Below are 144,179 nucleotides of genomic sequence, written 5' to 3' on the forward strand. Positions count from 1 at the left end.
GAATGGATAAAGAGATAGGACATTGTAATATCCGGCTCAAAGAAATATGAAAGAAGTTTGTGGAAAATTTTGAGTAAAGGAACTTGAGATATATTGTGTGCTCTATGGTTTAGACTTATAATAAGAGGTTCTCAACAATAATTATAGTTAATCACTTCACCTCACACTTTTTAAATCTCTGTCAAACCCACACACATTCACCTTGATATATATCTATCAAGTTCACTTTACTTAACTAATCAGCCATGAGGAACTCATTGAGTGAAGAAACTTGAACGAATTCATCTTTATAGTCAAGTTCTTTCAATCATTCGCTTATGTTCCTCTTCTCAAATCATCAAATCCATGTGTAAGCATTTTCACAACCATATATATGACATATTGAATTCTAGAAAATAATAAAGATTGGATCACCCTTGTTTACTTTTTTTTTTTTTAACAAGGGTGTCATTACAAGATGTTGTACTTTTCCTAGAATGTCACATTTACCTACCACAAAGAAGTAAACATATATATCGATTCCTTCCTTATTCCCCCTGAGTTCTTTACCATTCCTCATCTCATTAGGAACTTATATGAGTAGCTCCATCTAATGATATATCTTTCTGAGCATCAATTGTTAAAACATATAATACTTGCTTCTCACTTCTTCCTTAACTTCCCCCTAAAATGTATTTACCATTTATCACTCTTTATGTATCATTGAACCATAAAATGTCATGAATTTTAATTTAGAGCACACGAGAATTAGGATATTTGAAGTGACTGGATATGAATGGAATGATAAATTAATTAATCAAAGGGTGTTTGAAGAAATGTTGTGTGAACTGTTGATAGTTGACTAAGAATAGGTTTGTTCCCTCTAAAAGTTAAATGAAATGAAATATATTAAGGAAATTTACCATCTTGTTCCATCAAGGTTTCTTTCATTGTATCTTTGGCAATTTAGGACTTTCATGTTTGCCAGCATCCACAATTCTATTATGAGACCTCTAACACTCTTAGGCAAGGGAATATGCCTTTACGACACAAAAATTAAGTGTAACATATTTACTCTAGTGTGCATATAATCACTTCAATTTTAGTACATGTAAGAACCCAATTCGACAAAACTTTTGGAAAAGAACATGTTTATGCTCAAGTCATACTTCATTAAGTCTTGTTCCTCTAAACAGTCCATGAATAGGTGAAATTATAAAGAACATATATTCACATAATTTAAAGCAAGACTTTTAAAATTTATGCATTCAGATTAATAAATTTTAACAATGTAATATATTAATGTGAATAGGAACATAATAACTTAAGTCATATTTCACCATGAATATAGAATTACCTCAAGTACTGGACTGATTTTGATGACTTACTTTTGAATTCCCGAACTGTTAGTTCCATCATTTTGATGTCTTCACATCTGATGGATACTTCCATTCCAACTTGACTCATACTCATCGTTCTTCAAAAGTTCCTTGACATATCTTTGTCATAATATCATTATACTCCAAGAGAGTAGTTGAGTTCCCTTATCATGCTCGTGTACTCATTTGCGTATAAGGTTAGCAAAAATCTTGCATAAAATAGTTAGTGTACCAAGCATATTATCCATATTACGATGTACAACTACTAAGTCAATTCCTTTTGAAAACAGAAATTATTGTTAATTTTGAAATCATTATTCAAGAAGAAACTTGATGTTGTTCCTCGTAAATTTTCAGAAAAAAATTCTTTTGAACACATTGAAAATCTATTTGGAACGTCCTAAATATCATGTAAGAAACAAAAACAATTAGAATTCTAATGGCTTCTAGACTAGCAACAGGAGCAAAGGTTTCTTCATAGTCAATTTCCTTCTTGTTGATTATAACCTTTTACTACAAGTCTAGCTTTGTTCCTAACAATTGTTCCATACTCATCTAGTTTATTTCTAAACACTCATTTTAAGCCAATTTTTTTTTTTTTGTTTTGTTTAGAAGAAGGATCTAGATGTCATATCTTGTTTCTTTCGAACTCATTTAATTTAGCTTGCATGGCAGTGATCCAATCAGAGTCAGTTAGGGATTTTTCATGATTTCATGGTTCCATCATTGATATGAACGCATGAAATGCACAAAAATTCCTTAACTGAGATCTAGTTTGCATACCTTTGGATATGTCACTTATTATGAGTTTCACTAGATGAGATTTCTGATATCTCCAAGGTTTTGGTTGAAACTCCTTGTATAAAGTTTCTTTGCCTATGTCTTTGTGAATGAGCCATAGGAATACTTCTTATGTTCCCATTAGAATTAAGAAACCCGATTGTTGGAACTGTTTGTTCCTACTAATTGTGTAGGAACTCGCTTACACATATTCATTGAGTTAAAATTTTATTTGATGAAGTTGAACTTGATCTTCATTTTTAAGCTCTGTTCCATACGTTCATATAGCTGACTATTATTACTTTCTAGAGTGATATATTTCATATTAAGAACTCTAGCTGCACAGAAACTTGTGAGTTCAACATAGCAAATAATAATCATCTTTGACCTGTTTACTGGGAACAAACAAGTTAGTCTCATAATAAATATGTCAACTCTTCATAACACATTATATATCATTTTGCTATAAGCTCTTTGTGTTTAACAATTAGAGGTGCATTTTAACACTACCTCATCGCTTCTATTTTGAAAGTTCCTTAGATGATTCTTATTGCTATTATTTCCAAAACACTTAAATCAAATGCTTAAGAACTTAATACCAGTATTTTCTCCTTTGAAGATGTCATAGGATGTCTTGTTGATCAACTTATAATCATCCTTTGTTGATGATTTAGCAAGTGATATCGATTGTTTTTTCTTACTTGTTCCTTGTTTCTGCTAGAGATGGCCAATAGTGCGGGCCAATCCAGCCCATCCAACCTAGCCCACCTCGTGGGTCGTGTGGGCTGAGCCCGCAAAAAGCCCGGTCCAACCCAGCTTGAACCGTGAAATTGGTGGGTGGGTCGTGGGCCAGATTTCTTGAACCCAGCCCACTAAAGCCCGCTACTTAAACCGCCCAGCCCGGACCACGAAACCGGTCCAGCCCGGCCCATGAACCGGACCAGCCCAGTCCAAGTAAATATTGAATCAAATTGTGTATATTTTAATCAAATTGCATATATTAAAATTTAATCAAATTTTAGAATAATGAAATTATTCATTAATATTAATAATTGTATATATTTTAATTCATTTTAAAGATTTTATGTAACAATAATGAATAACTTCAATAATTAAATAATTTTGAAAAAAAAAATCTCATGCCATCCCGCTAGCCCAGTCCAACCCACTAGACCCACAAACCGCCAGAACCGCTTCCCGAACCGTGAAAACCGGTAACAGACCGGTGTGGGCCAAGACTTTTCAGCCCGCGGACCAGCCCACCCAACCCATGAATTTCACGGTCCGATTCTGGACCGTGAAATCTCAGCCCAGCCTGCTACGGCCCACGGTCTGGCCCGCCCAGCCCGCACCAGTGGCCATCACTAGTTTCTGCATACATCATCAAACTTGTTTGGAACTTGGTTCCATGGTTAGATCTTGAATATAATAATTTATGAACATTTATTCTTTTAATCTTCTTTGCAATGATTTCACATTATGTGGAATACTTACTTTGTGATAAAAGGAAAGAATCAAGTGTTCCTTAAATAACTATAATAGTGGTGTCAGAAACAGATCTGACCGCTGGGTCAACCTGATTCTGACCTGACTTGAACCTGGTTCGACCTGTGAGGGTCAGTCCCCAGACCTGACCGAAACCTGACCTGGGATTACCCAGACCTGACCGGCACCCGACAAGATTATATCATGACCTGTTCAGACATACCTGCTCTCAAACCCGAACCCGACCGTAATCAACAAGATATTATTAAAATTCAATAATTTTTTTTATATCTACAAAATCATTTAAATATGTTAATTAATAATATTGCTTGTTAATTAATAATTAATTAAATAAAAAATTAAATTATATTTAATTTAAGGGTTAAACTTTGAATATCATGTACTTGTTTATATTATCATTTAATTACTCAATGTCCCCATTTTCAAATAATATTAAAAAATATCTGATTAAATCCTATAACCAAAATTTATTATCCCATTTTAATATAATGCAAACATAAAATCTCAAATTCAAAATTTTCAATTGAACACAAGTAGATCTAAGATCAAAATCCTTGGTAATTACATTCGCAAACTTAACATGGTAGATCCCTGTATAAAATGAAGGTTAAGTGCAAGGTAGCTTACTATGGTTTTATTCTATTAAGGCAATGCAATTTGTATGCAATCTACTATTGACTAGTTAATTACCAAGGATTTTGATAAAACCATATTAGTGGCTATAATAGATTGCTACCTTAAACTTAACCTTCATCATCTTATGTCAATAACCTTCGTATTACAAAAGAATAAAACCATATAGTAAGCTACCTAAAAATTAACCTTCATCTTCTTCACAGCATACAAACTGCATTAAGGACCAATTAATTATGTTAATAATGCTTAATCAAGAACTTGCTAAATTTGGTTTTCTGCAACTCTTGTTCCATTAGCAAGCACCACCAACAATATTTATCATTTTTGAAAAAGCAAGAGATTCTACACACCATATTATCATACTACAATTAAATTAATAAAAATAGAAAAGAAAAAGATAGTAAACGAACAAAAAAATTAATAAAAAAAGAAAAATGAATTGCAAAATTCCAAATTATTCAGAAAATTTACGCAAGAAATCATAATATACAAATTTATTTAAAATCGAAAAAACAATATCTAGACAAACTAAATTAATAAACGAATTACGAAAATAATATACATTGACAACCTAAATCAAAAAACTGAAAAAAAATCAGATTTGTTGAAGATTTCTACAATATTTCTGTGATTAAATTATCATTATTCTCTATTAATAAATAAAAAAAAACAGTAGCACAACGGCGGGGTGGCGGCGTTCTCTCAACAACGACAACAACAACAACAACGGTAGCAGCAGCATCAACATCACAACGACAACAACAACAACAACAGTAGCATCAGCACGACATCACAATGACAACAACAGTAGCAGCAGCACCAACATCAACAGCTAGTGTGAGGGACAGTGAAGTAGACGGCCGCCGAGGAAGAATGATGGTGGCGGTGGTGAGAAGAGAGGGTGAGAGTCGTCAGTCATGAGGGAGGAGAGATAGAGGGAGCAGAGGAGAGTCAATAAGGTTGATGGAGGCAGATGAAGTATGTGGTGGAACAAACACACTTCTTTTATACCTAATAATATTAGGGTTTCTAAATTTAGTATCATCCGTTGGATCAAAATCATCAACGGATGAGATTAGATCCCATCTTTTTTATCCTTCTTATGTTTCAATGCACAATTAATGGTTAGATTTTAATCATTTTTATATCAATGGTTCTAATTCACAATCCATGATATCATTCTTTAGCCAATAGAAAAATAGAATAGCATAGCACATGGATTGATGACTTAGCACATGGATTGATTATCTTATATTCTTATAATCTTAATAGTTGTTGTCTTGATTTATTAACTTACAATATTTGATAATTAGTTATTAATTATTATTTAAAATTTTAATTATCTTTATTGAAGTTATTATTAGTATTATTTAAGTATAATTATCCTTTATTAATTAGCATAGTATAACTATTATTATTAGATTATTATTATTATTAGATTAAAATTGTGAATTGAGTTTGTAAATTTTACTAGACTCCTTATAGAGTTACTTATACAATTATCACACTATTACTCAATTAAGTAATAGTATACCTATATTTTATTAAGTGATGCATTTATTGATCTCGTCCGATAACAACTTGTTTCAATCCAAAACATGTTTTTAGTTTCGAAATACATTTCACATGAAGACTATTAGCTAAGATGGAGTATTATTCTTTAATTAGCTTATAATATATATTGATATATTCATTAATCTTATCTAGTAACAACTTATTTCAACTATCTAGGAACAAAATAGTGAGTTATTGAGTTGTTATAAGTTTAAGTGAGTAACTAACTAAATGCTAAGTTATAAGTTTGGAATTGATCTTCTACTCGTTATTATTGTCGTTGGTTATAATATATAATATTAAAACATATGCAGAGTCGCTCTACTCCTTTACTCATTAGAGTGGTTTTACACAGTTGATTAGTCGAAATAAGAGTTGGTTTTTATTGGTTTTTCGTTATTACCCATATATTAATCGCACAAACACACATATGTATATATATGTTGATCTTAATACTTTTATTAATACAATTCGTTTACATATATATACAAAGTTAAGGAAGACCACAAATACTATACTAGTATTAAACTATAGTATAACATAAAAACAATTAACTTAAATAATCTTATAGCTTATAAAGATAAGGGAGTGTTATTATTGTTAATTTTATACTAGTATTAAACTATATGGTTGTTAACAAGTTACTACTTGTTAACTATTTTACTTAACTTATGGTTGTTATTGTTAACAATTAACTTATTTTAATAAGTTATGATTAACTATTTTACTTAACTTATGGCTGTTACATGTTCTTATTTGTATTACTATTGGTCTATTGCTACTATTACTATTATTATTTGTATTTTTACCTATTATAATTTTCATTTTATGTTTATTTGTAGCATTGTTCTCGTTACCATCATAGCTATTTACAAACTTATATATCAATTATAATGCTTATAACAATAAATCATTTATATAAAGTTTGGAATTGATCGTCTACTCGTTATTATTGTTGTTATAATATATAATATTAAAAACATACGAAGAGTCATTCTACTCCTTTACTCATTAGAGTCGTTTTACGCAGTTGATTATTATAGATAAGAGTTGACTAAAAGAATACATTAAACATCACGGTAATCAATATAGTGTTTTTATTGGTTTTTCGTTGTCATCCTTATATTTATCACACACACACAAATGTATTTATATTTATATATATATATATATATATATATATATATATATATATATATATATCGATCTTAATACTTTTATTAATATGATTCGTTTACAAAATACATAACAAAATCAAGATGACCCGACTATGAGTTATCCGAAGTTGATTGGCGTTGAATAGCTAATGGACCCGATGTTTCACAATGATCGAATTAAGGTCATTACTAATTCAACCCGAGTACATTTCACTTAACTCAACCGTACAGGAAACCTAAATACGACCTTCGCAAACCCGGCTAAAAAAATGTCAACGGGTGATTATACCCGAGAATGGATCGACTTGTAAATGGAACGCTCAGACTTGTTCGGCACCCGGGAATCCAATGATTCAAATGTGTTCGACCCAGTTGAACAAAACCTGACCAATCATTACCTGGGGCACTGACAATCAGAATCCTGACCTGTCCGGGTCTGACCTGGTTCGCGTGGGTATACCCAGAACCTGTTTACTAACCTGTTTTGACACCACTAACTATAAACAAGAAAAATCTCCTTCAAAATTCTAATCTAAACACTTAAATGCCACGCAAATTCATGTGAAAAGGTTCGAAGAATTTGTGATGCACACCAAATTTTGAAAGAAGATAAGATCACATACTATCTTCATGGACACAATATACAAACGTATACCTTTAGAAACTAGATATAAGATATACATATAATCAAGTTCCTTGGTCTAAATTTGTCAACCATGATGAAGTTAGAATGTTATTATTTTGATAGATATAAGTAGATCGTCCTCAATAATGACTAGTCATGTCATGTTGTTAGGAACCAAATTGAGATTTACAAAGTATGTGTTCCTTACTTGATTCCCTTGAAGTGTGACATTTCTAGCTTTTATTGATGACACAATTTAATTGCAAGACAACCAGAGTTAGTGAACTTTAAAAACTGTAAACATAAAGTGCTTCATTAACTCGACAATAAATATGTATGCAATGAAACAAGAACTTAACTTACCAACATTTGATTATTAAACAGTCTTACCATTTACGTTGGTTTCTGAAGCTACAGTTCCTTCATCATAAGCATATAGCGAGAGTAATGTTGATTTGTCTATCATCATATGCTTGGAACACTCGTTGTCGAGCTATATCTTACGAGTTGTTCCCGTCACTATATATTGTTTGCTCCTTGAGTTTGGGTTGTCATAAACTAAGAAATATAATCCGTAAAGCGAACCCAAAAAGAAATACTTTGTGCATTTTAATATTAGTAGGTTAGTCAAAAGAGATAATATAATTAAAGCATATAATGAAATAAAGTTCCTTAAAAAATAGTCTCATATGAAGAGGAGCTTCTGCTTTGTTCTAGTGAAGTAAGATTAATTTCAAAAGAATTAGAAACTTGTTCCAAATGTTGGTATTTCTATACCATTTAGTAGTTCCACTAATATTAGTTTACCATCGCTTCCTTCAAATCAATAGTCAACGTTTCTTGATTTGAGAAGCTGATTTTATGCATTTAATTTAATGGTTATAAAATGAGTAGACAATAGGAACAATTGGCTATTGTAAAAAAATAAATGCATTAAGACTTTAATTATTTAACTCACTTAATCACTTAGTCAGGCACACTTAGAATTTTATTAATTAAGTTCTTATGTAATAGTCATTTGGATTGAACGTGATATTAGATCATAGGATCATGGATTTACACGTTGTTCCTTTCATTGAGGAACAAGCACATCATCACCACTGAACGTGTTATATCCAATATCTCACTTTCCTAAATTCTAGGAAATCGTTAAGCATGATCTCTTATTATCTTCTCTTATCCTAAATAAGAGTTTAATTTGAATTCTTTTTAATAATATCTAAGAAGGTTTCTCTTAAATATAAATGATTTAACTTAGTTAAAATTCTTTTTCTTAAAACCTTCCTAAATTTTAGCCTTAAACTTCTATTACCATTAGGACGTGAATATAAATTAACTGTTGATTCATGCTTAATTACTATGCTTATGTGATTATATTAGAGTTCGTTTGAATCAATTTAGTTGTGCCAATAAGTCTGTTCCTTTCAGAGGAACTGATAATCATTCTCTTATTACATCCATAAGTTCCTTTACCAATATTAATTATATCCGTAGACAAACCTACAAGATATAATTTTACTTGCACAAAAACTTGAAGAGAAGTTAGATTGAAATAATTCATATATATGTAACCACCATAAAACAACTTTCTTTTCATAACCTTCTTCAATCATGTATTTATAAGAGATATGAAAAGTCAAATTTGATAATAATAATGACCAAGATATATAGTATGTAAAGATTATTACCAATTTCCTAAGAAATATATTTCACCTTTTACATACTTTTTCTAGCTTTTGTAGTCATAGGAACTCATGTCTAGAACTACTTTCTAGAAACAACTAACCTCTACATCAAAGATGTCAGTTCCTTTCACATTACCTGCAAAATAAGCAAGTTCTTGGTTTTTGGTACCCAAATATATGTTGGGTCCTTTCTTGTTAGTAGGAGCAACATAAAATATCCATATTCATGATGCACGCACATATCTACCACTACTAACAAGGACATCATGTACCGACATAAGAAATATTTCAAATATTCATGATGCATAATAAAACTATCATTTGGCAAATGAATAATAATATGAGCGCGATATAACATGCCAAAAATAATGGATTTTCCTTAAGATGAGAAACCAAGTTCCAAAGACACAAATATGCATTGTTCCATATAACTTGTTCCTTCAACCATTTCTAGTATATGATTCTTTGATATTTTAAAGAAATTGGAAATCTGAATTTTGTCTTTAGAAAACAATGTTAAAGTTATCCTAAATTTCTATAAAAACATCAAAGCCAAATAAAACAATCTTACTACAAAACTATAAGGAACAAGTTCCAATGTAATATATGCGTATAAAGAATATCTCAAGGAAGAGATACTTACATCAAAGGGGTTGTTCATAATCCTTGAGTGACTTTTAATTTGTGTATAAAAAGTCAGCCTTCACTTGTTCCTTTGAATGACATCGGGTGGAGTTCCTTTCTCGTACGTGTTCTTTCTTCTTGCAGGAACTTAACTCAGCAGGGTTTCCTGCTTATCAATGAGTTCCGGCTCTGATACCAATTGTTATTTCACTAGGAACACTACAAGAGGGGGGGTGAATTGTAGTGTGGAACTTATTGCCCAAATAATGCGGAATTTAAAACATAAGCAATAAGGAACTGAAAGTGCAAGAGAGATTTTTACGTGGAAACTTCTTGTCTCAATACAAAAAGAAAAACCACGACCTACTCAGGATTTAAACTCTTCACTATAATAGGAAATCTCCTATGATTCAACCTATTACATACTCAAGTTCCACTCACTCCAACTCTCTCACAATCTCCACTCTATACTCTAGACTTAACTCTAAGTCTTTCAAGAGTTCCCACAACTCTTTACAAAAGGTTTACTCAAACCCTTCACCCCTAAATAGACTTCACCCTAAGTCTACGCATACACAACAAGAACTTACTCAAGTTCCTAACTCGAACTTACTCAAGTTCCTAACTCGAACTTGATACAAGAATTCACTCAAACCCTTTACCAAGTTCCCATTACAAGAGTTCACTCAAACCCTTTAACCCCAAACTCAAATACAGACGCTTGATAATTTGGTTTAACTCTAGTATATAGAAACTGAATAACTGTAAAGGAACATGGCACTCGTAGGAACTTGAAACGAACTGACTCAAACAAGGAATAAAAATATATTCTTTTGTAAGCTATTCCTTAAGCCAAACTTATGGAATGACATAAGTCTAACACTATGGAAAGACACTAGTCAGACAATTAGAAACTCAATTGAACTTGTATATTTATAGCAGTCTTTTAGAATGAACGTGGGATGAATCATGTGTTAGTGGTTAAACCATTATCCCATGATGTTCCTTCCTTAAGGAACACGTTCCTTAACACATCCCATGATCTCCATGATCACTGTTAAACGTGGAGAGAATTAAGTTACTGCTTCCTAAATTTTAGCAACCACTTTGAGCATTAATTTGAAAATCTGATTTAATTAAAAACATATTAATTATTAAATCTGAAATTAAATTATTTTAATAAAAATATTATCTTTAAATTTCTTCCGTAAAAACCGAATAATATTTTTATTATCTTTTAAAAATAAAATCTTTTCCTTAAAAAGATTTTCCATAAAATCAGATTTTTCCTTAAATAAAACGGTTACCTATAATCTAGGCATATTTTACTCAACTGACATAACTTACCGTTGTAATGCTCCATCCTAAGTCTAGTTCCTTTAACTTAGATTAATAGACTACCACGTCTGTTCCTTTGGAGAGGAACAGACAAACAATTTCTTTAACAATACTCATTATACGTATTATAAATCTATGCCTTTTATATTCCAAAAACTAAAAAGATAAAATTAAATTAATTAAAATCAGATTCCTAAAGAAACCGATTTTATTAAAAACTTATCTTTTATTTTAAAACTAAAACTTATCTTTTATTTTAAAACTAAAACTTATCCTAAAACAACTAACACATATATTTATAAATATTTAACCACGTAGAGATTTATTAAGAAATAAACTCTTAATAAATTCTTATAGATTAAGATAATAATATGCATCAGATTTATTGACTCTTAAATACTTTTGACTCTAAGTTCCACGAGTTCCTTTGACCTTACAGTTCCTTTAGACCTTGTTCCATTACCTTTCATGTTTCCATATACTTACATGAATCCTAGAAAATAAACTCATATTTTCTGCCTTCATGCTCCATGCTGCTCCAACTCAAGAACCGCATGTTGATGCTCCACCTTTGGAACTTCAGTGTGCTAGTTCCTTTAAGAAACTTCGCACTCATAGTTCCTGCTCAGGAACTTCTTGTTTCAACTCTGAAACGTTATATTCTGCTCCCACTCAGGAACTGCTCCAGAACTTCATATTCAATGTTCCTCATAGGATGTACAGGAACCGCTCTATTTGTGTTCCTTATAGGAACTCTTTTAGGAACTTCACTTGTTGGAAACCTTCATGATGTGATATATTCAACCTTTGATGACTTGTTTCATGTTAATGTAATATGCACATCTCAAACACACATGTAAGTTAGATAATCATCATTTGTTTACAATCATCAAAAACTACATGACTCAACAATTTCCCCCTTTTTGATGATGACAAACAAATGATGCTTATCACAAATTAAGCAATAAATGATGTACTTTAATTCCCCATAATAAACAAGTCATGCATGTATATGAAGGAAATATCAACATAAATTAAAAAAAACATACAAAGAACATTCATCATAGAAGGATATAGACTTAACTATATTTGAACATAAGCATCATACATATTCAACTCTGAAACGTGGTTAAATATTTATAAATAATATGTGTTATTAGTTGTTTTAGGATAAGTTTTAGTTTTAAAATAAAAGATAAGTTTTAGTTTTAAAATAAAAGATAAGTTTTTAATAAAATCGATTTCTTTAGGAATCTGATTTTAATTAATTTAATTTTATCTTTTTAGTTTTTGGAATATAAAAAGGCTAGATTTATAATACGTATAATGAGTATTGTTAAAGAAATTGTCTGTTTGTTCCTCTCTAAAGGAACAGACGTGGTAGTCTATTGATCTAAGTTAAAGGAACTAACTATTAAAAGGAACTAGACTTAGGATGGAGCATTACAACGGTAAGTTATGTCAGTTGAGTAAAATATGCCTAGATTATAGGTAACCATTTTATTTAAGGAAAAATCTGATTTTATGGAAAATCTTTTTAAGGAAAAGATTTTATTTTTCAAAAGATAATAAAAATATTATTCGGTTTTTACGGAAGAAATTTAAAGATAATATTTTTATTAAAATAATTTAATTTCAGATTTAATAATTAATATATTTTTAATTAAATCAGATTTTCAAATTAATGCTCAAAGTGGTTGCTAAAATTTAGGAAGCAGTAACTTAATTCTCTCCCACGTTTAACAGTGATCATGGAGATCATGGGATGTGTTAAGGAACGTGTTCCTTAAGGGAAGGAACATCATGGGATAATGGTTTAACCACTAACACATGATTCATCCCACGTTCATTCTAACAGACTCTCTATAAATATACAAGTTCAATTGAGTTTCTAATTGTCTGACTAGTGTCTTTCCATAGTGTTAGACTTATGTCATTCCATAAGTTTGGCTCAAGGAATAGCGTTACAAAAGAAATATATTTTCTATTCCTTGTTTGAGTCAGTTCCTTTGAGTTTCAAGTTCCTACGAGTGCCATGTTCTTTTACTGTTATTCAGTTTCTATATACTAGAGTTAAACCAAATTATCAAGCGTCTGTATTTGAGTTTGGGGTTAAAGGGTTTGAGTGAACTCTTGTAATGGGAACTTGGTAAAGGGTTTGAGTGAATTCTTGTATCAAGTTCGAGTTAGGAACTTGAGTAAGTTGTTGTGTATGCGTAGACTTAGGGTGAAGTCTATTTAGGGGTGAAGGGTTTGAGTAAACCTTTTGTAAAGAGTTGTGGGAACTCTTGAAAGGCTTAGAGTTAAGTCTAGAGTATAGAGTGGAGATTGTGAGAGAGTTGGAGTTCCGAGTGGAACTTGAGTATGTAATAGGTTGAATCATAGGAGACTTCCTATTATAGTGAAGAGTTTAAATCCTGAGCAGGTCGTGGTTTTTCTTCTTGTATTGAAACAAGAAGTTTCCACGTAAAAAATCTCTCTTGCATTTTCAGTTCCTTATTGCTTATGTTTTAAATTCCGCATTATTTGGGCAATAAGTTCCACACTACAATTCACCCCCCCCCCCTCTTGTAGTGTTCCTAGTGAAATAACAGGTTGGACGCCGAAAATTACATCATAAACCGTCTTGACGCGATTTGATTTGTTTATGGGCTAAAAAACGTGGGTTTATTTGTGCTTTGATCTAAACCATGTTCTTCCTAATAATAATAGTAATAATAATGAGTAAAAGCTATAATAAACAAAATAATATATAGAAACAACAACAACAACAAACAACAACAACAACAACAACAACACACAACAACAACAACAACAAACAACAACAACAACAACAACAAACACACAATAAATAATAATAATAATAATAAATAATAATAATAATAATATAATAATAATAATAAAATAATAATAATAATAATAATAATAATAATAATAACTTAATAGTAATGATATAAAAATAAATAATAATAATAAGAGTAATTAGTAAAATAAATTATACCAACATAATAATAATATTTAACAAAATGGTTATAAAAGAGTGGAGTTAAACTGAACTAAACTGAACTGAACTGAACTGAGCTGAACTGAACTGATTGGAGCTGAACTAAGCTGAGCTGAACTGAACTGATTGGAGCTGAACTAAACTAAACTGAACTGAAAATAAGCTGGGGAGAACAGGCCCTAAAGCAGTTTCTTAATCAATTACAAAACCAAAGACATAAATTTTTTATTTTTCCTGAACTTTGAAATGCAATAACAATATCAACATCCATCAACAAGTAATAGAAATACCAAGAAAACAACTTCTTCATCAAGTAATTTTTATATTTTATATTTACACCACATGATATTTTATTAAAACTAATGATGATTGTCAATTACATTCTTCAAAATTACATTTAGATGAAATTTAATAATAATCGCAAAAATAATTCACGCACGCATCGCGTGCAAAAAAGACTAGTGTTTAGTTAACAGAAATGTATGCCTCCACTAGTGGCACTAGTAGAATAAATACTACTTGCTGCGGTTAAAAAGTGCCCTATTGCTGCGGTTTGGGGCGCGCATCAATTAAGGGCGCAGCAATAGGTATTAATTATATTGCTGCGGTTTAAAACCGCAGCAATATTTACAAATATTGCTGTGGTTTCTAAGCCAAAACCGCATCAATATATTTACGTCTTATCAGGTTAAAAGAGCATATTGCTGCGGTTTCTAGGCCAAAACCGCAGCAATAGGTGGTGGCCAAAAAAAAAAATTTTTTTTTTTACTTTTTTTGGTTAAATAATCCAGTAGTACTCCCTACTAAAGTAGATAAGGCAATATATTGAACATTATGGTGCAATTACATCAAAAATTCTTACAACAAACAACATTGAATCATATGATATAAATATATTTTTACAAATCCTAAAATTACAAAAAAAAAAAAAAAAAAAAAAAAACTAAGAAGAAACAAAAAAAAACTAAAAGTACAGATTCAAAATGAAAAAAACAAAAACAAAAAGAAGAGACTAAAATTACAGATTTAAGATGAAAATCACCATGACTTAGAAGACGAAGAATAAACTAATAAATTAAAATTACAAAAAATTCAGAATGAAGACGCGTACATGCGAAAAAACGGAAAAAAAACGAAAAAAAAAAAAGAAAAACAGAAACGAAAAAAAAGTAGTTCGCATCTCCCAGATCTGAACGATTTAACCATCTTCCTAAGGTTTGATTTTAATGGTCGTTCGCATCTCCCAGATCTGCCAACCGAAGAAGAAAACGAGGAATGATTCGAAGTGAAGAACCGGAATTCGAAGTGAAGAAAACGTAACTACTACAAGAACGACGAGGAAAGTGGTGATGACGAAGCGCCGGTGGATGATGGAGATCTGAAGCGCCGGTGGATGATGGAGATCTGAAGCGCCGGTGTTGATGGAGATCTGAAGCGCTGGTGGTTATTGTGTCGAGCGAGTGCTGCGACGAGGAGGAGGAAGGGCCGGGGCGTGAGGGAGGGAGGAAGTGCTGGGGCGGCGTGAGGGAGGGAGGGACGATTGCGCCTTCTGCGAAAGTATGATAACTGTCGGATTTGACGTCGGAGTGATGGACGAATAGATCTTCACCACCGTCTTCTGGTTTGATAAAACCGTAACCTTTTGGTGAAGAGAGGGTGAGGAGAGATAGAGAGGGTGAGGAGGAACGGATGAGAGGAGGAAGGGATGAGGAGAGACTGTGAAAGTAAAAGTGAAACCCTAATGAGGAGAAAGGAATGAGGAGCGCTCTTTTTATTTAACCCTAGTGATCCTATTGCTGCGGTTTTTAGAAGGAACCGCAACAATAGATTAAAGTAACTTTTTTAAATATTATTTTAATATATTGCTGCGGTTTTTATCAGAAACCGCAGCAATATAATTGGTCAAATAGTCAAAAATATTTCAAAAATTTTCCGTTGAAACCATATTGCTGCGGTTTTCGTCCAAAACCGCAGCAATATGGTTATTTTATATTTTTCCTTTTCTTTTTACGTGATATATTGCTGCGTATGGGTAAAACCGCAGCAATATCAGCGCAGCAAATAGCATTTATTCTACTAGTGTGGAAAAATGAAGAAGGGTTGCGCTGAAAAAGGTGAACCATCCAAATCCAAATATACAGAAGAGAAGAAATTATAGATCTACAATTCAACTAAACCGAAAACAAAAAAAAAAGAATGAAACGAAATGGAACAAAAACTAATATACTGAAGAGAAGAAATTATAGATCTGAAAATACAAGAACATTAATCAAAACAAAGATTAAGAAATTATAGATCTGAAAATACAAGACCCTAAACGAACTAATAATGTTTAAATACGTAAAACAAAACCCTAATACATAATTAAGGAAATAAAAAAATTCGAAAATACTTAAAATGCCTATTTGGAGCCTTAAACGAACTCGGATGGCTTAAAAAGCCTATACGTCACGGCGTAGCAGTGTGTTTGACTCTTTGGCCCGTTCCGCTTCCGAAAAGGTATCACAATAGGCAATCGGACTCCGTCGGCATGATTAGTGCAAATCATTTCAGGCTTTTTGTCGCATTTCTGGGAGTTTTTGAGAGAGAAGAGAGGATGACAGAGAAGGAGGAAAGGGAGGAGGGACAGGAGAGAGAAGGAGGAAAAGGGAGGAGGGACGTGAGAGAGGAGAGAGAGGGATAATATATTTGAAGCCCGCGAATTTTTTATTTCAAATTTTTTTAAGAAGCGTTGCGCTTTTCTTCAAAAGCGCAGCCCTACATAACAGAAAGGCTGCGCTTTTTAAAAAAGCGCAGCCCTTCTGTTATGTAGGGTTGCGCTTTTAAAAAAAGCACAGCCCTTCACTAGTAGGGCTGAGCTTTTAGGAAAACCGCAGCCCTTCCTGCGCATCCCTTCCTTTTTTTCCCCTAGTGCTCGTAACATCTTTTCATACTATCCTCGTATAAAGGTATATGACCTAACCCAAAGACCCAATCATTTGAAAGGAGAAGGAAATGGTATAGGAAATCCTCCTCCAAGTTCCCCTTACATGGTGGGATTCAAACTCTCCACCAAGTAAGCCGAGCCAAGCTTGGTTTGTACAAATTTTGTCTATATCTTGTATAGAAATTAATTTTTCTTTTATACATTTGTCATTTTAGAAAGAAATTGAAACTATATTGAAGTCCTCCTTATGGTGTCAGATTTGTCAACATATTAGGAATCTTTTCAAGCAAAAGGGTCACTTAACAAAGTAATATTAGCTAGTAAATTGGTTTACTGATTACGTAGGACTAATTGAACCATTCTTACCTAATTTACGATACAATAATAATGAATTAATGATACATGAAGTTCGCTATCTAGTTTCCTTACATTAGCCAAAATATATCTTGTACATCGCCTTTTCAGATAACATTTTGTAAGGAGTTCAACGCAAATTAAAAACACTGGCTTAAACTTATTTCTCATAATTATACAGTATTTGACCTAGCCAACAATCACTTCATTTGTAAATCCACCATATACTTGTGAAATGCATCTTTAATAATAGAAATCCCAGTTGCTTCAGCTATAGGAGCACTGAAAAGGCTCGTTAAGCCCTGGCATGCAAACTATTTTCGTCTAAGAAATTAAGGATTGTTGAAGGTTGAGAGACTTGATGGGGCCGCAAGAAGGTACGCTTGAGGTCTGTTATTCATACACCTGAATCGTGCAAAACAAGGTTAGACTACCATAGGGGTTGTTTCGGGATCGCCCCTCCGACGCTCAAGTCAGATGTGATTGAGGTAGAGAGAGATAGATCAATGTGGAGAGAGATGCTCTGACTTTGGTAGGTTAGAAGTGAAAACCTTTTTATTAATGAGATTGGTGTTATTTATACTGTTGGACATTCCCAACAAGGCAACCTTGATAAGATGTGTCTTTCTTGGGGTAAGTGGTATTGTTGCCTTTTAAGGTAACCATCTTCTCCACCCTTTTGAAGGCTTCCCAAGCCTATATGTTTCAGCGTCGTCTCATACAATTTAGGAGCCATGTGCTAAATTAAATCATGAGGCCTCAAAGGATGAAAAACTTAATATAAATATCAAGAAGTTAAATTTCATACAACTAATAAATTTTCTTTTTCCAAATTCAAAACTAAAAACATATACTACCAGTTCGCACTCACATTCACATCATTACCAGATCAAGGAGGGTAACTTAAGGTTTTTTCCATCAAAAAAAAATTCACATCATTATCATCAACGTTATCACCATTATCATTCAAGTTCACATCATCACAATTAACATTATAAGCATTATGATTCTAATTTTCATTCAAATTCATATGATACCAATAAATTAAGCAATAAAATTTTAAGTACTATAAAAAATTACCCAAATTAATAAAACAAACAATTCATCTCCCCATAATAATAAAAAATAGAAATAAAACTAACCAAAATTCCAGATTATATATAAAAAAACCAAGGAACAAAATTTCAAAATTTAGAAATTACCTTGAAGTATCCGTAGAAACAAAAAAAACATAGAACATTATTAGCCAATTTCGTAGAGTTGTTGCAGATGTCAATATGAGAGTTTGAGTAAGATGAAGACTCGTAAATAATTGAATTACATATATAATATGCTAATCAAAGAGAAAGGAATATGAAAAATCAACTAAACTCACAAACAACATTGTTTTTTCTCTTTGAAAATTGGGGATAATGGAGAACATGTGAGGTATTCAATTTTTTTGCTTTGGAGGTTGGAAAATAAGAATTAGGAAGGCTGCAAGTGACGGAGAATACGAGGAGTTGAAGTTCTGGAATTTGTAATTTGGAATTGAAATGGAGGTTAGATGGCAGTAATGGCACGCATGAAACGGTGAAAGGTTGTTTAAGTTTTTTTTTTTTTACTTTGGGTTAACAACTTATAATTGGGCCTTTAAATTTTAGGGGCCCGGTGCACGCAATTTCTCATCCTGCACAGGCCATTTGTTGCGCCTGTGTGTTTAGGTCAACTCCATGGTGTGACACGCCAATGCCTCATGTCTATTAAAGAGGTAGGCTCCCATATGATGTTGGGATGATCCTTTACTTGGCCCAAACACGCTAAAGATGGGGGATCATTGAGATTTGCCTTGATGACGCGTAGTTTTGTCGGAACCAAAGTCACTCCCTCTTGCGATGTCCGATTGGATTACATGTTGTTGGGACAGGCGCCTTCGTTTGACCGAGCGACCGCCTCGTATTGGCATAAGTTAGGAGAACATTGTTCGGCAAAAGGCTAATAAGACCCCATGCTTGTTCGAACGGGTGTTTGAAGTACTTGGTCATAATTTGACTAAGTATACTCGATAGAGGAGCACTGAGCTCCATGTTGGCTAAGTGGGTAGAGCGTCATTTGGCCAAGGGATAATGAGCCCTATGCTGTCCAAACAGGTGCTATTATGTACTTAGTCATAGTTGTACTAATTATAAAGTGAAGCGGCGGAGCAAGGAGCCCCCTACCGGCCGAGTGAGGAGGACGTCGTTCGTCCAAGGGCTAATGAGCCCCATGTTGTCCGTTTGGGTGCCATGAGGTACTTAGTCATATTTTGACTTAAGTATAAAGTGACTCGGCAGAGGGGTAGGGAGCTCCATGCTAGCTGAGTGGGTAGGAGGTCGTTTGGCCCAGGGCTAATGAGCCTTATGCTATCCGAACGGGTGTCATGAGGTATTTAGTCATAATTTGACTAAGTTTAAAGTGACTCGGCAGAGGACAAGGAGCCCTATGTTGGCCGAGTGAGGAGGATATCTTTCGGCCAAGGGCTAATGAGTCCCATGTTGTCCGAATAGGTGTCATGAGGTGCTTAGTCATAATTTGACTGTGCATAAAGTAACTTAGTAGAGGAGCAGATATCCCCATGTTGGCCGAGGGGGGAGGACGTCGTTCGGTCAAAGGCTAATGAACCCCATGCTTTCTGAATGGGTGCCATGAGGTTCTTAATCATAATTTAACTAAGTATAAAGTGACTCGGAAGAGGAGCAATGAGCCCAATGTTGGCCGAGGGGGAGGACGTTTTACGGCCAAGGGCTAATGAGGCTTATGCTGTCCGAACGGGTGTCGTGAAGTACTTATTCATAATTTTACTAAGTATAAAATGACTTGGTAGAGGAGCAAAGAACCCAATGATAGCCGAGTGGGGAGGACGTCATTCGGTCAAGGGCTGATGATCCCCATGTTGTCGGTATGGGTGCCTTGGGGTACTTAGTCATAATTTGACTCGGTGTAAAGTGACTCGACAGAGGGGTAATTAGTGTCGTGCTAGCCGAGTGAGTAAGATTTCGTTCGGCCAAGGGTTAATGAGCCTTAGGCTGTCCGAACAGGGGCCTTGAGGTACTTAGTCATAATTTTGACTAAGTGCTGCATTCTGTAGTTTCCCTTTCTTCTGAGTGGATGAGGTCGTTGGGCTAAGCGGTTCTTGTTTCCCGAATAGGGTCCTCGATTCAGTTGATTGTAAATGTCACTTGGCAAACTTGAATACTTGGAAGATTTGGGCCCCTCTCATTCTTAACTGAATGGATACATAGGTGTTATGACTCTAAGTCAATATTATTTTGATGATAATAAATGCTTTATGTTATAACATATATGTATGTAACAGTGTTCTAAGAAAGCTATCAATATTGGACGTTCATGAAAGATCAAAAACTTGAAGATATGAAAGCGTATGTCTAGTTATGTTTTTAGTCATGTTTATGCAATGTAATTATTAACGTATTAGAACTTTGTGCTAAACTAGAAATATGACATTAGGATGGTTAACTGTTTTCTTAGGGTCAAGAAATTAGGTAATTATATTAATTTCATGTGTATATTTAAAGAATATTAAGAGTGGAGCTTTTAATTAGCTTTGAAACGAAAAATATTTCTTGTAAAGATTTTCAGATAAAATGTTTTATGAAAAATCTGATTTCAAAGAAAATGTTTCTCTAAAAGATATGGAGGAATCCTTATCTTAAAAGGAAAGAAAAAAAATCAGTTCTTATAAAAGATAAAATTTGATTTTAAAAAGAAAAATATTTTTCCTTAATTTTAGGAACAAAAATAATTCGAGAAGATCATCGTATATTGGAGAATAATTTTTATTCAGTTGATAAGTTATATAAGGGAAGAATAAGAAGAATAACTCACGTTTTCAGATTTGGTGAAATTAAGATTTTGAGAGCTGAAAACGAACTCCCATAGCATAGTGTACAACACTAAGTTCTAGTATGTTAAGGTTTCTAAACAACAATTGTAACATTCCTTTATTTGCTTGAATAAGAAGCACACCTGTGAAAAATCATTCTTTCTGTAATTCTCATCATTATAGAGAGTAGCAACACTTATGTTTAAGTATTGGGGAGCACCACTAGAATTAGTAGTGGGGGAATCATATTGTATCAGAAGTTTGGTATTTTAAGATTCAAATAATAAAAGAGTAGGTAGTGTGGACGTAGATCTCATGTGTCTTGTTATTGTGAAAAAACTAAAAGCGAGTTTGCGAGTGAATATATCCATTTGGTATGAATAGTTTATCAGTTTGGGTGAGGATGTTCTTATTTGGACATCTTGTTTGGGCTACGGGATTTATGTTCTTAATTTTGTGACGTGGATACTGGATACAGTGTATAACACGTGCCATGTGAGTGTTTTTGTGAAAATCGATTAGTTTTTGTCATTCAATTCAACTCTTCTTCTTGAGTGTCACCTTGTACTCCAACACTTGGGGTGTTAAACTTGACGTTTTGTCTTCCTTGGACTGAGGCTGGCAGGTCGACTTAATCTAGTTGGGCCTCCTAAAAAGCCTATTTTTGGGATGCAGAGGGGTTCTCGCAGCGCACTCTTTGAGACTTGCCTATATACATGGGTGGGGAGAGAGATATCGAGATCATTTGAACATTTTTAATTCTCAAAATCTTTCTTGATCTCCCTTCTCTCTAGTTTCTTCAAGTTCTTCTAAATTTCCTCAAATTTTCGTCCGACCAGGTATGCTGTTGATTCTCCCTTAGGTTTTTTTTTCCTTGTTTTCTATTAATAAACATCGGCCAACACCCTTTGTTCACAAATATCCTAAAAGACCACTCTTTCGTCTAAGGATGCCTAACCGCTGAACCGATTATTCAGGGGAAGGTAGGACACTATGAGGTCTCATATAGAGTAACGGAGGTGTGCGAAGGTAAGCTCAAGCGTTCGTTCCAGTTGTGAGCGTAATGGTATAAGATTGCATGACTGTGAAACCGACTGGTCGAACAAAGACGAAACTCCCCCTTCCTTACCTCCTTATAAATTTCCCGAGGAGGTGAGGGGGTAGGAATAACGTTAGTGTCGACCCTAATCAATTGTTCCAATCCCTCGCCTATTCCAGACATTGTATCTCTTCTGAGTCCCTCGTCGTCTTTGGAATAGAAGGCCAAGGGTATTGTTCCCTACTCTTAGGAGGTAGCCATGCCAGAGCCCGAGGAGCAACCATCAGTGTCTGTTAGCTAGATTTCCCTCCTTTAGATCCGAAGGGGGGGGGGGGGACCTGTGTCCTTTCCCCTTCCATATTAGATGAAAGCTCTAAAAGATGATCTTTGAGGTATCAGTGCAAAATCCTCGATCAAAGATCCCTATTTCTTGGTCCGACAGGAGGTCTCTAATAAGATATTAACTCCCCTACCTGGGTGTACTGCGGTCTATTACAAGGCCTTGGAGATGGGGGCTTCGATTCCCCTTGACCCATTTTGTGAAAGAGCTTATGATGGCTTATAACTTGACTCTAAGCCAAATATCACTGAACTACTGGGGTGGAATACTTGGATATTAGACCATATGTGACATGTTAGGTGTGGAACCTACCCTCACTTTATGGCCAATTCCATGTTTCGACTGGTTAAGATAGGCGCAAAAGTCAACGGTACGAGCTGGTGGAGCTTTTGTTATATCTGTGTCTATGGATATGTACCTTGTGGGAAACCAGATGGAACTTCCAATCACTTAGTAATACGTTCTTCTACAAGAATTTTATCGACCCACTAGGATCAACAAGGTTCATGGTAAACACTTGTGAGATACGAAGAAGAAACTATGTAGTTTATTTGGTTGATGACAAACTACATACACTACAATGTGTTTGAAGTTGTGTTTAACAATGAACAAGGAGAGGAATCAAGAAATGAATCTCCTTAAGGAAGTATGATGTTATCTAACCTCATTCCATATATCATATTATATATACTAGGGAAGATTTACAGAAGAAAAGACTAAAATCATGCATGATTTCATACGAGGAGGCATGCATCATTTCATGAAACAAAGTGTCTCGTCAGTATGGTGTGGACACACCATACAACCTAGTGCAGGCACACCACACTTCCTCAGAATCCAAAAGATTTCCAGAGGCGATGGTCTGGGTTGCACCATAATAGCAGGTTCGGGCGCACACTAGTACGCGGCACGCAGCTGCCTGCGTGGCACGCACCAAACTAATTTCTTCGCTTTTCCTTCTTTCTCATCAAGTTTCATCAAAACACCACAATGCCGAAACGCGTCATCAAATATCATCAACAAACACATTTAACTATAAATGTGCCAATATCTTTCAGGTCCGAAAGGGTTACCAGGTCGTCACAAACTTACCCACTTCTCATAAGGGTTTCGGAAGGGAGTTCACCTTCATCTTCTTCTGCGGAGATTAGGGGATTCCTTTAGTGCATCCGGAGGGCGAGCTAAACATCCGAGTCCCCGATATAATTGACAAGGAGGTTGTAGTTGCTTGCTATATGCAGACCCTATCGAAGATCGTCTCAGGGGGGGGTCTACGTCCTAGGTAACTGCCTACCCTATTGTAACTTGTTCAAGAATAGCAATTCCTTTCTACCATATGTTTGAGTCCGGCCTTTCCGAAGAGTAATCAGTCCAGGGGTTTTAATTAAGGCCGAGTTTTTTTAACTTAATTTGTATTTTATTATTTTTGCAATTCAAGCCCGATCTTTTCTATCCGATTATGATCTAGAGATGATCGGTTGGTTGAGCTTTGCTGCAATGATGACCCTCCTTTTGAGGGCCGAGATAGCTTCTAAGACCGTCAAGAAGTCGGTGCGGCCAAAAGTGTGCAGTTTTCTTTGTTTCCTCTTTGCTTATTCTCCTCCAGGACCCTCCTAACTCGAGGACAAAGAAGAGAAAAGAGTGACCAACAGATCGAGTCGCTCAGACTGAGCAGGCCTTGGCTAGGGCTTCAATTTCAAAATTGGTCTTCAATCTCCGATTTATACCTAAAATCATCGAATTAAGTATGTTCATTTTATATTAAATCTCAATTACATAGTGCTCAACTTCCTTATCAATTAACTTATTGATCTCCAAGTAGTGATTATTAGCATTGTTGTATGAAATTAATATTGGTGAGATCGTTTCAATTTATATTGATTTTGATTGTTTTTCCCCATTTTACTTTTTGCTAGTGTTATACTGATTGAATTTGTGTGTAAAATTTTAGGTATATAATAATGCTACATTTATAGTTTTATTCAAATAATTCTAAACAGTGTCTACAAGTGGAAACATGTTAAAGTTTCTATCATTTTGCTCAAATAGTGCTGGCAAAATTGTATTCTAAATTTGAGTATTTAATGTCCATAAAATTCCTATAAAATATACGTATATTAGTAAAATTAAGAAAAACACTTGAGAATGAATATCATTTCTATCAAATAGATTTTATGGAGATTTTTTGCCTTAGTTTACTTTTCATTATTCAACAGTATACCATATTTTGATTAGCTATTTAGTTGTCCCTAGGTATATATGTTGTCAAAAATCTTTGTGTAGACAATGTTCCTTAATCCTTATATAGTCTACTGGAGCAGATCTATCGTTATCAATGAGTATTCGTAGTCTCTTCCTCGAAGTCACCCTTGACACTGCCGCATATAGCTGGCCACGTGTGAATACTGGTTTTGGCAGATAGAGGATGACATTCTACGGAGTTTGTCCCTGACTCATTGTGTTTACAAATCAAACAAAAGCACTTGTCATATAATATATGAAACAATTTGTTAAATTATGAAGAAATGGCAATATTGCTACGATAGGTTGCTAAAGTATGTTAGTATAGTGCCCTTCAAGCCTCAATAAACCAACATGACTAACAATATCAACCCTCCTTTCAATATGTTGACCATGTCCTATCTTATTCAACATTCATGTTTAGAGGAGACGAAAGATGCATAACTTTTTTCTTATCAAAGTAAAAGGAAATATGAGAAATATATTTATCAGAAACCGTACCTTGGGGAAGAACTCAATGAGCAAAGATGACCGCTAAAAATCTATAATATGTAGTTCACGTAATTAGCTTAAGTGGAAATAAGATACTGGGAAGAAATTCACTAGTAGAATAAATGCTATTTGCTGCGGTCAAAAAGTGGCATATTGCTGCGGTTTTGGGTGCGCAGCAATTAAGAGGGCAGCAATAGGTAATAATTATATTGCTGCGGTTTCAAACCGCAGCAATATCTGTAGATATTGCTGCGGTTTCTAGGCCAAACCGCAGCAATATATGTTTTTTTTAATATTAAAAAGATACACCTATTGCTGCGGTTTTGGGCCAAACCCGCAGCAATATGTGCACTTTTTAAAAAAAAAAAAAAATTTTAAATTAAAATCAGAATACTTTAAATGCAATTAGAACTAAAGTAACTAAAATACAACATAAGCATAACAATAAGCATAACAACAAGAACATTCAAATTTATAAAATATCAATAGAAGACAAAAAAAAAATGAAGAAAATAAAAATTACAAACATTTAGATCTGAATGGATAATAAAAATAAAAAATGAAGACAACAAAAAAATACAGAAATTTAGATCTAAACTAAAATATAAAATAAAGAAAATAAAAAATACATAAGATTAAATCTAAAGGAAAAAACAGAAAATAAAAAAAAAAACTAAAAACATATTAAATCGACGAATCGAAGAACCGAAAGTAGTAGGAGATCGACGAGGAGAATCGCAACCCAACCATTTTAAAACAAAGATGTAGGCGACCAACCCGACTGAATTTTCGCGAAGTTGGTGAAGACGACCAGATTTCGCCGGAGAAGAAAACGCGCCGGAGACGAAGACGCGAGGAAAACGAACCAGATTTCGCTGGTGACGAAGACGCGACGAAGAAGACGAAGACGCGAGGAAAACGAACCAGATTTCGCCGGCGACGAAGACGAAGACGCGACAAAGACGCGATGAAGACGAACTAGATTGCGTGCAGATTATTGAGGAGATTAGAGATGACAAAATAGAGGAGTGAGAGAGATGAGAGGTTGAGAGCAGAAGTGAGAGAGGATGAGAGGTTGAGAGCAGATAGAGAGGGACGTGGTTGAAGAGAGAGGCGGGTGAGGAAAACAAAAAACCCTAAGGGATAGAAATGCGTCTTTTATACCGTTTTTTAATATTTTTAAACAATATTGCTGCGGTTCCTTGAAAAAACCGCAGCAATATAATAAAAAATTGTTTTTTAATATTATTTTATTATATTGCTGCGGTTTTTTTTACCCAAACCGCAGCAATATTTCGGTCAAATAGTCAACTTTTTTTTCAAAAATTTTCATGTAGATACTATATTGCTGCGGTTTTTGGCCAAAACCGCAGCAATATCTTTATTTTATATTTATCTTTTTTTTCACGTATTATATTGCTGCGTACGAGTAAAACCGTAGCAATACCACCGCAGGAAATAGCATTTATTCTTTTAAAACTTAATGTGCAAAGTTGACCGCTGGCAATCTAGTATATATAACTTTGAATATTCTAATTCTAACATGAATAGGTTTTGTAGCACAATCCTAATTCTAACTGAATATCTTATAACAACCCTAATTCTAAATGAATCCCTTATTCCAATAATTGAAGTGGGTTACTTTCATACTTGAACCCTAATTTTTATTGAATCGCTAATTCCAATTGCAGTAGGTTACTTTAATACGTTAGTATAGTCAATATTTTCTTTTATATGTTACTTTAATATAAAATTTTAAATATATTATGAATGGATCTATATTTAATGTACTTTTTAAATCACTTTTCAATGGTACAAAAATTATAGTTTTACGAACTATATATTAAAGGTTATAATCAATTGCCATGTTTAAGTTTTTCATTGTGAACCCAACTCTATATTTGTATTTTAATCAATTTAGAACTCTATTTATATTCAAAAAAAAATGATTTGGCACTTAATGAGCTCGAAAAATGGCGTCCAATAAGGACGCCAAATGTCGCGACCTCGTGAGCTGACTTTTGTACTCTGCTTTATATATTAGTTATATGAGATGATATGATATGATATAATATTAAGATTAAGTCTCTTCACAAAACAAAAGTTATATGATATTAAGATTAAGATTAAAATTAGTAACATATACTTTATACGGTCTTTTCACCAAATATCCATGACAAAAAAATTTATTCACCAAATACCCCCACTTTTTTTTACATTCACCAAATACCTCCGACCTTTTAAAAAATTCACCAAATATTCCTAGTCTTTAAAAAAAATACCCAAAATGCCCTTAATGACTAACAATGGTTAATTCCGTTAGTCATTAACGTTAATTAACCCTAACAAACCCTAAAAACTCTAATTAACCCTAAAAATCCTAAAAACCTAAAAAAACCCTAACACACTCTATCCCCTAACCCACCACTCCAGCCCCCTACCCCAACAACCTAGCCCCCCTCCCCTTCCTCTTCCTCTTCCTCCGCAGCCGCGCCTCCCCCTCTGCCTCCCCCAGCCCGAATGCCCCCTCTTCCCCCACCCCTTCGAATCCCTAGCCCCCACCCCCAGCCCGTAGAGAAGCAACTTCTCGTAGACCTCAAATTCCACGCCGTTAGAGATCTTGGCGTTGTCGCCACAGAGAAGAAACTCCGAGTTCTTTGCGATGGTGTTTGTGGCGTCGATTGCGCAAGGTGGGGGAGCTTGATTCAAATTTCGAAGGGGGGGGGTAATGCTGGATTCGAAGGGGTGGGGGAGGGGGGTTGCGAGCTGGGTGGTAGGGGTGTAGGTTGAGGATGGTTGGGTATGGTGGGGGGTTTGCGTTGGTGGAGGGAGGGGTTATGTGGGGCGGCGATGGGAGTGGGGAAGGGTTGTGTGGCTGCTGCGGGAGAAGGGGGCTGGTGGAGTTGGGGTTGGGTGGGGGCTGGGTTTGGGTTAGGCCTAGTTAGGATTTTTAGGGTTGGTTAGGGTTTTTAGAGTTATTAGGGATAACTTAAGGTTTTTAGGGTTAATTAACGTTAATGACTAACGGAGTTAACCATCATTAGTCATTAAGGACATCTGGTGAATTTTTTTAAAGGTTAGGGTATGTGGTGAATTTTGAAAAAAGTGGGGGGTATTTGGTGAATACATTTTTCTGTCAGGAGTATTTGGTGAAATAACGTAATTTTTATTATTCTACCAAAAATATTTTTGTAAAAATAAACATCATATATTATTGTCATGTCTTTAGATGTGCAACATCAAAAAGATCATCCCATAACAAAATTGTCAATTAGAACAAAAATAAAAAGAGCACGTACAAATTCCAAAAGAACATTCTTTTTCTTGAACATAATAGCTCGAAATAGTGATATCAGTGACATTTATGATAATGGAAACGACATCAATAACAATTACCAATATTAATAATTAATAAGAACACTAAGCTGATTCTCTCGAATGACTACTTTTTCTCTCTAGCTATGGCGATTTTTGGTTAGGGTTTCAACCAACTCATCACTATGGCCAGGAAGAAGAACCTCCTTCAGACATGTATCTATGGCTTCGGAATCTAGAACAAAGGATATACAATCGCATCCTAATGTTGGTCATGTTTCGCCTGAGTTGCAATCGACTATTAATGCGATTCATTCAGCGATTGTTACGCCTCATCCTGATGATACTAGAACTGTTGTAACGGAGCCTGACCAACTACCTAAACAAAATGATATTGCAAATCCAGAAAACCCTTGGAATACACTTTTCAAAAGTAGCAGATTGACATCCAAAGGTAAGTCTTTAAGCTTTGTAGCGCCGACAATCAAAGATGGCATTGTTGTGGCTTGTTTAGATAAAGCAGAAACTGGTAAATTAACAGAAATCTGGGCTACTTTGCTGGCAATATACATAGTGGGTAATACACCATCTATTGGTGCTTTAACCCGAATTATTGAACAAGAGTGGAATTTTGTGTCTAAACCACAAATTTTCCTCCATGATGAAGGTTTTTTGTGGTGAAATTTGGGTCAATTGATGATCGAAATGAAGTCCTTTATGTTGGTCCTCATAGCTTTTATAGTCGGCCTATGATTGTTAAACCCTGGACAGCAGACTTCAGCTTCAAGGAGGAAGTGTTGAAAATCATTCCAATATGGATCCCCAAATCTACCTTTAAATTGTTGGAGCCCTAACTCTCTCAGTAGGATTGGTAGCCTTCTAGGTGTCCCATTATATGCTGACGAATGCACCTCAAATCAATTACGAATATCCTTTGCTCGCATCCTAGTGGAAATAGATGTCACTAAGGATAGACAGCAGTTCATCATGTTTGAGGATGCTAATGGCAAGACTATTAAACAAGATGTGAGATATGACTGGTGGCCTCCTTTTTGCAAAAAATATCAAATGATTGGACATAACTGTGGAACTAGATATCACCAGCAATAATAGATGGATAAACCGAGAGTGATGCAAAAATGGGTTCCAAAGCAACCCCAACATACTAAAGTGGATATTCCTGAAAAACCAGCACCTGAGCAAATACAACAAACACAACACGAAGTCCAACCAGCTTCAACTGCAGAAAGGGTTCCATCTAATCCATCTACTGCTATTAATACACCTATTTAACCTATTATGCATCAATGGAAGATGGTGACAAGAAGGAATAGGGGGAAAAGAATCATTGTTCCATGTAATGACAGCACTGAAGATCTACATTTTGATGAAAATGATGAAGAATAAGGAGCTGAAGATGAGGACAATGATGAACTTATTGCGGGTGAAAACCCTTACTTATCATGATATATGCTTGCACATGGAATGTGAGAGGCCTTAATGATCCTCTCAAAATGAAGGAGGTAATAACTTCGTTTATTACTAGTCACAAGTTTACTATTTTTGCTTTGACTGAAACTAGAGTTAGAGTTGCTAATAAAGAGAAAATTCATAAAAGGTTTGGGAGTTGTTGGCATTGGTGTGATAATTATAACCATAGTCTTAGGGGTAGGATATGGCTGGCTTGAAATTCTAACATGCTTAATGTTGAAATTATCTTTACTTCTAATCAAGTCATTCACATCTTGCTTGCTGATAAGAATACTCAACACAAAATGTTGTTTACTGCTGTATATGGGTTGCATAGTATTGAAGCTAGGAAACCTCTATGGAACAAGCTTCATTATCTAGCTACCACCACCAGGATTGAGTGGATGGTTATGGGAGATTTTAATTTAGTTTTAGAAGATGATTACAGGCTTAATGGAGTGCCAGTTTCTAATGTTAGACTATTGATTTCCGTCAATTGATTGATAACACTACTTTACTTGCAGTTAAGGGGGTTGTGAATCTTATACATGGTCAAATAAGAGACAAGAAGTTGAAAGGATTTTTAGTCGAATTGATAGATGCTTATGCAATGCTATCTGGTTTGCTAGCCACACCCATATAACTGTAGATGTCAAAAATCAATCTGTTTCTGACCACAATCCTCTCTTGATCGATTTATTTAAATCAAGGCTCTCATCATGGAGGCAGACCTTTCAAATTCTGTGATAATTTAATTAATCATCCTCAATTCCATGAGACAGTGTCAGAAGCCTAGAGGCAGAATGGGGCAGCAACCAATTTGGGGGATATATGGAACAAATTGAAAGCAATTAGCAAAAAGTTTAAAAAATCTGCACATAACTTAATATGGCAATATAACATAGAAGATTGAGGAGGCTAGGAGGCATTTAAATATGGTTCAATCTCAAATCTAGAGGGATCAATTCAACTCCATTCTGCATAGTCAAGAACAACATCATATTGACTCTCTCAGGAAGTGCCTGCAAATTGAAGAAAGTATATTTAAGCAAAAAATCAAGAATTCAATTGATCTCCCTATTATCAAGAAGGGGCCTACCCTCAAAATTTAAGCTAGAAACAGACTGATTGAGCCTATTACTCTACCAGAAATTGATAGATCCCTCTTCAGCATTGATGGTAATAAAGCACCAGGTTTAGAGGCTTTAATTATGCCAAATTCTTTAGAGAAACTTGACATATTGTAAAACCAGACATTTATGTTGTTGTTTTGGATTTTTTTGAGACAGGTCATCTTGATCCTAAGATGAATATTGCTTCCATCACTTTGGTCCCTAAAGTTGTTAATCCCACTTATGCTAGTGATTTTAGACCCATTGCATGCTGCACAATGGTCTCTAAAATCATTGCTAAGTTATTAACTCATAGACTACATGATGTTATTGGAGAAATTGTTGACACAACTCAGGCAGGCTTTATTCCAGGAAGGAATATCACTAACAACATTATCTTGGCTACATATCTCATCAAAGGGTATACTAGGAAGGGAATATCTCTAAGGTGTACATTCAAGGTGGATCTCAAGAAGGCTTATGACTCCATAGAGTGGCCATTCTTACAAAGCATGCCTGCTGAGTTGGGCTTTCCTCAAGTCTTTATCACTTGGATCATGGCTTGTGTATCAACTGTCTCTTATTATATTTTGCTTAATGGCAAGCCTTGTACCCCCTTTCATGCAAAAAAGGGTCTCAGACAAGGAGGTCCACTATCTCCTTTTCTTTTTGCTATTAGTATGGAGTATCTATCTAGATGCTTAAGTACACTTACAGAAAATACAAAATTCCATTTTCATCCTAAGTCTTCTAGATTCTCTATTTCTCACATGATGTTTGATGACGATTTGTTGATGTTTTGTAGAGGTGATCTTGCTTCTATTACTGAGATTATGGCAGCTTTCACTCTTGTCTCTAAAGCTTCAGGGTTGGAGGCTAACCTTCATAAAAGTAATATCTATATGGGAGGTGTTTCTAATGAGACTGTCTCAATTGTGGAAGATATAGTCAAAATTCCTATGGGTGAATTCCCTTATAGGTATATTGGTGTTCCTTTATCCACCAAGAAACTATCTTATTCCACTTGTAAACCTCTAATAGAAAAGATCTTGGAAGAGCGCAATTAATCAAGTCTATCTTGTTAAGTATGCAAGTGTTTTGGTGCCAGATTTTCATCCTCCCAAAGAAAATCCTGAAAGAGGTCCAAAGTCTCTGTAGATAATATTCGTGGACAGGTAAAGACCTACCTTCCAGGAAAGCTATGGTGTCATGGGAACATATTTGCTTTCCTAAAACTGGAGGTAGGCTTAACTTTACAAATCTTGAAATATGGAATAAAGCTGCTATTGCCAAACACCTATGGGCCATTACCCTTAAATAGGACAAGCTATGGATTCAATGGATCCACTCTTATTACATTAAGAGGGCTACCCTATGGACTATGAAAGTCCCTGCTCGTATGTCTTGGGTGTTAAAGAAAACCATGAACTGCCGGAACTTCTTTGAAGATGGCACTAAACTGCATGAGTATGAGAAGAATGGCAAATTCTCCATTAACAAGTGCTATAATGCAATTAGAGACCCCATTTCTCAGGTTAGCTGGAAGAGACTCATTTGCAATAACAAAGCCTCCTCCAAAAGCATCTTTATCACATGGTTGGGTGTCCTAAACAAACTTGCCACAAAAACCAGGCTAGCGTAATGGAATATGGTGACTGATACCACATGTGGTCTATGTAATAATACAGAGGAAGATGTCCAACATCTATTTTTCAATTGTGCCTACTCAAATGCAATCTGGGGGCAATGTTTGAGGATCCTTGGAATCACAAGAAGGCCAATGTCTTTCACGGAAGAGATCACTGCAGCAGCAAACAAATGCAGGAGAAGAAGAAAATGCAGTAAATTATATGGGATGTTATTTGCAGAAGCTATATATAATATCTGGCTACAAAGAAATCAACAAGTTTCTGAAGGCACTCACAAGCATCCTGAAGAAACATTAGATCTAATTGTTTTTAATGTAGCCTGTAGAGTGCCAGATGACTTGAAAAAACATTTGTATAGATAGGTCGAATGTATTTTGGCAGGTTTTGTTGTTAGGTTGATACTTTAGGGTGGCACATGAAAGGTATAACTTTTCAACCCTTCCGAGAAGGCGGGTTAAGTTGGATACTGATGCTATTACACCCTTTAGTTTGGTAAATTGGTATTTGTACCCTCTTTTTTTGGTTATCAATAACAACTTTGAATTCCCAAAAAAATAATAATTAATAAGTACAACAACGACGATAAAAATAATTCTTTTGAACAAATATATAAGTAAATAGTAGCATTAATAGTAAACAACAATAATAATAACAATAACAATAATAACATTGATAATAATAACAATAATAATAATAAGTTTTTAAATATAAGCATGATTTGAAATTCATCGGTCCGATCTAACCTAAAACAATTAAAACAAAGGTGAACTGAATATATAGTGTATATTCCTTGATATTGCAAGCAAAAACCATATAAAGCCCTGTTGTGTACAGCTCAGCCTTCACTTCAAAGTATCTCTATTCTATATGGGAAGACAGGGGGGACACCAAAATAAGGGAAACCCCATTTTACCCTTCCTTAATTAAACAAATTACAGTTACTAAAAAACAAGAAAATAACTACTTTATTATCCCTAACAAAAAAGTAACTACTTTATCAAAAACAAGAACCACAGTGGAACTAACAATTTACGATCCACATCATAAAAAAATTGGTTTTTTTTTAAAAAAAAATCCCTAAATTAATGGTGAATAACTGTGGCATGCATTTTACAGTTTTCAATTTGAAAAAACAAAACACAAAACACAGAATACAAATACTCGCTTCTTTACTTCTGTAATCTTCTTGCTATCCTTCTACCTCTATATTTTTTTTTTTTGACGAGCCTTCTACCTCTATATTGATTAAGATGATTGATTAAGATCTTGCACAAAAATAATCAGGTAAGTATATTGATTTTATTTTTCAATACAGTCGTACAAGTAACAAAACTGACATTGTTTTATGGTGTGATTTTATTCAGGAAATAAAGAGAAAGAAGACACATTTGGCAAATATTGTAAACTAACAACAAACAAAAAGTCCGGACTCTGAATCATCTTAATCAATATAGAGGTAGAAGGCTCGTCAAAAAAAAAAAAATATAGAGGTAGAAGGATAGCAAGAAGATTACAGAAGTAAAGAAGCGAGTATTTGTATTCTGTGTTTTGTGTTTTGTTTTTTCAAATTGAAAACTGTAAAATGCATGCCACAGTTATTCACCATTAATTTAGGGATTTTTTTTAAAAAAAAACCAATTTTTTTATGATGTGGATCGTAAATTGTTAGTTCCACTGTGGTTCTTGTTTTTGATAAAGTAGTTACTTTTTTGTTAGGGATAATAAAGTAGTTATTTTCTTGTTTTTTAGTAACTGTAATTTGTTTAATTAAGGAAGGGTAAAATGGGGTTTTCCTTATTTTGGTGTCCCCCCTGTCTTCCCATATTAGAATAGAGATTAAGATGATTGATTAAGATCTTGCACAAAAATAATCAGGTAAGTATATTGATTTTATTTTTCAATACAGTCGTACAAGTAACAAAACTGACATTGTTTTATGGTGTGATTTTATTCAGGAAATAAAGAGAAAGAAGACACATTTGGCAAATATTGTAAACTAACAACAAACAAAAAGTCAGGACTCTGAGGAATTTTATCAAGAAAAGTGAAGTTAGAAGGTATTTGTGATGATATTCAATTGTAAGTAGTTTGTTTGAGAAATAGGAAAACAAACATTATAATTTCATACTAATTCGCAAACTAAAACTCTGTACCATATAAACTCTTTGATGTCTGTTCAAACAAAATTAAATTTAAATAATTGTCGAAGAAGAATTTGAAATCACAAAATCCTGAAATTTGAGTTTAGGTGACAATGGTAAGAGATAGAGAGAAGTGAGCGAGATACAACCCATTGAGTTTTGGATTTCTGAAAGATGGTAAGGTGGAAGCCATAGATTGACTGATAGAGTTGGTTTCAATAATGAAGGAAGAAAAAAAAAGAACTGGAAGATGGTTTGCACTTGCATTTCGTGTATTGCAATGTTAAGGTCCCAAGTTTTATCAATTAAAGTAAGTACTTTTAATGTTGGGTATTGTACAATTTTTTTTTTCCTTTTTATGACTCTTCATAGATATACTATAATTCTCACCTTATGACTTATAATTTTAGAGATTTAAATTGACATTGATATATTATACACATTCTAAATGAAAAGGATTGCATTTTTAATTAATTAAAGTTATCTGTTGATATAGCTAGAACTAAGCATTTTGTCATTTACACTTTGAATTTCTTTGATATATCATGATATACATGCTTTTTTGGTATAACATGTTTATCATTAGCTGCATTATTCTTCATTATTCATGACCTTTAATTTTAAAAAATCATGTTTGAGATTATTTTGCGTAGAAGTAAATAGATTTTAATCATAAACAAATTATACACAGTTATAATTAAACAATATTATTTTAAAAGTCATGTTAGTATATAAAAATTGTACAAATAATAGATAATTATATTGATATAAGATGCAAATGAAGCACTAAGTAGTTACATGAAATATCATAAAGTCATGAAATTACATTCAAATGGATAGAAACAATATATAAAAAAATATATACACTAGAGGTCAAAATAGATTTAGAATAAAAGACGTCAACCTCATACAATAAGATTACTAATCATTGTTAAAATACATATAAAAAAATAATCACTTAAAATTTATAGTTAGTATTAGATAGAAATATAAAAAAATATTCATACATGGTAATCATATTGATATAAAATCCAATAAGGTTACTAATGATTGTTAATAGTTCAATTGATTAGAATAAAGTTATTAAGCTTTAAAAACTGTAGTGAGAACTAGGTATAGTTATATATTTTATGTGATTTCGCACGCATAGCGTGCATAAGAACTAAACTTGAGGAAGAAGGGCATTAAACCCACAAACCCCGCGCTCTCTCTCCAAGTAAACATGAGATGGCTGCCTCCATTTCCAAAACCCTGACCAGAAATCTTCGTTTCATCGAATTTCTTCCTCTTTCTTATACTTCATCTTCTCCTTCATTACCTCGTTTTTTTACCGCTTCATCTGCATCTCTTCTTTCTTCCTCGAATAACCCTCTCCCAAATCCATCTCCACAACTTCAACATCAAGGTCATTAATCTCTCTTTTCCTTTCATTTACGATTTCATAAATAAAATTTAATCACAAAGATTTGAGTTTTTTTTTTTCACTAAAATTTTGTGGGTGATGATGATTTCGCAGGAAATCAGAGAGGAATATGGTCGAAACTGTTTCTCTTTCTTCCTGGAGCTATTACTTTTGGTCTTGGTACCTGGCAGATCGTCCGAAGAAATGATAAGGTGCCCATTTTTTCTTTTTGTTAGGCATTTTTTTTTTTTAGGCTAAAGTTTGAGATTTTATATAGTTTGCATTTTATGTGAATGAAGAATGATGAAAAAAGGATCATAATCGTGTTGTTTACTATTTATATACCTTATTTTGATGCCTCTATTCTAGTACAATGTGATAACTTCTTGACATTTTGCTACCATTACAAATTTGCTCTCATGTTTGTGTGCGGTTTCTGATTGGGTTGGATTGTCTAATACTAGACCTCTTGGATTTGGATGGTTATGGATTGATCGAATGGGTTTAATTAGTGATTCCTTCTTATTATATTATTGTGAAGTAGTGGGACATTTAATTGCAAATGGATGCATTGCTATGATATGGGAAGGAACATTTGTGGAATGAGCGGGAAATTCCTTTTCGGGGTTGATTGTTCTTAATCATATGGTTCAAGGAAGATTTACACGAAGGAAACTGGAAAATACTATGTATAATTATGGAAGCTTGGGTATGGCATCCCGAATGCTTGAGATGTATGGGTTTTCTGAGCTGATATGAGGGAAATTGAGACTTTTTTTTTCTATTTTTGGCGATTTAAAGATTTTGAGTGTCTTGTGTAGTTGAAGCAGCTCAGTTCAAATGAGTACTGTGATTGCCAATAATGCAAGATCAAGTTGGCATTTTGCGCAATTTTTTCCCCTTGATAGGGTCAATCTGGAGTTCAAAAGAGTGTTGCTGAAGTTTAGCCGAAGTATACAGCTATCAAGCAGACATATTCGGTGCACTGGAGTGTCTTACCTTTATGAAGATTCCTTGGGCCAGGGTGTGTGGCTGGGGGATTTTTTTAGATCTTTCTAATACAGCTTCTTGTATAGACTTGATGATTCTAACCATTCCGGGTCCACCCATTTGGGAGATCTCTCCATGGATTTAAAGGGTTCTTTCTTGGATAGGAAACAACTCAATACGTAACAAAATGCAGATTCAAGTAGTGCTTTTTGTAGTTGATATCAGTAATTAGACTTAGACTAGGTGCCTTCATTCTTGCACCCTAAGCTGGGTAGTTTTGACGGGGTGCACTTTGCTTTCTGCATCCCAACTTGTTGTTACTACAAATCGATTAGGCTCCACTGACTATGAGAGATATAAAGGGGGAGAACTTGTATTACAATTTGCTGGCATACCTATTTTGTTATTAGTGGGTGAAAGGAATGAAAGGGTATGTTTTAATGAAAGGGTATGTTTTAATGGAGCTTCATCCTGGTGCTATGTGGAACATATCTTTTTTTCTGATTTGACTTTCACACCATGCTCCAAAGGTTCTTTGGGGTTGTATGATTTTTGGGTGTATTGTTTTCTTTAGTTAATTGAAGATTAACCCACTCTATTCAACCGGGTTATTGGGCGGGTCGAGGGGGGTCACCATATTAATGGGCCAAATAAGGTTGGGCTTTGCAGGATGGAGGTCACTAGTCGGTTGATGATAGGTGGGCCAACAGAGGAAAAAGGAGATAGGAGAGTGAAGTGAGCACATGTAAAAGTTAAGCCATGTGTCTTATCTTTTTTCTTTCATAAACTTCTTGGCCTAAAGTTTTGGCCTTACATTGACTCGCTCAAATATAGACCCTGTTCATCAAATGCTTTGTCCAACAGAAGGCTTTTAAATTTGACCTTATATATTTTGCCCATTAAGCTACCCCACCATTTAACAAAGCTAAGCTCTAGTGTACGCTTGTGTCAATAAAAAATTCTATGTATATACACTAAAGAGTGCAATTTTGTGCTATAAATTAGATATACATATTAAGCTTGATTTGCATATGCGTAGCTTGTAATTGCATCACTAGTAATTTGGCCCAGGCGACGCCTCAGGTCAATTACAATAAACAAATAATATGTTATTATTCATAAATTTCATAATTTATTTGTTACTTTTCGTATTTTTTTGTCCAATGAGAAAATGAAAAATTGACGTTATGACGTGATAAGTAAAAAAAACCTTTAAGGTTTGAGTTTGAAAATAGTAATAGCATGAAAGGAATTGGGGTAAGAGAATATGCCATCTGGTCTCTAGGTAGTACCGTGATAAGAAGGCTAGAGATCTAAATACTTGTTTAAGTATTTTTAGTTAAATATAATTATTATAAGACTTTCTCAGATTTATTTGAAACGTTAGACAAGAAATTTATATTGTATCGATGGTAAGGCTCTCACTTTTCAGTTCAAAGGTCACGTGCTCGATAGCTTGCAGTTACACAATATTTATATATTTTTAATTGAGGAGTTCACATGTACATAAAGCATTTGCATTAGAAACTTGGGGAGAGTGCCACGTAGCATATAGACTTCCTTAGGAACACCTTCTAATATATTTGTATAGATTTTAAAGATCCATTGAAGTTTCCAAGTGGTCTTGATGCTAATTGACTTATTAAGCTCAATTGAAGGGTTTTGTCGTTGTGTTATGGACATAGCTATGAATTTATGGGGTTTTTCTGAAGTGGAAGGCTTATTTAAGTATTTGGGATATGTGTGGCAGTAATTAACTTAATTAAGGTTCAAATTGGCTTTTGAGCTTCCTGGTTGGTTATCTGTCAATCAGTAGAATCCGTGAGAAATGGCCTTGATCTGAGGTTTATTATATCTTTTTTTATTTGTATCTTAATTTTGCTCAAAGCACGCTATAAGCCGTGTGAAGTTTTTAGTTTTAGCTCTTGAAGTTAAATGAGCTTGGGAGTAACTCTCTTAGGGGCCAAGTAAATCACTTTTGCTGGATTCTTCTTTCTTATGGAGTGTTCTTTGACAAATTTTGGAGAGGCTATAAAGTATTTTCTTCTGCTATTTTTCTGGAGGAAAGTGATATTTTTAATGGATCCTATTTGAAGTTTATTGGCAGACTATATGGGTAAATTGATTTATCTTCTCAAAGTTTATAATTGTAGTATCATTACTAGGTAGGAGAGCCTAACATGATGCATCTGGTGGCTTATACTCTTATAACTGATTTGGTAGGTGGTAATGGATTGTGGTGTAATTTTGTTAGGGAAGTTTCCTGTGTACCTCCGTATACCCTTGAATATTTTTTTGCTCATAAAATATAAATGCCATCCATTTTGGAAGTGGTATTGAGTAGTGATATGTGCTGTTTACTGTATTAAAATAAAAACCTATCTTAGACCTTTAAAATTAATAATTAGTAAAAGGACAAGAAATGATTACCCACAAGAGATTAATAAATTTCTTAAATATCATAGCTTAGCTAAATGAAGGAAAATGAAAAATTATATACACTCTTTAAGTATTTACTTACATGAACGAAGATGGGGGGTTTGAAATCATAATTAAGTTACTAAAATAACTAAGTTTAGCGATAATGAAAATGAATATTTTGCTATTTATAAATGACGAAAAGCAAGCCAATAGGATTCCGGTTCGATCATAGAACAATTAGACAAATCAGAATTCTTTAATCCCTAAAATCTAGCCTCATTTACTACTTAGTTTAGCACATAGGTTGGTGAATTATCGTCTTGATCAATTCATATCTTGCTCACTAAATTACTAGAGTATTGCAAACATAAATCCAACTCGCATAAACTTGTTTTATTAGTACAATTTATGTACTAAATAAGTCCAAGATGAGTTGCTCACCCCCAACAACTAATCACTCTGTATGTGTAATTGTGCACTATCACAAATATAAAGATCAAGCTTTGATCAATCAATCAAACGAACATATAAACTGCATAATGCTAAACTCAGAATTAAATCATGAAAAAACTCAGCGTTATATCAAGTAGACTAAACTCATCAAATATTAAAGCTGATGTTACATCCAATTTAACTAAGTAAAAAACAAACAAGTTCAATCACAATACTAGATAAGTAAGGAGTCAAGTAGGGAAAACTTATAAATTGATACTAGATCAAACAAACGTTGGTCGATATTAGTGCCAATGTCTACCACTCGCCTTCTAATATTTTTCCACCTTGTAGTCTCGGATCAATCTCGCGCTCCAACCCAGTCTCACGAATTCTCTCTATATTCTTGGTAGTGCCTGTATGTGTTCTTATGGAGGAGATCAAGGGCCTATATCCCTAATTGAGCATCACAATAAGGAAATTACTTCTAGAGAAGAGAAGACATAATCTGATGTGCTTCATGTTCCCCAAATTATGGCTGTGAACTCGTGATTTAGCTAGATCTTGGAAAATAAGGAAACAAATTTTCCTTTTGTTGTGCTGTGCTCTAGCGAGGAATTAGATATGAAAGTTTCCCCTTCTTGTTTCTTGTAGTTGGAACTAAGTAGGGTGAAGGAGGAGAAGATGGGTTTGACTTTTCTTTGTAGCTTTCCACCCTTATGATTCAAGGGATAAGCTTTGTACAATATTTTCCATTTGATTTATATCTTTTAGTTGAGCTTCTAATTGGGCTTGAATTCTCTTAGACTCGTGTATGCTTCATGGGGACACATACTGTCAAACTTCCTAATAATAAAATAAAACACTCTAAGCTTCCAATTACTATTAATATGTAAAATATAGACAAAAAAGAGCCAATAGAGATAAAAGTTAACAATAATTAAAAATAATACTCAGTGCATTTTCATATGGATGAATGCACAACTTTGATATTTAATATCTCTAATAATCAGTTGATAAAAAATTATAAAAAATTGATATTTTGAAAATATACGTTGAGATAAATATGCTAACTTTGGTTTTTATACAACTATAGAATAGTATGGTCAAAGTAGTGTATGTGAGTAGTGCAAAAGTTAACATGGAGCATCGATTTAAAATAGAGGGAGTGTATGAAAGATATCCAAGAGACTATAATTAGGAAGTGAAAATATTATAATGTATGTACTTAAGTAGTAATGGAAATTTGTGAAGGAAGACAATGTTTGGAGATGGAGTTTCATTATCATGGATTTTTCTAATGAAATGACACCAAATTCATTGCCATTACTATAATTTATTTCCACCTACCAAACAAGTTTTTATGTCTTAAAGGCTATACTATGTCGGAATTTTTGCTTTTTATGTACTATCTCAGAAGCATCAACATAGCCCCCTTCGTATACCATTCTTAGCATAACATGGGTACATCATATTTAGGAACTTTGTGTTTCTTTCTGGACCTGAAAAGTTGAATAGCCCACTCTTACCATTCCTGCGCAACATAGGCCTTTATTGCTTATTAGTGGAGCTTTAGTGTCATGTTTGTCTTCAGTTTGTCATATGAATCAATGGAACCGTTTGAGTTTGTGGAAATAATGCCAAATTTCTGAATTATAGTCTTTTCTCGCTACAAATTAGACGCTTCAAAAGATTTGTGTGGTAGACTTTTATTTCTGCACTTTGATGTTAAGTTTTGCATGATCTTGACTCTCAATCAGGTACTAGAACTTAGATTTAAATTTTTATTGATGGGTAAAGAGCTTTAATTTTCTGCAAATGGACCACAACTTACTTTCTTGGACCAAGTAGAGAAGAACGACATATCCTCTACAATGTAAGACCTGATATCAATGCTGTTTGTCATCATTGTCGATCTTCTTTTCTGTTGTATTCTTTTGATGCATGAACAATGCCCTTCATTGTCTTTATGTTATTGCTTGCTTTGTTACCTACAATTTTTTTGAAGGAGATACTGGAGTAGCGCAAGTAACTATAAGCTCCTTGTAAGGTGTTTTTTGTGTGAAGCAGTCATGTACTCATGTACATAATCATGGCCATGTTGATGTCACCTATGTGTTGGTTGCATGTGTTGCTGAGCAGGGTTTGATATAATACTTTGAGATCCATGATACTTTGCATGTACATAAAGTTCCTTCGATTGGAGTGCCATCTATGTTTATCTATGTAACTGCTTTGCTTGACTATAGATGTGTGCTGGTGTAGATCACATTGTTGGATTACAGAAAAGAAAGGTTGGCAATGGAGCCTATTCCGTTTAATGCTATAGCTCCCAGTGAGAATTCAAATACTTCAGAGTTTCGGAGAGTGATCTGCAGAGGGGCTTTCGACGAGAAAAGGTCAATATTTGTGGGCCCACGATCCCGAAGTATATCAGGAGTTACAGAAAATGGATACTACCTTATCACACCCCTTGTACCTATTTCTGGCAATGCTGATAGGTGAGCATATGAATGATAGAGTTGTCTGTGAATCTGTGCCTGTTCCATCATCCAATTTTCGTTGCTTACTGCAAATACATACAATATGTTATATATAATTCTTTTCAGTTGAATTCTTCGGAGTCATCCTATTCACGATAAGTGATCTGGCTATCTCCTCTCTGCATATGTTATTTATCTGGAGAGGTATAAAACTGAAACATTTATGAAGTCATGGTTTGCAATAGATAGCTCGTGTATTCCTCGACTTAGTTGCATTATATTACTGCCTTTTCTGCTTAGCAAAACTCTTAGCTACTGATGATTACTCTTGGAGAATAATTTAAAGATGGCATAGCATCATTTGTTGAGTCAAGTATACCTTTTGGGACCTATTTTTTTGCAAAAACTTGGTGACTGGGACCTAAAGTTGGATGTCTATCAACTTTGTTAATGTATTAACATGGTTTTCAATTGACCAAAAGTAAATTATTTAGCATTGTATTTCCTCCTTTTCCACTACTGTTCCCCTTGGGATAGTTTGGTGGTGAGGAGAGAGATGATTGTAGAAGGTGGGAAAAAAGTCATTTACATAATAATTTTGGCTAATAAAGCTGTATAAGTAAAAAGATTTGAATACTGATTTCTTCTGCTAATTTTTCTCTGATTGTATTGAACATGAATTGAATTTTATATTGGTTGCTATATATTTTCGTCTGGCTGATGATGCAAATTTCAGCGTTCAGTCTCCAGTTCTAGTGAATAGGGGATGGGTTCCACGTAGTTGGAGGGACAAGGCATTTCAATTTTCTCAAGACCTTGAAGAAACTAAAACTGTAGCCACCTCTGCTTCATTAACTGGTGAAAAGCGTTCTTTCTGGAGATTTTGGTCTAAAGAACCCCAAACAAATGAGGTCGGACTTCTTACTGTTTCTGTAGTTTATATTGCCCCTAGTAAATTTGTTGAGGTCTTGAGGGTTGAGCACGGTTTCCCCATTCCTTAATTGCAGGAACAACCTTCATCTGTTAGTTCGGTGGAAGTAGTGGGTGTCATTCGTGGGAGTGAGAAGCCAAGTATTTTTGTTCCAGAAAATGATCCTGCCGCTGGTCAGTGGTTTTTTGTTGATGTTCCGGCTATCGCCCATGCATCAGGTCTTCCTCGGAATACAGTGTACATCGAGGACATTAATGAAAATATTAGCCCTAGCAATCCATATCCTGTCCCAAAGGATGTCAATACTTTAATTCGCAGCTCAGTCATGCCGCAAGACCATCTAAATTACACATTAACATGGTATGTGTTTTACATTTGAACAGTCCATGTTATGCGTGCACTTGCATTTTTATTAAATTCTTTTTGATTTGCCTGTATTCCGCTATTGTTGTCAATGGTTTGTGTGAGTTCTAAAAAATTTGACAGGCAACAATTACAAGTTTGGGCCATAAAACAAATATAATCCCATGTTTGACAAATTCGCAAAATAATCTCAAGTTGGATATGCTGTTACATAGATGAACTATCCATCAATTAAAATCCTTCAGTCTTTCTTCCCTGCCTTCCATCCCTTTCACCACCAAACCTCACGTGGGAAGAAAGGGGTTTCCAGTAGGGTTATAACTTAGATGCGATAAGGAACCAAAATAAGTTAACTATGTCAATCATTAGCTAAGAAAATAGCAAACTTTAAATTATTTTAAGAGTTAATTAAACTTGCGATTAGTTTTTATGGCCTTAATTTGTATTATTCCTATCAAATTTTCCTTATTTTCGTGTGAAAATCATGAATTTAGGTTAGCAGTCCTTATTTTTTCTTCTACTGGGAAGAGTTCTGTTCTTGTGCCCTCCATGGAAGGTTTTGACACTGAAAATCCGAATGTTCAGCTCCCAGTTTTGATTTTCAAGGTCATGCTATATTACAAAAGGTATCTTAGTAACAAAGTGTTAACCAGATTCTTCGGACATGTGGAGGAGGACTCTCATCAATCATTCTCTTTCGTCCCTAGATGGTGTCGGGTCAGAGAGAGAGAGGAACTTTTTGGGTTAGCATGGTGCTCCAATGTCACGAGGGAAATGCAGTTTAGGAAGTAGGAACTTTGGTATCAAATATCAATCTATCTGATTGTAACACTAACCTTTTTTTGTAGTGAGTTTGACAAAATTCTATTTGCTTTTGCTACCTTCATACATCTTGTGCTTATTATCTCTGCTCTTTGGTATAAACATACAACCATCAAAGTATGAAATACTCAATTATGGGGTCTTTCGTTGCATGTTACTTTTGAAGTTTTTGCCAACATGGGAGAAGTGGCTTTTCTATAAAGAATATTCAACATTTTGCGGGGGGATCCCATTATTCTATTTGCCTAAGGAAAAATATCTCAGGCTTGATGTTGGATCAATAAAATCAGTTTCCTCGTGTTACAGGATGGACCCATCTTTTAGCAGACTAGTCGTCTGGGGTTATTGCTGGCAATACTGTAAATCTGTTTGCTAGGAGGCTGTTTAGATCACAAGATGCTTACTTTAAACCTTAATGCAGTGTGGTGTCTTCAGCTTTGCACTTGTGAGTAGGAAACTGCACTGTGAGTCCATGTATGCGCCATGAAATTGGTGCAGTGAGATGTATATGACAAAAGGAAAATATCAATTCTCTTAATTATTGGTTGAAATACATTTTTTTATTGTACTATATTAATAATAGTATGGTTATGCAAGCTTAGGTGCTTCCTCAATTATTCTAGTTTGTCTTAAGTCTATTCTTATGTTCTAGACTAGAATAGCCTTCTTAGAGAAATTCTCCTAGAAGGTTCCCATTACCAGATCATTTTCTGACATTGATAGTCATGTCAAGCAGGTATTCTCTATCAGCTGCCGTGACATTCATGGCTTACAAGAGATTAAAGCCAAGAAAAATTAGAAGATAGTCTCTAATGAAGTCATTCAGGGATCGTTTACTTTCTTTCTGTAGACCGTTTGTGTTGAAGGACACACTGAAGCTCAGTTCCTGTCAAACCAAACTAGACTCGTTTCATTTATCATGTTGTGGAGGGATTTATTTTGCTGTTCCGTTCAACTTTTTGGCAGCTACAAAAAGGCGAAAAGTTGTGTTTCTTCAGTGAACAACAATGGTGTACAAGTTGCTATAAGCCTTGCTAGAAACTTGGAATTCAAACATCGGTAGCTCTGTTTCTATCACTGAAGAATAATGGTGCACAAGTTGCTATATATGACCGCAGATTTGTAGCGCGAAGCCTCGTCACGCGTATCTTGTATTTTTGTGGTATAGAGATGATTATCTTGATTTATCTAGATTCTGTTGTTAAATCCCATACTAGAAGAGGTCGATTTTGCAAGACTCTTTCAGTTTGATGGGAAATCATTGGTTATCCTGATTCCTGACACAAAAAATTCAATAAGGGAAGCTCTTTCTTTAGTTCTTATGCCAACTTAGACTCTCTTCCCCCAAAGTTTTTTTTAAAAAAAAGTCTCTTAGAGTTTGTTCGGCAAAAGTAGATGTGGCAGTTGTTAGTTACAAAATTAGTTATTAGTTGTCGTATAAGAGGTCAAATATTAATCATTAGAGTTTGATTCTGAAAATAACTTTTATGATAATTAATGTTAAGTAAAATTAGTTGTAGTTTAAACAAATAACAAATAGTATATTATTTTTCTATTATTTTCAATCTTCATAATCTACTTCAAAAGCTAATATTTATAGCTTTTTCAAAACACTAATTCAAACACCAAAAGCTATTCCAAACACTACTTTACCAAACACAATTTTCACTATTATTAGAGTTTTGACTTAGTTCAAATATTAAATCTACCTCAAAAGCTATTGCTGAATACACTTTAATTAGATGTTCATGCATTTTTGTTGTTTAAGGCGATTCAAGTGAATAAATTCTAAGTGTTTTTTTTTTTTTTTTTGAAAATAGGCATTAGGACAAATCTTATAGAATAATACTAAAACATTTTGTTTCTGTATATTATCAAGATTATGGTTAAAGTAGGACATTATTATTTACTGCCCGTATTTATTTAAAATTGCCCATATTTTTTTCAACGTTTTTCAAAACTAACCCTTAATATACTCACTCTCTCTCTCCTCCTCTCACTCTCATTCTCACTTTCTCTCACCTCACCCCAACCACCACCACTTGAACCACCACCACCACCGGAACCACCATCACCACAGTGGCGACCACCACCAAATCGAAACCACTATCGCCATTTTTTTTCGTTTCCTTGGTGGAAACGGAAAAAAAATGGCGATGGTGGTTCCGGTGTGGTGGTGGCTCCGTTGGTGGTGGTTCTAGTGGTGGTGGTTCGGTGGTGATGGTTCTGGTGTGGTGGTGGTTTTGGTGGTGCTGGTTGAAGTGAGGTGAGAGAAAGTGAGAATGAGAGTGAGAGGAGGAAAGAGAGAGGTGAGTATACATAGGGGGTAGTTTAGAAAAATTTTGAAAAAAATACGGGCGATTTTTAGTAAATACGAACGGTAAATAGCGATAGAGTTAAAGTATGATATGTAAATAATACATATTTTATCCTACACTCGAGTATATTGTGAGCATGGTATGCTCAAGACTTTACTCATTGCTCATTTGAAATAATCTAAATGAGCAAAATGTACTAAAAAAGAGAGTTCTAAATAAGCAAAAATTAGTATTCAACCATGTACATGGTACATTCGGGTGTATGATGGATAAATGAACTCATGTGAATAGTATCCAAAGATTTTGTTATCTGGATCCTCTCTTTCTAATCTACAAACTATTTATTCAAACACTGCTTCTTTTCATCAACGAGGCTCAAATGTTTCCAAACTATATTCATTATATACCTTGGTATAGTGTACCATGTGCATGATTAACCTAATACTATTGTTTGCTCATTTCAAACTCTCTCTTTTAAGTATTATTTATTTAGAGAAATTCAATTAAGCAATGAGCAAACTTAAATATATCATACTCAATTATTATACACCTAAAAAAAGATGAGAGAGAAAGCTAGAAAGAGAAAGAGAAAGAGAGAAAAAGAAAAACCCCCAAAGACCCCTCGAGAAACCCTAGCTTTTTTGCCCAAATCGATTTCGCTTCCATTTCTTAATGGGAACTTCAGTAATTATAGCAGAAAATCTTATTTAATATCTTTCTGCATCTTTCCCCTAAGTTTAATTAGGATTTCGTGTTGGAATTGTGCTATTTTAGCTGGAATTAAGGCTATAATAGGGGTGATTATTAGTTGGTATAATTGGCTTCTTCCCTACTCTGATAGGGTTAGTTCGCCTTTAAGGCTACTAGTAGTAGCATCTGATGATGGTTTCCAGCCTGGTGTCCACCTCTTGGTGGTTTTCACTTTTGATCTAGGGTTTTCTCCGAGATTGGGGGTTTCCTATTGACTTTCGAAGTTTCGTGAATTTATTGTGTTGCAGAGAGTTTATGTGCTGAGAGAAAGTCCTTTTTCGTTTCTTGTGTGGTCATTCATTTCTGGTGAGGGTTTGTTTTTTGCTCATTCTGGTTTTTGGCGTGCTGTTCTTCAATTTCGCAGACGAAATTTTCAGGCTGATATCTCAGCAATTAATGCGATGGTAAGTTACATTAATTCAAAGGTATTGAAGGTAAGGCTGTTTGCTGATTATGTGCTTTTGAGACACTATTTAAAGGCTTTTTGGGTTAGTATTATTTTCTCATCTTCAACTTATTCTCTTTCTGAGTTTGTTAACCTAAGTTTTCTTGCTTCTTCTCTTTCTGTGTTTGTGAACTTGAGTCCATTCTTCTTTTCTTCTGCTCTGATTATTGATAGTTCCTCTACTTTAATTTTCTCAATGAATTTCAAAGATGCTGTAATTGGTTCTGAAGCTGGTCAGGTGAGGGAGGGTTTTTCTCCTGAGCCTGGGCCTGGTTATTTAGATGGTGTACCCACCTCTGTGGGTGTTGATGCCCAAGACCCCCCTGCTGATGCAGCCTATCCTGAGGCTGTAATTGTGGATGAGCTTTCCCAGGTTCAACGAGATATTCAAGAGCTATCCAAATCTTGTCTGATTGGTAAGATGTTGGGAGAGCCTCTTGATGTGCGTACTATTATTTCTAGAACTAAGGCTGAATGGAAGTTTGTGAAAGGTGATATTGAGTTTCTTGATATGGGTAACCATTGGATTTTATTAAAGTTTGCTAATCCTAATGACTTGTATCTTGTGTGGTCTGAAAGACCATGGCATGTGCAAGGTGACCTTTTTGTTTTGCAAGCTTGGAGACCTAATTTTGACCCTTTTCTTGAGGAAATCAAGTGGGTGGATCTTTGGGTTCGTATCCCAAGATTTCCTACTGAGCTTCTCAATTTCGAATCTCTTGCTAATCTCTTTGCTGCTAATAATGTGGGAGTTCTTATTAAGCTGGATTCTAACTCTCTTCTAAGAAATAAGATCCGTTTTGCTCGTGCTTGCATTCGAGTTGATATTTCTGCCCCTCTCCTTGAGTATGCTGAATTGATTCGTGCTGGTGGCCAAGTTTGTGGCTATGTTATTTGGTATGAGGACTTTAGTTCAGGGTGTTCGTTTGTGGGTGTGAAGATCACACCATAGATGCTTGTCCTTTATTGCATGCTCCTAAGAAGGAGGTCACTGTGTCTTTGTTAAAAAGTCCCAAGCAAAAGAACTTAGCTGAGCTTCTCTCTCTGGCTACAAGGCAGGAACATCTTGCTACCAGGGCTGTGGAAGCCAATGTGGTGCAAGCTAAGCCTAAGTCAGTGTTTCGAAACTCTGGAAACCGAAATGTCTATCCTAAGTCTGTTGTGACTTTGTCTAAGTCTGCTGGTTTGTCTGGTAAACGTAAGAATCATGGTGTGTTTATTCGTGAACCTTCTCAAGTTGTTCCTAGTAATGTTGATGTCCCTGCTTATGGTCAAGGTAAGGGCAAGGTTGTGATGTGTGTAGTTCCCCCTGTGTATGTGTATTTGAGTGACTCTGATGATGAATCTGTTAGCATGGCTGCCCCCCTCCAGTTGCCCTCCTCTGCTTGTTTTCAAGCAGCTTTGCTTGATCACTCTCTCTATGAGAATGGTGAGGGTGTTGGGCCTGCTTTTGCTCCATCTATGGCTGATGCTCTTGAGCTCTCCCCGGTGCCCCTTCAAGTTGTCTACCCAGATAACTACTGTCAAGGTAATTCCTTTGCTCCCTTGGCCCAACTATCTGATCAGAATTATGGTGAGTTTTCTGTATTTGGGTCTGCTGTTGAGAATGATACGATGGTAATTGCTGTTGATGAGAAATCTGAGAGTGATATTCAGGCATTTCATGAGTCATCTTTTCAATCTATTGATTCGGAGAGCTCGATTGTTAAGCACATAAGTGCCATGGGTGTTGAGCAGGAGCTTCCCCAGACTCCCTCTTCTCTTTTTAGTGCTGCCAAGAGGAGGAAGGGCAACAATGAGGATGATTCAGCTTCTTCAGATCTGAAGAGGTCAAAGCCGTAAGTCTTTTTATTAAGAATGTTCAGGTGGGTGATTTTTTGGGATGCTTAATCGATGGAGTTTCTTATATTTCTGCTGGGATGGTGGTGTAGCCGGAGTATTAGCAATAAATTTGCATTAGAATTTGCTATGTATTTTTGCTTTGTAAATAGAATAGTTTTTGTAATGCTATGGGAAACTTGTTTTTTCCTTCCTTCGTCTGGTGTGTGGAGAAGGAGGAAAAGTTTCTCATATGATGTATCTCCCCCCCTCCCTAGCTATCTCTATTGCATCCAGGTTATTTTAATGATGAATATTGCGAATCTATTTCAGTTTTTTGTTATTGCCTATGGTTGTAGTCTATTTTCGCATATAGGTGTGGCTTGGATTTGGGTTGTGGCTGGTTGGTCTTTCTCTTCCCATCAGATTCTTTGTTCCTGCTTGATTGTTTACAAGTGTATGGCTAGTTCTTATTTCTTTGTTTCAGAATCCAGGTATAGGCTATGTCTTTGTGGGTTGATTAATTTAAGTTCATGATTGTAGGCTTTTGGAATATTAGAGGTGCTTTAAAGAAAAATGCATGTTCGGAGATTAAGGATTTTTGTGCTAGCAATAAGATTAGTATTTTTATGGTTTGTGAAGTAAAGTCGAAGGCCCCTTTGTCTCAAGCTACGGCAATTCAATGTGGTTTTTCTAATTTTGATTTTGTTCCTACTATGGGTCTTGCGGGAGGTTTGTGGCTTTTTTGGAAGGATTGTTTACAATCTCCTTTTAACTTGTCCATGTTGGTTAAAGGATCTCGTTTTATGGCTGTTTCTGTTTCCATGCTTAATGAGAAGTTACAATTTGCCATTATTTTTGTTTATGCTCCGCCTCAGAATAGTCATAAATCTGAGTTCTGGGAAGAGATCATTCTGTTTGCAAATTCCCTTTCCATCCCATTTATCATTCTTGGCGATTTTAATGATATAGGTTGTGAGCAAGATAAGGTGGGGGGGGGGACTTCCTTTGTGTCTAGTCGTGTTGCTAATATGAATCATTTGTTAGCTTCTTTACCATGTGTTGAGCTGCCCTTCCAAGGTTCTCGGTTCACATGGAGGAAAAAAAGAGCGGGTCCAAATAATATCTTAGAGCGGTTAGATAGAGGTATAGCGAGCCCTGAATGGCTTAGTTGGTTTCCTCAAGCAAAGTTAGTTCATCACCCTTTCACCTCGTCTGACCATTGTCACGTAACGCTAGATTTATCTAAGAGTATCGCTATGAAGGCGCCTCCTTTTAGATTCGAAAAAATGTGGTGTCAACGTAAGGATTATGATAATTTAGTCAAGAAAACATGGTGTACTCGTTTTCAAGGCTCTCATATGTTTATTTTAACTAAGAAGTGTAAACTTTTAAAAGAAAAATCAAAAGCCTGGAATAAATCGCAATTTGGAAATATATTTAGACAACTCCGGAATGTTGATGGACGTTTAGCTCATGTGCAAAATCAATTGCTTGGATCTCCGCTTTGTTCCTCTCTCGCTTCTCTGCGGGATCGTCTTTTAAGGAAGAGAGATAGTTTACTTTCTTTTAGTCGTGAATATTGGAAACAAAAGAGCAAGACCAAGTATTTACATCACGGGGATGCTAATACTAGTTATTATCATACTCATGCGACGATTCGTAGGAGTAGAAATCAGATTAAAAGCTTTAAATCAGCTCTTGACCAAATTATCACCACTCCCAATGAAATTTCTAATGTGATTTCTAATGAATTTGAGCAACGGTTTGTCTCTAATCCAGAATGTAGTTTTAATGAGGAGGTGGATTTTCAGCTCCTCTCTCCGATTATTTCTGCTAGTGACAATGAGATGCTGGTTGCGGAGGTCTCGGCAGACGAAATAAAGTCTGCTGTTTTTGAGCTAGCTCCAGATAAATCGCCTGGTCTTGATGGTTATCCTCCTTTTTTCTTTCAAAAGTATTGGACGTTAGTTGGTAATTCTGTTATTCGAGCTGTGCGCGCTTTTTTTCATTCTGGTCATCTTTTGAAGGAAATTAATCATACCTTCTTAGCCTTGATTCCTAAAATTGAAAATCCTTCTTCTGCAAATCATTTCCGGCCTATTAGTCTCTGTTCTACAATATATAAAGTAGTCTCTAAGGTTTTAACCAATCGCCTAAAAACTGTTCTAGGAAAGATAATTCACCCTCTCCAGGGTGCTTTTGTCCTAGATCGTTTTATCCAGGACAATATTTTAATAGCTCATGAAGTTTTCCATTCCTTTCATAAGAAATCGGGTGCGGATGGTTGGCTGGCTATTAAGCTGGATATGGAAAAAGCGTATGATCGGTTGGAATGGAATTTTATCCTGGTTTCATTAAAGAAATTGGGCTTTTGTGCAAGATGGGTAGATTGGATCAGGAGCTGTATCTCCACTCCTTCTTTTTCGGTGCTTGTTAATGGTATCCCGAGTAAGCGTTTTACCCCGTCTCGAGGTATCCGCCAAGGAGACCCTTTGTCCCCTTATTTATTCATCCTTTGTGCTGAGCTCCTTGCTAGACAGCTCTCTGCAGCCAATGTCCACCGAGACAAGCTTGTCGGTGTTTCTATTGGTAAATCTGGAGTCCGTATTCCTTTTCTCACCTTTGCTGATGATACCATGATTTTTGCGAAAGCTTCGGAGGCGAGCTGTGTTGTGATTAAGCAAATTCTGGATAGTTATTGTTCTATGTCGGGGCAACTAGTAAATTATCACAAGTCTGCCTTTCAGTGTTCTCCTAATGTTCCAGTGGCTACTAAAGGTAGTTTTGCTGGTCTGCTGGGAATGACAGAATTTAGTAATCTGGGGGAGTATTTGGGTTGTCCAATTATTGACTCTCGAGTAAACAAGGAGACATTTGGTGTGGTTTGTAATAGGGTGGCTAGTCAACTCCCTAAATGGAAAGCCAATTCTTTATCCCAAGCGGGTAGAACGGTCTTAGTTCAGGCCAATTTGGCCACAAAAGCAAATTACCAGATGCAAAGTTTTTATCTTCCTCAACCGGTGTTAACAGCGTTAGATAAGTCCTACCGCAACTTTTTCTGGAATAAAGATACCTTGAGTAAAACAGCTAATTTAATTGGGTGGGATAAGATTTGCCTTCCTAAGGCCTTTGGTGGGTTAGGTATCCGTAAGGCCAAGGTTAATAATGTTGCCCTGCAGATGAAGCTTATTTGGCAACTTCTGAAATCAAATAGTAGTCTTGGGTTAGATTGGTGAAGAAGAAGTATGTTAAGTCTCATGATGTTTTGAATCACAGGGTGTCGGTTGTTGCCTCTTGGCAGTGGCGGAAACTCATGTCACTGAGACCTCTTTTCAAAAAAGGGCTCCGTTGGCAAATTGGGAATGGCATTGATATTAGTTTTTGAAATGATAATTGGGTCTTGCAACACCCAATTAGTCAAATTGTCAGTCCTCTGCCGGGGACTGAGGCGCTTAGGGTGTGTGATGTGTTAAATGAGTTTGGTTGTTGGGATAGATGTTTTCTGGACCAGCTAGTCCCAGCTCATGTGGGGGATCAGATTGTAGCTCTTTATCTTCCTTCTTCCCCGCAAAGGGATAATTTGGTTTGGGGTTTGACTGCTGATGGGCAGTATTCAGTTAAATCTGGAGCTATGCTTGCCCAGGGCCTCTTCAACCCGAACTTTGAAAAAGTTGAATATAACTGGCTTTGGAAGCTTAAGGTTCCCCCTAAAGTTAGGTTCTTTTTATGGAAAGCTTGCCACGATGGGTTGCCCTCTAAGGATCATTTGGAAAAGTGTAAGATTTTTGTTCCTCAACAATGTGTGCTTTGTAGTCATGCCGATGAGTCGGTTACTCATCTCTGTTTTGAGTGCCCGTTTACGTTCCAGGTTTTAGCTTGCCTTCAAGCCTCTGGAGATTGGCCTAACCTTCCGGAATTTATCAATCTCTCTTTTTCTTCTTCTTTCAGGTATTGGATTGTGCAGTGTCATGCTGCTTTTTCCAAGGAGGCTATTGGTAAGTTGGCTGTTGTCTGGTGGTTTATTTGGTTCTGCCAAAACAAGGTAATTTTTAATGATGAGGGCTTCTCTCCTCGGAAAGTTAGTGCCCTGATTAGTAATCTTTTTGCCCAGTGGGCTAAAGTGCCAGATGATATTGTGGAAAGCCTTCCAAGGGGAGGGGTTAAAATTCTTAGTCAGCGGAGGGTTGCGCGGGCTGGTACGAGTCTGTGCTGGTCCCCTCCTCCTGAGAATTTTTGTAAGCTCAATTTTGACGGCTCTAAATTAAGCTCAGGTGATGCTGCTTTGGGCTTTGTAATTCGTAATAGGGGGGGGGGGGGAGGTGCTTCTGGCTGGTGCTAAGTCCATTGGGTCTCATGTGTCGGTCGTTCAAGCGGAAGCTTGGGCGCTTTGTGAAGGTTTGAAAGGTGCTCGTTCTCTTAATATTTCCCATCTTATGGTGGAAGGAGAAATTGTGTATTATTAACTCTATTGAGAAAGACTGGCGTATTCCTTGGGAGATCTCTAATATTTTAATTGATGCAGGTCGGGAAGTGGAATTTTTCACGGAGTGTCAGTTCCATCATTGTTTCCGCGAAGCAACCGGGCGGCTGACTTTATGGCTCATAAGGCGCATGGTTACCCTTCTCTTTGTACTGGTTTCCCCCGTACTGTATGGATCTCTCTTATCATCCGAAAGGATGTTTTGGTTGGCCCCCGACAAGTGGGGTTCTAGCCTAAGTCTGTTTTCCTTATCAAAAAAAAAAAAAAAAAATTATTATACACCTAAATGTATGTTGTAAAAAAAAAAAATACACCAAAATGTATAATCAAAAGTTGTACTTTTTAGTTTTTACTAGGTTGGTTCAAGTGAAAAGTAGTCTAGAATGTAGATAACTCCATTTATCTAAAAAAAATAAAGAAAAGAAAAATACACACTCTCCTCGCAACGGTACTCTCTCTCACACCATCGCCGTCGGAAAAATACGAGCCATCACCCGCACCACCTGCCAACGCTCTTCACAGCCAACTTCAGGAATTCGAATTTAGGTAATTTAATTTTAACCTAAATACCTAAATCCTATTGTTATTTGCTTGTTGCTAAGTTATTGTTTGTGTTATTTGGTCGTATTTGTTATCTTAATCAATTTATTAAGTTATAATCTTTGTTAAGATCTTAATTTCTCCACATCCCGCTGTGACTCTGCAATATGCTTCAAAAAATAAAAGTAATGGTAATGCATAAACTTAAAGATTGAACTTGGTATACGAAAGGCAATCTTATGCAGATGACAACTTTTTTTAGAACAGGAAAGTATTCATGGATATAAATGACTATGAAGCATGGATACTGTTCCCAGGGACCGTTTCCCGTACCGGGGACGGGGACGTCCTGGGTATGGTACGGATTTGCCTGGGAACTATTTAATTATTTATGTATGGATGTTTAATTTAATTAATTTTTTTTTTTTGCCGAATCCATGCCGTACCCGTTTTTTGCAATTTTGATTTTGTCGTTTCCCGTCCCCGTACCGTACCGTTTCCCGTCCCCGTACCGTACCGTTTCCATGCGACATAGATAAATGATACTTCCATGTTCGAACTAATGAAAGTAATATATTAATGTAGAAATTTTCAAATTAATCAATGCCACATAAACAGACAATAATTACTATGTGAAATTATTTGTCGATTGAAATAGTTAGTTGTACATTATTAAGGTTTTGAATTCAAATTATTTGCCAATTGAGAATTGATGCTTTAATTAGATTTTGTGCATTGTTTGAAGTATTTTTTAAAAAAAAAAAATCATGGATTGTTTGCAGAGTGGTCGAGGGTGACCCATCATTCATAAATTCCTGGATCCGCCATATTGGGTTATAAGTGCAAAGACGGATTGTTTGGCCTAGATAACATGTAGGTGCTATGCGATTTTGGAATGAGAAAGGTGCCATGATTTTGTGATATTGAACTTCCATCTTTCACTTTAATCATCTAAAAACTTCTAACATGCAAACTTCTAACATTCAAACTTTTATAGATGTGTCACATGTGTGAACTGTAAATCAGCGTGCATTCTGCTCTTAAAGAAGCTCCGGGTTTTTTTATCTGCAGTTTTGCTGATAATTTTTTTCCTAAAGGGAATCCCTATGGAGTAATTTTTTTATTTTGATGACTTGTGAGACAGACTTTAGCTGATTTTTACAGGGATCCGCCATCTTATATTTACACCAGATGCTATATTCCTATGTTTGAGTTTTGACAATAAGCAAAAAATTTGTCTGATAACTTTCTTTTTGAAACCCAGCAGTCTGGTTGACATTCATGCTCTCCATATGCTGCTCCACAGCAAGAACTTTGGAGAAACTCCTCCGTGCTAAGAATGTCATTTTTCCCTCTCTCATCAATCCATCATCTTATTGCTGCATACGAAAGTTGAGTTATGTCAATGTATACATGAAATGGAAAAAGGATCCTAGCTATGACTCAATTGAAACAATCTTTAGGAGTCCAGAATTGAAATCATTGATATCTCTTAAAAACTGCATTTCCCAAGCTCCCAGTGGGTGCATTCCAATCTCAGATGTATCTAAACGGGGCAAGGAATTGGGTGTGCCCGTGAAAGTTGCGAAGTTTATGAGGCTGTATCCCTCTGTGTTTGAAGAGTTTGTGGGGCCCCAATACAATTTGCCATGGTTTAGATTGACCCCAGAGGCAATAAAGATTGATGTAGAGGAGAAGGCAATTTATGAGGATTGTAGATCGGATTTGCAGCTTCGGCTGAAGAAGTTGATTCTAATGACTAGAGAGAAAAGGTTGCCATTGAGGATAATTCAAGGGGTTCAGTGGTATTTAGGTCTGCCTGATGGTTTTCTGAAAAATCCAGAAAAAAATCTTGACGGTTCCTTCAGATTTGTGGAAATGGAAGATGGGGATAGAGCATTAGCCGTAGATTGTGGAGAAAAGATGCTGTCCACTTTGCAGAAAAATTTGGTTGGTAGAGGAATGTGCAACGGGGGTTGGATGGAGCCAATCCCATTTCCACTTTTTCCCTCAAGAGGCTTGAGATTGAAAACAAAGATTTCAGCTTGGTTGGATGAGTTTCAGAAGCTTCCTTATGTATCTCCATATGAGGACTTTTCACATTTGAATCCAGATAGTGATATAGCAGAAAAAAGAGTTGTGGGTGCTTTGCATGAATTACTCTCCCTCTTTGTAGAGCATGCTGCTGAAAGGAAGAGACTTCTGTGTCTTAAAAAGTACCTAGGATTTCCACAAAAGTTTCATAAGGCATTTGAGAGACACCCGCATATGTTTTATCTCTCTTTGAAGGCTCATACCTGCACAGCAATCCTGAAGGAAGCTTACAATGATGCGGCTGCTATAGAGAGGCATCCCTTGTTTACACTGAGAAAGAAATACATAGAGTTGATGACAGATTCAGACAGGATCTTAAAACAACGGAGGTTGAACAAGAACTTGATTTATGGGCAAAATGCAGATTCAATTTCAGATATAAATTCAGAATACAGAGATGAAATGGCATTGTAGTCGAGAAGAGCTCCTCCAAAGTACATGCTGTCATTAATTTTGCCGCTAGATGGAGACTAACTCATATATCTTTTAGACGTTTGATAATCTGTACATTTGTGGTTCCTAATGTGAGATTATAATGCTGGAGGTTAATATAGTTTGTAGAGAGTTCAAGAATGATATATCCCCCTGAGCCCATCATTCTGTTCCCCCTGAGCCCATCATTCTGTTCATTTCATGCCCCAGTTCCTATATCTAAGAGCTTCATGGTTACCTTCATACTGTTAATGCTAAGCTCCTTTGTAGCATCTTTTACTGATGACTGTGATGTTGGTCAGATTTCATTCTTCAGCTTTTACATTTCCATACAACACAACATTATAGTGTAAAATCTTACACAGTACCTACCACAAAAATCATTGTAAGCGGAAAATCCATGGAGTTTTTTTACTGTCAAGCTTTGTTGCAGTCATCCGCCTCCACCATGAGTATCTTCATTTGCGCCAAGTTCTCATGCCTACACCTCCTTGGCTTTTCTGCTGGAACAGGAAGATTTTGGTTGATAACATTATGCAGGTATTGAATCCTGCTTGTTGGGTGCTCAAGAACTTCATGAAAATTTCCCTGTATTCTGTAAAACATAAAACTTATATTTTAGGTTTAAGCAGTACGTGTAAGTTAATTTTTCTTCAGAATTTTATCCTTTCCTGAAGTCAAATTCTAATCCTCATCATTGCAAATCGCTTTCTGGGAAAAGGAACGAGTGGCCGTATTTAGTTGTTTGACGGATGTTATTCATATTGGAAAGGTGCTTTTTGTCAGTGCTACTGCCTACTGGCATGAAGTCTTTTAGATGCATAATATTTTGGAAAAATTGTTTTTAATATTTTCATGAACTTTGTGATTGCAGACTGCAGGGTATGCATTTCATGGACTTTGAGGTGAGGCTGATGATCGAACGTTTTGTACAGACAAAAAACTGACGATCAAATATGCTTGTAAGCGGTAATATACAATCCTAATTTTAAGAGATCATTGTAGACAAAGCTAAGTTCAGTGCTCAACTGGAACTAACCTTATCTGGAGCATACAGCTAACCTTGTTTAAGCTTGAGCCATTATTCTATAGTTCCCTTTGAATTAGAGATGGACATTGTTGGAACAAAAGTTTCGCAAAGGCAGAAATAGATAACTTTCAAGGCTGTGCCGTGATAGGAAATCACTGACTTGAAAGCAATTACGGCCCGACAATGGTGGTTATCGAACTTGGCCGGAATGCTCCCCAAGGTTTACACAGCAGCTAAGAATGCCACCACTAGCAAACTGAGCAATCAAGACAGAAATCAATGGGCGGCTAATTAGGGATTGCCATGAATACTGTAACGGTAAAACGTTACAGAATTCCAACAGCTACACACGCGTAGCTCCCGGGTCCAAAACTTTAGTTAAGTTAAGTTTATTCCCCAAAGCCCAAAGCCCAAAGCCCAAAGCCCAAGCCCAAGGCCCATGGCCCAAGGCCTAAGGCCCGCCTATGGCCCTGGCCCGGTCCGGGCGGGCGGCGCGCGTGTGTGATAGCAAGCCCAAACCAAACATATCATCCAACCACAAAAGCATCTCTAGTCACAACTCAATAGATGGAAGGAGGGAGGAAGTATATAAACATGAAGAAATTCCCTCCCACAAGCAATGTGAGACAAACAAGAAAATGAGCCAAGGTTTTTCCAAGCCTTAACTCCAACAATCCCCCACAAAGGCTCAGAAAAGCAAAAGAAATTCCTGGGTAAGGAAAGGAAAGTACTTAAGCACCAATATCTTTCGATTTGAATTGATGCATAGTGAAATGAGGCAACAACTTACTATCTAGTGAGTGAATTACTCTTGAACTCACCAGAGTTCCGTTGAGACCCCCACAACACATACCTACCTTAAGATCGTGCAATCTCCGCGATACATCACAAGCGCTTTATAGCCATGCGCATTCCTTGGGTCTAATAAGTGCTCTAGAAAGACAGCCAGTCTTTCATAGAAGGCGGCTAACCTCCACACTTACGTAGGTAGTCCATCAAGTGTTTCTCAATAACACCACCCCGAAGGGAATATGGAACTATTTAAGAGCAAAATGCTCAACCTCTCAATATATATCCATCAAGTGCGTCTCAGAAGCACCACCAATAGGCTATGGATAAAAGCACTACCATGTGTCATAGGGATGGGAAATGTAGTGCAAGTTAAGTTTTCATGGCTTCGTTTGACCACAAACGGGTATCCACCATAAGATCTCAACTATGGGCTTTAGCCCATCCCCTCGACGACTCTAGGACAACTCTCCTAGATAACCCCTTAGTAAAGGGGTCTGCAAGATTTCTTTCGGACCTCACATAGTCCAAAGAAATCACCCCATTTTTCAGGAGTTGTTTGACGACTCCATGTCTGATCCGTATGTGTCTCTTCTTACCATTGTAGACACTGTTCTTAGCAACACCAATGGCTGCTTGAGAATCACAGTGAAGAGAGACAGGTGCACCCTGTCCTCCCCCTAAAGGAACATCAGACAGCAAGTTTCTCAACCATTCAGCTTCTTGCCCTGCCAACTCGAGGGCAATGAACTCAGACTCCATGGTGGAACGTGCTATACAAGTCTGTTTCGAAGACTTCCACGATATAGCACCACCACCAAGGGTAAACACATAGCCACTAGTTGAACTAATCTCATCATTACCAGATACCCAGTTTGCATCACAAAATCCTTCAAGAACAGCAGGAAATTTAGAATAGTGCAAACAAAAATCAACAGTTCCTTTTAGGTATCTGAGAAGACGATGAAGAGCACTCCAGTGTTCATTACTAGGGTTATGTGTATATCTACTAAGTCTACTCACTGCATAAGCTATGTCAGGTCGAGTACAGTTCATGAGGTACATCAAACTACCTATGATTTTCGCATATTCACTTTGAGAGACACTTTCACCTAAGTTCTTGGTCAAATGAATACTAGAATCATAGGGAGAACTCACTGGAACAACATCAAAGGAATTAAACTTTTTAAGCACCTTTTCCACATAATGAGACTGGCTAAGGGAAATGCGACCGGAGACTCTCTTAAGTCTGACTCCTAAAATCACATCAGCTTCCCCAAATCTTTCATCTCAAATTTTGAAGACAGGAAAAGTTTAGTATCATTAACCACCTTTAAGTTGTTACCAAAAATCAGCATGTCATCCACATAAAGACATATAATCACACAATCTGATCCTATCAATTTTGAATAAACACAAGAATCAGAGTTGTTTACAATGAAACCATTTGACACACAGTACTATCAAATTTTTCATACCATTGTTTTGGTGCTTGTTTGAGACCATATAAGAATTTCCTTAACTTGCACACTTTATCTTCTTGACCTAGCACCACGAAACCCTCAGGTTGAGACATGTAAATCTCCTCCTCTAAGTCACCATTCAGGAAAGCAGTCTTAACATCCATCTGATGTATAACTAAGTCATGAATAGCAGCAAGAGCAAGCAGGGTCCTAATGGTGGCTATCTTAGTCACAGGAGAATAAGTGTCAAAGTAATCTAGTCCTTTCCTCTGAGTAAAGCCCCTGATGACAAGCCTAGCTTTAAACCTCTCAATAGTTCCATCAGGTCTCAATTCTTTTTAAAGATCCATTTACTATCTATGGTCTTTATCCCTTAGGTAAGTCAGTCAACTCCCAAGTAGAGTTAGACACTATGGAATCTAACTCGCTCTTAATGGCCTCTTTCCAAAAACTGGCATCCACAGATCTCATTGCCTCATCAAAGGTCTTTGGGTCCTCTTCTATCATGAAAGCATAAACTAGTTCATCACTCAACAAGTCAACACAAGAACTTTCAGATAGAAAAGCAGTAACAAAATCGAATCGAAGTCTTTTGCTACTCTAGGTCTCTTACTTCTCCTAGGTCATCTACGACAGAAGAACTACTAGCATGCATGTCAACTGAACTACTACTCAAAGTCAAATCACAGGAATATCACTAGTAGGTAGAACAACATCATGCGTAGAACAAGTAGATAAATCAACAGCAGGAGAAGAACAAGAAGGCACAGATGCAACATCACCTTTTTTCAAAGGAAAAACATGTTCAAAAAACTCAGCATCTCTGTACTCACAGATAGACCTATCACTCAAAGACATGAATCTATATGCAGCATGAGCATAACCAATGAATACAACATCAAAAGTCTTAGGTCCTATGTTTGACTTTTTATAGTCAGGAAGCCCAACTTTGGCTAGACACCCCCACACTCTAGAAAACTCAAGTTTGGAGGATAACCCTTCCATAGCTCATAAGGGGTCTTATCTAACCTTTTGTGAGGAACTCGGTTAAGAACATGACAAGCTGAAAGAACAGCTTCCCCCCACATTTCATCAGGCAACCCAGAACTTACAAGCATAGCATTCATCATATTTTTCAAGGACCTATTTTTCCTTTCAGCTATACCATTTTGTTGGGGTACATAAGGAGCACTAAGTTCATGAATGATTCCCAATTTCTCACAATGGTCATTCCAAGAGAAGTTCTCATATTCTCTACCCCTATCAGACCTAACCCTCTTGATTTTCCTATCAAGTTGGTTTTCTACCTCGGCCTTATACTTCAAAAAAGCTTCCCCTGCCTCACTTTTGGTCTTAAGAAGGTATAACTTAGTGAACCTCGAGTAATCATCAACAAAGGAAATATACCAGAATTTTCCTCCTCTACTTCTAGTGTTCTGAAAGTCAGCTAAGTCTGTATGAACCAATTCTAGAAGTTGGGTGGTCCTTTGAGTCACGGTTTTGCAAGGTTTCTTGGTAAATTTTGCTTCAACACAAACAGGACACTTAGAAAACTCGGTTGAGGACAGATTAGGAATCAATTCTAAGGTCCTTAGTCTCTTAATAGAAGCAACATTCACATGTCCTAATCTACCATGCCATAAATTTAAAGACTCAGCAATATAAGCAGAACCACAAACAGTTTTATTAATAGCAGATACAGAAGAAGCAACATTTAAAATAAACAAACCCCCACTCAGATACCCTTTCCCCACAAATTCCCCACCACGAGTCATTACAACCTTGTCAGCCTCAAAAACAATTTTCAAACCAGCTTTGTTTAACAAGGCACCAGACACTAGGTTACGACGCATAGTAGGAACATACAAGACATTTGAAAGGGAGAGGGTTTTTCCAGAGGTAAGTTTTAGAGTGACCTTTCCATGTCCAAGCACTCCAGCAGTTGCTGCATTCCCCATGTAGACGCACTCACCTTCTGTTGCATCCTGGAAGTCATGGAGCAGCTCCTTGTTCGAACAGAAATGCCTTGAAGCCCCGGTGTCCAGAATCCAGTCAGAACGATTTTCGACCAGATTTGCTTCAACAACCACAGCAGCAATAACATCATCCGAAACAGCAAGGTTAGCTTGAGGAGTTTCTTTTTGGACAGAACCTTGGCGTTGAGGACATTGGTAAGCCTTATGATCAGGCTTTCCACACACATAGCACACAAAGGTCCTCTTTTGAATCTTACCACTTGGTTTGTTCACTTTTCCTTGCTTCTTACCCTTGTTGAATACCTTCTTGCCCTTACCCTTGAACTTATCAGAACTTGGCGCAGCAACAGATTCCACCAGATTAGCTTTGGAAACATTGACAAGAGCCGAGTCCTGATTATCTTTGATCGGTTGGCCTCTTCAATCCTCATATGGCTGATCAGTTCCTGAAGAGACAGGAACTCTTTCCTATGCTTCAGATTGTTACGGAACTCCCTCCAGGAAGGAGGAAATTTTTCCAGCAGAACATTAGCCTGGAAAACCTCACAGATTTTCATGTCCTCATTTAGAACATCAGCACATAAATTCTCGTAGACATGAACTTGGTCCATGACAGGTTTGTCATCAACCATTTGGAAAGACAGCCACTTTCCTACAACATATTTCTGTTTCCCAGCATCATCAGCCCCATATTTTTTCTCAAGGGCCTCCCAAATCAGTTTAGATGACTTATGAACCATAAATAAATCAAACAAATTATTAGTCATCAGATTAAGGAGATGGAAACGAACTGTTTTATTATCTTTTTCATATTTCAGAATTTATCCTCATTCTGCTTAATGACAGCAGCAGAAGGAGAAGAAGAATCAGCAGAAGCCGTAATGGCAGTGGGACAGTCATTGAACAGGACATAGTCAATATCCAATTGCTCGAAAAACATAAGAAGTTTCTGAGCCCAGCGTTTGTAGTTATTTCCATCAAGGGACTCAAGTTTGGACAGATGAGCCATTGATTTGGTTGAACTTTCTGCCATTGCAAATATTAGTAATTGCTTTCAAATTGTTGGAACAAAGTTCGCAAAGGCAGAAATAGATAACTTTCAAGCTGTGCCGTGATAGGAGATCACTGACTTGAAAGCAATTACGGCCCGACAATGGTGGTTATCGACTTGGCCGGAATGCTCCCCAAGGTTTACACAGCAGCTAAGAATGCCACCACTAGCAAACTGAGCTTTAGAGAATAGCACGAAAACCCAGGAAGAGAAAAGAGAAGAGAAGGAAGAAGAGTGTTTATTTTGTGTGTATTTGACTGAATAGAATGGCACTGATTTTATAGGGAAAAATCAAGCCAAAAACGGACAGCAATCAAGACAGAAATCAATGGGCGGATAATTAGGGATTGCCATGAATACTGTAACGGTAAAACGTTACAGAATTCCAACAGCCACACACGCGTAGCTCCCGGGTCCAAAACTTTAGTTAAGTTAATTCCCCAAAGCCCAAGGCCCATGGCCCTGGCCCGGTCCGGGCGAGCGCCGCGCGTGTGATAGCAAGCCCAAACCAAACATATCATCCAACCACAAAAGCATCTCTAGTCACAACTCAATAGATGGAAGGAGGGAGGAAGTATATAAACATGAAGAAATTCCCTCCCACAAGCAATGTGGGACAAACAAGAAAATGAGCCAAGGCTTTTTCAAGCCTTAACTCCAACAGACATCATCATGTTACTTTTTTTTTATGCGACTTGGTGATGCTGCTAGTCTGCTAGCTACTTATCCCAATCAAGCCCTTGCTTCCGACACGGCGACATGGTTTCTTTCTTAAATCGTTTATTTGCTATGGTATTATTGCTGAGTGAAAGTTTGTGCAGTGTTTTCAAGACTGTTCTAGTATTTTGATTTCTTCTGCCTTCGCTTTGAATTGTAACTAAAGTCTACCAAGTGTGAGTGGAATGATGTATGCACGTTCTGTATATTGTTGCTTTTAGGTGGTTGTTAAGGGAGATTCACTGTTTTTTGGTCTTGATTTTCTTTTGTCGCTGAAAAATGTCTAGGATTATATGGACACTTCATTTCAAACTGTCAAATCAGCTGTTAGTAATGCGTAATACAGTCGTGTAATGAGAGTAATATACATGCTCTCTGCTATGCTCAATTATGTATTTCTTGCTTAAGCCACTGCCCTCTGGAATTGGCTTTTCTTGATTGTTTAAAAAGGGTTCAAATCTCCGCTCTAAGTCCATGATATTAAATTGCTACGTAGTAAGTTTAGTTATTGCATTATTAGTAAGGTAAGTCGGCTACAGGTTGCTCCAGCTCATGTGCTAGCTACCGCCGCTAGACTTGGTAATTTAAATTTTTAAGTCTTTGATTGTTTGTCCTTGTCGTCAAAAAAAAAAAAAAAGTTCCAAATACATCAATTTTGAAGGTTATAATTATATTATCAACGTATAACTATTCGGTTAAGACTAATTGTAGGACGACTTCGGGAAATTAGCCTTAAGGTTCCCTTTTGTTTAAGGTAAATCATTTCAATTTTTACGACAATGGGTATAACTTATAAAGGATGCTGAAGAGGGAGGAGTTTACCCATTGTTGTGGGTGGTCTTAACTCTTTAAGTCACTAAAACTAGGAAATATATTTTCAATCCAAGACAATTAGCAAAGCAATACATACATTATTTCTCTAAACGAGAACAAAATCCACCACCCAGACTCGAATGTACGTCTTCCTACACCCTTTACCTTCACCTTTTGCTTAGAAAATGCGTTTACCGGTGATTGTCTGATAAATTAAGCAAGTTTTTTCAAAGGGGGAAAAACGAGTAATGCAACATAGTTGATGAAAATTGAAACAAGTAATTTCTTGTTTTTTCAAACCCCTCTATCCTAAAAAAGGAAAAATGGCCATAAATCAATCTTATTTTAAGAAATTGTCGATCTGATTAAATAGGTTGGTGGTAGTGTTGGTTGAGGGGTTATTATCGGTTGGTGTTGATGATTTTTGATGTGTATTTTTCGAATTAATTTCTAAAAAATTACTTCAAGTTTGCTCTCTTTTGTTGGAAATTGGATAATTTAGCGTGTTTGATTAGATTATTATTTGGACAACTTTTTTACTTGAATTTGGGATATTTTTGTCCAGTGTTTAGACTTCTCTGGAGCTTGTAAATATTTCTTTTGGGCCAGATGGGCGGGTTTGATTGAATAATAATTTCGAATTGAAGTTTCATCCAACTTTGCAAACCCAACATCTCTTCCAATTACAAAAGAGTGAAAGTTACCAAACTTGGTCTGAAGACTTACTTCGCATCTTTATGATTTTAAGATCATGAGAACAATTCGTGTTAGATTACTTTGAGGATGTGACCCCTTTATCCTCCCCCTACACCCTCAAGGTGTTCGAAGTGTTGTGATGGACGAATATCTCTTGAGATAAGAGGCCTGACCCAAGATACATCATGTGCCTTACCAAAAAAAAATCAAACAATTGTAAATTACTTCATCAGGTTGCAGTTGGCCATATGGTCCATAATCCATATGGATGCCTTCTCTCAAACAATTGGACTATTATAATTTTTTTATTATGATTATCCGTGAAGGAGTTGCACATTTTTCTTAATGTCTCGCAATTGAAAGAAAACCGGCTTTAGACTTAAGTGGTTTATTACAACTTGGGATGACATTAACTCTACTATAAATAGTTTTATTAGAATTTTGCTTTGAAGTTATTACGAGTAATTGGTTAACAATGGTGGTAACGGAAATGAATTTTTATGTAAATTTGTGAAGAAAATTATTGTTCATTTTCATGGTAATGCTAATTTATCCTAAAGTGTATTTTTCTTCTTAAATTTTCATTCCCATCCAATATTACCTGGTAGGTGGTAATGAGTGGTAATAAAATGATTCCCCTTGGAGAAAAAAAAAAAAACACAAACTTAGGAGTGAGATTGCTTCGCCTTGGAGAAAAAAAAAAAAACACAAATTTAGGGGTGAGATTGCTTCGCATTGGAGAGGGGTGAGATTGCTTCGTCTTGGAGACAATAAAAATAAAAATTGGGGGTTAAAATTGCCTCCCCATAGAGATTTTAAGGGCGTATTCTTGTAACATTACACTTAAAATTCATTCCCATTACCACCATATATTAACGATTATCAAACGGACCGTTAGTATAGTTGAATACCTGACATTAATATTGTTTTGGGAAAATTGACACCATAAATTTCAAGATCACCCTTGTCTTTCTATGTTAATTCCAAGTTTGATTTGTTTATGAATAATTCCAAGTTGGATCTATTTATGAATAATTCCAAGCTCTAATTGGCATATTAGTATGTCTCTATATAGATATAATTAATTGTCACAAATTTTCATTTATAATCTCTGATCATTTTTTTTTATCAATGACATCATGACAAATCATAAATAGATCCAATTAGATAAGAAATATTATTTGATGAATTTCACGTCAAACCTGAAATTTACAAATTAATTTTAATGATTTGTCATGATGTCGTTGATAAACAAAATTATGATAATATATTATAAACGAAAGATTGATTTGATAATGATTTGTCATGATGCCTAGAATGGACTCGATTATATCTGAAATTTAATTTTTCTAAGGTGAAAATAACATATCATGAATGAGGGTGTAGGATTTTTAAGTATTATAAGCGAAATTTCATGAATCAAATTCATAAGCACTTAAAACAGAATCACATGCATATACAATCAAGGATCACATAATAGTTTAGAATTAACCTTTGAAGCGTGAATTCCACAAAGCTTGTTATAATCCGGAGAAAGAACCGCAACCGTGATTCCTCTTTAATGGAGTAAATGTGACTTTTGGGAAGAATATGAGAGAGAAGAATATTAAGGGTGCGTTCTGTTCAACTTAAAAAATTAAGTTTCAGGTCCAATAAGTTCAGATAAGTTCAGATAAGTTCAGATAAGTTCAGATAAGTTGCAATAAGGTCTAATAAGTGCAATAAGTTCCAATAAGGTCTAATAAGGTCCAAAAGTTCCAATCAGGTGCAATAAGTTCCAATCAGGTGCAATAAGTTCCAATCAGGTCTAATAAGGTTCAATAAAGTTCCAATCAGGTCTAATAAGTCCAATAAGGTCCAAATAGTCAATGTTTAATAAACATTTGTATTATTGTCCACTTATTTTGTTATTCATAATTTCATATCACTATTAGCGGATTATGTTATTATTAGAATTATAATTAAAGTACCACAATGATTATATAGTATTATACTTGTATTAGTGTCTATTATTTTATTATTTATTTGTATTATGTCTATTTATTTTATTATTTATTTGTATTATGTCTATTATTTTATTATTCATATTACTGTTAGCTGATTATGTTATTATTAGAATTTTTTATTAAAGTACCACAATGTATAGTATATACTTGATTATTGTCTATTATTTTATTTATTCATATTGCTATTGAATATATAAATCATGGTCAAATAATTAAGGTTAACAATATAATAATAATAATTACATAATAATAATTAAGGTTAACAATAATAATAATGATTATTAATTTTTGATTTCTACTAGTGTTTTAAAAATTAAAACAACACTATTAGATAATTAGTGATGAAAGTTATGTATAGGCAAATATATAAATAGTAATTTTTTTGTTAAATTAATTATCATAAGAGATAATTAATAATCATTATTTTAAAGGACGAATTATAATAATTATTATTCCATAAAAAATTTTGAGGGGTAGTATTTACGTTAGTGGTAATATTTATGTTATTCATGGTCAATGTTTTTGTCTAATAAGGTCAAATAAGTTTCAATCAGGTTCAATAAGGTCTAATAAGTTTCAATCAGGTCCAATAAGGTCTAATAAGTTTCAATCAGGGTCAATAAGTTCCAATAAGATCCAATAAGGTCAATCAGGTTTAATCAGGTCCAATAAGTTCCAATCAGGTTCAATCAGGTCCAATAAGTTGAATCAGGTGCAATCAGGTCCAATCAGGTTTAATAAGTTCCAATAAGTTCAGTTCAGGTTCAATAAGTTCAGTTCAGATAAGTTCCAATAAGTTCAGGTCCAATAAGTTGAATAGAACGCACCCTAAGGGTACGTTCTCCTCAACTTAAAAAAAATTAAGTTTCAAGTCCAATAAGTTCAGATAAGTTGCAATAAGGTCCAATAAGGGCAATAAGTTCCAATCAGGTCCAATAAGGTCCAATAAGTTCCAATCAGGTGCAACAAGTTCCAATCAGGTCTAATAAGGTCCAATAAGTTCCAATAAGGTCTAATAAGGTCCAATAAGGTCTAATAAGGTCCAATAAGGTCCAAATAGTCAATGTTCAATAAACATTTGTATTATTGTCCATTATGTTGTTATTAGAATTTTAATTAAAGTATCACAATGATTATATAGTATTATACTTGTATTAGTGTCTATTATTTCATTAAATATTTGTGTTATTGTCTATTATTTTGTTATTCATATTACTATTAGCTGATTATGTTATTATTAGAATTTTTTATTAAAGTACCACAATAATGTACAATATTATACTTGTATTATTGTCTATTATTTGATTATTCATATTACTATTAGGTGATTATATTATTATTAAATAATATTATAATCATGGTCAAATAATTAAGGTTAACAATAATAATCATTATAATTACAATATTTTCGCAATTCGTCTTTAAATAACTAGAGATAACATGTTTCGTTACTAATAACAATGAAAGATATAAATGTAGAGTGAGAGATAAGGAGTTAATGCATTCTACTACCTTCACATAAATGAAAGTGGGCTGAGAATTTTTTATATGTGCCAATTTTAACTTGTTATTGTTAATCAACTTTTGATTTTCCACTAGTGCTTTATAAAATGATCAAAACAAGAGTATTAGATATATTAGTGGTCAAAGTTATGTATAGGCAAATATATAAATATAAATTTTATTTTGTTAAATTAATTATCATAAGAGATAATTATTAATAATTATTTTTAAAGGATGAATTTTAATGATTATTACTTCTTAATAAATTTTGAGGGGTAGTATTTCTGTTAGGTGTAATATTTATGTTATTAATAGTCAATTTTTTTGTCTAATAAGGTCAAATAAGTTTCAATCAAGTCCAATAAGGTCTAATAAGTTTCAATCAGGTCCAATAAGGTCTAATAAGTTTCAATTAGGGTTAATAAGGTATAATAAGTTTTAATAAGGTCAATGAGTTCCAATAAGGTCCAATAAGTTCCAATCAGGTTCAATCAGACCCAATAAGTTGAATCAGGTCCAATCAGGTTTAATAAGTTCCAATAAGTTCAGTTCAGGTTCAATAAGTTCAGTTCAGATAAGGTCCAATAAGTTGAAGAGAACGCACCCTAAGAGAGATCTTGTATCTTTTCTTATGATTGCCTAATTAAATATATAAGTATATTTAGGTTAGGAATTCCCTTCCTTTCTCTCCTCTTGGCCGGCCACCCTAGAGCCTTTTTTGGGCTCTAGTTTTTCTTTTGTTGATCCAAATAATTATGTGTGACCTAATAAGATCCATTTAATTGGGCTTCGAGTTTATAAATTCCTAACACGAAGTTCTATAGCATTCTCTAGCAAGACATATAGACGACCCAATATAATGAATTTATTATCTCCATAATACGATCCATATTATATTTAGTAATTGGAATAAAGTCGCGAGGACATAATTCCTTCAATCTCCCACTTGTCTGAGACGAGTTGCAATGTTTAAAATCCTCAAGTCTCTTAGTGTCTAATTTGATAGTATGATCATATTTCTATGTCATCCATACTAGTTTTCAAATTAACCTTTGAAATTCGAGTTCGAATTGACTAACAAATGATCATCATATGATCCATTTGAGCACGACCATGCGTTTTTCAATTCTCACTCTTCAAGGTGCCAAGGCACCCATCCCATCTTATATAGAAGGACCTTTTCAATCTCGTGGCAACCAAAACTCTCGCTTAACTTTTAGCATAACCCGGATGTTGCCTTTGTAGTTCCCTTTTACGGCATGACATTTGACAGTATCAAAGTTATACAAATCATTAGGCTAAGCAGTGTTCCACTCATGTCTTAGGAATCCACTAATATAATTTCAAAGTTATAAAACTTCTAAGTAGGTCTTGTTCGATTATGTATCAACTATACAAATCCATATAATTGATTAAACATCTCCATGTTCCCATAGCCCATGAAACAACGCTATCAATCAATCTTATATACTAATCCTTTTAACAAGTCATTTATGTCCACTTTAATGACTTAGATTAGGAACTTTAATATTCTAGTGTGCTTCTCCTGGATTTGCTTGGAACCTGCTACACATGCTCAAGGCATATGCAACATCTGGTCGAGTACTTATCACGGCATACATGATAGATCCTATAACCGAAGCATGAGGGATGCTACTCATTCACTTTAACTCACCAGACTCAGTCGGGCACTGACTCTTGCTAAGCGATATGCCATATGACATGGAAACGAAACTCTCTTCGAGTTTTCCATGTTGAAACTTGCAAGAACCTTATCAATATAAGTTTCTTAACTTAGCCCAATCATCCTTTGAGATCTATCTCTATGGATTTTAATTCCCAGTATGTACTCAACTTCTCCAAGGTTCTTCATAAAGAAATAACTTTTCAACCATTTCTTGCATAACTCAAGCATTGGTATGTCATTTCCCATGAGTAGTATGTCATCTACATACAAAACCAAGAATACTAGGCTGCTCCCACTAAACTTATTGTAAACACAACATTCTTCTTTGCTTTTGAGGAAACCAAATTGTTTGATTGCCTCATCAAACCGAAGATTCCAGCTTCGAGATGCCTGCTTCAATCCATAAATGGATCTCTGAATTAAGCTTGCAAACCATTTTAGGATTTTTTGGATCCTCAAAACCTTCATATTGTGTCATGAACACATCCTTATTCAAGAACCCATTCAAGAAGTCATTCAAGAATGCGGTTTTGACATCCATCTGCCAAATTTCGTAATCGTAAAATGAAGCAATCGCTAAAAGTATCCGAATTGATTTAAGCATTGGTACTGGAAAAAAGGTCTCATCATAGTCTATATCATGAATTTGCCTGAATCCTTTTGCAACCAGTCTTGCTTTGTAAACATAGACATTTCCATCTTTGTCTGTTTTCAATTTGAATACCCACTTGCATCATAGGGTTAACGCCATCAGGCAAGTCGACCATGGTCTAAACTTTATTCTCAGACATGGAGTCTAACTCAGATTTCATGGCCTCAAGCCGTTTCTTAGAGTCTGCGCTCGTCAAAACTTCTTTGTAGGTAGTAGGTTATGAATTGTCCAAAATCATAATTTCAGAGTTTTCAGTTAACAGACCAACTTCTTGTTTGGAATCCTTGTCTACTAGACTTACGTAGGGCTTGAACATCAAGAGAAATGTTTTCTTCAACATTTTGAAGATTTTCGCTTCAATTAGGTTCAAGTGGGATGGTAGGAGGTTCACGCGTTGAATATCCTGAACATGACTTTCGTTGTTGGGTCGTCTCTGACATGGTGTGAGCCATGTCTAGTTTTTGCTCATCTCGAATTTCTTCGAGTATTATATTACTCCCACTTGTCTTTCTAGAAACAATTTTCTTTTCAAGAAAGACACCATCACGGGCAACAAACACTTTGTTCTCTTAACGGTTATAGAAGTAATAACCCCTTGTCTCTTTTGGGTATCCCACAAAAAGAGATATTTATCTGACTTGGGTACAAGTTTGTCAGATAGTACCGCTTTACATAGAGCTCACATCCTCAGATTTTAAGAAAAGACAGGTTTGGAGCTTTTTCATTCCATAACTCATATGGAATCTTTTCTACAGCCTTTAACGGGCTCCTATTTAGTGCGTGTGCAACTATTTTGAGAGCATATACCCCTAAAAAGAAATCGGAAGATCAGCAAGACTCATCATTGATCGAACCATATCTAGCAAGGTTCAATTCCTCCTTTCAATTACACTATTCAACTGTGGTGTTCCTGGTGGAGTTAATTGTGAAAGAATTCCACAACCCTTTAGATGATCATCAAATTCTTGGCTCAAATACTCACCACCACGATCGGACCGCGGTGCTTTTATTGTCTTACCAAGTTGATTCTGTACTCCACTTTGAAACTCTTTTAATCTATCAAAAGATTCCGAATTATGTTTCATTAAGTAGACATATCCATATATATACTCAAATCATTGGTGAAGGTAATAAAGTAATTAAACCCTCCCCTTGCCTTTATGCTCATAGGACCACACACATCTGTATGTATGAGTCCTTAGAGATCGCTGACCCTTTCACCTTTTCCAGTAAATGGTGATTTTGTCATCTTACCCATTAAGCATGATTCACATACATCAAATGATTCGAAATCAAATGATGGAAGAATAACATCCTTTTGTAACTTTTGGATACGCTTTTGGTTTATATGACCCATTCGACAATGCCAAATGTAGGTTATGCTGGAATCATTTGATTTTTGTTTCTTGCTAACTACTTCCTCCGTTTCTTTTTACTTGCAACAGTTTGACTTTTACACTATTCACCAACTCTACTTAATTTATGTTTGGTGATTTATAGTTAAGGAAAAATATATTCATGTGGGATCCTGTTGGATTCGTATGAATGTATATTTTCCGAATATATACATTTTATAATTTTTACTTATCGGTAATTAAACTTATTGATGGTTAAAATTATGCATTGGCAAGTGTGAAAGTCAAACTATTGCAAGTAAAAAGAAACAAAGGAAGTATGTTATAGACTTATAATGACCTAGCAAGCACATATACGCCATTTATCAATTTAGCACCGGCATAGAACATATTATTGTAGGGAATGGAACAACAATTGTTCTTTATTTCAAAATAAAACCTTGCAGAATCCAAAACAGAAACATAAATTATGTTCTTAGTTATTGAAGGAACAAAATAACAATTATTCAGTTCTAAAATAAATCCAGATGGCAAATGCAGATTATAGCTCCATATGGCAAGTGTAGCAACCCGTGCTACATTTCCAACGCACAACTCTACCTCGTCTTTTGCCAGCTTCCTACTTATCTTTAGTCCATGCACATCATTAACTATGTGAGAACCACAACTGGTATCAAATACCCATAAAGAAGTAGAAGTTAAATTGATTTTTATAACAAATATACCTGAAGTGGAAGCCCCATACTTCTTTTCCTCCAAGTATACAAGGCAGTTCCTCTTCCAGTGTCCTATCTTGTGAGTTGTGACAGTGGAAGCACTTGCTTTCTGCAACGACCTTTGGCTTGGTGGTTGGCTTTGGTTTTTTAGCAACAATGGCAACTTGTTTGCCTTTGTCCTTCTTTCCTGCCCATTTCTTCTTGAAACCCTTTCCCTTTTGAACCATCAAAACCTCTTTCTTTCGTTCAATCTTAGGGATCTTGCTTTAAGAATTGACTAACAACCTATGCAACTCTTGCAAATTCTTTTCAGACTCATTCATGTTGTAGGTCATTCTGAACTGATTGAAACTGTCAGGCAATGAATGGAGAATGATGTCACTAGCCAACTCAACCTTATAAGGGAATGCGAGTCGTTCCATGTTTTCGAAAAGACCCATCATTGCGAAAACATAGAGCCAACAGCTTGACCCGACTTCATGTGACATTCTAGTATCTCCCCTATTAGTCTCATACCACTCAACTCAGGACTGAGTTTTGAACATGGCCCGTAGTTCTTGCATGATCGTATAGGCATCCTGGGTTTCGAACCTCTTTTGGAGGTTCGGCTCCATGGCTGTTATCATCAAGCAAGTGATTGGTATAGACTTATCATTGGCCTGTTTAGCACGACGTTTGTCTATTTCAGTTGATTCACAACAGGAAGTAGGGGTATCTAAGACTTCCTCTCGACTCTCAAACCTCAGAACGAGTCTTAAGGTCCTTTACCAGTTTAGGAAGTTTTCACTATTCAGCCTGCCCTTTTCGAGAAAAGCACGAATAATGTTGAAACCGAAGTTGTTGTTGTCATTAGACATAATATCTACAGACAGAAAAATAAAACAAACTTCAATTTTTATGTTTATAAAACAACCTAAAACATGTAAAGGTTTCTAGGTTGATCACCTACTCAATTTAATGTCTCAATAGAATAAGTGAATTACAAGATCCAATCAACATGCAACACTAATCAGACGGAGGCCTTATCTTAACGTTACATTCTCAAGGTAAGTAAACTCTTTTACTAATTATAACATTTTATAACTCTTGTTTAGATTGATAAACATCGCATGCTTAAGTATCTCTTGGTTCAAAATTCAAAACGCTTTTGATAATTTTGTTAAGGACAACCAAACTAAGTTGTAAAATTCGCAATTTTACCTTATTTTCCAAAATTAATGATAATACCCTGCGGAGGCATGACCTATTATATTAATTAAGGGTTTGAAAGTACTTTATGTTTGAAAAAGCTAACCTTAATATTCGCGTGACCTAATTAAGTTTATTATGTTGTTGTGATTAGTGAACTCTAGCGCATCAATAAACAATATACAATAAACTTAAAAGCATTTTAAAGAATAATAAAATGCAAAAATAAAATGATCTAGTATGACCCCTAATCCTAAGAACTAAGCACCATTGGCTCCTTCGTGGACTCTTCATGGATCTCCATCTACCTTAGCCATGGGCCTTTTCTTGATGGGCTCGTCTTTGGATTACATAAGTATCAAAATAATTTAAATAATAACTAAATTAAATAAATTACCAAAATACTTAACGATACGCATATATTGTTTAAAATTACTAGAATAAATCAAGATACGCAAATCATAATTTCTAACTTAAATTGGGTCATACTAGTCATATATAGCATTTATATCAAAATATAAAAGCCACATAATAATATCACATATTATACTTTCCAACAATTAAAATATCAAATATTCTTAATTAAAGCAAGAGGATAAGGTATTTAAGTAATTTCTGATCACCTGATAATTCTATCCTATAAAGTCTAGCCTACTAGTTTTAATAAGATTAAAGAATAAAATTATGGAATTATTTAACGAAAAATCTGCTTAATATTCTGAAAATATATTTTCATGATTTTTCTATAATTTTTTTTTTTAAAATTACTGTTGCTTGCTACTATCACCGCAACCCAATGGCTGTCGTTCTGATCACCGGGAGCACCCAGCCGTGGCTGCTCCACTTTCCCTTTTTTATGTTTTGTGGAATTAAATTAAATTAAATTACAACCTTTTGTAAAATAATTTAATCATCAAAATATAAATTAAACAAAAACTCCTTTATGCCTAATTTTGAAAAATTAATTAAAATGTCATTTTTAATAAATTTAAGGACTATTCACATCAATTAACCTAAAATCATATAAAACTCCTTTTATATGAATTAATTTGTCATATATAAAAAATTTAAATATGAAAAACTCAGATTAATTATATGACCTAAATTTTCGAAATTTTCATAAAATCTCTATTTTATTTAATTTTAGTATTATTCAAATAGATTAATCTCTAATTCACATAAAACTTTCTTTTACATGAATTAATTTTCATACAAAAATAACTTTAAACATGAAAAGTAGATTAATAAAATGAATTAAAATCTCAAATATTTTTAAAATTTGAGATCTAAAATTACAATTAATTTTCGAAAATTAAGCTTTTAATTTAAAAAATTCGGCCACCCTTAATTAAATTTCGGCCATGAGGAAAAATTAAGCAAATGAAATCTCTATTTAATTAATCCAATTAAACATAACAATCCATAATTTAATTCCTCCCCTTAATCAAATTAAAATTAGTTATACAAAAACTAAACTTTATGACCAAAACATGTATGCAAGAGGCTAAAACTGATACCACTGTAGGATTTTTAAGTACTATAAGCGCAATTTCATGAATCAAATTCATAAGCACTTAAAACAGGATCACATGCATATATAATCAAGGATCACATAATAGTTTAGAATTGACCTTTGAAGCGTGAATTCCAATAAGCTTGTTATATTCCGGAGAAAGAACTGCAACTGTGATTCCTATACTTGGTCCACCAATCCAGATCAACACTCCAGCAATGCTAGTTGGAAGAAAGAATATTCTTCTTTAATGGAGTAAATGTGACTTTTGGAAAGAATATGAGAGAGAAGAATATTAAGAGAGATGTTGTATCTTTTCTTGTGATTGCCTAACTAAATATATAAGTATATTTAGTTTAGGAATCCCCTTCCCTTATCTCCTCTTGGTCGGCCACCCTAGAGTCTTTTTGGGCTCTAGGTTTTCTTTTATTGATCAAAACAGGCTACGTTTAGTTCATCTAAAATTTTCCGATATGAACTTATCTGATTTGATATGAACTTATTTATTCTGAACTGATCTGATCTGATTTACAAGATCTTATCTTCTATAAAGTATATTATTACTTTTAAATTCATTATTATGCAATACATTATAAGATCTTATTTATAGTATTACTATTATCATTTTATTTCTATCACAACTTTTACACAACTTTTATTAATAATAATAATAATTATTATTATTATCATTATAATAATAACAACAACAATAATTATAATCATAATAATTATTATTATTATTAAAAATAATTCTATAACCCAAGTCATTAATTTATAATAGCACTTCTAAAATGTTTCACACTTTATCTTAAAGAAAATATTTCACACTTGAGTTGGATATACCGATTTCAAGAAATGTAAATATTGCATCAAGTAGAGCAGATTGTGATATGTTCAATGACTTGCGCAAGAGAGAAATGGATAGGGTGCAACTTCAAATAGCTAGGGAGATTTGGAATTCGGTAGGAAGAGGTATACCGGATCTAAATTTATAATTTGTATCTTGCACTTAGCTTATTTCGAAATGTAATCCGAACTTAGTAGTTTCATTGTCATGAATTTGAGCTATCATATTTTATGTATTTCTTATTTTTGCGTCAATCTTATGTTCTTCACACGCGACTTTTAATTTTTTATTATTTAATAACAACAAAATAACTTAAAATAATGATAACAATGACATTTATAATGATAACAACGAGATTATTAATAATTACTAATATTAATAATTAATAAGTACACCAACAACAATAATAATTCTTTTGAACAAATGTACTAGTAAATAATAGTATTAATAGTAATAATGAGTTTTTAAATATAAGCATGAACTGATCTGAACTTATCTGATCTGAACTTATCTGATCTGATTTGAACTTATTTTTTCTGACCTGATCTGATATGATCTGATCTGAAATAAGCAAAAATGAGGTGAACTGAACATAGCCATAATTATGTGTGACCTAATAGAATCCATTTAATTGGACTTTCGGTTTATAATTTCCTAACACAAAGTTTTATAACATTCTCTAGCAAGACGTATAAACGACCCAATTTAATGAATTTATCACTCCACAATACGATCCATATTATATTTAGCAATTGCAATAAAGTCGAGGACATAATTCCTTCAGAGGGTTCCTTTGAAAAAGTTCGTAATGAAGTTAATTGTAGGGCTCTCAAAAGAAAATATTTCAAACATTAGGGGTACTAAAATGGCATTATTTAAAACACAATGCACTATTATTAGAACTATGTCAAACACCGAGACACTAAAATGAAATTTTTTCAAATAGAAATAAACAAATTATCCAGATTATTTCAAAAGACTCAATATATGAGAGTATTTATGATAAATTTTCTTAAGCATATGACTGCGTGAATTTGCCCAAACCCTTACTAGAAGTTGGTGAGTCTATTTCACCACGATGCTATAATATAAAATTTATGTACTTTCTCTATTTCATTATATAGTGTTTGTTTCTTTTTTATATGATCTCTAAGATACATTTTTGATCTTTAATATTTTCAACTCCGTATTAACAAAAAATATAAAAAGTTGATAGTATGAAAGTACACATTGAGGCGAACCTAAAAAGATCATATATGAATGTTTTTTTGTATATATTAATGAGAATATTTGGTCAGATTATTTATAATATAGTTGTACAAGTGTGGGAAAATAATTGTGTGTTAACCTGTTGTAGGTTAACCTGACATTCAATATATATAGTGTTTATAATACAGACCTATTACTATGAAAGTACCCTTCTACCCTTTACAATATAATATTATCCCTTTACATATAATATTATCCAATACACCCCCTCAATCTTTACGGGGTGAAACAACGGATAGATTGGTACGATGTTTAGTAAATAAATCAGTAGATAGGCCTTTAGTAAAGATGTCTGCAACCTGAGACTGAGTAGGAACATGTCGAACAATAAGACCTCCCTTGGCAACCATTTCTCGAACAAAGTGATAGTCAACATCGATATGTTTGCTACGATCATGATGAACTGGATTAGCAGTAAGATAAGTAGCAGAGACATTGTCGCAATAGACAATCACAGGATGATGGAGAAAATGGGCAATGTCAGCAAGAAGTTGATTGAGCCAAATGGTTTCTGCAGCTGTGTAGGCAATAGCCCTGTATTCAGCTTCAGTGGAGGACTTGGAGACAGTAGGTTGCTTTTTCGAACGCCAGGAAATTAAATTCTTCCCAAGAAAAACAGCATATCCAGTAGTAGAACGTCGTGTGTCAGGACATCCTGCCCAATCTGCGTCAGAATAGGCAATAACAACAGTAGGTGAACTGCTGCTATATAAATAAAGTCCATAATCCAGAGTGCCCTGCAGATATCTGAAAATTCTTTTCACAGCATGAAGGTGAGTAGTACGAGGAGCATGAGACACCATATTAACAGCATAAGCAATATCAGGACGAGTCATAGTTAAGTACTGCAACGCACCAACCATACTACGATAATCTGTGGGATCAGCAAGAAGTTCTCCATCAAGCAGAGACAATGTTACTCTAGAGACAATAGGAGTGGTAACTGGTTTAACAGTATGAAGATGGAATTTACGTAGTAAATCAGAGACATACTTATGTTGAGATAAAAATAAACCAGAGGGAGTACACACAACCTGCACACCTAAGAAGTAATGAAGATCCCTTAAATCCTTCATAGCAAATTGAGAAGAAAGGACAGATATGAATTTGGCAACAAGAGGAGGACTACTACCAGTAAGGACAATGTCATCAACATATAATAGCAGAATAATAAGACGACCACGAAATTTGAGAGTGAAAATAGAAGTGTCACAACTACTGCACTTGAAACAAAAAGATAAAAGAAAGTTGCTAAACCTGGAGAACCAAGCGCTCTAGGAGCTTGTTTCAAACCATAAATGGACTTACGAAGACGACAAATATGAGTAGGTTTAGATGGATGAATAAAACCCGGAGGTTGACGCATATAAACCTCTTCATTGAGAAAACCATGAAGAAAAGCATTTTTGACATCTAATTGACGAATAGACCATTTAAGAGAAACAACAATAGTAAGAACCAAGCGAACAGTAGTAGGTTTAACAACAGGACTAAAGGTTTCAAAGTAATCAATACCTGCCTACTGATGATTGCCAAAAACAACAAGTCTGGCTTTGAACCGCTCCACTGAACCATCAGAATGATATTTAATCCTGTAAACCCACTTACAACCAAGCAAATTCTTATCATAGTTGCGAGGTACCAACTCCCATGTGTCATTTTTAATCAATGCATTATATTCATCTAACATAGCTTGACGCCAACGTGAGTCTTTAGACGCTTGTTTGAAATTAGTAGGTTCAGACTCAATTATATCAGTTTTTAAGTTCATGAATATTTTAGGCTTTGACACACCATCTTTTAGGCGCGTAATCATTGGATGATGATTAGCAACTGAAGACGAGAGAGGAGGGGTGACAGGGGAGGACACAACACCAGACGACGAGGGAGGGGAGGGACTGACCGACGAGGCAAGGCCATCGTCGCAGGAGGACAATGCAGCAGCCGGGCCAGCTGAGTTGGGTGAGCCAGCAGGCGAGCAAGACGAGGCTTGCAAGCCAGCGGGCGAAGGGGAGACAGGGTCTGCGACAGCAGGCGACGCTGGGTGAGAAGGCTGGCTGGCCGAGCCAGCGAATGTGGGCGCAGGGGAGGGGACGAGCTTTAAGCTCGGTTGGCGGAGAGGGGACGACGCAGCGAAGCTGCGTGGAAAGGACTAAGACACGGGAGTCATGAATGGGGGAGCGACGGAAGCGGGGTGAAGCACCCGTGCGACAGGAGTCGGACTCCAGTCAGAAGACAGGACGAGGGGCAATGTATAAGGCACAGATGACTGAGCACCAATCAAAGCACGATACGGAAATTTATGTTCATGAAAAAGAACATGACGACTAGTGTAGACTTTCTTGGTAGTAGGATCAAAACATCGATACCCTTTATATTCCAATGCATATCCAATAAAAACACAAGTTTTCGACTTAGGTTGCAGTTTGTGATTTTTAGCGTTTAGGAACAAAGGAAAGCATTCACATCCAAATGTTTTCAAAAATTGATAGGAAGGAGGACGATGAAATAATTTTTCAAAAGGAGAAACACCCCCTAAAACCAAGCTGGGTAATCTATTGATAGTGTAAGTGGCAGTATATGAGCCATCAACCCAAAATTTCGCAGGAAAGTCAGAATGAATAATCATAGTACGAGCCATTTCAATGATATGACAATGTTTGCGTTCTGCAACACCGTTTTGAGCTGGAGTGTGGGGACAAGATTTTTGAAAAATAATACCATTGTCAGAAAAATGATGAAGAAGAGGAGAATTGTCAAATTCCCTTCCTCCATCACTTTGAAATATTTTAATTTTGCAATTAAAAAGATTTTCAACCATCTTTTGAAACATAAGGAATTTGGAATAACCTTCTGATTTTCGACATAATGGATAAATCCAGGAATAGCGTGAAAAATCATCAACAAACACGATATAATATCGAAATAATTGATTTGACAAAACAAGAGATTGCCAAAGATCACTATGAATTTTATATAATGGATATGTAGATAAATGTTCAACAGAATCAAAAGGTAAACTATGTATCTTTCCTAGCTTACAACCTACACAATCATCATGAAATTTAGAGGTACATGTGATATATTTATGGGAAAATAGTTTTCCTATAATGCTAGAAGATGTATGACCCAGGCGAGCATGCCACACATCACCCGACTCCTTAATGGCTAGGAAAGTAGGAACTAAAGGCCCGGGAGGGACAATGCTGGGCTGAAGAGGGTAGACACCTTGTTTACTGGTTCCCTGAAGCAGAACTTCCCCGTTATCTGGTCCTTAACATAAACAGAATTTTTATCAAAACTCACAACACAATCATTTTCATGACACAACTTGTTAACTGATAATAAATTATGTTTCAAATTAGGGACATGACAGACAGAGGATAAACGGAGGGGACGACTTGCAGTTTGTAAAGTTAAATTTCCAGTACTTTTAATTGGGAGTAAGGTACCATTACCAACTACAAGAACTAGACCCAGTATAAAGAGTTTTAATAGAGAACGTACCATCCTGAGGAGTCATGTGAGATGCAGCTCCCGAATCCGGATACCAGACTGAGTCATTAGCTTCACCACCAACAGACAGTGCAGCTAAGGCTCGAGTGACACTTTCTGAGGAGGAGGGAACAAAGCTACGATTGAAACGCTAGGGACAATAGGCAGCTTGGTGACTTGGAAACCAACACAAACCACATGTATCGGAAGTAAGCAAGTAATGCATGATGGGATGATGGATCAGATGCCAAGTCATCAATCTTTGTTCATGCAGTAACAACTTGGGACGCAAATCATCAAAACTAATGGGGAATGGATAATGCAGGAGGGTAGTAACGATATGATCGTACTCTGAATCACTACAAGAATAACGCTCATCAACGACGGGAAATCTTGTTGTTAATGGAGCTTTTCTCGTCGCAGACGCCTTTTACGACGAGATTTCCGTCCCGTCGTCCCCGGTCGCAAAAGGCTCCGTCGCAAAAAAAATTACGACCAGTTTGGACGAGTCGTCGTCATTGATTTTTTACGACGAGGTGGAAAACTCGTCGCAAAACGTTGTGTATCTGCGACGAGATTACCTGAGCAATTCAGTTTTTAAAAATTCAAATGATTCTTTTTACGACCAGAATTTCTTGTCGTAAATCTCATTTTTTAAAGTCATTGTTGACGTAACTACGACTAATTTTCGGTCGCAATTATACTCTTGGAACTATTTCATTACACCACTAACGACCATAATTCTTGTCGCAATTCTTTTTCATGCATTTCTTGCAACACATTTTACGGCCATAATTCTTGTCGGTGTTCTTTTATTAAATGATTTTTATAGCACATTTTTACGTCCGCATTTGTTTCGTTTTTTGCCGGACCAAATTGTTACATTTTGCGCCCATTCTTGCTTTGCATTCACTATATTTACTTGTAAACCATATACCACTCACTCCGAATATCGTGATAAAACATAATTCATAAGTACATAGATGTCCAAACACAAGTACCAAATAACAAAAGTATCTACAATCTTAGCTAACGGTTCAATACGATAAAAAAGTCTAGAAAGTTTCACAAGCTAAAAAATCATAACTATTGTAATTCTTCCACATTGTAGAAAATGTATGACCCACAATGTTAGTCCATATCACTCCAACTCAAGCTTCATGTAAGGATCTCCTCCTCATGTCATTGTTATTATTAGTTTTACCCAATCATGAGTCGCCTCGCTACTAAGCCCCTAAAACAAAAGGTAACAAATTATAAATTACAATGTATAAATTTTTAGCACATAACAGACAAAGTAGAAGTATAAATAACAATGAGCAAAAAAATTAGTGTAAACTATGAAAATTCAAATGATTCAAACCATGCAACAAGTTGTGGTTATCCATCTATACCTTTTATCCAACAAGTGATTACTCCATAAGCCTAAATGAAAAAGGCATCCCCCCAGCTAAAGTGGCAGATTAAAGAAATGAAAGGAAGTAATCAAGGTTGACATGCCAATGTTTTTTTTTTTTTTTGACAACATATTCAAACAAATGAGCCCAGCTAATACACAAACCAACAAAATTTGCACAAAGGGCAAGAAATGGGTAAGCTACAAGACCAAACTAGGAGTAATACTCTAAACCTTGTTAATACTCTAGTAAACCAGATGTTCCTTCAGACCACCCCACCAAAATAAAGCAGACATGGTAAACTATGACTATCCTAATAATGTTCTGACTCCAACCAAGGGCAGGAGGTATCATCAATGCCTTTGCCAAAAATGTTGCTATGCTCATTGTTGGAAGAATTTTCCTAGGTTTCGACATTGGATTTGGCAATCAAGTAAGTCCCAACTTCTACTTATTTTTCTCTTCATTCCTTCCTTTCATGTGAAAACAATGTGGGTCTTGAGAAGTGATTTCTCTACCAGTTCAGCAAGATTTCAGAAGTTCTGCAATAATTAACATTCCGTGTTCTATTTTCTGTTTAATCTTACAGGCAGTTCCACTGTATCTTTCTGAAATGGCGCCTGCAAAAACCCGAGGAGCTGTTAATCAACTCTTTCAGCTAACCACGCACATGCCTTGGAATATTAGTAGCTAACTTCATAAATTATTGGACTGCCAAACAGTCTGGTGGAACAAGGCAGGTTAGAAGAGGGAAGGAGGGCGTTAGAAAAAGTCAGAGGTACCACGAATGTTGAGGCCGAATTTGCTGACCTTGTTGATGCTAGTGAAGCAGCAAGGGCTATCAAACATCCCTTCCGAAACCTTCTTCAGAGGAAGAACCGTCCTCAGTTGATTATAGGTGCTATAGCACTTCCAGCATTCCAACAACTTACTGGACCCTCAGATCAGATTTTATAGCTAATGATATTAGCAATCAGAGTGGTTCAGAATGTGACCCTCAGATTCCTTTCCGATGTTGGGAGTTTATACCTCAGAGAAGCAGCAGAAAATGACAGTAATGAAGATGATCATGACGTGCAGGATCATGCAAGTAGCTTCATAATTTTAATAGTATAATTTGATGCATATTACTGATTTTCACCAAAGTTAATATTGTTAATTGATTTAGTTGAGCTCACAGTTCAGATAGCTGATCTAGGACATCTATATTTTTATCTTCTACTAGGAATTTAGACTGAAAAAATAAATCCGGTTTGATAGATAGTAACAAGTGATGGTCATACAGATGGATTTTATAAGTTATTTTGTGAATGAAGTCGCATGCCGATGTCCACGGTAATACTTATCCATTATCCAAGTATCTCCTTTTCTTCATAAATCTCCATTAACATACATCATCAGTCGCAATACAGATAGTTCAGAATGTAATACAGAGAATTTTCTCACAGCAAGAAAGAGAGTGAGGTCTGATGTAATACAGAGAATTTAAGGATAGTCCAAGAAAGAGAGTTGATTTCTTCAGTCGCAATTGAACTAGACTAACATCAGGAGAGAAGTTAGGTGAGGTCAACACACTCCCCTAATTTAGAATTAAGCTAGCGAGCACCTCATCCACCTTATATATTATCTCCTAATTTGTTCCAAAATGCAGAGATCCAGCCTTCTATTCATTTTAATATCAACAGCAGCAAATCAAAGACATTTAATTCTTTAAAGGTTAGAAAGCGTAGTCACCTGGAACGTTATGCATAGCTTGGTCCCGACCACTAGTTCGTTGAATATGAGCTTCCATTAACATGTTTAATTGTGTGTGCATATCATTCATCTTTTTGCCGTAGTCCTCCTTTATTTCATCTATTTTTTTGTTAAGGTCAACATTTTCTCGTTCCTTCTCTTGGATACGTGCCATAATTCTGCTCTACTGGGTAAAGGTCCTCTGACATCTTTAGGTGTTACACCAAACCCAAAGCAAACAACGCTACCACGATCTTGTTCCCCAAAGCATTTTTCGACAACTTCAAAATGTGATAGGGATGGATTCTCTTTCTCAACGTCAACTATCTCATTCTAAAATAATAAAACACAAAAAAGAAAAGTTTATTGTGAGCTCACATAAACATTATTTTGAACAGTTTAGAACATTTGTGAAAATATTACATACATATTTGCCATCCTCGTCTTCATCTAAATCTCCAGATTTTCTTTTCCTTGTCCTTTTAAAAACAGCTGATATTGGAGGCGGTTCCTTCCCTTCTTTACCTCCCTTCATATAAAATAATCAAACCATCAAAGGAGCATTATATAAAGAAAAGACTATAAATTGAAAATCTTACCATATCATCCCAAATTACTTGTCTAAATGGCATGCTACCAGTGCGATGAGGCATTGTTAAATGTCCTCTGTTTCCGGAATTTCTAGAACTAACTTTCTACAACCACAAAGTATATGTTAGTAATTAAACCTCTATTAAGGAAAAGAGTTGTTAATCATTACAAAAATGACATACTAAAATGCTAAATAAAGAAATGACATACTTTGAAATTGGAACTTGTAAAATGCTCTTTTCAACCACTCCCAATCCTCCTTTGTTAGATCATTTGGCTTTCTTTTAATGCATTTTCTACCACCTTTTTTGATTATTGAATTCTGCATCAAGATCCCTCTCCAGTTCTGCCACAATCTTTTAAATGGCAGAGGGTTATTGTACGGTCCAACTCAAAGCCATTTCCTGCAAATTTGTTCTGCAAAAGAAAAAATTTGGAACACAAATTAATGAAAACAAAGTTGTGTATGCAATTACGGTGTATGCGATATAAAGGTCAAGTTAGCATTACCACAACTAATTTCCACATATGATCCTTTGCACTATCATCTATCTCTTCCTGAATGCACTCTAACTGGACAAATTAAGCGATCTCGAACAATTTTGCCCATGTGCCTTGTCATTTCCTTATGGTTGCTCCAACTGGACCACTGTTATAAAAATTCACCTCTAATTTCTCACCTTCTTTAAGATTTCCCACTTTCTTGCACTTGTTAACACCCCTTGGCTTTGCATCCGGTCTCCTATTTGTCTTCCTAACCGTAGGGATGGATACTTTCATAAAGCAACAAAAAATCATTAATGGGATATAAAGAATTAAAGCTTGAATTATAACAATTTGATGTTCAAAGTTAATTTCATACCTTCCTCCTGGATCCTCAAGGCATCTTGTGAAGAACTTTGATCAAGAAACTTACTAATTGCATCATTATTGATGGATCTTTGTAGGAAATCATCATGGTCTATCTCCTCATCAAGAGATAAAGTTGAAGGAACGGAAGTAAGCTCCTTTTCCATTTCCTCATTAGTAGTCCGTTGGTTCATTTGGCTTGCATTAGTTACATTTAAATTTGAAGGTAAGGAAGTAACATGTACATGGTTTGTGACCCTAGGGGAAGTAACTTTTCACCTAAAGTGGACGAAGAAGGGGGTTTTGCATTAAGCGATCTCGAAAATAATGTAGCTTTTAGTCCTTTGCCACGATTTTTACCAAGTATTCCAGGTGCCAGAAACATGTTCTTCTTCCCACCTAGTGTCATTATGACATACACGAAAACTTAACCTGTCCATGTATTACTTTTGGTTAGTGGCATGTCAAGAGATAATGTTAGAATTTAAAGGTTCCTAAAAAAGAACGTAGGTGAAGGTATAATTCTATAACATGAACCATCTATCACTCGTTGATTTCTATTCAGTGAACATTTCTGTTAATGAAAGCAGTTACTATACGCTCACAAGTTGTCATCCCTTCTATGCAAAAGCTGAAGTTTAAAGAAAAAAAAGATAGAGAGTAGAGACGAGGAGAAGAGAACAAAGTTCTAACTTTTAGAGGTTACAGCAGGGTAGATGTTTTCTAGTTTAACACATCATGTCAGATTACTCAGATACAGCAGGGAAGATGCTTAACATGACAAGAAATTCTCATTTGGCTGCTATATGATACCAGAAAATTATCACCTTGCTTATAGGATAGGCAAGAGGAAAGCAAATCCAAACAAGAACACGAACCAATGGTGATATTGTTGCACCAATTGCTAAACCATGTCGAGAACAAGCTGATTGAGGTAAAATCTGCGTTTGCAATAAAACATCGACAAGAATGAAGAAGAAAAAATAGAGGTTACATGAAACAGAAAATGTAAGTGTGAAAAAACCATCATACAGACTATTCAAAACTAACTACCTCCATCCTTGGGTCTGGGAACATCTATAGAAATCAACATATATGTTATTATAATATCACTGAATAGAAATCCATATTCAGCCAAATACAGAATAGATCACTGAATATGAATACAAAGCAGAACTAAAATCACTGTATTCATAATCCCAAAAACAGAACTAAAATACAAAACTAAAATCCATGTTCTGCTTTCTATTCATAATCCCAAATACAGAACTAAAATACAAAACTAAAATCCATATTTAGCCAAATACAGAATAGAAATCAACATATAATCCCAACATATAATATCACTTGGTGGTTAATTAGAGATTGAATGCTGATTGCTTCAACTAATTGATCCACCAATCAGACACATGCATGCAACAACTATAAATTGTAATTAACAAAGATTCATCTACTGTAGTTACTTTCCATGGTATGTTGACACAACTAAGTAATCACAACAAGAAATCCTTCCAAGCTCCATGAAAATGGAACATATAGATTGTTAGTACATACCTTTCCTACTAAATGAACGTTATGAGGCAAGAACTAATAAATTATTTCAACATTAGTCATGAAAACTATAAATCTCAAAGTTGTGCCATTGTAATTTAGCAAGTAGTACTTTAAGCACCAATATATAGGCAAGAACTAATAAATTATTTCAACATTAGCTCTTGTCAACTACTTCTAAGCAACAAACATAACCTTTCCAAACACTATTTAGATATTGTTTTGTTCAAAAAAGAAAAATAAAGAAAATGCAATCTAATAATAATCCATCTTAAAACAATAATATTTTAAGGATCTCTAAGTTTTTCTCTTTCGTTTCTTTACTACCACAGCATCAACGTTCTCAACAATCTCAGGTTCCATGTCAACCCTGTGTTCATCATTCATCTCGTTATGCGTGTATGCCGATGCAGATGCAACAAAGCCAAAAGATTCACGTTCTTGATACGCATCCTCGGCATCATCTAAGATTTCCATGCTTTGAGAATCATTGTCTTTCTCCACTGCCAACTCATATGTAACTCGAGGTTTTGTCTTAACTGCAACACGCCAGTTACCTTTTTTTTACAATATCTGTTGCATAGAACACTTGTGACACTTGGCTAGCTAGCACAAAAGGTTCATCTGTTTTGAGGTTCCGTTGTGTATCAACACTAACATACCCAAATTTGTCCACATTAATTCCTTTCTTAGAATCAAGCACATCATACCAATCACACCGAAAAAATACAACATAATTACCCCCCAAATACCTACTCTGATTACTTTCTGTCAATGCCCCATAAAAGTCTAAGGCCTTTTTTCCTCACCAGTATCACCCAACACCACTACTCCACTATTTTGTGTTCTCAATTTCTATCACGGTGTAATGTATGAAACCTAAATCCCTTAGTGACATAACCACTAAAAGACCTAGAACTGTATATAGGACCACGTGCTAAAGATAGAAATTCTTCCCCATAAGGACATGCTTTTTTGTTCGTCCAACTTTTCAATCTGGAAAATACACATAATAACGATCAAAATGCAATCTCAAATTATCAAAGTCAAAGATAAAACTTTTCCGGAATGAAAACGTACTTTTTTTCTAAACCAACTCGCAAAGTTCACATCTCGTTGATGTTGGGAAAGTTCAACTCCTTCATGTGCTATCATTTCAGCATATTCTCTATGTTGGACAGTAAATTAGTTAAAATTAAATAAAAACATCTGAAACATCAAACAAATGTTATAACTACTCACTTATAGAATGGGTCAACTTCAATGCAATTCTTTAAAGCATAGATGTGAGCCTGCTCTCTTTCATACACGTCCAAATTGTTGGTTTTTCCGCCCCCTAAGGGCCTTCCAGGGTGAGAAAATATAGATAGTTTCCTCGCAGTATCATCATCACCATCACAGTTACGCTCAAGACGATTAAATTTTGTTTCAACGTCATCTAAGTACCTTGAGCATAGAGTCATACACTCGTCAACAATATAACCCTCCGCTATTGAGCCCTCCGGACGTGCTTTATTACGCACATATAACTTGAGTTTATGGAGATATCGTTCCCAGGATACATCCAACGAAAATGGACAGGACCGCCAAGAATTAACTCATCAGCTAGGTGGACACTTAAATGAAGCATGACATCAAAACAAGAAGGAGGCAACCATGCTTCTAACTTCGAAAGAGTTAAAGGAATTTGGGATTTGATTTTCTCTAGATGTTCAACTTGCACAGACCTAGCACAGAGCACACCGAAAAACTGACATAGCTCAACTAAAGGCTCGGATACATCTTTCACCAAAAGGCGCGAATCACAAGAGGAAGTATGCTTTGTAGCAGGACATGGCAATCATGACTCTTCAATCCTGAAATCTTACAGTCTTTTACATTTACACATCGAGAAATATTAGAAGAATAGCCATCGGGAACTTTCAACTCTTTTAAAAAACGACACAATATCTCTTTTTGACTCTTAGATAGTGTGTATGGTGCGGGGGGTAATTCAATCTTGTCACCCTTTGAAATAGGATGTAGCTTTGGCATTATACCTAATCCCTCCATATCAAAACGAGAATTAGCTGTGTCTTTAGTTTGTCCTTTAATGTTCATGATGGTTCCCAGAATAATATCACATATGTTCTTTTCAATGTGCATTACATCTAAATTATGTCATAATAAAAGTGTTTTCCAATAAGGCAACTCAAAGAAAATACTTTTCTTATTCCAATTATCGCCTCTGATCTTATGTGACACTTTCGTCTTCTTACTGGGATCTTTGGACAAACATATACCTTCAAGATCTCTAACTTGTTCAAGAACTTCCTCCCCTAATAATGGCTTAGGTGCCTCTCCTTTTTCTTTCTTTCCAAAAACATCTTTCTTCCTTCGCCATGGGTGATTAATAGGAAGAAAACGTCGATGACGCATATAGACATGCTTAAAACAATTAGGTAACCACATATAAGAAGTTTCTTTATGACAACAAGGACATGCTCTCTTCCCCTTGGTACTCCATCCAGATAACATTCCATAAGCGGGAAAATCATTGATAGTTAACAGCAAAGCCGCATGCATTTTAAAATTTTCTTTTTTTGAAGCATCATAAGTTTCAACACCAACTTCCCACAACTCTTTAAGCTCTTCTATCAAAGGCTGCAAATACACATCAATAGCATCGCCAGGACCCTTTGGACCAGGTATAAGCATTGACAATAGCATACTAGAAGGTTTCATACACATCGAAGGAGGCAAATTGTATGGAACTAGCATCACAGGCCAAATACTATACGGTTTTGCAACATTAGAAAAGGGATTAAATCCATCACTTATAAGCCCTAACCTAACATTACGAGATTCAGAAGAAAAAGCTTCATTTTTTTCATCAAAATGTTTCCATGCTTTCCCATCTGCGGGGTGCTCAATAAAACCATCTTCGACAGACCTTTCATGATGCCATCTCATATGATGAGTTGTCTTAGAGCACATGAACAAACGTTGAAGTCTTGGCTTAAGCGGAAAATATCGAAGGACCTTTTCAGGTATTCTTTTACCATTTTCTTTCGTTCTAATTTCCCCACTATTCTTACCTTGCTTCCACCTAGAAGCATTGCAAATTTTGCAATATTCTAATTGTTCATCATCTTTCCAAAATAACATACAATCATTAACACAAGCATCAATCTTTTTATATGAAAGCCCCAAATCTTTAGTGGTCTTTTTTGCATCATAATAGGAAGTAGGAAGAGTTGATCTTTTGGTAACAAATGATCTTTCAAGTATTGCAATAACATAGTAAATGAGTCATTACTCCACCTCCCAAGAGTTTTAATATGAAGCAAGTTAACAATTGTGACAATCTTGACGACTATAATTAGGATTTTTGCTTATAATCATCAAATATCGAATTTCTTAGCATCATCATTCGGATCTTCAGCCCGTAATTCACTAAAGGAGTCATTTTCAGCAAAACCACTACAATTAGGAAAAAAATCCCTAAGTATTGTATCCATCTCATTTTCGTTATCGTCATCTAATAACTCATCATCTCCTACTTCTTCGCTAGATTGTGATTCAAAGGTATCCTCCCCAACTCTTTCCCCATGGTGATACCAAAATGTATAACCCTCGATGATTCCATAAGTTAATAAGTGATCTTTTACCATATTTAGAGATTGAAATGATGCATTTAAGCATTTTACGCAAGGACATTTAATCTTTTCTATTCCTCCCGACTTTTCAGATGCATATTTTAAAAAGTTTTCAACCTATTTCATATTCAGCATTCAAACGATCATCTCGAGAAAGTTTCATCCATTCCTTACAAGGGGCCATTTTATTCTGAACAAACAAATGTAATGTTTTCTTATAATAAGATAATAACGTATCTAATTTCATAAATGGAGAATATCTATGGTTTAAAATTATAAATAAAGCATGAATATTAAAAAGAATCTAATAATTTACCTTTCCAATATGTTAGGACTATGTGTAGTGTGCAAGATCGTTGTCAAACACGCAGAAAAGGAGACAACACGAAGGATCACGACACAAACCCCAATTGTTGGTATACAACCTACGACAAAATCCAAATCCAAATCCAAATCCAAATCCAAGTGTTAGCAAATAATTAACCTTGAATAACATGTCATTAGAACCTAGAAACCCGAAGCATTAATTAGTTGAATATCCATCACATGCTAACTGACTAGCACCAGATATCCATCACATACTTACTGACTAGCACGGTAGCACCACACCTTCACAACCATATAAAGTCATGAAATATCATTGGAAATAAATAACAATTTTCGAACGCTTAAGTATTCTGTCAATACATGTACAGTTACAATTAAACTCAACTTCAGATTTGGATACTCAGATTGAGCACATAAACTCCAATAGTCAAAGGATGATCTCGTTAAGTATTAGCAGTTCAGCACAACTTTTCTCAGAGTATCAAAGTTGTATATTACTTGATCACTAAGGAGCTACGTATACAAATAACAGCGGTCCGACTTGTATGATTTAACTGAACAACCAATCCAATTACAGCAAAATGTTTTACATCGAGCAAATCTCGCACATATTTTGGTTTAAGATACTGGACAACAAGCAAATCACAATTCAGAATGTCTTTTTGTCGTTTGGTTTGATTGGGGTTTCAAAGCACCAATTTTGGTTTAAGATTCTAATAAAATCACACCAAACGAACATAATACATCAAACAATTCGACAATTATATCCCCGTAAAAAAAATCGACAATTATGGTTTACGATTATGAAAATATTTAAATCAAAATTATGCTTGAATATGGAAGAATAATACCTAATATCTCGCAATTATGGTTGGAGATTATGAAAATATCTCACAAATTGGGGCGCCAATGGGATGAATCTAGGTCGAGAATTCCCGTAGAACCATGAAAAATAGATGAACAAAAACATGAAGATCGTCAATTAAGGCGAAAAAAAACAAAAGAGAACATCTGATTTTGGCTTTATAGCATGAATGATGGAGAAATTTACCCAGAAATTCGAGATGAACAGAGAGGAGTTCGCGCAGTATGAAGCTCGATGAGAGAGAACCGCAATGGAACAGTACGTACTGAGGACTGAGAAGCGTAGGGCTTTTTTTAATTTTTGGGGATTAACAAATTAATGATATTTTTAAAAATTTCAATAGTCTTTTGCAACCGGTTATCACGTTGTAATTACTAATTAAATGGATGTTAAAAAATTGAGAAACCGGGAAAGCTCCCGCTCATTTTTTTTCGCACAATTTCACACATTTTACGACCAGATTTTATCGTTTACCACCCAATTTAGGACTCGTTGCAAAATAACCTTAATATCTACGACGGGTTCCAAATCTCGATGTAATTGGTAGCTTTTTACGACCGGATTTCCGCACGGTCGTAAAGATTGGTCGCAATTGCCATTCATTCTTGTAGTGAATCACGATCTAAACCAAAAAGGGTATACTGCACTAAATCCTGGTTCGACACAGGACTTTGAATAGCAGCAAGGGAATCAACAATCACCTTAATCTCACGTAAATATCCATCCATAGTCTGGGAAGCAGTCTTTTTAATACGAGTTAACCGACCCTTTAATTCCATTGATCTGGCCATACTTGCATGCATAAATCTAGATTGTAATCTAGTCCAAATATCTACAGAGGTATGTAAATCATGAACATCCACAAATACATCACGTGATAGGGTGGCAAAAATCCAGGATTTAACTTGTTGATCAATACGCAAATATTCATAAAAGTGAACATTGGGAATAGTATTACCAGAGTCGTCAATAACAGTGGCAGGAGGAATAATAGCAGTACCATCAACAAAACCAAGTAATTGATGTGAAAGTAGCAGGCAAGTTATTTGCATTTTCCATAATAAATAATCCTCAGGAGAAGATAAAGTAATGGTTACCAGATTCGTCAAGTTTGGAGCGGATAAAGTCGGAAGACTGAAAGGAGAGGCCGGATGAGAGGACCCAAGGAGAGGCGTTGATGGAATTGAATAGTGCCAAGCATGAGGAGGAGGCGGCACAGGGGAAGACGCGACTGGGGTGGCGCCAGTGACCGGAGGAAGCGGGTTGGACGTCGCAAATCCGGGCGGAAAACGAGGCGAGGCACGCGACGTGGAGGCCGGGGAAGAGACGCCGGCAGACCAGGGCTGGGAAAAATACGACCCAGCGAAAAGGTCGGAGGTCACGGCAGCAGCAAACCATGGATGCGGACTGGTCTGCAGGAAGGAGGTGTCGTAAAGATGAGCGGCGACGATGCTGCGCGCCGGCGAAGGCGATGGAACGACAGAAGTCAACTCCGGCGAGGAGGAAGCAGCGGTGAGAGGCGCTGAAGTCATATTAAGTTTGAAAAAAAAAACGTACTTTTGGTGGTTTTGTCTTGTAGCGTGAAACAAAAACTGCCAAAGGAAAATTCCGGAAAAAAAGTTCGGTGGTTGGGAATTTTGTTTTGTTTTGTTTTGTTTTTGTGTTTTTCTGTTAGAAAAACCTAGGCTCTTGATACCATGTACAAGTGCGGGAATAATTGTGTGTTAACATGACATTCAATATATATAGTGTTTATGATACAGATTTATTACTATGAAAGTACCCTTCTACCCTGTACAATATAATATTATCCCTTTACATATAATATTATCCAATAATAGCATTAATTTTTTTCAAGTAGAAGAGTCACTATGATAGAGACAATTGCTTAAATAAAGCGAAATAGAAGAATCTTATAAAGAGAGACAAAGTTATTAGAATAAAAATTCGTGAAGTAAGAAGCTAGGAAACCAATATCAAGAGAAGGTATGCTGTTATATAGCCTCTGCTGACCTGTAAGGATATTTATTGTGAAACTAGGGGTTTCGAAAGAGATGAAGGAAAGGTTAAATAAAAGATGTGTATTTAATGTTGCAGTACAAATGTACAATATTCTTCTACATTTTTCATAGACCGTAAAATATAAAACAAAAACTTAAGAAACTACTTGGTTTCATCGTTTGTCTAGGTTCATGAGCTTTAGAGCTAACTTTGCCCACTTTGAGCATCGAGTTAAAAATGAAGTTCAGAGTTGACTCTTTTGTGATCCAAGTTGCATTAAGCCGCAAACTTTTACTAAGGATGAATTTAGAAAAACAAAAACCAAAAAAATAAATAAATCATGAGCAACTTGTTGGCTTTCGTCCACTCCTAAATCTAAACGTCATATTCCGATAGCTAAAATGGAACACTTACATGTGGGCAGCCGCAGTATATATACTCTTATTACAAATATGACTTTGATTATCATGCTACTTAGTGGGGGAATATCTACTTATATTTTACTTATCCCTAACCAATACTCCTAGCTAGGCCCTAGGCCGTTGGCCGTAGCTAGAACACAAAATGCTAGGAGTAATTTAGTTAATTTTTTTTGTTGATCTTAAAGTATGATATAGGAAGGGACTCATGCCCTATTATTTTGAACTTATTCTATTTAAAATTAACTGAAATTAATTAAATTAAATTGCAATTAGTTAAATTTAATTGAGTTAAATCGAAATTTACTAAATTGAAATGAAATTAATTGATAGTAATAATAATAATATTAAAAATATTATTATTAATAATAAATAAATATATATATAATAATAGTAAGTAAAATAAAAAATAAATAATAATGAAATAATAAACAATAATAAATAATAAAAAAAATAATAAAAAACAATAACTAATAAACAAATAAATAAACGAATTTTTCACAGGTACCCCTGAGGTTTAAGAAATTCATTGGGTACCCCTACGTTTTCAAAAATTTATTGGGTACCCCTTTAAGTTTGCATATAATGTACCAAACACCTTCAAGAATTGATTGGTATTGATTCTGTTAACTTAAATGACTTGAAATCAATTGAACCCCAACCTAATTCGCCTATTAATCCACATTATTATCCCAAAAATTTCCTTTTATAGTGATATAAATCCCATTTTTTTATGTGGTCAAAATAGTTTTAATAATGACCCAAGTACCTATTTAATAAATTTATCTGCTTTTGAAAGACTTTATTGGGCATAATATGAAATGTTACGGGAATTAGGATAGGGGTCAACTGATTTTGGGTCATTTAAGTTAACATAATCAAATCCAATAAGTTACTGAGGGTGTTTGATACATTATATGCAAACTTGAAGGGTACCCGATGAATTTTTAAAAATGTAGGGGTACCTCATGAATTTCGTAAAACCTCAAGGTTACTTGGTGAAAAATTCGAAAAAATAAAAAACAAATAATAGTAAATAATAAATAATAGGGTGTACTATATACAATAAAAAAGGCTAAATACAGAAAAATATATTAAAAGAGTAACTTACCCTTTGGGGGTCATCTATGACAAATGACCCTCTTTTGAGGGGGTCATCTATAACAAATGATCCTGCTTTGGGTGGTCATCTATGACAAATGACCCCCTTATATGGGGGTCATCTATGACAAACTACCTCCTATAGGGAGGTCATCTATGATAAATGACCCCATTTCTGTCGTACCCCCACCGCGTCAAATATATAATATAACCTGACACGAAAACTTTAGGCGTCGGCTATCATGTTAGGGGCGATGCGATAGGCCAATTTCAGAATTTTTCCCAACCATGACGCATCCAACTTTATAAATAAATGTGACACGTTGGCTTGTGTGCACAACTACTTATGGTAATGTACCCCGTAAATTAACCATGTTTAAGTTAGGCATAATTTTAGATGTTGTATTTAGCCTCTTTTTTTGTTGTATATAACACTTATGTAAATAATAAATATTCCTATTATTTTTCTTTATCTTTCTCACTTTCCCGTGCACATCTCTCAATGCACATATTTGAACTTACATATATTTTATTATATATTAGTAAAAATTATAACGATTGAATATTAATAATGTACTAATTGAGACGAATCAAACAAGACCCCACATCACGTGCCTAGAATAAATTCTTACTGACTCATATAAATAAATAATCGCTTTTATTCCTCCATAAAGGGTACTTAATAAAATGAATGTTACTATAATGTTATACTTTCCTAAAAACAATGGCACTATAAAACGATTCTATCACTATTCGTCAACTATCCAACATTATTATATAATATACTATATTATTTTGCTAATCAGAGACATATAATAATCTAAGGTATACATTGTCAACCATATCATTAGCTTCTTGGTACTGGTCAGGACTGAAGGTCTTATCTTTAGTTTCCTCTACCTCATCCTCACAGTAGTCGACATATTTTCTTTGTCGTTTTGATCTTCTAGTGGGTTGAGGCTCTTCATCTTCCTCAAGTTCAGTATCAGTCTCATACGTGAAAAATGCATGATAGATGTCTTCTCTAGTTTGGCCTCTAGCATGGTCAAGTTCCACAATGAGCTAGTCATCGCTAGTCAATCCTGACCTCAGTATTCTACACATGGTCCATTCTAGGTTGGTATAGTCTCTATCATCAATAGGTGCAATATCCTCATCGACTTCATCATCACTCAGGACAATGAGGTTATAATGACTTCCTAATGTGGCTGACATATGTAAGGATCTACAACAACAAAATATATGCCATAATATTTTAGTACTCTCTCTGAACGCATTCCCAACAATATACAATAATGAGTTACCAATAACATCACAGACATGAGAACATAACACTTAGCAGGCAAGAAAAATATAAACAGTTAGCAGAGAAGAAAATAATCATCATGCTGAACTAGCTATTCAATGTAGGCATATAATATTTCTATTCTATATGTCCTTCCTATACTACCATTCTCACAAAGCAACAAGTAAAACTTTAAAGGCATGAAAATAATGCAGACACTTTTAAGAAAGTAATAACAATTAAGTGTCTAAAAAAAAATTTCGACTATACAAAAATTTCGGACTTACAAAACTCGAATAAAGAAAAAAAAATTCGACACTTATAAAAAAATTTAGGAATCTACCATTTTCGAATCATCACCGAAATTCGAAATCGTAAAAAAAATTTCGAGCGAATAAATTTTCGAACAATAAAAAAATATATTCGAACAATAATAAAATTATTTCGGTCAAAATTACCTAATAATATATGTTAAATATGACTTGAAATCTTGTGAATGGCATAAGGCTAACTTTTAATGCACATATCTCTCAATCTATAAATGATTTTGATGTGATTCAAATTGGAGGTGATAGCTTGTTCAAAGAGCTTTCCAACGATAGGTCATATGCCCAATTTCGATGAGAAACGAGAAAGTTATGACTGTTTTACGAAAACTGACGAAGCTGTTTCGTCCCGGGCCCGACGGCGGATTTCGCCCGACCAATCGGTGGTGCGCGGTTTTAGCGCTGAACGCGTTTTTTCGATATTTTTCGTTTTAAGTTATCTTTTAGGGTTTGTACGGGTTCCTTATGATTATAAAAGGGCTCTTAGTGTTCATTATTATACACACAACTTATGAAACACTTTTAGCCTCTAGATTTAGGACTCCTTGTATTATTCTCTCTGATTTTCTCCATTATAGTGAAGAAGCTCTAATTCCCCATGTGGATGTAGGTCAAATTTGACTGAACCACGTAAATCCTTGTGTTATTTGTTTGTTCATCTTTATAGTTTTCTCACCTTCATTATTTCATTGATTTTCTGTTCCGCATTAATCAAACTACAACACCGATTTCCTAACAAACTGGTATAAGAGCTTGGTTGTTTAAGATCTTAGGTGTTTATAGAAAAAGTTTGATTTTTTTTTATTATGTCAATGAAATTCGATATTGAGAAATTTGATAGGCAAGTAAATTTTGGCCTATGGCAATTAAAGATGAAAGCCATCCTGGTTCAAAGTGGTTGTCACAAGGCTCTAGAAGGTGCATCCAAAAAGCCTTCGGTGTGACGGATGAGAAGTGGGAGGAGATAGATTTGAAGGCACTCTCAGCGATTCATTTAAGTCTTCTAATGAAGTTTTAGAGAGGTTGCCAAAGAGACAACTGCTGCGGGTTTGTGGTTGAAGTTGGAGTCACTATATGACAAAGTCTGTGACCAACCGTCTACTACTAAAATCTAGACTTCATGATCTCGTCTAGTAGAAGGTAAACCGCTTGATTCTCATTTAGATGAATTCTTCTCTATAATTATGGATTTGCAAAACATCGATGTTGAGATCGATGATGAGGATATGGCTATTAGGTTGTTGTGTTCTTTACCACCTTCTTCTGAGCACTTTCGAGATACCTTATTATATGGTAAAGATGATTTGAGTTTGCAGGATGTTAAGGAGGCCTTAACTCAGAGAGATTTAATTGACAATAAATTGGTTAATAAATCTAATAATTCTGCTCACACAAATGCTTTGGTTGCTCATGGTGGAAAGAATTCTGGCAAAATCTGTAACTATTGTCATGTGAAGGGTCATATTAAATCTGAGTGTTGGAAATTAAAGAAGAAAAATGGAGAAAGGTCCAATGAGGATCGATCTGCAAATATTGCCAAGCTGTTTCTATGATGATCTTGCACTTTAGGGTTACAAGATTTGGGGCTGCGGTTTCTACGATCTCTTTATGTTTGGTGCCCTTTTGAGATCTCTTGGTAAAACGAGAAACCGTGTGGATTTTCTTTTTGGAGTCTATGATAGATTGTTTTTAATTTTAATAAAGTAACAATCTTGGTTATGCATTAGATTTTGTTCTAGTTATGCTATTTCTTATCTCAAATTTGGTACTTTTGTGATTATTAAGTACTATTGCAATTTAGAAATTATGTTGTCATTCAGTTTCTAGAATTGCTTTGAGTTTGTTGTTGAGATGAAGAAGTGTTTGAAGAGAGTTTGGTCAATTTGATGAAGCATGCTAGCGTTGGTGACTTTATACTCTCGATCTAGGCCATGTGATGGTTTTTATACGGATTTTGTGTTCGAAGACGCATCGGTACACAATTATAGAAGATGTCCGTTCTGGGTTGCCTACAATGGTAGGTTTATGAAATTTTGTTTAAGGTAGAGGTTCTATGGTGTTTTGGTTGAGCATCATTTCTTGGTTTAAGGTGGAGTTACCTTGTTTGATCGGTTTCAAGTCAAGGTGGAGATTGTTAAATATGACTTGAAATCTTGTGAATGGCATAAGGCTAACTTTGAATGCACATATCTCTCAATCTATAAATGATTTTGATGTGATTCAAATTGGAGGTGATAGCTTGTTCAAAGAGCTTTCCAACGATAGGTCATATGCCCAATTTCGATGAGAAACGAGAAAGTTATGACTGTTTTACGAAAACTGACGAAGCTGTTTCGTCCCGGGCCCGATCGGGCGGATTTCGCCCGACCCATCGGGCGGTGCGCAGTGTTCGCTGAACGCGTTTTTTCGATTATTTTTCGTTTTAAGGTTACTTATGATTATAAAAGGGCTCTTAGTGTTCATTATTAACACACAACTTATGAAACACTTTTAGCCTCTAGATTTAGGACTCCTTGTATTATTCTCTCTGATTTTCTCCATTATAGTGAAGAAGCTCTAATCCCCCTATGATGTAGGTCAAATTTGACTGAACCATGTAAATCCTTGTGTTATTTGTTTGTTCATCTTTATAGTTTTCTCACCTTCATTATTTCATTGATTTTCTGTTCCGCATTTATCAAACTACAACACCAATTTCCTAACAATATATATTCCTATAAGTTTTTCAAAATGAATAAGTAGGAGCAATTCTAAGAGTTTCTTCAAATAACTAGTAAGTTAGTTAGGCGCCTAAAAGTTTTGATAATAACCTAAAGTTTTGATATCACTTTGTAACACTCCGATAATTCTCTCTTTTCAGAAATACTTTCTAATATAAAACTTAGAGAATTACCAAAGCATTATCGCCCATGTGATAACGTATCGGCTTATTCAGAATTTTGCATCGGAAAACATATAACTAAACTTTAAACTCTATTATCATAAATAAATAAATAAATAAGTACTTTAAAGTCAAACATTCTAAATATGTCTATTCAAACAACTTATTAAAGTACCTTCCTACTAATGCAGAAATAAGATATACTAGATTGCACATTCTCTCCATTCTCAAATTCCCAATTATGCAATCTGTGAACCTGTAATTGTAATTGCTTTAAAGAATCTGCTCACCAAAATGGGTCATCACAAGATCAATAAGGTAAAGTCGTGATCACAATCACAAACAAAGCACGTAATCAGCAAAGCTGCGTACTACATACTAATACTTAAACAGTTCTAACATGATAATAATAAATAACATGCAGGGATAAATAATAATATAATCATATAACATACTGTGGACAACTTTTATTAAACTAAACTCTAAACATCTTTTTATTACTTTAATGGAATTGTTATTGGACTTGAGTTGTCCTATCCACCAATGCCTTCACTAAGAAGGCGACATACGGGAGCTACCAAATATTCCAGAATGACATGCGATATCGAGGAACCTTTGACAATAATGATAATAATAGGGATGGTGATGAATCCATCTCCCAGAAAAAGCCATGGGCTACCACCATATACCCCAACTCGTAATATCCAACTCTAGACGTGCACTAGTCTAAAGTCTATAACTATCCTAGTTACACTTTACGTTATTTACATGTTATTACTTGTTATGACACACATACAGGCAACACAGGAATACAAATCAAACATTCACAACTGAACTTCTTTTATCTTAGGATTTAATAAGTGATCACAACTTACAACCAAAGATTACTTTCTTTTAATCTCAATCCTTCTTATTTGTTTAACCTAGCCAATAATCAAACATACCTTTAAAAGGCATAACTTATCAACTTATCAAATAAGGCCCACAGTCCTTATAAAGTAATGAAAATAATACTTGTAAGGGAACACATGAATAAAACATGATGCAATCTCAATAACATATATTAATTCCCCCATGTGAATTAATAAATAAAGTTCTATCCACATGCTCATCAATATATTCATACAAACATGACAATGTTTAACTCATAATAAATCTCATAATTAATATGCTTGCACACAGGCATAAAACATGTAGAAATCAATCATACTAGAAATCACATATGAACTTATAAAGTTCCTATACATGATATTACCACTTTTTCTCCTTTACTAATCAAATAGCACACATGTATGTAAGTACCTTGTGTAAACTAGTTGGCAGGCCACTTTTAATTCCTTAAAAGTCCTTTACTGAGTATTCTCCGCCTAGAAATCAATATAAACTAAAATCAATACTCTTAAATAAAAATACAGCAACTTTAAAATATTTAAAATCCCTTTAAACATATTCAAAAGTTGATTTTACTATCAAAACTTCAACTGCTTTTAATTCCTAGCATAGTACTACCATACTAGTAATTAAAATTCTTAAAACTCCATTAATAAGCCTTTTATGAAATTCCAGCAACTTATAAAATCATAAAATCCTCTTTAAACATATGTAAACATGCTTAAATTCATAATCTAAAACAATCTCATAGTGTACAACATACTGCTATGGTTTTTTTTATAATTAACACCCTAAAAATCCCTACTTTAATGATTAAAACTTCAATCTAACAATAATAACCAAATCTGAATTTTTATTCTTATAATATATAATATATATGAATAAAGATTATTTTTTAAAACAGTAAATTAAAAACAATAATCATGATTAGCATTAAAATAAAGCATAAAATATAGTATTTAATGGAAACTTGAGGAAGAAGAAAAGAAATTAACCAACAATTAAAGAACAAGGAAGGCGTCGAAACAAGGAAACCACGCAGCAGCAACAAGTCAACGCCCAAATTAAGGATGTGAAGGTTTTGTGACGTTTCTTGTTGAAGAAGAAACGTTACTTGAAGAAGAAGAAAACTTGAGAGAAGGAAGAACAAAGAAAATCGTGAGGAGAGAGAAAGAATATGGCTGCCGTGAGCTTTGAGAAAGGAGAGAGAAATAGTGGTAAAATAATTAGGTATTAAGATATTTATAAGGAGGCTTCCTTTTGGGCTTAGGAAAAGGAGATTGGGCTCAATTGAATTTGATGATGAACAGGATAAATAAATTAGAGCTCTTAACATCAATATAACTCCTTTTCCTCGTCTATTTAGAATTTTGGTTTCCTCAAGCCTACTTAGACTTCTTTTCCAAATCAACTTGATATTTTAAACATTTATCAAAGCATGCCTAAATAAAATATTTTTAACTTTCTTAAATCCTTAAAATAATTTCTTTTAACTTTTAAAAAATAGTTAACCTTCTTTAAATAATCAAATCATTTAAAACTAAATTATGTTTAAATATAAATATATAAATACTAAAATATATTTATAAAATCCTTTAAAATTATTGGGGATTACATGCTAGTTGCATTATGTGTATAGTTTTCAGCCTATCCTGAACTGCAAGCTAGGAATGAGTGTTTTGGGATGTTGGCCTTATTCCATACCCAGCAGTACCATTCCACATTATCTTGTCCCCCCCCCCCCACAAGCCAACTGTACCCTTCCTTAATAGTGTGTTTCCTTCACCCTACATATCATCTTCCATGACCAACTAGTAGATCTAGGAGGGACATATTCCCACCAATTAGAGTTTTTAATGTATACACTATGAATTCATTTTATCCACAATACATCTTCCTTTTGAGCAATTTGCCATACAAATTTTCCTATAGCTCCTTTATTCCACTTGTAGCAGTTCTTAACCCCAAGCCACCTTTCTTCTTAGGTTTACAGATCCAGTCATATGATACATCAGGAGGGCGATGAAGATAGGATTTGCGTTCCCATATAGAAAAGCCCTACAAATCTAGATAATTTTGTCCATAACCTTCTTGGGATAAGAATGATCCGGGCCCAGTAGGTATGTAAGCTCAATAAAACAACATTTACTAGAACATGTCCTTCTGCATAAGAGAAGTGCCTAGAAGACCAACAGAGAAGTTTCTTCGCTATTTTGTTCACCATAACATCACATTCTGCACTTGTCAGTCTTCTAGTAGAAATGGGAATACCAAGGTATCTAAATGGATACTCCCCCTTGACAAATTTAGATATCTGAAGTATTCTTTGCTGGATGTCTTCACTAACATTCCCAAAATATACAACTCACTTCTCCTTGTTTGCATAGAGACCTGAAGCAAGAGAGAATGCTTTCAAGGCTCTTATCTTCATCATAACTGAACTCATATTATCTTTACAAAACATCATGAGGTCATCTGTAGACACTAGATGGGTAAGTTTGATAAGTGCACATCTATGATGAAACGTAAACTTAGTTCTCCTGCTCATCTTCTTTAGTATTCTATTCAAGTATTCCATCACCAGCACAAACAACAAGGGGGAGATTTGGTCACCTTGTCTTAGTCCCTTGTTACCCTTGAAGTATCCAAATGAGTTACCATTTATACTCAAGGTGAATGTAGTAGTGGTTATGTAGCTCATAAACCATCATATGAATTTTCTAGGGAATTTAAGTTTTGTCAGTAAATCTTACACAAACTGCCAATGAACTGAGTCATAGACTTTTCTAAAATCAATTTTCATTGTAAACCTGGAAGGCAAGCTTCTACTTCTGTCATGCTTCATCATATCCTGACAAATTAGAATATTGTGCATAATCATTCTCTTTTCAATGAAAGCACTCTGCACTTGGTCCACCGAAACAGGTAACACTTCATTCAACCTTGAGAAATCATCTTTGATATAACTATCTTTGATATAACTTTATAAATAACATTGCAGCAGGCTATGGGCCAGAATTGAGTAACATTTTGGGGTTGCTCACATTTAGGCAATAAGCACAAAGTAGTAGCATTGATTTGTTTTAGAATTTTCCTAGTTTAGAAGAAATTTAATACAGCTTGACAAACATCAGTCCCAATTCTACCCCATGCTTTCTTGAAAAAGTTACTAGTATATATATATCCATCAGGGCCTGCAGCTTTTGTATCATCAACGTCAAAAATAGCAACCTTTACATCAGCTTCAGTAAATGGAACACACAAGTGTTGTTGCTGCTCAGAAGTAAGGATAGGGCCTTCTTTAACAATACTATCACTCACCCTGCAACATGAGCTGTCATCAATACCCAAGAGACTTTCATAGTATTGTACAAAAGCTTCTTCAATCCCTTGATTATTTTCCTTCTAGATGCCAGGAATATTTTGAATTCTATACACCTGATTCTGCATTCTTCTTTTCTTGAGACAAGCATGAAAGTATGTTGTGTTCTCATCTCCCCCTTTCAGCAAATCAACTTTTGCCCTTTGTTGTAATATGACATTTTGGCCTTATTGAGTCTTTGATACTCCTGCATAGTTGCATCTTCTTGATGATGAAGATTAATATTCAAAGACTGGGTATGAATTTTATTTTGATTTACAATTAATTTTGTCAAAGCCATCATGGTTTCATTCTCTATATTAGAGGATTTAGCCTTATTCAACATCTTGAGACCTTGCTTCAATTTCTTCAGTTTTACTACTACTTGGTACATAGGAGTACCAGACACATTCTGCTGCCATAATTCATCTACAATGTCCATAAATTCCTCTATCATACTCCACATATTGCAGTACTTTAACGATTTAGCCCTTCTGAGAATAGTATTATCCATTTTGATAATACATGGGCAATGATCAGATATGCCTTCTGTAAAAAAATGTAGCACTTGCATCTCCAATACTGTGAAGCCATTCATCATTGCACAAAACTATGTGTATCTTCGAAAATACCCTGCTAGTGCCCTCTTGTTTATTTGACCAGGTTGAGAAACGACCTTACACACCTATTTCAAGAAGATAATTGTCCCTCACATACTGTCTGAAGCTAGCGCTACCTCCTCTAGGGTTACATCTGAACCAATTCGATCTTCTAAGTGTAAGATATTGTTAAGGTCCCCCATAACTATCCATGCACCTGTGATTAGCTCATTATATTGCATATTTTTACCCCTATATTTTAGTTATTTGAATATATTTTATATTTATAATTGAGTTTTTAGTATGACTTCTATTATTACGTACTTATTCTTTTATTATTATTTTTTTATCACCTATTGAGCTTAATTAGTATTTTATTTTGTGATAGGTGTTCGGTTCGGGAAAAGTAAGTACAAGGCCAAGTAATAAACAACTCAAGTCAAAGGCTACAAGAAAATAAGAGCCCAAGTCTAAGAGTTTACTCCTCTCCAAGCAAAAATCCCAAGATACCAATCAAGCTTATATTAGGAGATTATTTTATTTCCTTGTTATGATATAATTAGTGGGGATATAAATCTCCCTAATTCCATAATACTAGGGAGGGAGGAGCGACATATACTCCCACGCATACAGTGATACATCCACAACATTCATATACTCTTAATCACATACACAATAGTTTTTAGGGTTATAGTTAGTTTCTCTGTTTCTATCTTGAAACTGTTCGAGCGTTCTCTTTGCCAGCGGAGTGACAACGGCGGCGAAGTGTCGTTTGATTGTGTTGTTCTTAATTAGTTTCTCTTAATCAACTTTGGTAATCTCGTTCCTTTCTTCAATTAAATTTAGTTTTGTTCCTTGCCAATTTTTACTTTCTTTCTCTTATATAGTTAATATAATCTCATATTCAATTGTCGTGAATTGGTATTCTTAGTTTCAATTAGTAGATTGCAATTTATACTAGCTGCATAATTATTCAATCTAAGCTTATACTTTGTCTCTTCTTGCAATTCAACGTGCAAATCTGTAACAAGTATATAGAATGATGACTTTTAAAGCTTTGTCATTATATTAATCATTAAATCTAAGTGCCGCTTTCGTTCTATTTCACTCTTGAACAGTGACTTACTTAATCCCCACTGTTAGTAATCCATTGTTGATGAATCTATGCCTAATAGCTTGATTAAGCGTAAGTGTTCTAAGTTATCTTATTAGATAAACTCTTCTTAATGCTCATTTTAGTGAATTAATCGTATCATTTAGTTTTCCTAATTCTCCAGATTTAGTCATAAAATTGCAGTGGTAACAGCTTGGTTATAAGTGTTTCATTAATAGCCCTTTAAATTGATATGCTGAGCTTTAGTAACTAGTATTAGACTATTATTAGTTTTCAATTGGTATTATTAGTTTCTTGCTTTATTAATAAATTGCTAGTAATAGTCTAATCATACTAATTATTTAAGTTCGCATAGTAAGTGGGTAATTAGGCATAATATAAACATCCTTGTGGGTTCGACCCGTATTTGCTAGTATACCACTTTAGTACACCGTGCACTTGCGGTAATAGTTTTTATTCGTACAACCTGTTATTCTCTTAGTGATGTCCACCAGAGCAGCAACATCATTGTAGCCATACACCACAGTAACAGCAAAAGATTTACTAGTAGCTTTGTGAAGGACTTCACAATGCACATGTTGAGCTGAACTATCACAAATATTCACCAAAAAAATACTTGCCATCCATACTAGCCAAATTCTACCTCCTTTGGAATTGATAGTTAGTGACAATAGAGAAATTTGAGCAGATCGAACTTAGGAAAGACTTTAGGGAAGTTTGTTGCCTTCACCCTAGTTTCAAGAAACCCAAATAACCCAATATTATAATGAGTTAGAATTTTCCTAACCTCATTATGTTTTGATGGGGCTACTTAAGCCTCTTATATTTCACTCCTAGGTTATCCATCGGAGATAGAACCATGTGCTCCCCCTAACACTTCCATTGCATCAACTTGTACCTTCATGACTCCTACCATCACAACTTTCAGTTTTCCAGCTTGACCCTCATCTGTCACTAAGCTATCAGAGCAAGTTAGTCCTGCACCATTTGACTGATCTTCAGTTTCTAGAGCTTCAATAACTTGATCTACAGTGTAAGTACAAGAGACACTCAAGAGGGGGGGGGGGTGAATTGAGTGTTTGTCCGAATGTTGTAACTTTTTCGATTATAGTAAGAACAGTAAAAGAACAGTTCTCTAGCAGCGGAAATAAAAGCAATGAATAAATAACACCAGGATTTAACGAGGTTCGACTTCTAATAAGTCTACGTCCTCCACTCACTCACTCACTCTTTTATTAATCAACTAGAATAACAAAAGAATTACACTCAATCACTTATGCACCTATGCACAAGATGATTCCCCAACTTCCACCTATGGAAGTTCGACTCAACCACCAACTATGATGGTTCAAATGAAGTTGATCCCTGATCAACTTCCCCAGCAAATTGAACTCACAGAATGCTCAAATACAATTAGTTTTCCCTCAAAAACAAACAGCCTTACGCTTAGAATGAGAGTAATTTAAGATCTATGTGGTATTCGGGTTTATGCTTGGATTTGAGAGTTCAAGAGATGAAGTGCTTTTGCTTAGAGTATTCTGAAAATATGCGTGCAAAAGCTTAAGGTTTGTGTGTTAGCAAAACTCTTTAAATAAGCCTTTGGTAAGTAAATGTTTACATGATATTATGAGATATATTTTCTTAGAAATATGGAAATTATTCCAAGGAAAATATACTCAGTATAATATCATATAACACACTTACCATAATTAAGAAATCTTGCTCACACAACAAACCATGCATCCGTGTATTTTGAAAATCAATTTTACGCGGAAAGAAACTTTCCTAAAATACGAATGCATGAAGTAAAACCTTGAGGACTGGTTCAGATCTGTTCCCAGACTGTTTCAATCAACCAAGTTTTACTTGTAGTTGTGTATGACAAGTAACCGAGTTTCTTGTCATCCACAACTAGTCATCTCTCTAGTTTCAAACCTTATAGTGCATTCAAACCTTTATACCACTTACATTGCATCTAAGACCTAAATGCTACAACTTGATCTTGGTCTTCATGCAATTCTTCAAGACTTGGCTTCACTAGCTTCGTCTTTCTATCCATTGAACTCGTACTTTGGCACCTACACATGTAAACAGAAACATGCATGCAATATTTAAGTTCAATGTGGTTTGTCATCATTCAAAACTCAAAAAGGGAACATAACAAATTCCCCTTTTTGATGATGACAAACCCTGAAGTTCCCCTGCAAATAATATCATTAGTTTTGGAACTTTTTCAAAAAATTGAATTCTTAAGATAAGAACTCAAAGCACTGGTCTCGTACTGTTCCTGCAGATTAAGCATCATTTACAAGTACACCAGTTCACAACTAACTGACAACAGTTTAAGAAAGAGTTTCTAAGTACCATAGGCAAATACTGATTAGACTCAGAGCTCTTAGACTTAAACATGCATTCGCAAGAAGAACATCAGTAGTGTTCAGACTTATTTCTAAGTCATTAGGGTGAAAAGAAGTAAAGTGCTTTGAATACACTCAATCCAAACCACTTCTGGTCTGTCACCACTAACAAGGCACTCAGCCTTGTTCTAGTTGCTGCAACACACACAAGTTGTAACACCAGACTCTTCCCCCTAAGATAGGGGAAAAGATCACAGAACTTCACACCTGCTTCCCCTTTTGGCATCATCAAAATAAATCAAGGGTACAATCAAGGAACAAAACAAGCAGTAGATAACAATAAGTCAAGCTAAATAGGCAGTCTAACAGCATTCTAGGGATGCTGATGCTACCAAAGTTCCTGCAGAGTACCAAAAGCTACTTGTCCTAATAAGAGTTATTACAGACCAGTAGTAGACCAAATTACAAGATCAATATGTTTTTGTAATTTGGGAAGGGGGGAACCAGAGATAAGTTAATAAAAGAGAGGGGTTAGCAGCAAAAAAAGAAGAAAAAAAGAAATCAATCAGCTCCAGAGTCATTTTCAGTCCCATCATCTTCTTCCTCCTCAAGCTCTGAACATCTTCTTCGTTTTCTTCCTCCTCCTCTCTTCTTTCTCCTCGCCTTCTCATCATCTTCATCACCAGCAGCATGGGATGACTCTCCTTTCCTCAGAATCCTCTCCCTGAATACCAGCTTGTCAAGGCGAACCTCAACTCTCTGTAGGATTCCTGAAGAGCAGTGCAAAGCTTGAGTAACACTATTAGCATATTCTGCATCATCTGATTCTGGTCACTCAACTGCTTCACCAAGGCATAAGTAGCCTGAACTGATTCGGTACTGGTCCCTTCACCAAAGCACACCCTTTGCTGCACTTTTCATTTTAGAACACCACCTGCATATGACATGCCCTTCTGACCTATAATCTGATTCGTAAGGTGAGACATGGTGCCATAGTCTCCCACCATACGAATTTTCCAATGAGTGAAACTAAGGTCAGCCATCCTCCATAGGGCAGTGCATGCTTAGGCCTTCTCCGCACAGCAGATCATGTGACATAATATCATAGCAGGGAGATTGACTGGAATGTGTTCCATTAGACAGTATATGAGAACACTATCCATCAACCGAACACTCATGCGCCCTTGTGCTATGGAAAACACAATCTTTGAGGCTATGGTATGAAAGATCCTCATGATTGGCTCCCTTAAGTGGCCAATGGTGTACCCCTGCTTAGGGTCAGGAGGACCAGTGAACAACCTGGTCTGGATCTGTTCTGCTTGAGGCCTTTAACTGTGGGCCAGTTCTCCCTTGAGTACTCATCAGTCCCTTGTTGGGACTTTGAGAATTTCAGCCAAATCTTCTCAGATAAATTAATGGGAGTGCCCTTAACAAAAGCAAAGTAGGACCCATCGTCCTTAGTATGCAGGTGTTCATAAAATTCCTCAACCAAAGGCATAAACACATCAAGTTCTTTGGCAAATACACAGACCATTTTGAAATCTAAGGCTTCCTTAACCTCATGCAAGAATTTCTGAAACCCAACTCTTTGCAAAAAAACCAACCAGAATAGACCTATCCCTCAAATCATACAAGGCTCGGAGTATAGACTTACTTTCTTGGGTTTAGAACCTCTGCAGCAGCAATAGCAGGCAACTTCCTCTTTTTGTCGCGGGAACATCTGGTTCTGGTTCCTGCACATCTCCTTGCCTTTGGAAGATCAGCACCCTTCCTAGCAACCGTCTTTATCCTTGTGCCTTGCTGCACAGCCTTAACACCCCCTTCTTAGAAACTTCCCCTCAACATCAGCACCTTCCTTCTTCTTTAATTTCTCCACTGGTTTGGGTGGATTGTAGGGGTAGAGATTTTGGGCTTGGTGGTTTTGAACTGCTGTTTTGTGGGAATGGGTTTGGTAACCGTCTTCTCAACAGACTTAACCGCTTTTGATGGCGTTTCTTGGCGGCAACCTTCTTTGCCTTTTAACTACAACATCCTCCTTCTCAATTTCTTCTCCAATCTCCTGATTTTCCGGTTCGACTCACCCACCGGCTCCGACTCCTTTTCAGAATTCTGACTCCTCCATCTTCTCCGACTCCTCTGGCTTAGACTCCTCAACCGGTTTTGGTGAGGAGCCTTTGATTTTGTGTGTGACAGGCTTTTTGGGAGTGGTGGTTTTTGTAACTTTGGGAGTGGCAGGTTTTGGTGATTTTGGCGGTTGATTTTGGAATAACTGCTTTGTGGTGGTAGATTTTGTGGTGGATTTGGTTGAGTTGTTTTTGTAGTGGTGGATTTTGTGGTTGCTGGCTTCTTGAAGTTCCTCGTATTAAGGTTCTTCCTCATCTTCAACCTCTTCCTCCACAATCGGATCTCCACTGGTCACCACTTCCTTTGCTTCTTAGTTCAATTTCAGGAGATTCTTCAACCTCCTTTTCGACCAACCTAGTACTCTTCTTTTGACATGATGAGACTGAATTCCTCTGTTTTGAGCACTTGAGAAAAGAAGAAAAACTTGAACAATTTGTGTTTCAAGAATTCGAGAAAGAAAAGAGTAGAAGAGAAATTAGGGTTTGATCGAGAGAAAAGCAACAAAGAAAAAATCAGGAAAAATGTGATCAGAGAGAATAAGAGAGAAATAAGGAAAGTATGATCACATGCAAGAATATATATAAGATGGTAAGAAAAAAAATCAAACGGATATATCCGTTCTTCGCAAACTGCAGTTGCCTTAATTACAACCGTCACTTCATTTATTTTCCTAATTTGAAATTTGAAAAATAAACAAATATTCAGAGAATAACCGCCTCAAGAATCTGGTTCCTAAGTGGTCTGCAACTGGTCTGTGCCAACTTACCTTTTTAAGACTTATGCTTAAGTACCAAGTACTAAGATGATCAGTTCAGCATCGCATAAGAACTTTGTAAGCCCTAAAAAGCAAAAGCAAAATGTACAACAAAAAAAAAATATATACACAAATTGACATCATTTGACTAGCCAAAGGGACAAGTCAAGACCTAAGAGCTCATTGTCTAATCTTAATCATACCCAACAAGGTACGAAGCTTGATGAACACTTCTCTGCTCAAAGGTTTTGTAAATATGTCAGCTAGTTGATCTTCTGACCTGCAAAACTCCAACTCAACATTACCTTTTTCAACATTGTCCCTTAGAAAATGATGCCTAATCTCAATATGCTTGGTTTTAGAATGCTGGACAGGATTTTTCGAAATATTGATTGCACTTGTGTTATCACATAAAATAGGAACACTTCCGAAACAGACCCCAAAATCCTTTAGTTGTGACTTTATCCACAAGAGTTGAGCACAGCACAAAGCAGCAGCAATGTACTCAGACTCAGCTGTGGATAATGCTACAGAATTTTGTTTCTTAGATCCCCATGAAATGAGACAAGAACCTAAGAAGTGGGCCATTCCAGAAGTACTCTTCCTGTCCACAATAAAACCAGCAAAGTCAGCATCTGTGTATCCAATGAGGCTCATGCTGCTGCCCTTTGGATACCACAAACACAAATCATCAGTACCATTGAGATATCTAAGAATCCTTTTAACAGCCTTTAGGTGAGATTCTTTAGGGTTGCTTTGAAATCTCGCACACAACCCTACTGAAAACACTATATCTGGCCTACTGGCTGTTAAGTAAAGCAATGAGCCAATCATACCTCTGTATAGCGTGCCCTCAACATCCTTTCCCTTCTCATCAAGGCTCAATTTTGTAGAAGTTGGAATAGGTGTTTCATAGGACTTGCTATCTTGCAGACCATACCTCTTCACAGCTCCTTGAGGTATTTCTGTTGATGGATCATGATTCCATCTTTGGTTTGCTTGATTTGAAGCCAAGGAAGAATCCAAGTTCTCCCATCATACTCATCTCAAATTCGCTCTTCATCAAATCTGCAAACTCTTACACAAATCAGGATTAGTAGCTCCAAACAAAATATCATCAACATATATTTGGACCACTAACAGATCAGTTCCCCTTTCTTTCAAGAATAGTGTCTTGTCAACTGATCCTCTCTTATAAGCCATTTTCTAAAAGAAAACTGGAAAGTCTCTCATACCAAGCTCTAGGAGCTTGTTTGAGCCAAAAGAGCTTTGTACGAGTTTAAAAACATGATTTGGCAAGTCACTATCCTCAAACCAGGGGGTTGCTTTACATAAACATCTTCTTTCAATAACCATTAAGAAAGGCTGTCTTAACGTCCATTTGAAAGAGTTTAAAGTTCATTTGAGCGAATGCAATTAATATCCTGATAGCTTCAAGCCTGGCTACTGGAGCAAAGGTTTCATCATAATCAATTCCTTCTTGTTGATTAAACCCTTGAACCACTAGCCTAGCTTTGTTTCTGACTATAATTCCTGAATCGTCCAATTTGTTCCTGAACACCCATTTAGTTCCAATAACAGACATGTTCTCCGTCCTGGGTTCAAGATGCCATACTTGATTTCTCTCAAACTGATTGAGTTCATCTTGCATGGCTAGAACCCAATCTGGATCCGTTAAAGCAACCTTATAGTCAGTAGGTTCAACATTTGATAAGAAGGAATAGAATGCACAAAAGTTTTGCAAAGTAGAATTCCTTGTCTGCACCCCTTGTTAATATCACTAATGATTAGATCAGTGGGGTGAGAGGACTTGTACTTAAAAGATTTGTTCATATCAAAGTTTGCATTTGTGCCTTCTAATGTTGAACCTGTTCCTGTACTGGTTCCCCCTGTCTCATTGTTGTTTTGAGCAGGTGAACCAGTTTCCATAGTGGTCTCATCTGCATCATCTTCATGTGGATGAGCATCTGAGTCACTATCTCCTTCCCTTACCTCTTGAGCTACCTGATTCTGTGCTGGACCAGACTCTTCCTCTCTATGAGAGTTGTGTGGTGAGCCTGGTTCAGCACCTTCTTCATCCTTAGCCCTGTAAAGTTCAGCATACCAATTTCGAACTCATCAGCATCTTCAACCTGCACATGCTTGCTGAACATGTTAGTCTCATCAAACAAGACATGGATACTTTCTTCAACACACAAGGTTCTTTTATTGAAAACTTTGTATGCCTTGCTGTGTGAAGAGTATCCAACGAAAACAGCCTCATCACTCCTAGGGTCAAACTTGTCCAAACTTGATTTACCATTGTTGTGTACAAAACATTTGCACCCAAAAATACGTAAATGTGCAATGTTTGGTTTTCTTCCCCTAAGGAGCTCATAAGGTGTTTTCTTCAGTAAAGGTCTCAACATTACTCTTTCAAAATATAACACGCAGTACTCACAGCCTCAGCCCAGAAGTTTCGAGGAAGACCACTCTCTAGAAGCATTGTTCTTGCCATTTCTTCTAGAGTGCGATTTTTCCTTTCAACCACTCCATTTTGTTGTGGAGTTCTAGGAGCTGAAAAATTGTGAGATACACCATGATCATTACAGTAGGTTACGAAGCTGACATTGTCAAATTCAGAACCATGATCAGACCGGATAGAGACCAGTTGATGACTAATCTTGTTTTGGACTTGTTTTACCAGAATTTCAAATTCTTCAAAAGTTTCATTTTTAAACTTCAAAAAGATTGTCCAAGTGAAACGAGAATAATCATCAACTAACACAAACACATAACTATGACCATTTCGACTTTGCACCGCATGGGCCCACACAAGTCCATGTGTACAAGTTCGAAAGGTCTAGTTGTGCTTACAAACTTCTTTGGCTGAAAAGAGGACTTGACATGTTTACATTTAGCACATTCATGACAAATATGATCTGCAGCAAACTTGATGTTAGGTAAACCTGTCACCAAGTCTTGAGATCTCAGTTTATTAGTAAAGAAAAACTCACATGTCCAAGTCTCTTATGCCACAGCCAATGATCATTCTTTATAACACTAAGACAAGTGGCACTGGTCTTTGGAATCTGACTTAAAAATGTTATGTAAACATTGTTATGTCGAAATCCCTTGCAGACCAGTTCCCTTGTTTCAGTGTTGACTATATGACAAAGATTGGTTTCAAATTCAACATGGTTTCCTTTGTCACATAGTTGAGAAATGCTCAAGAGGTTATGTTTCAAACCTTCTACATAGTAAACATCATTAATCGCTTGAGAAAGTGTCTTACCAACTTTACCTATACCTTTAATCAAACCTTTGCTATTGTCTCCAAAGGTGACACTTCCTCCTTCATAGGCTACGAGTGAGAGAAATTGACTTTTATCTCCTGACATGTGTCTGAGCAACCACTGTCCAAATACCAGTATGGTTTTGCTCTCACTCTAACCTGCACAAACAAATCAAGGTTTAGTTTTAGGAACCCAGACTTTCTTGGGTTCCTTGTCCTTGGAAACTGGTTTGACTCTGTCCTTTCTAACCCAGATTTGTTTTACATTGGTCTTCTTAGTTTTATCATGTTTTCCATTGTTAGACCAATTGTGTGTGTGACCCTTCTGATAAGGCATTGTGAACATGAGACTGATTTCTTTTATCATTTTTTGCTTAGTCCAACAAGTATTAATAACATGACCATTCTTACCACAGTAGGTACATACAGTGCATGTCCTTTGCAAACACGTACTTACCTCTCTTGAATTCGAAATCCAAGTCTCATCTCTTCCCAACTTTGGTGGCTGTTGGGAACTGGTTCCAAATACCCTAATCCAAACCTCTGAGGATTACCAGGTTGTGAGTCAGAATGTTTAAAGTACTCTGAGCATCGAGCAACCTGTTCATCTGTCTCAAGCAGTCACTCAAATCCTGTTCCTTGGTTTCAAGTTTCTTAAGTTGAGCTTCATTAAATTCTGCAGCAATGGCAAGATCCAACTTTGCCTTATGAAGCTCATCCTTAAGTTTTGAAACCAGTTCTGGATCTGGTTCAGAAGTGGTCCAATGTTCTTGCCTTTTCTTAGTTCATATAATTCGGATTGAAGATCACAGATCTTACCCTCATATTCCAAACATAAGTCTTCGATATTAACACTAGGACCACTTGTGCCAGCAAAAGAAGCTTTCAAATCCACATACTCATTGAACAATTCTTCCACATCATCAATAGATATTATGAGCCAAAATTAAATCAGAATGTTCTAAAGAAAGCTTTTCTTTTGAGTAACTCGAAATTTATACCTTCAACTTCAGCCTCCTTGAGTTTACTAAATCCTCTATCATTATTTTGATAAAATCAGTTTTTGAAAAATCTGATTGAGGTCTTAGCATCTCAAGCTCAATGTTCTTCTGATCCAAACTTATTTCAAGCTCTGAAATTTTTTCTTTCAGTTCTGTACAAATAAGTTCAAGTTCAGCAGAACGGCTTTCACTTAGGTCTAAGTTTCGAGTTACTTCTCTCAACTTCTTTTTGTTAGCTTTATAAGCAGCATTCCTTTAACATTTTGTTCAATAGCAGAATCAATAAAACCTAGTAACTCATCTCTATCACAATATCTCATTTGTTCTTGCATATTAGAGATAGTTACTTGTTCTTCGTCGGAAGAGCTGCTTCCTGCCATGAGGCACATGTGTCCTTTCTTTCCTAAACTGGTCTGCTTCTGGTCTATGTCTCCAATCAAGCGTCACACACATTAGGGCTTCATCTTCCTCGCTTTCACAACCTGAATCAGAATCACCCCAGGCGGCTAGCATAGCCCTCTTAGTCATTTTCTTCTCTCTCTGTCCTCCTTTATCATTCTTCCATGCTGGACAATCCTTGATCATGTGTCCAGTTTCTCCACATTTGAAGCAACCAGTGCTGGAACTGGTCTTCTTCAAGTTGCCCTTGTTCTTCAAGACTTCCCCTTGAACTGCGTTCTAGACTCCTCTCAAACCTCTTAGCCATGAGCCAATCTCATCGAGATCTTCATCATTTTCCTCACCCTTCAAAGCTAACCCACGATTTTGGTTGTCTTTCCTCCTTTGAATCCACCAACATCTCATGAGTCATTAATGACCCAATAAGTTGTTCATGGACAATTCGTTAGATCCTTAGCCTCCTGAATAGCAGTCACCTTGGGCAGCCTTTACCTGTCAAACTTCTCAAGATCTTTCTCACCAAATCTTCATTAGTAAAGTCTTTTCCAAGAGATTTAAGTTCATTGATAATTGTCATGAAACGAGTAAACATATCTCTTATATTTTCATCTCGGTTCATATCAAAAGTTTCATATTTAGCATAAGCATATCAACTTTAGATCTCCTGACTTCACTAGTGCCTTCATAGGCTAATTCTAAGGTTTCCCATATTTCCTTAGCAGTAGACATGCTAATATACGGCTTACCTCATTATCAGCAATACCTTGTTGAAGTAGTGACATGGCCTTTGCATTCTTCTCGAAGGTCTTCAGATACGTAGTAGTGTACTCACTCTCCTTCTTCTCTGTTCCATCTGAATTGTTAGCCACCTTCCTTGGTCCATTCCTGATGATCATCCAGCACTCATAGTCTGTGCCAATGATCAGATTTCTCATGCAATTCTTCCACCAAGGATAGTTGGTTCCATTGAACTTTGGTAGCCTTGATCCTCCGGGTCCACTAGTCATTTCTTGAGTAGTCATTATGTCCTCCTTCTCTAGGTGTTACCCTTTCAAGAAGTTAGGCTCTGATACCAATTGTAAGTGCAAGAGACACTCAAGAGGGGGGTGAATTGAGTGTTTGTCCGAATGTTGTAACTTTTTCGATTATAGTAAGAACAGTAAAAGAACAGTTCTCTAGCAGCGGAAATAAAAGCAATGAATAAACAACACAAGGATTTAACGAGGTTCGACTTCTAATAAGTCTACGTCCTCCACTCACTCACTCTTTTATTAATCAACTCAGAATAACAAAAGAATTACACTCAATCACTTATGCACCTATGCACAAGATGATTCCCCAACTTCCACCTATGGAAGTTCGACTAAACCAACTATGATGGTTCAAATGAAGTTGATCCCTGATCAACTTCCCAGCAAACTGAACTCACAGAATGCTCAAATACAACAGTTTTTCTCTCAAAAACAATCAGCCTTACACGCTTAGAATGAGAGTAATTTAAGATCTATGTGGTATTCGGGTTTATGCTTGGATTTGAGAGTTCAATAGATGAAGTGCTTTTGCTTAGAGTATTATGAAAATATGCGTGCAAAAGCTTAAGGTTTGTGTGTTAGCAAAACTCCTTAAATAAGCCTTTGGTAAGTAAATGTTTACATGATATTATGAGAGTATATTTCTTAGAAAATATGGAAATATTCCAAGGAAAATATACTCAGTATAATATCATATAACACACTTACCATAATTAAGAAATCTTGGTCACACAGCAAACCATGCATCCGTGTAATTTGAAAATCAATTTTACGCGGAAAGAAAACTTTCCTAAAATACGTATGCATGAAGTAAAACCTTGAGGACTGGTTCAGATCTGTTCCCAGACTGTTCAATCAACCAAGTTTTACTTGTAGTTGTGTATGACAAGTAACCGAGATTTCTTGTCATCCACAACTAGCTCATCTCTCTAGTTTCAACCCTTATAGTGCATTCAAACCTTTATACCACTTACATTGCATCTAAGACCTAAATGCTACAACTTGATCTTGGTCTTCATGCAATTCTTCAAGAGTTGGCTTCACTAGCTTCGTCTTTCTATCCATTGAACTCGTACTTTGGTACCTACGCATGTAAACAGAAACATGCATGCAATATGATAGTTCAATTTGGTTTGTCATCATTCAAAACTCAAAACAGGGAACATAACATACAGCCATAGACTTTGTCTCACCACTCACATGTTCCTTCACACCCACCTCCTTTTTCTTGCCAGGATCTTCTACATGATTGTGATTGTTGGGGATTATGCCTTGACTTAGGAGCCCAAACTTGTCCGGGTTTTGTTTTTGCCAAAGCTAGCTCATATATATTCCTCCTACAATCCTCTGCTATGTGTCCAATTCCCTTATAGTCTCCAAAGATCAATGGTTTGCATTCATATTGAACAACTTGGATCATTTTTTCCCCTTTTCAGTCTTCAAGCTTACTAAAGTAGGGAAAACTTGATCCACATGAACCTCCACAAGTACTCTTGCATACTCTATTATATCCTTCTGTGTTGTTTGCCAATCTGTTCTTAATGGTTTTCCAACTAAGCCAGCTATTTTATTCAAAGCATTTATCCCCTAGTATTAAGAGGTATCCCTGGAAGTTTAATCCAAGTAGGTACAACCTTCACTGTTTTTGCCATAAGGTCTAAATCAGGAGACCAAGGCTTCATGATAACAGGCTTATCATCAAACATAATCTATCCTAAATCTAGAGCATTAGATTTGCCCTCCACGGTCCTGAATCTTACTATAAAGACGCCATTAGCATTCATTACAACTCGTTTTATGCCATGTCTTCCCCATACTCTCCCAATAAAGCCATTTACGATCCTATATGGAGGTTTAATGCCTAGCACATAGCAAATAATTGATGAATTCCAAAAAAGCTATCTCAGGCTGGACATCCTCCTCAGTTATACTCACTTCCTCACCATTAGCATTTCCCTCATCAACTACTTGATTCGCAGCTTGATATGGATGCAAAGGCATTGGTTAACCATGAGCCTATTGACTTGACCATGGAGACTTTAGGGTTCCAAAACAAGAACAAGAACCAAGTCTTGGCTTGTGTGCTAACATGGAAGCTGGAGGAAGAGGAATCCTAATCCATTTAGGATTACTCATGGCGTGGGGAAAGGAAGTAAAGAGGAGTCCTACTCTGATTAGGATTACTCCTAGCTTGCTACATAGAATCCTAGTAGAATTAGGATTGCTATGTTTATCTTTATTGTTTTATGTTTAAGTAGTTAAAAAGATAGAGTTGTTAAAAAGATAAACATGTGACTTGTACATGTTATCTTTAGGAGTCTAAGTAGGAGTCCAAAATAAAGTAGGAGTAGGATAAAGTTATATTTTCCTAGTTGAATTAGCCTAGCTTGTACCCTATATAAAGGGGACGAATTCCTTCAATAAACTTAGAGTATTTTGAGTTATTTTCTTTCTTCTTTAATTGTGTGCTTGTATGCTTGCAATTGAAAACCATTAATTATTCTTCAGGGGTGTTGAATACTTAGTGTTAAACAACTTAATTTCAGGAGTGATTTTAAGGGTGTTTAAAGTCTTTAATCAAGGTTCAGGAGTGTTCTTGATTAAATTCATATCTTGGTTCGAGTTTCTCATAAGTTGTTCGAAATCTTGGAAGTAAAACTTAGATTATTAGCTTTCAAAGTTCAATAATCATATCACAGCTACATATTAATCAATACCTTCCTCTCTAATTGTTTCAAACTTAGATCTCCAATTCTTACTAGGAATAGTATTACTCGCTAAGTTTTGCATAGGGTGAGGGAAGGGGTTCACCTAATTCAGACCAGATTGATGCAGAGGAGTGTGAATTGACGCTATCCAGTTTGAAACCTGATTCCTCGCAGATTCAAAATGAGCACGATCCATCACCGAAGCATGCATATCAGTAGAAGCATTCGAGCCTTCATCATCATCATCTTCCTCAGAATTCCAGCTCAGAGCTGTAACCTCATTAATTTCATTAACATTCCTTTTCTTCTTTGCACCATCAGATTGGAGATTCTTTACTAGCCTCATAGGTTGCTTTGATTTTTGTCCACCATTTCCTTTTTTCGATCCTTTTGCCATAGCTTCAGCAAAAACTTTCAAAAATGATAAAGAGTAATCACTGGAACAGTGATTCTAGAGAGGGAGAGAATCAAACTTTCAAAGACATTAAGGTTAATATACTTAACTTGGTTTATCTTAAATGCAAAGCAAATAGATGATTAACAATGGATTTTCTTTTGCATATATATGAAATAATTCAATCCCTTGATCATTTCCATTCCCATAATGGGTAAATATACAAATGATACAACCTACAATTAAGGTTATAAAATCGTTAATCAATGATACAAAACACACTATCATAAGATAGCTAAGTTATTGAGAAACTCTATCAAATACAAGAATATATACACAATATTATTCTAGTAATCTAATAAACCCCCGCAGTCGAAGCGGGAGGTTGACGAACATTGAGACTGTCCAAAAATCCTCAAAAAAGACTAAATGAAGACCTTTAGTGCAAATATCGGCAATCTGATGACGGGAAGGGACATGTAATACACGAACTTGGCCGTGGGTGACCTTTTCGCACACAAAGTGAATATCCATCTCAATGTGCTTAGTCTGTTGATGTTGATCTGGATTCAATGAGAGATAGATGGCACTCACATTGCCATAGTAAACCAAAGTAGCTTTGCGTATGGGAGAATGAAGCTCCGGCGAAGGATTTTGTAACCAACATGATTCATGAACCACATTTGCCACCCCACGCTACTCGACCTCAGCACTATATCGAGATAAGGTGGGATGACGTTTAGCGGACCACGTGAGTAAGTTATCACTAAGAAACACACAATAGTTAGAGGTAGAATGATGGGTGTTTAGACAACCACCCTAATCAGCATAAGTGTAGGATATGAGAGTGTGGACAGAAGAAGGATATAAGTGGAGACCATGATCCAAAGTACCCTTAGCATAGCATAGAATACGATTGAGAGCATGCATATGAATGTCCTGAGGGTCATGCATAAATAAGCATACCTGTTGGATAACATAAAAAATATACGACCTGGTGAAAGTAAGATACTGAAGAACCCTAGCAAGGCTGTGATAATGAGAAGGATCCTCATATGGTGGGATAGAATCAACCCTTAGCTTGGGTTTAGTGTCAACAAGAGTAGGAGAGGGCTTACAAGAATACATACCAACCCGTTCAATAATTTCAGTTGCATACTTTTCTGAATAAGAACAAACCGCTTGCATATCGTGTAACAACAGTACCCAAAAAAATAGCTCAAGGGGATCAAGTCTTTCATAGAAAACTTGCAAAGAGCATGAGGCGAACCAGTTAAAATAATATCATCCACATATGTCAAAAGGTCTGCAGTTTCAGAGCCTTTATGATAAATAAATAGAGAATGATCAAAAGTACTGTGACAGAAATCCGAAGAGGAAACATAATCAGCAAAGCGTTGGTACCATGCCCGAGGAGCCTGTTGATGACCATAAATAGACTTTTTCGACAAGCGAACATGATTAGGTTGGTCGGGGTCACGGTAGCCTAACGGTTGATGCATATACATTGTCTCCTGGAGATGACCCTGTAAAAAAGCATATTTTACATCGAGTTGATGAATGAACAAGATTTAGATAGAGCTAAACTGAGAAATATTCGAATAGTAGTCGGTTTGACAATCGGGCTAAAAGTGGCGCCACAATCAACTCCAACATGTTGCTATGTCTTGCTATCACCTACAAGACCAGCCTTATGAAGCTCAAAAGAGCCATAAGAGTTTTCTTTATGAGCAAAAATTCACATTGAACGAATAATATTAGTTTTAGATGGATGAGGTACTAATTCCCGCGTATTATTTTAATGATAGCGTGATATTCATCATTCATGGCCTGTTTCCGATTCTGATCACGAGGGGTTGACATGAGATTTTTTGGAAAAAGCGATTTAGATACTGAGGTGTGAAGGGTGAATAACTTTTTGGGTCTGAAAACACCCCTTTGGCTGCGGGTGATTGGACCATAGGGAAAATGGGGGATTTGTGGTGCTTGGGCCAGAAAGGAGACTCGTAACAGGCCCAGAAGGAGCTCGACCAAGCACGTGAGGAGTAGAAGGAAGATAGAGTGGGGACGATGATCTTGGGGCACTAGGGGAGTAAACGGGCCCAAGAGAGGGTGAACCATACGCGATATTGGGATGGGGGTGCTGACTCGGATTTGGGCCTGGGAAAGACACGGGGCCAGCAACATTGGAAGGGGAGGTGTGCTAGGGTTGGATTATGAGCGGTAAGAGATGGGCCTTTTGTGTGTTGCTAGAATTGATGGAGTGAAGATGAAGAAATTCCAGAATCCAAAAACTCATAAGTGGAAGTAAGGTGATGCAAATTAACAAAAGGGAATTGATTCTCATAACAATTAAAATGGCGGCAAATAATAATTTTTCGGGATGAGAGATCAAAACATTTATAACCACGATGGTTTAGAGGGAATCACAAAAAGACACAAGGAGTGGAACAAGCTTGAAGCTTGTGAATAGTGGTAGAAGAGTAGAACGGATGACATAGGCACCCAAAAACCCGAAGACGAGAGTAGGAGAGAGGTTTGTGATAAAGAATGTGAAGGGGAGATTAGTAACTCAATTGTTTGTTTTGAAGTATGTTAAGAAGATAGGTAGCCATTTGTAAGGTGTGCGGAAGCATGAGCTAACAAGGCACGAACAATTTGCTAATAGTGCGTATTTTGCACTCAGCTTTGCCATTTTGAAAAGAAGTGTGAGGACATGATAAACGAAAAGAAATGCCATTTCCTAAAAAATCTGATTTTTCCTTATATCTCTCAAGTTAGTTGAAGATATTTTTTTTGAGATTTTTTAAACACGTGTAAATACACGGTTTTATGTTATTCTTTCCTTAAATCAAAACAAATTTTTTTCCTTCCTTCTCATAAAATCGAAAATTACTCCACAAAACATGACTACCAAAACACTCATCACTCTCTCTCCTCCCACAAAGCCGAAAAACCCTCACCTTCATCCTCTAAAATTGAATCACCAACACCCATGGATATTTCTCCCAATTCTTCATCAAGAATTCTAAGGAAAAGGAAGAAACAAGAAGAATCAGTTGAAATGGAGGTTGAAGAAGCTCATGCAACTAGTGAGGGGGAATCAGATGTTCCCGAGAGAGGAACAACTCGGGTTGTTCGAAAAAATTCCACGGCAACTAGGTATGTGCATGGACTTTTTATTGATGTTTCTTGGTGCAAAAGAGTAAACTTTCGTCAATTACTTAATATGATTAAGTTTCAAGGTTGGGAAAATCTTTTTGTGAAATGTTATGGAAATAGTTTGATTCCTAAATTGATGGACGAATTTTGTGAAAACTTTTCCATGGATGAAGAAGGAAATTGTTCCACCTTGGTGAAAGGAACTCAAATTGATTTTAATGCTAAAAGTTTGGGTAAACTGCTTGGTGTTCCCGTGAGAGGAACAGATGTTTATTTCAAGAAACAACGTGGCTCATATCCATTTTCGGACATTTCCTTTGATCAATTGATTATTAAGTATGGTGGTCAAAAGGGAAAAACGTTTCTTGATCACAATCTTCTTTCCCCTTATCACAAAATTTTGTTTCACATCCTCAAGAAAGCTTTGTTGCCTCGTCTTTCCAAACGTGCTCAAGTTAGCATGTTGGATTTAATTTACATTCATTGTCTTGCTTCTCACAAACACATAAACTTTCCTTCATTAATGATTCAACATTTGAGTCATTGCATTGAAAATGGATTTGTTGTTGGCTATGGAGCCTTAGTAACCGAAATTCTAATTAAGTTTAAAGTGAAAATTTCGGGAACTCAGTCCATAAGAGTGTCCACGGGAAATATGTTGAATGTGCGTGCCTTGAATAACTTAAATGTTTGTGTTGTGAATGGAGAAGTTATTAAGGGGTGCTAATCTTGATGATGATGAGGATGATGATGATGTGGATGATGAAGTGGAAGAAGAAGAAGAAGAAGAAAAAGAAGTTGAAGAGAAGAAAATCGAAAAAGACAAAGAAAAGAAAAATCAAAAAGAAAAGAAAATTGAAAAAGAAAAAGAAGAAACTAAGAAGAAAGGGAAGAAGATGGTTGATGGGGTGGTGAAACCGGTTATGAAGAGCACTAGAGCTAGTCAAAGGGTTCAAAATATGAAAGTGCTTAATTTTCCTATACTTGATGCCGAAGAAAGTTGTGAGGAAGATGAAGTAAAGGTGATTGATAGGGAAGATTATGAATCTAACCTACCTCCTTCTAGGGAACCGACTCCTGTTCCCATGGAAACCAATCCTCCTTTTCCTCCATCTCCACAAAAACTGCCTCACCCTCTACCCTAGCACCACAAGATGATACTACCCTCCCTCTACCACAAAACCCTCCTGTTCTGTTCCTAAAGCTAAGGAAACAGTTGGTGTTCCCATTCTAGAGGAACAACCTGCTGTTCCCAAACCTCAGGAACAAACCGCAAACCCCAAGCCTTCTCAAGCTCCCTCGTCTTCTCAAAATCCTACCATTGGTTCTACATATACTCTATCTCATGCTAGAAGGTTGGATTCTTTGTTTTCCTTGGTTATGGGTCATTCGGAAGCAATGATGGAGTTTGCTACGGAAGCTAAGGATTTAAATGGGTTGGTAAAAGGGGTTATGAGCAAAGTTGACAAAGCCTTGGATGGACAACAAGAGATAATGGCTCGGCTTGGTGAACTTTCTTCCCCCATTCAAGCTATGAACTCGAGATTGTTGAAGTTGGAAGACATTGTGCTCAAGGGAAATGATACAATGGCCGAAAATCATCAAGAAGTGATGGCAAAGCTTCATGATGTGGTGGAAGAAGTAGAACAACCTCCCTCTCCTAAACCATAAACTTTTCTCATTTAGCTTGTTTTATTTTGTGTGGGAACATGAACTTTGTTTAATATTTGTCTTTTCTATCCTTCTCCTTTAATCATGCTACAATGGAACTTCTTGGTTTGCTTAATTCTAAGTTTGATCTTTTTGCATGTGTGCGTCTAAATGAATGGCTAATATTCTTGGATTGCGGTTTTTGAGAGTTGAATGCTTTATTTGCTTATACTAACCAACTTAATTTCTTACAAGAGTTTGGTGGTGTGATGTGTTTAGTGAATAACATTCATCTTTTTGAAATCGTGGACTATGTTTTTGAAGATGCCAAAGGGGGAAAGATAAGGCAAATCAGAGTAAATCTTTTGTCATGAATTATGTTCTCATATTTCGACTTTACAAAATAAAATAACGAGTCTATAATACTTAATTTAACTTGGTTACATACTTTGTTAACATTATTTTTATATGACTTATATATATTATTTTTAGTATATGCCTTTTGTTGCCATCTTCAAAAAGGGGGAAATTGTTGACCCTTGAGTTTTGAAGATGACCTAACCACAAAAGACATAGTATATTTTATTTATGTTGTTGCAAGGTAATTCATGCTCGAGCTAAGAGAATACTTGATTGAAGATTAAAGCGGAGAATTAATCAAGATCGAAGTAAAGATGTTCGAGAAGTGAAGAATCAAGCATGGAATGAAGATTATAATACATTAGGGTATTTATTAATCTTCTTGTTAAGGTTGAGTAATAGCTTTATTAAGTTCGTGGTGAATTCTCAAAGGAACTTGGTTCTGTTCCCATGAAAGGAACAGACCTGGCACTATAGGAACAAGGCTTAGGAACAAGACTTAATAATTAGGGAACAAGACTTTAAAATCTTATCTTTTTAAAATATATATTTTATCTTTTACATTTTATTTAAAAGATTTAGTTTTCGAAAATATATTATTTCCGGTTTTTAAAATGTTTCGGATTTTTCGAAATACAAAAAATGTTTCCGGTTTTTATAAAAGATTTTGAAAAAGATATTTTTCCTAAAAACTAGCTAAAGGATTTTTATTTATTTATTTCCTAAATTCTAGCTTACACGCCTAAATGATTTACTGCTTCATGTTTATGGAGTTAGTGGATTTAGTGGCCTAAGTTAATTATCCTTCAAGTATTTAATTAAATTAAATAAGATTAATTATTCTCCAAGTTTGCAAAACCACGTACTTTGTTACTGCTTCTATGGAATGAAGTAATGGATTAGTGGATGATGTACATGACTTAGAATAAATAATTTAATTTAATTAATTAATTAGAAATCATGGAGAACATGTGATAATGGTCTAAGTTAGTGGAAATCATGTCTTGTCTTAAAGGTCTATAAATAGACGCCTAATTCACTTGAGAAAAATTGTGTCTGACTTAGTTAATTTGTCTTAAGTTATCTAAAGTGTCAGTGCCTTTCCTTAAGAGAATTCATACTTACATTAATCGAGTTTTTATTACTCTTCCATTGTTTGACAAAGTGTATTTTTGAGAAAAAGGGTTTGAGTGAACTCTTGTAAGTGTGAGAAAGCTTTGAGTGAAGCAAGAGAAAGAGAAAGAGAAAGAGAAAGGAACTTCGAGTGAAGTTTGAGAGAAAACGTCAGTTGTTGGGAACTGTCGTTGGGAACTTGAGTTGAGTGACTTAAGTTGAGAATCGAGAGAAAAGTAATAGGTTGTAATCAAAGTTGTTTTGGCCTATTATAGTGGAAAGTTGTTTAAAATCCCTTGTGGTCGAGGTTGTTTCTTCCTACTAGGCCTAGGAAGTTTTTCCTCGTAAAATCTCTCGTGTTCCCATTGTTTGTTCCCAAGTTTACTTTTAATTCCGCAAAAAGTAGTGCTTATTCTCTCACTATAATTCACACCCCCCCTCTTATAGTGCTCATATTATACAACAATTGGTATCAGAGCGGGAACTCTAATATTCAGGAAACCCTGTTGAGTTCAAGATCTTGAAAAATATGAATACTAGAGAGAAACTGGAAGAAGGGTACTCTACGCAGAGGCCACCAATGTTCAATGGTAAGTTTTACACTTACTGGAAGAACAGAATGGAGATCTTTATCAAAGCCGACAATTACCAGGTATGGAGAGTCATAGAGGTAGGTGATTTTGAAGTCACTACCACTAATGACAAGAATGAGGTAATTCCTAAATCTATATCTGATTTTGATAAAGCTGATTTCGAAAAGATGGAAATTAATGCTCTTGCTATAAAATTGCTTCATTGTGGTCTTGGTCCTCATGAACACAATCGTGTCATGGGATGTAAAACCGCAAAACAAATTTGGGATCTTCTTGAAGTCACTCATGAAGGTACGAGTGAAGTTAAGAGATCAAAAATAGATCTTTTGATGAACCAATATGAACTTTTTCAAATGAAATCAAAAGAGTCTATCCAAGACATGTTTACACGCTTTACTAATATAATTAATGAGCTAACATCTCTTGGTAAAGTGATTACATCTGAGGAACAGGTACGAAAGGTCCTAAGGAGCCTTCCTAGGGATCGTTGGATGGCTAAAGTAACTGCATTGCAGGAAACTAAGGACTTTACAAAGTTCAATTTGGAACAACTTGCTGGTTCCCTCATGACTCATGAGTTGCAATTGGACAATGAAAATGGAGATATGTCCAAGCAAAAGTCGATTGCCTTAAAAGCTGATGAAAGTGAAGGCTCAGAAACAGATGAAGAAGAATCTGCTCTCATGGTCCGAAAATTCAAAAGAATGTTTAGGAACATGAAGAAAGGTGATTACAAAGGTAAGAATAAGAAATATTCTAACAAACTTGTTTGTCATAAGTGTGGCAGTTCTGAGCACTTCATCAAGGATTGTCCCCAATGGGAACAAGAAAAAGGCAAAGGAAGGGAACAGAGCAGAGATAGGAACAGAGAATACAAAAACTCCTATACTCGATCTGACATGAAGAAAGCTATGGTTGATGCATGGGGAGACTCTGACTCTGAGGAAGAAGATGATCCTCAACCAAATGAGGAGATTGCAACTTCTGTCTTATGGCTCTTGACAATTCCGAATCTGATGAAGAGATTGAATCTCTTGAGGTTGGAGTGAGGGGAGAACAACACATGGTACCTAGACAGTGGTTGTTCTAAGCATATGACTGGAGATAAATCAAGATTTCTCTCACTCTCAGCCTACAATGGTGGAAGTGTGACTTTTGGTGACAACAAGAAAGGTAACATAGTTGCCATGGGCAAAGTTGGTAAGTCATCGTCACATTCCATAGAAAATGTGTTTCTAGTTGATGGATTAAAGCATAACTTGTTAAGTATATTCCCAATTCTGTGATAGAGGGAACTGTGTGAAGTTTAATAGTGAAAAATGTTTGATAGTCAACAATAGCACAAAGGATATCATTTTGGAAGGAACAAGGAAAGGGAACACATATGTTGTGGATCTCAACCTTGTTCCCAAAAACAAATTCACATGCCTTAGTGTTATTGATGATGATTCATTCTTATGGCACAAGCGTCTAGGTCATGCTAGCTTTTCCTTGCTTGACAAACTGCGTTCTAAAGAACTAGTTTTAGGTTTACCCTCTACTAAGTTTCATTTAGATCATGTGTGTGATGCATGCGCAAAAGGCAAGCATGTTAGGTCCTCTTTCAAGTCCAAAAATGTGGTGAGTACCACAAGACCTTTAGAGTTAATACATATGGATTTATGTGGACCTATGAGGATACAAAGCCGGAGTGGAAAGAAATATGTGTTAGTAATTGTAGATGACTTCTCTAGATTTACTTGGGTTATTTTTCTTTCTAGCAAGGACGAGACTTATGATGAGTTCCTTGTCTTTGCAAAGAAAGTACAAAATTTGAGTGGTCATAAGTTACTTCACCTTAGATCCGACCATGGTAAAGAGTTTGAAAATTTTAAGTTCGATGACTTTAGCAGAGACAATGGATTAGATCACAATTTCTCAGCCCCTAGAACACCTCAACAAAATGGTGTTGTTGAAAGGAAGAATAGAACACTAGAAGAGATGGCTAGGACTATGTTGATAGCTAGTGGACTTCCTAAAAACTTTTGGGCAGAAGCTGTGAATACTGCTTGTCACATTATAAATCGAGCCATGGTAAGACCTTTATTAAATAAAACGCCCTATGAGCTGTATTTTGGTAAAAAGCCCAATATTACATATTTCAGAACATTTGGATGTAAATGTTTTGTTCATAATAATGGGAAACAAAATATTGGAAAATTTGATGCTAGAAGTGAAGAAGCTATTCTTAGGATATTCTTCTAGTAGCAAGGCTTATAGAGTGTATAATAAAAGGTCTATGTGTGTAGAAGAAAGTGTGCATGTTATTTTTGATGAAACAGATAAATTTGATGCAAGCACACAGGTTGAAGATGACTTCGAAATAGGATTGACAAAAGATCTAAGTCTTATTGATGAGACTTTGGAAGACGAAGTCATGGGAACAAAGCCAAGGGAACAACATCCTGTTCCTGTTCCCAATGAGGAAGAAGAGGAACTAAGTGATGATGCACTAGTGAATGAATCCACTATTGTTGAACCTGGTTCCCAAGTACAGGAAATGAAGATGATCAAGGAAACCAAGTTTCCATCCAGGATTTCCAACCAAAGCCTTGGAAAACTCATCGTTCCCATCCTGTGGAACTAATAATCAGTGACATAAATAAGGGAACTCAAACGAGATCTCAATTGAAAAACTTTTGTGCTTTTCATGCTTTTCTTTCTATGTTGGAACCTAGGAATCATGAAGAAGCTCTCACTGATGCTGATTGGATCGTAGCAATGCAGGATGAACTTCATCAATTTGAAAGAAACAAAGTTTGGCACCTTGAACCTAAGCCTAAACATAACAAGGTTATTGGTTTAAAGTGGGTGTTTCGAAACAAATTAGATGAGTTCGGAACTATCATAAGAAACAAGGCCAGGTTAGTTGTGAAAGGATACAATCAACAGGAAGGCATTGATTATGAAGAAACTTTTGCTCCAGTTGCAAGATTGGAAGCAATTAGAATCTTATAGCTTTTGCTGCCTTCATGGGTTTCAAATTGTATCAAATGGATGTAAAATGTGCTTTTCTAAATGGTTATCTAATGAGGAGGTATTTGTAGAACAACCTCCAGGTTTTGAAAATAAAGAATTTCCTAATCATGTCTTTAAGCTTGACAAAGCTCTTTATGGGTTAAAGCAAGCTCCAAGAGCATGGTATGAAAGACTTTCTAAGTTCCTTCTTGAAAATGAGTTTAAAAGAGGAAAATTGGATCGAACCTTGTTTTTAAAATCAAAAGGAAAACATTTATTAGTTGTTCAAATATATGTTGATGATATTATATTTGGTGCACTAATGAATCTTTGTGCAAGGACTTTGCTAATCTCATGAGTAAAGAATTTGAAATGAGTATGATGGGTGAGCTCAACTTCTTCTTGGGGTTGCAAATCAAGCAAACAGAAGAAGGAATCTACATCCATCAACAAAAGTACATAAAGGAACTATTGAAAAAGTATGGTTTGGAAGCATCCAAAGTTAATCATACACCTATGGGAATCTCAACCAGATTGGATGAAGATTCTATAGGAACAAGTGTGGATCAAACCAAATATCGAGGTATGATTGGCTCATTACTATATCTAACTGCAAGTCGTCCTGATATTGCTTTCAGTGTAGGATTATGTGCAAGGTTTCAAGCCAATCCAAAGGAATCTCATCTCACAGCTGTGAAGAGAATCCTAAGATACCTCAAGGGAACAGATGATTTAAGCCTATTCTATTCGAGGAGTGATACCTTTGAATTGAAAGGATTTGCGGATGCTGACTATGCAGGAGATCTGGTCAATAGAAAGAGTACATCAGGTATGGTTCAGTTCCTTAGTCATAGTTTAGTTTCTTGGAGCACCAAGAAGCAAAACACAGTTGCTTTATCTACAGCAGAGGCTGAATATGTTGCAGCAGCAGCATGTTGTTCCCAAATGCTATGGATAAAACAACTACGTGACTATGGAATCTACTTTGAATGTGTTCCCATCTATTGTGATAATACTAGTGCTATTAGTATTTCTAAAGATCCCGTACACATTCAAGAGTCAAACACATCCATATTATGAGGCATCACTTTCTGAAAGATAATGTTGAAAAGGGTCTTATTAAAATGGAATTCTGTGAGACTGAACGTCAAATTGCAGAATCTTGACAAAACCCTTAAATAGAGATAGGTTTGAGAAATTGAGACTTGAACTTGGCTTAATCAAATGAAATGATTGCTACATTATTCCCCTTTGTGTTAATTCTTTGGCATTATGTCTGGATGTGCATTTTGATGTTTTTATTTGCTTAAATACATCACAATTCTTATATGATTATTTCATATGTATAAGTAAAAATGTCTGAAAACTGCTCACCAATGTCCAATAATATTCCCCTTATTGTTCATAGGACAATTCTATGCCTTAAGTGATAACAAAGGATTAAAAGAATTAATGGAGTTCCAAAGTAGCAAAATTTCATTGTTTCCATTCATGTTCCCAAACGCTGTTCCCAATTCCAGCGTATTAGAGTTAGATTTTTTTTTTTCAAAATTCGAAAAACCAAAAATATTCAGTTCAGATTTTATTTCCTAAAAATCTGATTTTTCCTTATATCTCTCAAGTTAGTTGAAGATATTTTTTTTGAAGATTTTTTTTAAAAACGTGTAAATACACGGTTTTACATTATTCTTTCCTTAAAACAAAACAAATTTTTTTCCTTCCTTCTCATAAAACCGAAAATTCTCCACAAAACATGACTACCAAAAAACTTCATCACTCTCTCTCCTCCCACAAAGCCGAAAAACCCTCTCCTTCATCCTCAAAATTGAATCACCAACACCCATGGATATTTCTCCCAATTCTTCATCAAGAATTCTAAGGAAAAGGAAGAAACAAGAAGAATCGGTTGAAATGGAGGTTGAAGAAGCTCATGCAACTAGTGAGGGGGAATCAGATGTTCCCGAGAGAGGAACAACTCGGTTGTTCGAAAAAATTCCACGGCAACTAGGTATGTGCATGGACTTTTTATTGATGTTTCTTGGTGCAAAAGAGTAAACTTTCGTCAATTACTTAATATGATTAAGTTTCAAGGTTGGGAAAATCTTTTTGTGAAATGTTATGGAAATAGTTTGATTCCTAAATTGATGGACGAATTTTGTGAAAACTTTTCCATGGATGAAGAAGGAAATTGTTCCACCTTGGTGAAAGGAACTCAAATGATTTTAATGCTAAAATTTGGGTAAACTGCTTGGTGTTCCCGTGAGAGGAACAGATGTTTATTTCAAGAAACAACGTGGTCATATCCATTTTCGGACATTTCTTTGATCAATTGATTGTTAAGTATGGTGGTCAAAAGGGAAAAACTTTCTTGATCATAATCTTCTTTCCCCTTATCACAAAATTTTGTTTCACATCCTCAAGAAAGCTTTTTGCCTCGTCTTTCCAAACGTGCTCAAGTTAGCATGTTGGATTTAATTTACATTCATTGTTTGCTCTCACAAACACATAAACTTTCCTTCTTAATGATTCAACATTTAGTCATTGCATTGAAAATGGATTTGTTGTTGGCTATGGAGCTTAGTAACCGAAATTCTACTTAAGTTTAAAGTGAAAATTTCGGGAACTCAGTCCATAGGTGTCCACGGGAAATATGTTGAATGTGCGTGCCTTGAATAACTTAAATGTTTGTGTTGTGAATGGAGAAGTTATTAAGGGCCGTGCTAATCTTGATGATGATGAGGATGATGATGATGTGGATGATGAAGTGGAAGAAGAAGAAGAAGAAAAAGAAGTTGAAGAGAAGAAAATGAAAAAGAAAAGAAAAAGAAAAAAATCAAAAAGAAAAGAAAATTGAAAAAGAAAAGAAGAAACTAAGAAGAAAGGGAAGAAGGTGGTTGATGAGGTGGTGAAACCGGTTATGAAAGCACTAGAGCTAGTCAAAGGGTTCAAAATATGAAAGTGCTTAATTTTCCTATCTTGATGCCGAAGAAAGTTTGAGGAAGATGAAGTAAAGGTGATTGATAGGGAAGATTATGAATCTAACCTACCTCCTTCTAGGGAACCGACTCCTGTTCCCATGGAAACCAATCCTCCTTTTCCTCCATCTCCACAAAAATCTGCCTCACCCTCTACCCTAGCACCACAAGATGATTCTATCCCTCCCTCTACCTCAAAACCCTCCTGTTCTGTTCCTAAAGCTAAGGAAACAGTTGGTGTTCCCATTCTAGAGGAACAACCTGCTGTTCCCAAACCTAAGGAACAAACCGCAACCCCAAGCCTTCTCAAGCTCCCTCGTCTTCTCAAAATCCTACCATTGGTTCTACATATACTCTAGCTCATGCTAGAAGGTTGGATTCTTTGTTTTCCTTGGTTATGGGTCATTCGGAAGCAATGATGGAGTTTGCTACGGAAGCTAAGGATTTAAATGGGTTGGTAAAAGGGGTTATGAGCAAAGTTGACAAAGCCTTGGATGGACAACAGAGATAATGGCTCGGCTTGGTGAACTTTCTTCCTCCATTCAAGCTATGAACTCGAGATTGTTGAAGTTGGAAGACATTGTGCTCAAGGGAAATGATACATTGGCCGAAAATCATCAAGAAGTGATGGCAAAGCTTCATGATGTGGTGGAAGAAGTAGAACAACCTCCCTCTCCTCAAACATAAACTTTTCTCATTTAGCTTGTTTTTATTTTGTGTGGGAACATGAACTTTGTTTAATATTTGTCTTTTCTATCCTTCTCCTTTAATCATGCTACAATGGAACTTTTGGTTTGCTTAATTCTAAGTTTGATCTTTTTGCATGTGTGCGTCTAAATGAATGGCTAATATTCTTGGATTGCGGTTTTTGAGAGTTGAATGCTTTATTTGCTTATACTAACCAACTTATTTCTTACAAGTTTGGTGTGTGATGTGTTTAGTGAATAAATTCATCTTTTTGAAATCGTGGACTATGTTTTTGAAGATGCCAAAGGGGGAAAGATAAGGCAAATCAGAGTAAATTTTTTTGTCATGAATTATGTTCTCATATTTCGACTTTACAAAATAAAATAACGAGTCTATAATACTTAATTTAACTTGGTTACATACTTTGTTAAAATTATTTTATATGACTTATATATATTATTTTTAGTATATGCCTTTTGTTGCCATCTTCAAAAAGGGGGAAATTGTTGACCCTTGAGTTTTGAAGATGACCTAACCACAAAAGACATAGTATATTTTATTTATGTTGTTGCAAGGTAATTCATGCTCGAGCTAAGAGAATACTTGATTGAAGATTAAAGCGGAGAATTAATCAAGATCGAAGTAAAGATGTTCGAGAATTGAAGAATCAAGCATGGAATGAAGATTAGAATACATTAGGGTATTTATTAATCTTCTTGTTAAGGTTGAGTAATAGCTTTATTAAGTTCGTGGTGAATTCTCAAAGGAACTTGGTTCTGTTCCCATGAAAGGAACAGACCTGGCACTATAGGAACAAGGCTTAGGAACAAGACTTAATAATTAGGGAACAAGACTTTAAAATCTTATCTTTTTAAAATATATATTTTATCTTTTACATTTTATTTAAAAGATTTAGTTTTCGAAAATATATTATTTCCGGTTTTTAAAATGTTTCGGATTTTTCGAAATACAAAAAATGTTTCCGGTTTTTATAAAAGATTTTGAAAAAGATATTTTTCCTAAAAACTAGCTAAAGGATTTTTATTTATTTATTTCCTAAATTCTAGCTTACACGCCTAAATGATTTACTGCTTCATGTTTATGGAGTTAGTGGATTTAGTGGCCTAAGTTAATTATCCTTCAAGTATTTAATTAAATTAAATAAGATTAATTATTCTCCAAGTTTGCAAAACCACGTACTTTGTTACTGCTTCTATGGAATGAAGTAATGGATTAGTGGATGATGTACATGACTTAGAATAAATAATTTAATTTAATTAATTAATTAGAAATCATGGAGAACATGTGATAATGGTCTAAGTTAGTGGAAATCATGTCTTGTCTTAAAGGTCTATAAATAGACGCCTAATTCACTTGAGAAAAATTGTGTCTGACTTAGTTAATTTGTCTTAAGTTATCTAAAGTGTCAGTGCCTTTCCTTAAGAGAATTCATACTTACATTAATCGAGTTTTTATTACTCTTCCATTGTTTTACAAAGTGTATTTTGAGAAAAAAGGGTTTGAGTGAACTCTTGTAAGTGTGAGAAAGCTTTGAGTGAAGCAAGAGAAAGAGAAAGAGAAAGAGAAAGGAACTTCGAGTGAAGTTTGAGAGAAAACGTCAGTTGTTGGGAACTGTCGTTGGGAACTTGAGTTGAGTGACTTAAGTTGAGAATCGAGAGAAAAGTAATAGGTTGTAATCAAAGTTGTTTTGGCCTATTATAGTGGAAAGTTGTTTAAAATCCCTTGTGGTCGAGGTTGTTTCTTCCTACTAGGCCTAGGAAGTTTTTCCTCGTAAAATCTCTCGTGTTCCCATTGTTTTGTTCCCAAGTTTACTTTTAATTCCGCAAAAAGTAGTGCTTATTCTCTCACTATAATTCACCCCCCCCCTCTTATAGTGCTCATATTATACAACATAAACAACGGAAATGTCCAAAAATATTAAGGGGGTGTTTGGTTCGTGCAGGGGTAAGGGAAAGGGATCAAGAAAGGGATATAAGGAGAAAGGAAAGGAATGACCCTAAATTCCAATCCTTGTTTGGTTTCGAGCCTGAAAGAGAACGGTATAGTCCCTAATTACCTTTGTGACTGTTTTGTTTGATAAAGAAAGGAAATCGACCTATTTTGTTCGGTTTCAACCTATTGAACCAGTTTTATGTAATCAACCTAATTTTACGATCAAATTTGTTTTCAATATCACTTCATTTCGTCAAAAGTTCAAAATACCAATCTTTTCAATCATAAACGGAGTTGCATTTCTAATCTACTGCACATGGAATACAGCAAATCACATAACGATAGTAGAGAAACAATTTACCAATGTAAATAATAATGAAATTCAATAAAATTCAATGCGGATAAATGTTGAACTGCAGTTGTAGTTACACAAAATGAAATTCATTACAGTGGTGAAGAAGAGGACATGAGAGGAGGTTACACGACAAAGAGAGTCATTCGCCTGCTTTCAAGGGGGTCACTCGGTCAGCTACATCCCCGACAATGGGAGGCCATTCGGGTTATCATCCCTCATCACAAAGTGCGACCCGGTCAACCCCTCCATTCCATACCATGAGAGACTCGGTCGACGCCATCACTCACTCAGTCGGCCTCTTTCGGCCAGGCTTCGAGTCGGAAGCGCCTAAGCAAGCTGTTATTCCGCCACGGATGGGTGACACCCGGTCGGACCTCCATGGTCCGCTTGACCCCTAGCATGGGGCTAATTATTTGGGCTCAATTGATTAGCAGCCCAATTAAGGCATAAAAGGCCTTATAGGGTCTTAGACAGGTGGCAGCAGTGGGTCCCACCACTAAGTTGACCTAATCAAAAGTTTGGAGATCCACTAAAGGGTTGAAACAGTCGATTGCCTGCAAAGGCAATCTAGCCATTGACCTTAGGAAGGCCCACTCAACCGATGCTCCCTAGCTACAAATTCCCAACACTATAAATACCATCAACTTCATCAATGAACATTATTGAATTCTCACATAACAAACTAGAGCATCTCTCTCTACCTTGATCATTAACTGACTTGAGCATCGGAGGGGCTATCCTAGAACCACCCCCGGGGTAGTCTAACCTTGTTTTGCTGGTTTCTGGTGTATGGAGAATCAACTCAGGTCAATGCTCTTGGGACCCACTCTTACTTAGCATACCTTAGCATCCTTAATTTCTAGGCAGAAACACTAGAGTAAAATAAAATGTTGTGGAAATAAAAAAAGGCTTCATAAGATAGAAGAGTTGAGAAAACATTCTCCTATTTATTTGAAAATTACTAAAAAAATATTCATATTACTATTAAATGGAACACATTTGTTTTAATCCTTCATTTAACTTTCTCATTGAATTTAACAAAAAAACAATAACTAAAGTTAACTATCATATCCTTAACGTAACAAGAAAATAGTATAGATTCTTACAAGAATAATAAGTGAAAGTCTAGGTCTATGTGAGATGTTTAACAAGAGTTTTACAAGGTACTCTTGATAATTATTTTTTGAAGGAAACTCTCGTTATTTCAAATCGTCGCAAGCTACTCTTAGTGTCTTAAAGTAGTTATTAGGCCCGGGCTACGTCCCGGATAAGGAAAATTTTCATTCACTAACATTATACTTTAAAATGATAAAACTAAATGTTACCTGGTCTAGTGGTTAAGACTTTAGTATATGTTCTTAAGGTCTTAGGATCAAACCCTATACTATGCAATTTCTAACTTTTTTTTATTACTGTGAATTACATGGAGTAAAACGCCCTTAGGGAGAGCACCACGTGACACCGTTCCTTGTTTAGGCACGCCTTTTAATATATTGGTATAGATGTTCCTATTTTTTTGGTCGTTGAATATAGTTTGGAAGAGTATTGACCTGGTAGGTTTTGTAACCTAACTGTTTTATGCATGACATAGTTACAAAAACATTAACCAAGGATGTATTGACTTAGTGGTTAAGATTGAGGTGGTGTGAACGATAGTCACATGTTCGAATTCCCCTTTATCTTCTTTGTAATTTGTAGTTTGTACTGAATTCGCGACTCATATGGATAAAAAACCGTTACAAAAAATTAACTCTACATAACAATAGTTAACTGTGATGAAGACACTTATAAGGGAATCCTAAATCTATTAATTCAGATTATGATTTATGGTTACGTTGTGAATTTTTAATAATGTAACAATTTGTTCATTATAGTATATGTTAAGACATTCTATTATCACTAACATATCTATACTAATATATTAAAAGGCGTGCATAACAACGTCGATGCGCCACGTGGCACCCTCCTCCTGCCACCAGAATTTCGCCACGTGTCTGTTAACCAACAAAGTCAAGTGGTCATTATTTTAAAAATAAATATGCTTAAGCTTGGGCTCGAACCCCTGACCTTATGTAAGGGTTTTCAAAGAATCACCATCTCATCTAACTTCTCTTAGTGATCCATGTTTCCACAGTTAATGTATATTAAACATATCCCTTGTATCCTTAAAAATAAATAAATTTGCATGTTCATTAAAATTAATTATGTATGCATGATACCATTTGAAGAGCAGTTGACCACTACAGTACTGCCCCTAGGGAGTTTTAGTTCATGTAATCTATGTACAATAAAAAAATTTAGAAATTGTGTAGTATAGGGTTTGATCCCGAGACCTCAAGTACATATACTAAAGTCTTAACCACTAGGCTAAGTTGTGTTTATTGTTATTATCATAAAGTATTATATTAATAAATGAAATTTTTTCTTACCCGGGGCATAGCCCGGGCCTAATAACTAGTCTTAAACCCGATATGTTGTATGTTACTTTTTTCTCTAGAGAAATACCATATAGTATATGTTAAGGCTATGTTTAATTCACCTTAAATTTTCTGATTTGAACTTATCTGATCTGATCTGAAATTATATTTTCTGATCTGATCTGATTACAAGATTTTATCTTTTATATTTTTTTCAATATATAAGAAAAATATAGTCATGTGTGGTCTTGTTTGATTCGTCTCAATGAGTACTTTATTAATATTCAGTTATTATAATTTTTACTAATATGTAATGAAAGATGTTTAATAGTATAATGATTTTTGAATATAAGCATGATCTGATCTGAACTTATTTTTTCTGATCTGATCTGAACTTATTTTTTTTTGATCTGATCTGATCTGAACGTATTTTTTCTGATCTGATCTGATCTGAACTTATTTTTTCTGATCTGATCTGATTAGATCTGAAATAAGCAAAAATAAGGTGAACTGAACATAGCCTAAGACATTCTATTATCACTAGCATCAAGGTGTAGCTTCACCATGCATCTCAGAACAGTTGGAACTTGGAAAGAATGGAAGACTTTATTTCTGAATGAATTTAGTTTTGATAATTTCTTATATCTTTAAAATGATAATGAGAAAACAACTTTTAATAAAAAAAAAATTGAAAAACATATTCACTTTATCAAAGCACATTTCCTTATTGTAAATGAAACAAACTGAACATTAAAAGGAATAGTGTGTATTATGTATAACCAGTCACACGCGAAATTTTTAGGTATTGCGGCCCGCGTGTAGAACACGCGCTACAGAGGCGCATATTTAATTTTTAGAAATAAATTAAATGCAAATTAAGAACGCGTGCAATGCTATTGCTAGCCTTTGAAAACCCGCCGTTATTTTCTAGGTAAGTGACAAATTAAATGCAATAACAAATCCCTAGAGAACTAAAAGTTGAAACATGACGAACTCAACCATTGATGAAGAATCCATGGATATAGAAGGATTGCAGAATTCCATGGATATAGAAGAATCAATGAATCGGCTCGTATTAAACTCAAGCACTGGTGTGGAAATTCAAAAATACATTCTGGAAAATTACGAACTACAAGGTAACTCTTGATTATCTCGATTTTTCATGTATAAATATTCGAATAAAAAATCCATGAATATTATCGAGTAACCCCAAAAAATATTAATCAGTATTTTCCAAAAAATAAAAGAGTACCACTTTTTTTCAGTAATCAACTATACCTACTTATATTAATGAGTAACCTGCAAATTATGAATGCATGCGTAACAAGTACTTATATTAAGCAGTAACTACCAAAAAATATTAACTACTAATCCGCAAAAAATAAATGAGCAACACTTTCTTTTCACAATCACTAATACTTATTTATATTAATCAGTAACCCGACTTATATCAACCAATAATCAAAAAAAATATTAACTGGTAATTCCCATAGAATAAATGAGTAACACTTTCTTTTCATAATTAGTAATATCTACTTATATTAATGAGCCCATAAAATATGAATGAGTAACAACTACTTATATACCTCCCAAAATATGAATCAGTAATGCGTACTTATATAAATTAGTAACCCCCAAAATATGAATGAGTAACACCTACTTACATTAATCAGTAACACCGAACATATAAATGAGTAACAACTACTTATATAACCCCCAAAATATGAATTAGTAATGCCTAATTATATAAATTAGTGACTCCCAAAATATGAATGCCTAACACCTACTTATATTAATCAATAATACCCAAAATATGATTGGGTAACACCTACTTATATTAACCAGTAACACCCAAAATATGATTGGGTAACACCTACTTATATTAACCAGTATCCCCGAAAATATGAATCATGTTTGTGATCTGATTTATTTTATTTTCATTTACCTGTTCCTTCATATTATTAATAAAATTGTATGTTACCATTACTGTTTGGAAAATTTCATATTACTGTTTATGTTATAATCTAAAAGTCGAAAACATTATTTAGTAACCTACACTTAAGTCAGTCAGTAACCTATGCTTAAGTCAGCCAGTAACTTATACTTAAGTTAGTCACTAACCTATGACTAAACTAATTAGTAAACAATTATTGATTATGTAAAAAGTTGGGATCATGATTCACAACATTCAGTGAAAGTTGAAGAGCAAGATATAATTTTACTTCTTAAGCAAAGAGAAGAGGAAGAACACAATAAATTTACTAGGCTTCACATGAACTTTGGAAGAAATTCATGAAAGATACAAAAAAAAAATGCAAATGCTATTGGCTTTGGAGTAAGGCAGTCCACAATAAGATATACAAAAGAGGAGAAAAAAGAAATAAGATCAAAAGAATTTGTTTGTTTAAAAGAACGATTTAGATGCAAGAAATCATTGAGAAAAACACCCCCGACACAAGGAGAAAATGTAAAAAAAACAAAACAAGTACCAATTATAAGAACTGGCTGCAAAGCTTATATAAGGGCTAAAAGGACTACTGATGGCAAGTTTGAGGTGGATGATCATGTCATTAAGCATAACCATGAGCTAAAAAAAAGATCACGCCAGCATTTTCATAGATCAAAATGTAAAATGACTGTTGATAAAGCGGTTATTATAGATTTAATGTTACAAAGTGGATTAAGACCAACATAATCGTACCAATTAATGGCGCATGAGGATGGAGAAGTATCATCGATTGGACATACATACAAAGACTATCTATATCAAGGCGGTGATGCCCAACATGTCATAAATTGTCTTTGTCAAAGACAAACTGAATATCCAAATTTCTTTTTCAGGTTCAAACTTGGTAGAGGAGAAAAAAAAAACAAACTTAGGACTATATTTTGGAGAGAATCACAAATGAAAGAAGACTTTGAAATCTTTGGGGATGTGATTGTGTTTGATATATAAGTTATCGACAAACAAATACAACCTCATTTGTGCCCCATTTGTTGGCATCAATAACCGCTAGCAAAATGTCATACATGTTTGGTTGTGCTTTCATTGCAGTCTTGCAGATGAAAGTACAACAACATTTGAATGGCTATTAAACACGTTTAAGAAATCTATGGGTGGTCTAACACCTACAAAAATCTTTAATTGACCAAGAGTTAGCTATGTCAAATGCAATAAAAATGTATGTTATTTAAAATTTCATTCTTTATTATTAATACACACATATTTGTAGTGTAAGTAAGTAATGTAACCCTTTTAACAAAATAACAAAAATTGTTTAGAAATATAATTGGTTGGTCTGTCGGTTACTATTTATATTAGTCAGTAACCCTATATATGTTAATTACTAAAACCTACATATATTAATGACTAACCACATATATTACTCTAAGTAATGTTGTATATTTATTCCAGTAACCCTATCTATTTACTATAAGTAACTCTACATATGTGCTCGAGTAACCCTATATATTTGCTCTAAGATCCCCTATATATCTATTCAAGTAACCCCATACATGTGCTCTAAGTAACTCCATACATCTACTCTAAGTAACTTTATTTATCTGCTCTGAGTAACCTTACATGTCTGGTCTAAGAAAATTATGTATGACTAACACCTACTTATATGAATTAGCAACTGCTAATTATATGAATGAGTAACCCCTAAAAAAATGTATTAGTAATACCTACTTATAATTATTAGTAATACCTATTTATATTAATAAGTAATTACTAATTATATTAATTTCTAAATAACAATAACTTCTAAATACACTTAATCTAACCTCTAGACCTATTTTTTTACTAACCTCTAAATATAACTATTTATATTAATAAGTAAGTACTATATATATGTTAACCAGTAACTCCTACTTATAGTAATCAGTAACCCAATATATTGCTCTAAGTAACCCTATAGTAAACCCTATCTATATGAATTAGTAACATGTGAACATATTTAACAATAACTTCTAAATACACTTACAATAACCTATAAATGTATTTATCACTTATAATAACCTGTAAATTTATTTATCACTTACAGTAATCTGTTCACAAACTGACTACATTTCTTTATACAAGTAACCTGAGTTAATTATATGACATCCCTGTTTAATCATATATATGAGTAACTCCAATTATTCACAACAGTAAGCTCATCTAGTCATACAAGTAATCTCAATTGTTCAGTAAACTAAGAAAATTTTTCTACAAGTATATGTATCAATAACATCAATTTATAATA

General features: G+C 35.4%; 4 protein-coding genes and 1 long non-coding RNA gene across 11 annotated transcripts; 2 read left to right on the top strand and 3 right to left on the bottom strand.

Moving 5' to 3' along the window:
* Positions 1–17,488: 17,488 nt before the first annotated feature.
* Positions 17,489–19,525, bottom strand: LOC125497000 (uncharacterized). Its single transcript, XR_007273503.1, has 2 exons — positions 18,750–19,525; positions 17,489–17,952 (listed from the first exon to the last, which is right to left on the bottom strand). It is a non-coding gene; the product is annotated as an uncharacterized LOC125497000 (long non-coding RNA).
* Positions 19,526–36,352: 16,827 nt separating this feature from the next.
* Positions 36,353–46,367, top strand: LOC104907753 (surfeit locus protein 1). Of its 2 annotated transcripts, none has more exons than XM_019252670.3 (6): positions 36,353–36,613; positions 36,725–36,822; positions 42,719–42,954; positions 43,673–43,847; positions 43,944–44,227; positions 45,359–45,648. In XM_019252670.3, exons 1-6 carry the CDS (start codon positions 36,436–36,438, stop codon positions 45,426–45,428), a joined length of 1,041 nt encoding a protein of 346 aa, XP_019108215.1. In that variant the 5' UTR covers positions 36,353–36,435; the 3' UTR covers positions 45,429–45,648. The 2 variants fall into 2 exon arrangements, with proteins under 2 accessions (XP_019108215.1, XP_010695039.1); XM_010696737.3 differs by lacking the exon at positions 45,359–45,648 and adding an exon at positions 45,789–46,367 and having other exon boundaries at positions 36,354–36,613.
* Positions 46,368–55,074: 8,707 nt separating this feature from the next.
* LOC104907752 (protein WHAT'S THIS FACTOR 9, mitochondrial) lies at positions 55,075–58,215 on the top strand. Of its 6 annotated transcripts, none has more exons than XM_010696730.3 (3): positions 55,075–55,412; positions 56,189–56,310; positions 56,671–58,215. In XM_010696730.3, exons 2-3 carry the CDS (start codon positions 56,289–56,291, stop codon positions 57,912–57,914), a joined length of 1,266 nt encoding a protein of 421 aa, XP_010695032.2. In that variant the 5' UTR covers positions 55,075–55,412; positions 56,189–56,288; the 3' UTR covers positions 57,915–58,215. The 6 variants fall into 6 exon arrangements, with proteins under 6 accessions (XP_010695032.2, XP_010695034.2, XP_019108216.2 ...); XM_010696732.3 differs by having other exon boundaries at positions 56,674–58,215; XM_019252671.3 differs by having other exon boundaries at positions 56,189–56,279.
* Positions 58,216–58,349: 134 nt separating this feature from the next.
* Positions 58,350–63,822, bottom strand: LOC130591162 (uncharacterized). Its single transcript, XM_057394097.1, has 3 exons — positions 63,508–63,822; positions 63,131–63,403; positions 58,350–58,520 (listed from the first exon to the last, which is right to left on the bottom strand). The coding sequence occupies exons 1-3, from the start codon at positions 63,820–63,822 to the stop codon at positions 58,350–58,352; spliced, it is 759 nt and encodes a 252-aa protein (XP_057250080.1).
* Positions 63,823–105,653: 41,831 nt separating this feature from the next.
* Positions 105,654–106,429, bottom strand: LOC130591163 (uncharacterized). Its single transcript, XM_057394098.1, has 2 exons — positions 106,196–106,429; positions 105,654–105,959 (listed from the first exon to the last, which is right to left on the bottom strand). The coding sequence occupies exons 1-2, from the start codon at positions 106,427–106,429 to the stop codon at positions 105,654–105,656; spliced, it is 540 nt and encodes a 179-aa protein (XP_057250081.1).
* Positions 106,430–144,179: the final 37,750 nt, after the last annotated feature.

Source organism: Beta vulgaris, chromosome 4, assembly GCF_026745355.1.
Source record: "Beta vulgaris subsp. vulgaris cultivar EL10 chromosome 4, EL10.2, whole genome shotgun sequence".
Taxonomy (NCBI): domain Eukaryota; kingdom Viridiplantae; phylum Streptophyta; class Magnoliopsida; order Caryophyllales; family Amaranthaceae; genus Beta; species Beta vulgaris.

Coding starts and splice junctions, on each gene's coding strand:
- LOC104907753 (XM_019252670.3), top strand. CDS start 36,436: ATGGCTGCCTCCATTTCCAAAACCCTGACCAGAAATCTTCGTTTCATC. Junction 36,614..36,724: donor TCCACAACTTCAACATCAAG/GTCATTAATCTC, acceptor ATGATTTCGCAG/GAAATCAGAGAGGAATATGG. Junction 43,848..43,943: donor AAGAACCCCAAACAAATGAG/GTCGGACTTCTT, acceptor CCTTAATTGCAG/GAACAACCTTCATCTGTTAG.
- LOC104907752 (XM_010696730.3), top strand. CDS start 56,289: ATGCGATTTTGGAATGAGAAAG. Junction 56,311..56,670: donor GCGATTTTGGAATGAGAAAG/GTGCCATGATTT, acceptor TTTGAAACCCAG/CAGTCTGGTTGACATTCATG.
- LOC130591162 (XM_057394097.1), bottom strand. CDS start 63,822: ATGGTTGATGACAAACCTGTCATGGACCAAGTTCATGTCTACGAGAAT. Junction 63,404..63,507: donor AAGTTCTGATAAGTTCAAGG/GTAAGGGCAAGA, acceptor GTGTGTGGAAAG/CCTGATCATAAGGCTTACCA. Junction 58,521..63,130: donor GAGTGCTTGGACATGGAAAG/GTCACTCTAAAA, acceptor TACAGAATACAG/GGAAATTTTCATGAAGTTCT.
- LOC130591163 (XM_057394098.1), bottom strand. CDS start 106,429: ATGGATAATACTATTCTCAGAAGGGCTAAATCGTTAAAGTACTGCAAT. Junction 105,960..106,195: donor TGGCTTTGACAAAATTAATT/GTAAATCAAAAT, acceptor CCTGGCATCTAG/AAGGAAAATAATCAAGGGAT.